We start from the raw sequence: 106014 nt of genomic DNA on the forward strand, positions 1-106014 counted from the left end.
AGACAAATTGTTGCTTGAAGCATTAGGAACATAATTTTTGCCACTCGCAATGGAACCATAAGAAGTGGATGCATTGCTGTTACCACCCTTTCTTTGAGAAGCAATAAAAGCCTATTCAACTGCACGCTACCTAGTCATGTTTTTTCTGGAAAGTGACTCTTGCAACAGCAATGTGCATAATGCATCAAACTTGACAACTTTAGGATTTCCTTGAGTCATAAGTCTCCAAGTACTAGCAAAAGTCTGGTAAGAATCTGATAAGGCATCAAGAACAGTCTGCACAAGGGAACTGTCTGAAATGACTTCACCTACAAAAATAAGTTGCTCATTGATATCCTTGACACCAGCAAGAAAAGTGTCCATATCATCTTCCTCATGCATAATCTTCGACTCCAACTCTTTACGCAGCAAAGCAATTTTAGCCTCATTGCGCCTTGCATAAAAACCTGATAGAATATCCCAAACCTGTTTTGCAGATTTTGATGAATGATGTGAGGAACAATGGTGCGCTTCACAGACAACGCAATCAATGCATGAGCCTGCACATCCTTTACATCCCAACGAGCTTGTTCTTCTGTAGGCATAACAACTCTAATAGCAGCAATCCTTGCAGCAAGACCCGCAACATCCTCAACATCGCCTACATCCTCAGAACCAGGACGTACATCAATGCCCTGCACAATATTCCAGACGCCCTTTGACACAAGAACGTGTTGCATCATATAAGCCCACATAGGGTCATTATGCCCATCCAACCTGCCCTCAACAACAAACATCTTGAACACATCTATGTTGTTGTTGTCAGCCATGGTAAATGCTGCACCTAATGTGAAAACTACCCGAAAATAGGAGAAACGGAACGGGAACAACATGTGATGTATAGCACAAACCGTAGAAGACTATAAGGCACCTGTTATGCAAAAAACGACACTGACAGATTTTTTGCACAAAATGACAAAATAGCGTGTGTAGTACTACCTGTAGTGGAAACGGAGGCCGAAACGAGCTCGAATCAAAAATCTGAGTTGACTAAACTCTATGAGCTCTCCCGAAATTTTTGTCGACCTGCGAACGCTTGCCAAAGCTCACTGAAATCGGAGAAAGTGAGCAAGCGTGCACTGGAGCAGTTAGCGACTAAGCCCGAGAGGATGCAGCCTACTCTGATACCAATTGTTGGAATTAGGGTTGCAGAGAAACACACACAGCTTGGAGAAGACGAAGGAAGCTCAAGGCACACAATAGAGAGTGTTTTACTTAGTATGCAATGGAAAGATAGATAGCCCTAGAGTGATGGGCGTATATACAATGCTCGGGGGGAAAAACCTCCTAAAGAGGGAAAAAATGCCCCAGCGGTCCTAGTGTGTTCACACACATCACTACCACATGTATATGGTAACAGTGATGAAATGAAGAGGAAGTCTTCATGCATCACAAGCATAACATAAAATTTACAAAAAGCATTAACTATCCCAAGCCTCATTCCCAAGGCCTCAAACACCTTCGAAGGTGGAGAGAGCTAGCGGAGAATGAGGGTAGGGAAGAGGAATAAGAATCATTCAGAGGAGAAAGAAATAGTTCCTCGCTTATCATCACTCTTTTTACTTAGCATATCATAATAGCATAGTAATGAAGATGAAGAAGATGGCGAGCTTAAGCATTGAAGCATGGCTCTTGGTTGGATTTTCATTTCATAGCCAAGAGTGTTGGTGTAGGCTCCCAACTTCTCAACAAGCTTGGAGAAAGAGATGGAGCTCTTGCACTTTGCACTTCACATAATGAGAGAGTGTGTGTGTGTGTGTGTGTGTGTGTGAGAGAGAGAGAGAGAGAGAGAGAGAGAGAGAGAGAGAGTATACCCCCTCTCATGCTTGGTCCACCTCTCTCTCTCTCTCTCGTATTATTTAATTATATCATTTGGACATGTGTCCTTTTTTCCTCTTTGAGGGAGAAAGAACTTAATTATTTATTTTTATGCATCTAAATTCTCATTGGACCCCCTTAAAGCCTGTCCAATAGGATTCAAGCACATCATGAGGGCCACATGTGGAGGATCTTGACGTGTCTTTTATGCTTCTTAAGATATCATGTTTGGATTGAACACTTCAAGCACCTAGTCATTTAAGCATGAAAAACCTTTATGCCTCTTGAGAGATCATGTTTGAATTGAACACTTCAAGAACCTTAGTCATTTAAGCATGAGAAGCACCTCAAGCTTGGGCAAGGTTCCCACAAACACCTTAGTTAGCAAGCACGACAAGCACCTCATGCTTGGGCAGGATTCTCACCTCAAGGTCTACCCTAGCTTGCCTAAGGTCAAAGGAAGTTTTAACACTAACTTTTGGAGAACTTTAATGAAGTTAACCCTAGGGTCTTTAAGCTTCATTAGGTAGCATTGCTCTTTAATAGACCATCTCTCATTTGGACCCCTTTAACCTTGGCCCTGTGTTGAGACAGATCCATAAGCACATGTCTATATTCTAACCCTAGTTCTCGTATATTCTCCCATATTAAATGATCAGTTTAATATGAGAAAATCATTTGGGTTGGTTAGATATTTTTGGGTTGGTTAGATATTAGATTTTATGACAGTACAAGCATGATCAAGATCAAGCTTGAGTTAATATCTAGTTTGGAATTGTGACGTTGAAATGGGTTGGTATCTACTCTAAAGGCAAGTATTTAATTTCATTGAGGATTTTGGGTCTTTGTGTATCTTAGATCAAGCCATGCACTATCAAATCAAGGAGTCAATTGAGAGATTAAGAGCCGAGTGTCCCATTGAGGAGAGTGTTGCCCAAGGGGGACCATTACAAGCCATAGGTAAAGAAGTGATAGACACTTACGATGACTCTAGTTCAAAAATGTCTTTCCTTTCCAATCATTCGGGTACCAAAACCTCATGCAAGCTCAAGCATATATTGACCTTTTATTATAAGACCAACAAGCAATGGGCTCCAATTTATCTGGATTCTAATGAGGATTATGTGGTTAGAGTCGATGACCACACTATTAAATCCAAAGACGAAGAAGATTGGGACCCAAACCCTATAGAGGAAATTGAGCAAGTCAAGCACTTAAGGAATTTGGTAGAAGAGCCCCAAAGGGAGCTAGAGCCAGCGTGTAGGTAGATCCAAATTATTATTCCTTTCTTTCTAGAGAGAATGTTCAATGAGGGATTGCCTGACCCTATTGAAGAAAGGGAGATTCCATCTTCCCCATGTCAAGGAATCGAAGCCTAAAAAATGTTGTTAAATATTGCCAAGTTAATGGATTTCATGGCTTTTGAATTTAGAACCACCATCATGTCTAAATTTTATGGAGACCCCGTGCTATTCCTAGATCTTCAATCATTCCTCAATGGAGAATTGAAAGTCGGGTTACCACAAATTGCACAAATGGATAGGGCTAATGAAGTGCCAATTGAGGAGGAACACTTAGATCCACATCCTAACCTAAATGAGAACTCTATTGTTGAAATATCAGTTAGCAAGTTGGGACAATACTTTGAAGGTGATGAATCCAATGCAACCCTACCAAGTACTACTAAAGGATTGACTGTGAAGGTAATTCTTGATGGTGGTGGAGTGAGCATTGTATTTAAAATTGTTGGGAATATATTATAGGAAGAACTCACCTTGGGGTTACAAACATAGTGATAAAGATGGCCAATGGGACCATCGCTAAACCTATTGGCGTGCTAAAATATCTCAAGATCAAGGTCCTTGGGCACAAGATAAGGCATACCTTTATTGTTATGGATTTCTCCAAGCATCCTATGTCATATGAGATCATCTTAGGACGTATTTGCATAAGGTAAGCAAAAATTGTGCATGATTGGTCTAAAAACCATGTCTACTTACGATATTGTTACACATGTAAAAGGGACAACACCATTTCAATATTGTTACACATGTAAAAGGGACACTGACATTAGGGAAGATTCCCCTTATATAAATGTTCCACCTAGAATGATTGGGTCAGATAACATGGATTGGTCCACCTAGTGGCAACCATAAACACATGGGGAAATAGAGGGACAACTTCGATAACACCTGAGCGGAACGAAGTGCCACAACTTGTACCTATAAATATGATAGAAGCAATGCCTATAGCTTCTACTGACATACAAGATGAAGGCTTGACTGGCATTGAAACTAGTAGCATTTCACAAGAATGTAGCCCATGTGATTTGGATTTGAATCATCAATTGAAATCAACTGTGAGCTTGATGGAGGATTTGAATTAAATATTGGCACAAATATGGAAATGAACCATTCAGAGCCCAGTCATACCCTATTTGGCAATCTATCATGGAGGGAAGAGGACACAAGTAATAATCCATCTAATGATTTTGCACTAGAGACAACTCGTAATTGAAAATTAAACAAGAGAAGTAAAAGATTTAAGAGATAGTGATATCGAGTAAATGTGCATTCTTGGATAAATGAAAGAAATCCACTGTGGAATGGTTCAGTTATGTGGGGTGACGCTCATCAAAAGTTGGGAGACAATTGGGGTGGATACCTTCAAAGTATCATGTGTTGCAGTCCACAACCCCATGACGTAGCCTAAATAGATATCACATAGAATCCAAAATTGAGTCGTACTGCAAGGAGACGCCAAAATTGAGAGTTAGTTCAACAATGAAAGGAAGCAAAAGTAAAAGCATAGGCCATAGCACAACAAGATCCCATAGACTTACACCCTGCACCTAAGAATTTTAAATCTTATACCACAAGGGAGCGTAAGAATGTGTACACAAAAGCCCAAATAACACATACTGATGGAAGTAATGGAGTCTATGATGGTCCAAGGGTAGTCAAGGAAATAGAGCAGACCCAAGTGAGGAGTCCAAACCTATTTTCATTGCCCAAGACCTCACAAAGACCAAGGAAGTTGTACTTAAGGAACTTCTCAAGAAATTTAAAGATATTTTTGCGTGGATATACCATGATATGAAGGGTGTTCCACCTTTGGTGGTCCAACATACGATTCCTATGATTAGTACTACAACGCCCATACAACAAAGACTCTACTTGATGAATCCTACGTACTCAAAGATTATTGAAGAAGAGCTCAAAAAGCTTATCAAATGTGGATTCATATACCCTATTGAGCACTCTAAATGGGTCTCTCCAATAGTCATCATGCCAAAAAAGAATGGGAAACTCGGAGTGTGGGTGGACCTTAAAAAGGTTAATGCAGCCACTAAGAGTATTCTGCTTAGGTTCGGAAGGGGAGAGACACATGCAACTTCTAGTTCCTAGTGCACTTCATCCATCGACGTAGAAGCTTCCGCACAACCTCCACCTATCGTTGTCGATCTCCATAAAGCTGCAAAGGAATCTACGCCTCCCATTGTGAAGATATTGTCTGATGAAACACTTAAGTTCACTCATGGGAGAGTACGTTACCACCCTTGCAACTTGAAACACCAAAGGTGGTGGAAAACTATTGGCTAAAGACCCCAGCTATTATCGACTATAATAATTGGTTCCAAAGGGTTATGACATCCTTTTAAAAGGCATGATCTACCTAAGGAAGGGGGGAGTGCAACTTAGTGTGTATCTTCCTTAGGTATGATCTACCTAAGGAAGGGGGGAGTGCAAATTAGTGTGTATCTCCCTATAAATTTCCTCTCATCCTTCCCTTCCTGACTTTTTAATTACCAAACCCTAGGGAATGTATATATATGCCCTTAAACTTAGACTGTAGAAAAAAATAAAAATAAAAAAGAGTAGCAACCATCCAACAAAAAACGTGAAACATAGAATTCCACACGAGTCACAATGTCACATTCTATGCACTAACCAATCCAAAAGTTATTAGAAACCTAATCCAAATCTATTTGTGTTCACACATATGGCTAGTTCACTAAAGTCCTCCACTTCTACTTTTAGTGAAAGGTATCCTCTTTACCTTTATCAAGTGTTTCACATGATCTACCATGTACTTACCTCTGAATGGGATATGATAGTTAATCTAGTGTGTGAGGAAAATTTTGAGTAATTAGAATGCCGGATGCATCTCTTAACCACGAGTGATCCCTATGCAATAGTGGATACTACCAGCCATTCATATAGATTCATCTTTGAGCTGGTAAGGTGGCAATTCTATGTCTTTTGCTTCATGGTCTTTTTCTTTGGCGTGGCAGGTGAACCTTGCATTGATCCTGAAGTCAATACACTATAATTTTGGCCATACCACCCTCCTGTGAATGTGGTTTTGAAGAAATTTGGGTTTTGAAGCATCCTCTTGGGCTAAATTTTGGATTCTAGGAGCACAAATATCTTTCTTAAAGTTGGGAATAATGTGAGAGTGATTAATGTGCTTTTTGTGGGTTTAGGGGTGTCATGTGTAAGAGGTCTGTGATGAAAAAATGCAAGCTGGGATCATTCTTGGACCGGAGATAATAAGCGTGGTTATTATCTAGCTTTGCAAATATTTGTCAAACTGAACTTTGAATGACATTCACTTGTCCTATAAGCCTAGTAAGTAACCCTTAGCCATTTCTGAAATTTATTTTATCCTTTTGAGGTGTTCTTCCTACTTGGTCCTTTGACTTTGACGGTTTTTCCCCCTGATCCTTGGTGGTGGGAATTTTCTTCAATCACGAGCTTATGAACATGTCCCACAGGTTGTAAGATCTGCCCTATCAAGCTTTTTCCCATTCAGAGTCGATTTGTGTCCGTATGTAAAAAATGACACTTTGTAGGCCTTCGAAACATTTTCTATTGCCATAGGCCCCAAATGGTGTTTCTTTCATTCCCAACAAGAGGTATATTGTTTATAACCCCTATGGGAACCCCTCTTTTGAAGTTAGAACATGATTCCAATAGTTGGCAAAATTTGGGCTTAATATCTATGGACCCCCATAGACCTCAATGAAATGGTCATCTAAGCTTGTGGGTTTGTTCTATATATCTATGCTATGGCCCCCTTCAAGTTTGGTCAACTTTGGTGTACCACACATCTTCAAACATGCTTGTTAGTAGGTGAGAAACTCACTCCTCATGTCTCGTGCAAGACTGTGTAGCATAGAAGTCACTAGAAGTTTGAAAGCACGCGTCAAAAAGAAGTCCCCAGAGCTCTCCTCCAAAAGTCACTAGTGAGAATGAGATTCTATTTTGCAAACTTAGACTATACATAAATGGGCTTCCCTACTCACTTTCTCTCATACCCTCTACTTAGTCCTAATAATTGCAAAGTAGACTTTTCCTTCAAAAACTTCTCCATATGGATTTCGTTACCATATACATGTGGTAGTGATGTGTGTGAACACACTAGGACCGTCGGGGCATTTTTTCCCTCTTTAGGAGGTTTTTTCCCTCGAGAATTGTATATACGCCCATCACTCTAGGGCTATCTATCTTTCCATTGCATACTAAGTAACACACTCTCTATTGTGTGCCTTAAGCTTCCTTCGTCTTCTCCAAGCTGTGTGCGTTTCTCTGCAACCCTAATTCCAACAATTGGTATCAGAGTAGGTTGCATCCTCCCGGGCTTAGTCGCCAGCTGCACCAGCACATGCCTGCTCACTTTCTCCGATTACAGTGAGGTTTTGCGAGCATCTGCAGGCTGACAAATATTCTGGGCAAGCTCGTAGAGCTTAGTTTGCTCAGATTTCTGATTCAGGCTCATTTCGACCTCCGTTTTCACTACAGGCAGGTCTGCACAGGCAATTTCGTCATTTGTGCAGAATTTGTGTCAGTGCCCTTTTCTGCATAACAGTGATAGTCGACTTTTGAAAATCAAAGAAAAAGAAGAAAAAAAAAACTTATTTTCCTCTGTTGAAGCCTTGGCAACACTGTTGGAGGGCTCGGCACCGCCTGGTCAATCCTCCCAACACCCTGTGGGCATGACCCCCCCCCCCCCCTCGATTGCTGGTCTTATCACCCTCAACCCCGTTGGTCCATACCCCAGCCTAGTCGGCCGCCCTTGGTTTCAGATACCCTTTCTCACACCCCTCCCGTAGCCTATTTCCCCCCCCCCCCCCCCCCCCCCCCCGCCCGACGGGCATTGGATGAAATAACACCCCTCTCTCTCTCTCTCTCATTTTCCCTACATACCTCTCTCAAATATCCTCTCTCCCAATTTACCACCCCCCCCCCCCCCCCCCCGGCCAGGCGCAAACTTTGAGCACTCACCCCCCTACCCCTCTCTCGTGTTCCTCGGTGTGAGCCGCATGGAAACACCCCCCCCTCCCCCCCCCCCCTACTCTCAACTCTCATTACCCCCTACCTTGGCCCGCTAATATTCTTTCCCAACCCCTCTTCCCCGCCCGCTCGCCTCACCCTCCCCTCGGCCTCATTCCCTCCTCCCTTGGCCCGCTAATATATTCCCTCACTCCCACCCATTGACTTGCTCCCCTCCTCTCGTCCTTAAGCTACCATGCAAGACAGTAGATACTATTCCCTCTCTTTCTCACCCACACATTCCCCCCACCCCCCCTCCCTCACTCTCTTGTCCGGCGGCCCACTAGGCGCGGACCTCACTCCTTCTCTCCCTCCCTCACACTCTCTCTCTCTCTCTCTCAGCTAGTCTGTGGAGGCGCAAAAAATACTCTCTCTCTCTCTCTCTCTCTCTCTCTCTCTCTCTCTCTCTCTCTCTATTATCCACACACCCTATCCCTCCCTCTTCCTCACCCCATATCTCTCTCCTTCTCTCAGCCCGAACGCTCTCTCTCTCTCTCTCTCTCTCTCTCTCTCTCTCTCTCTCTCTCTCTCTCTCTCTCTCTCTCTCTCTATACACACACACACACACCATCTCACCCCGCCCTCTCCCCCTCTGGCGCTGTGCACGAACCCGCAGCAGTAATCTCTCTCTCTCTCTCTCTCTCTCTCTCTCTCTCTCTCTCTCTCTCTCTCTCTCTCTCTCTCTCTCTCTCGGGCGCTCAAGCCGCAGCAGACCGAATCTCTCTCCACACACACAATACACACACACACCGCCCACACCCACACTCTCTCTCTGACCCCATCTTCCCCCCCCCATCCGCCTCGCGTAGCATAGCAGGCAGCCGACCGTCAACCATCGACGAAAAAGAATATATATATATATATATAATGTATATATTAATTACATAATAATATTAATCCCCCCTTTCGCACACATGCTTACGCGCACACACATACATATACAAATACACGCACTCGTGCCCACTCGCACATACACACACACACCCGCCCTCATGCACCAATACATACACATATACGCACCGCACCACAAATACAAAAAAAAAACCCCAAAGGTTTACGACTACGACATCGACGAGAAAGAAGAAGGATCCAAAGCACGCGTCGCCAACAACAAAAAAGAAAAATGCGTTGAAGGCATGCCCTGGCCGACTCCGAAAAGAAGTACGCTCAACATCAACGCACCGGCAGCACACCATTCACCGACAACACACAACCACGACTCCATTCCAGTAATTTATAGGTTATTTTCATCATTATCTTCAATTTTCACTCGAGCCATTGTAAATTCCCATTTTTTTGTAACTATCCTGTCTCTAGGTGATGGTCACAAAGGCCCACCTAGAGATTCCCATCTTTTATTAACCTCCCAAAACAAAGCAAGGGTCAACCACACCGGGCCCACCACTTGCTTTGTCTCCCCGATTAAGCTTACCCTAACCACACTAGGATTACCATAATCCAAGCAGCCAACACCTATAAATTGGCACTGAGAGGTCACTATCGAGGGAGGCAATTCATGAGGAGCCAAGCATTTGGTAGAGTGTAGTGGGAAGGATTGACACTATCACCATCACGGGGAGGGGGCTTGTGTGTTGGGTTTTCGTTGGGAATTGCACCATGCGAAGGGAACCACATCCATCTCTCAACTCTAATGGTCGATGCACACACGTATACACACTCTTGGTAGTAAGTATTCACAATCATTGAGTCGTCTTAGAGAACGCACCAAGTAGGTTTCACCACCTCCTCTCCCTACCTCTCTACCACCACGTCATGCCATTTTGTAAATATTGCAGAAATAATTCACCCTCACACCCCCGAGGGTTTTCATCATTTGCAAATCTCTCTCTCTCTCTCTCTCTCTCTCTCTCTCTCTCTCTCTCTCTCTCTCTCTCTCTCTGTGTGTGTGTGTGTGTGTGTGTGTGTGTAAGTTTGCGGTGTTCATATCATCGTGGTTTGCGTCCTAGCCGCTCAAAGCTAGGTGGTGCCCCCTGTTCACTTTATCGTTGGCAAGCTCGAGGCGTGCCATTCAGCCCCCGGCGTTTTAGAGGCCGTCGGGGTTCGGGGTCCGCTTTGCGTCCGTCAACAGGTGCCTTACAGTCTTTCACGGTTTGTGCTATATAGCACGTGTTGTTCCCGCTCCATTTCCCCTATTTTCGAGCAGTTTTCACATCATGTGCAACATTTACCATGGCTGACAACAACACAGATGTGTTCAAGATGTTTGCTGTTGAGTACAGGTTGGATGGGGACAACTACCCTATGTGGGCTTATATGATGCAACATGTCCTTGTGTCAAAGGGCGTCTGGAACATTGTGCAGGGCATTGATGTACGTCCTGGTTCTGAGGATATACGCAATGTTGAGGATGTTGCAGGTCTTGTTGTAAGGATTGATGCTGTCAGAGTTGTTTTGCGTACAGCAGAACAAGCTCGTTGGGATGTAAAGGATGTGCAGGTTCATGCATTGATTGCCTTGTCTGTGAAGTGCACCATTCTTCCTCACATCCGTTCAGCAAAATCTGCAAAACAGGCTTGGGATATTCTAGCAGGTCTTTATGCAAGCCGCAATGAGGCTAAAATTGCTTTGCTGCGTAAAGAGCTAGAGTTGAAGATTATGCATGAGGAAGATGATATGGAAACTTTCCTTGGTAGTGTCAAGGATATCAATAAGCAACTTCTTTCTGCAGGTGAAGGCATTTCAGACAGTTCCCTTGTGCAGACTGTTCTTGATGCCTTATCGGATTCCTACCAGACTTTTGCTAGTACTTGGAGACTTATGACCCAAGGAAATCCTAAAGTTGTCAAGTTTGATGCATTATGCACATTGTTGTTGCAAAAGTCACTTTCCAGAATAAACAAAACTAGGCAGTTTGTAGTTGAACAGGCTTTTGTTGCTTCTCAAAGAAAGGGTGGTAACAGCAATGCGGCCACTTCTTATGGTTCTGTTGCGAGTGGCAAAACTTCTACTCCTACTGCTTCTGCTGGTACCAATTCGTCTGGAAATTCTGGTGATAAGGGCAAAAAGAAAATGCGTTGCCATTATTGTAAAGCTAATGATCACGCGATCAAGTCGTGTCCTAAGTTGAAGGCCAAAGAGGCTAAGAAGAAAGAGGGTGGTTCCACTGCAAATGCTGGTTCCATTACAAATGCAGCCATTGTTGACTCTTCTGTGAAAGGAGACTGTGTTGCTGATGTTGATGCAGAATGGGCTTTTAGCGCAAAGTGCACATACAATCCTGCTGTCCATGATGCATGCTTGTCAGTTGCTGCAAATTCACATGTGTGGTATTTCCACACTGGTGCTACAAATAATATTACCTCACATCGTGAATTGTTTACCTCTCTCGAGTCTGTCCCTCATGGGAATTCAGTCACTTGTGCCAACAATGCCTCTTATCCAATTCAGGGAGCTGGAAAGATTGTGCTTACTGCTGCAAATGGCAGTTCCTTCACACTTGTTGATGCACTTTATGTAACTGGGATCAAGAAGAATCTCTTGTTTGTATCCGCACTTGCTAGACTTGGACTTGTAGTCAAATTTATGGATGACAGATGTACAGTTCATGATCTCAGTTTTGGTGATGAAATTCTTGTATCTTGCCTTCTGTGTCGTGGGCTGTATAAGCTCCCTTTGTATGACAAGTGTGGACAAAATTTTGCAAATGTTGTTGCAGATTCAAGGGCTATTTCAGATGCAAAACTTTGGCATGCACGTTTTGGTCATCTGAATTTTGCAAGTTTGCTGCGTTTGCAGAAATCTGATATGGTTGCTTCTTTGCCGCCTCTTGAAGCACCTGTCAAACATGTTTGTGAAGGCTGTATTTTGGGTAAGATGCAGTGTTCTAAGTTTCCAAAGGATGGTTCAGTTCGGGCCACATGCAGGTTGCAGCTTGTGCATAGTGATGTTTGTGGGCCCATGAAAACTCCGTCCTTGGGCAATTACCTATACTCCGTGACTTTCATTGATGATTACTCCAGGCATGCATGGGTATTTCCGCTTAAAGAGAAGTCTGAAATTTTTATGTGCTTCAAACAGTTTCTGGCTATGGCTGAAAATGTCTCGAAATGTACTATGGGCACCCTCCGTGCTGATCGAGGGGGGGAGTATATGTCTCATGAATTTAATGCATTTCTGGATAGTCATGGGATAAAACACCAATGTACAATGCCTTATACCCCTCAACAAAATGGTGTTGCTGAGAGGAAAAATAGGTCACTTACAGAATTGGCACGATGTATGGTCAAAAGTCAAGCTTTGCCGCATTCCTTTTGGCTTGAGGCCATCATGTGTGCCACTTATGTACTAAGCAGGTGTCCTATGAAAGCTTTGCAGTCTATTACTCCATATAAAGCATGGCATGATAGAAAGCCTTCTATTGAGCACATGTGCATTTTTGGTTGTTTGGCATATGCTTTGGTGCCACAAACACAACGCAGAAAATTGGATGATAAAGCTGTCAAATGTATTTTTGTTGGTTATAGTGCTGAAAGCAAAGGTTACAGGTTGTATCATCCGCAAACAAAATGTATTCTGGTTTCACGGGATGTAGTGTTTGTGGAAGATTCTGTTCGGCCCTTGCTGTCATGTACTAGAGACGGTAATGTAAGCTCACAGGACATTTATGACACTTTGTTGCCTCTTTTCAGTAATGGAAATACGAATGTAAGTTCCAATGAGGCAAATATACAGCCTATGGGGGTTTCTGAAAATATTTTAGATCAGCCTATTACTGATGCAGATGTACATGATGTACTTGATGAGGAAATGGTTGAAAATGAGCAGGCTAGAGGTATGCCAAAATGGTCGGTGCACACTTTGCATGACAGTAAATTGGATGCACCTTTGTCTAATCGTACTCCTTCATGCTCTCGCCATGCATCTTATGCATCAGATTGTTATGCTTTGGATGTGTCTAGCTTACATGATGTTGAGGAGCCTCTGTCTTTTGATGAAGCACAAAATTCAAAAAATTGGATGGCTTGCATGCAATCAGAATATGATGCACCTATAGAAAATGACAGATGGAATTTATGTGATTTTCCTCCTGGTAAAAAGGCCATTGGTATGAAGTGGGTTTACAAGTTGAAACGCAAGCCGGATGGTGAGATCGATCGCCATAAGGCTCGACTTGTTGCAAAGGGTTATGCACAGCAAAAAGGCATAGATTATGAAGAGACTTTTGCTCCCACTTGTTGTATGACTACTGTGCGTTTTCTATGTGCATTGGCAGCTCATTTTGGTTGGGATGTACATCAATCAGACATTGTTACTGCTTTCTTGAATGGTGACATATTTAAGGAAGTTTATGTAATGCAGCCTCGCGGTCTTATCATAATAGGACAAGAGGACAAAGTGTGCAGATGTAAGAAGGCTTTGTATGGGTTGAAGCAATCTCCTCTATGTAAAGCGTGAGGGTGATGTACTTCTCATTATGGTTCTTTATGTCGATGATTTGCTATCACTGGACCAAATGAGAGACATATTGCTGAATTTAAGGCTGATTTGAATGCTACTTTCAAGATGAAAGATTTGGGGTTGTTGCATCATTACTTGGGCATAGAATTTAAGCAGTGTGATGGTGGTATTGCCTTGTGTCAGAAAAGTTACATAGAGACATTGCTATGTAAGTTTGGACTTGCAAACCTATTGCCACTCTCATGGAAACAGGTTTGAAGTTGAGTCTACATGATGCTGGCGATCCTGTTGATGTCACTGTTTACCAAACTGTTGTTGGCTGCCTCATTTATGTATGCAACACGAGGCCAGATATTCAGTTTGCAGTCTCACAGGTCAGTAGATTTATGCATAGCCCAGGGTCTAAGCATTGGCAGGCTATCAAGAGGATTTTCCACTGCCTTAGTGGCACTTTACATCTTGGCTTGTTTTATCCCAAGGGGGGATCATTGTCGCTAGACTTACATGCTTTTTCGAAGTCAGATTGGGCTGGTTGTTTTGACATGCTAGTGTCCACAAGTTGTTTTTGTTTCATGCTTGGCAGTTCATGTATATCATGGTTGAGCAAGAAACAACCTACTGTTGCCACTTCGAGTTGTGAGGCTGAGTACAGGGCAGTCTTCACAGCTACGGTTGAGTGTGTATGGCTCAGACGCCTTATGGCTGATTTGGGTGTTGGACAGGACACTACCAACACACTTTCCTCAATGGAGAACTGAAGGTCGGGCTACCACAATTTGCACAAATGGATGGAGCTAGGGAGATGCCAATAGAGGAGGAACAGTTAGATCCACAACCCAACCTAGATGAGAACCTTGTTGTAGAAATATCCCTTAACAAGTTGGGACAATACTTTGAGAGCGATGAATCCAATGCGACCATACCGATCACTACTAAAGGATTAACTGTGAAGGGAACCCTTGATGGTGGTGCTAGGGTTAGCATTGTGACTAAAAATTGATGGGAAACTATGGGAAGACCTCACCTTGGGACCACAACCATAGTAGTAAAGATGGCCAATGGATCTATTGTTAAACCTATTGGGATGCTAGAAGATCTCAAGATCAAGGTCTTTGGACATAAAATACGAATTACCTTCATTGTTATGGATTTCTCCAAGCACACTATGGCATCTGAGATGATATGAGGACATCCTTTCATGAGGGAATCAAAAATGGTGCATGACTGGTCTAAAAACCATGTCTACTTGCAGTTCCAAGATTCTATTATTCGAGTAGATCTTGTAACTGGTCAAGCACATCCTCTAGGAAACAGGTTTATAATTGATCATAGATCTAACACCGTAGTTCACTCAGCCCCATTGCAATATTGTTACACGTGTAAAGCGGACACTGATGTTGGGGAAGATTCTCCTTATATGGATGTACTACCTGGGATGACTGAGTCGGACAATGTGGATTGGGTCCACCTAGCAGCAACCATAGACACTTGGGGAAACCGGGGGACGACTTGGGTAACACCTGAGAACTTCTCAAGGAATTCAGGGATATATTTGCTCGGACACATCATGATATGAAAGGTGTTCCACCTTCTGTGGTGCAACACACAATCCCCATGAATAGCATGGCTAAACCAGTTCAGCAACGACCCTACCCAATGAATCCTAAATATGCAAAGATCGTTCAAGAAGAGATTAAAAAGCTTGTGAAATGCAGATTCATATACCCTATTGAGCACTCAAAATGGGTGTTTCCAATAGTGATTGTGCCAAAAAAGAATGGGAAACTCAAAGTGTGCGTCGATCTCAAGAAAGTCAATGCCGCCACTAGGAGGGACCATTACCCCTTTCCATATTCAGAACATGTGCTTGAAAGAGTTGCAGGGAAGGAAGCTTATAACTTTTTAAATGGGTACTATGGCTACAATCAAATCACAATTGCGCTAGAGGACCAAGCTAAAACAACCTTTATAACCGAATTTGGAGTGTTTGCATTTCGTGTTATGGCTTTGGGCTTAAGCAATGCCCCTGGTACCTTTCAAAGATTAATAAAAACTGCTTTTAGAGAATATTTGAGGGAGTTTTGTGAAGCTTTCTTAGATGATCTTTGTGTTTATTCCTCTTGGAAAGAACATCTATCATGCTTACGAAAAGTGTTTGAGAAGTGCAGATTGTATCGCATCTCCTTAAACGCTTTCAAATGCCAATTTTGGGTTAAACATGGAGTCATTTTAGGGCATATAGTGTCCAAAAATGGGATTTCCACAGATGAGAGCAAAATTAAAGCCATTGTTGAATTGCCACCACCTACAAACTATAAAGGAGTTCAAAGGTTCATGGGCCATGTTGGTTATTACCGACATTTTATTTTAAACTTTGTCGAGATAGCTCGTCCTTTGTACAAGCTTCTTATTGAGTTCCACTGGACCGCGGAGTGTGACCATGCTTATGAGTCATTGAAAAAGATCTTGACTAGCGCTCCTATTCTACAAGTACCCGATTGGAATGTAATTTTCCATGTGCATATTGATGCATCAAACTTTGTTATTGGGTGTATTCTAGCTCAACCAGGAGAACATAAATTGGACTACCCCATTAGCTTTGCAAGTCGTCAATTGAATGATGCGGAGAGAAACTACACCACTTCAGAGCGAGAAGGTTTAGGTATGATTTATACAGTGAAGAAACTTTGCTACTACCTTCTGGCCAACAAGTTTGTTTTCTATGTTGATCATCAAGCCTTGTTGTATCTAGTAAATAAACCTTGTTCCATGGGAAGAATTACACGATGGTTATTAATTCTCCTTGAGTTTGATATTACCGTTGTGGTGAGACCTGGTAAAAGACATGTCATGGCGATCATTTGTCTCGCATACCCAATGGTGAAGCCCCTACTGGAGTCGATGATTAGTTGCCCGATATGAAACCATACATGAATGGAGTGAGAAGATTGTGAACTTTTTAGTTAATGGTTTTCCACCCAAAGAGCTTCGTAAGGACATAGCTCAAAAACTGTTAAAAGAATGTGAACCTTACTCTCTCATTGCAGGAACTCTCTACAGGCTAGGGAAGGATGATATTCTTAGATGTTGTGCCCCCGAGCATGAGTATTTATACATACTGCAAGAAGCCCACATGGGGTATAGCCGGAGGACATTTCTCAGGGAAACTACAGCTAGAAAGGTGTTGCAATCAGGCTATTAGTGACATACCTTATTCAAGGATGCGTCACTTTTTGCAAAAGGATGTGATGAATGCCAACGTTACAAGATCACTCAACGAAAGGATAGGATGCCCTTATATCCTATTAAAGTGACTCAACCATTTGAAAAATGGGGTTTGGACTTTGTAGGCCCAATTAGTCCGGCAGCTCGTAGCACTCAATCTTGATATATTATCGTTGCCACTGACTATGTAACAAATTGGATGGAAGCCAGGGTGACACGCAAGGTTGATGCAAGATCAACTGCCAAGTTTATCTTTGAGAACATTATTACAAGATTTGGTTGTCCCTTTGAGATTGTGAGTGAAAATGGCACTCATTTTAAAAATGGAATGATAAAAGAGATCACTACCAACTTCATGATAGCTCACCATAAGTCCACACCTTATTATCCACAAGCAAATGGCCAAGCTGAGAGTATCAACAAAACTCTCATCTCCATTTTGACAAAAACAAATAAGGCTCATCGTACAGATTGGGATTTAAAGATTACATCAGCTCTATGGGCTTATCGTATTGCATACAAAGTTTCCATTAACTATGTTAGGAAATAAGACGTAGCTAAATAGATAATTGAGTAGATTACTTAATGGAGAGAGACAGATTTATATACACGAGATTATAGAGTAGAGAGAGAGAGAGAGAGTACACACGATATACGTGGTTCACCCAATGTGGGCTACGTCCACGGGAAAGCAGCCACTCAATGGCTTTAGTACTTCAAAACAAGAAGTAGTTTACAAAGGGATTATACCCTTAATGGAGCTCCCGCCTTGCTTCACTCTCACCACCTCACACTCACCTTGTTGCATCAACTTCACACTATGAAATGTGTATAGAAATGGCCTCCTTTTATAGGCCAAAAGGGCTGCCCTCTCTTATGAGAGACAGCCATGTGTAGCCGCCCTTGTGCGAATAAGTTCAAATCAGACCCTCCAATCCGCCCATGTGTGGCCGCCCTTGAGAAGACAAGTCCGCTTTTGAATTCGGCCATCGGCCATTGAATTCGGCCACCGGCCATTGACTTTCGACCACCGGCCACCGGCCATTGACTTCCGACCACCGGCCATCGGCCATTGACTATCGGCCACCAGCCAACCGACCGGTTGTTTTCCGACCACTTTCCGGCCGCCGGCCGGCCATAATATTCCGACGAAAAAAAAGTCCAGGGGCCTCCGCCCCCGAGGCCTTTAAAATTGCCCCTGATTCTTGTCCGTGAAATTTTTGGTTTCCGGGGAGTGATTTTCCTTCACGCACGATGGCTTCTCCTCATAATGGGGGCCTTACAAATGTGCGCTTTTACCACAGAAAATTACAAGGGTAAATCAGGCTCCATACTTAACAATCTCCCACTTGGAGACTGATCTCCAAACCAAACCTGTGACTGATTTACATTCTGGCTTCTTATCCTTGAATGCCGATTGAAGATGAGCAAAAGCTCAACTTCTCCTTGTTGACCACCTTTGTAAACATGTCTGCAGGATTTTCACTTGTATGCACCTTTCCTAGCTTTAGTTGTCCCTCTTCCAAAAGAGTGCGTATGAAGTGATATCTCACCTCAATGTGCTTTGTCCTTGAATGAAAGGATGAGTTCTTCGCAAGATGGATAGCGCTTTGGCTATCACTGTACAAGACACAATTGTCTTGTTTGAATCCAAGATCTTCTAAGAATCTGTGAAGCCACAGAATTTCTTTGCTTGCCTCCGTCATTGCTACATACTCTGCTTCCGTGGTAAAAAGTGAAACCACTTTCTGCAGCTTTGAAGCCCAGCTTACTGCTGTGCCTCCAACCGTGAACACATAGCCAGTAGTGCTCCTTCGAGTATCTTTGTCACCTGCCATATCTGCATCAGCATACCCTTCTAGAAAAATATTAGTTCCTCCAAAATACAAAGCATTTGTTGTTGTCCCTTTTAGATACCTAAGTATCCACTTCACAGCTTGCCAATGCTCTTTACCTGGGTTGTCCATGAACCTACTCACAACTTCCACTGCATGTGCAATGTCTGGCCTTGTCCAGACCATAGCATACATTAGAGAACCTACCGCTGCAGCATATGGAACTTTAGACATATAGGCTATCTCCTCTTGTGTCTTTGGACACATATCCTTCGCTAGTTTAACATGACCAGCCAAAGGTGTAGAAACTGGTTTTGCATTTTGCATTGCAAACCTTTCTAGTACCTTCTTGATGTAATCTTCTTGAGATAGCTTTATTGTCTTCTTCGTCCTGTCCCTTGATATTTTCATACCAAGTATCCTCTTTGCAGCACCTAAATCTTTCATTGAAAAAGATTTGGACAGCTCCTCTTTTAGGTTTTTGATGTCCTGCATGTTAGCACTTGCAATCAACATGTCATCAACATACAACATTAGGATGATGAATTTCCCATCTCCCAAATTCTCCGTGTAGACGCAGTGATCCGAGTTGCATCTTGTGAATCCATGATCCAACATCCATCGATCAAACTTGAAGTACCATTGTCTTGATGCTTGCTTTAAACCATACAAGCTCTTCTTTAATCTGCAAACCATTTTCTCCTTACCTTTTACGTCATACCCCTTTGGTTGAAGCATGTAGATTTCCTCCTCTAAGTCACCGTGAGGGAATGCCGTATTTACATCCATTTGCTCGAGATTTAGATCATGAGCAGCCACAAGGCTTAAGACAAGCCTAATTGAGTTCATTTTTACAACAGGAGAAAATATTTCATTGAAGTCAATACCTTTCTTTTGAGAAAAACCTTTTACCACAAGCCTAGACTTGTACCTTTTCTTCCCACCTTCTTCTTCCTTTAGCTTGTACACCCATTTGTTTTGAAGTGCCCGCTTACCTTTAGGCAACTCAACCAACTCCCATGTTTGGTTGCGATGTAGTGAGTCCATCTCCACTTGCATGCTCTTCGTACATTCTTCTTTGGATTCATGTTGCATAGCTTCTTCATATGATTCCGGCTCTCCAGAATCTGAGATCAAGAGATGGTTGAAGGAAGGAACAAACCTTTCTGGAGGTCTACTTGCTCTTGTAGATCTTCGGGGAATAGGTTGAGGCTCCTCATTTGGTTGACGTTGTTGCACATTGTCACCGTTTGCAGTCCTTGAGTCTTCACCGTCCTCAAGCTCCATGTACTCATCACCTGTTTCTTTTGTTTGTTTTCTTTCCAAGTAATCTTTGTACATATTTTGTTCGTTAAAAATTACATCCCTACTCCTTAAGATTTTACCATCTTCAGGATTCCATAGGCGATACCCAATGTCTCCTTCTCCATAGCCAATGAAGAAACACTTTTTGGACTTTGCATCTAACTTTGATCTTAGGCTTCTATCTATGTGCATGAAACCCTCACACCCAAACACTTTGAGAAATGCATAATTCACCGGTTTACCTGCCCATGCCTCTTCTGGAACTCCCCCATCCAATGCCGTTGAGGGTGACCGATTGATTAAGTACACAGACGTACTTACAGCTTCCGCCCAAAGCTCAAGCTATAGGCCTGCATGCAGCCGCATGCTTCGTGCTCGTTCCATGATTGTCCTGTTCATCGTTTCCGAAATCCCATTTTGTTGAGGTGTCCTTGGGGTTGTCCTTTGCCTCCGAATGCCATTGCTAGCACAAAAGCTTTCAAAAGCTTGGCTGCAATATTCGCCTCCATTGTCGGATCTGAGGCATTTAACCTTGGTACCTGTTTCATTTTCCACAAAGGCTTTCCACCTTTGAAATATGGAAAATACATCGGATTTATTCTTCATGACATAAACCCATGTTTTTCTAGTCCCATCGTCTATGAATGTTACATAGTACAATGAGCCACCAAGTGATGGTGTACTTGCAGGACCCCAAACATCAGAATGAACCAACTCAAGTTTTTTATTTTTTCTTTCATTTCCTGATTTTTGAAATTTTACCCTCTTTTGTTTACCATAAACACAATCTTCACAGAACTCTAAGTCCACTTCTTTCAAACCTGGTAGAAGCTTCTTTGTTTGAAGGATTTGCATTCCTTTGGCACTCATATGCCCAAGTCGGTAGTGCCACACCGCACTGTCAACTTCTGTAGTTGCTGCACAAGCTGAAGGTTGCGTGCTAACAGTACACAAGTAAAGTGTACCAACTTTTTCACCCTTGGCAACCACCAAAGATCCCTTTGAGATCTTCCACCGTTTGTTTCCGAATGCAATGTTGTGACCTTCATCGTCCAATTGTCCTGTAGAGATCAAATTTTTGCGAAGAGAAGGAACATGCCTAACATCTTTAACACTAGGTTGGTAATGGGACACTTTTATGTCCTGGGACACTTTTATGTCCTGTTAAGTGACCATTTTCCTTGAATTATGTCAAGAGTTTCAAAATGGATTTTGAGGTGCTATCTGTCTAGAAAGTTGTCTCATGAGCTGAAAAAAACTCGACATTTTTTTGAAATATCAATTCCATCTTTAACCTTGTCCTTGCACAACATTTCACAACCTATAATGTGTGAAAAAACGGGTCCTATTTTTGGCTTTTTTCAACTTTTTGCAACTATTCCACTCTAGAATTCATGTTTGTGAGGTCTATAATGCTAGAAAACTATCTTTAGTAGTCCTCAACATGTCTTGATGCTTCTAGGGAGAAATAAATGTTAAAGTTGTAAGTTATGACCAAATTAGAAAAATTGTCAAATCCTGTTTTTTAACCAATTTTAGCTCTTCTATGATTTTTTTGGTGGCTTTCATGATATCCAAATGTAGTTTTGATTTTCTATGTCGCATATTGTAACATAAGGTAATATTCCTTGAGTTTTGGAGCACCTAATACCCTATTTTGCATAGTAGACAACGATGGTTGATTTTTTCAATTATAGAAGAAAACGAAACATTCTAGTATATCAAGTATGGCTTTTTCAATATTGTTAGTTTCTTGTGACAACTACATGCATTTTGTAGGTAGTAACCATATCTAGTCATAAGGATCAAATTTGGCTAGATATTGAATAGTTTCTATGGGATTCTACAACTCATAATGTTGAGCCCAGTTGTTTCATGTTTGCTGTATTTAGCACTTCATCTTTGTCCCCAAGATTCTCCTTGGTAAGAGATGTATTATTCTTTTGACATGCTCCATGGCTCCTTCTGAACCTAAAGGACAATAGGGAACTAAGAAAACATGCATATATTATTTGTATTGAGCGTGGCTATAGAAACTTTGATGATAGGTTTACAGAATGGTAAAAATTCAACTTTTTTGGTACCTATTTCTTTTGGCAAAACCAAAAATAGTGAGTGAGAAGCAATCATATGTTCAGATCACCAACCCATTGAAGTTAACTAGGGAATTTATCTCAAGTCCTACAAAAATCCCTAATTGTATTTTTATGCAACAAAACCTAAGAAATGACTGTTTTTGATGAAAATGTACTGGTCCATCAACTTTGGAGGCTTGGTGTGACCAAAAGATGAGAAATTTTACAAGTTTGTTATTTTTTTCATGTGTAGTAGGCCTTGAACTATAACCTCATGAAAGGATTTTACAAAATGAGTGGATCTACTATGGTTTTGGAAGTTTTGTTCAATACCTTGAAAGGACACTTTTATGTCCTGTTAGGTTACCAACCTAGTGTTAAGCTTCCATTCATTTTCGTTAGCAGTTTTGACAGAAACTGTACCTTTGTCGACAATCTCACAAGCTTCATCATCTCCCAAGTATACATACCCAAAATTACCTTTGGTGTAGTCTTGGAAATGTTACTTGTGTGGTGTCGCATGGAATGAAGCCCCGGAATCTACTATCCAGGAATTAGACACATTGTCTAATGAGAGAATTAGAGCATCTTTCTCTACTTTACCTGCCACATTGGCCTCCGATGTTGGCTTGTTGTCTTGAGACTCTGTCTCCTTCTTCTTCTTGGACCAGCAATCCTTCTTGACGTGGCCCTTCTTGCCGCAGTTCCAACATTCAAGAACTGACTTTGTGCGTGACTTGCTCCGCCTTGAGCGATCACGACCCTTTTGGTTTTTGAACCTCTCCTTAAGCCTTTCTCTTGTTTCCACTGATAGTGCAGCACTTGATGATTCTCCTGTGCTTCTCCTTCGCATTTCCTCGCTTAGGAGAACACCCACAACATCATCAAACTTAAGAGTATTTGTGCCAGAGATAGAATTACTTACAGCCATCACAAGGCTGTCCCAACTATCCGGTAGAGATGATAGTATAAGGAGAGCTCGCACTTCGTCATCGAAATTGATTTTCACTGATCGAAGTTGACTTATGTTTGTGTTAAAGTCATTTAGGTGTTCTGCAACTGAACCATTCTCTGCCATCTTTAGATTGAACAAGCGCTTCATAAGAAATACCTTATTGGATGCCGATGGTTTCTCGTAGAAGTCGTCAAGTGACTTCATCAAGTCCTCCGTGGTCTTCATCTCTGAAACATTGAAGGCCACCGTTGACGCCAAGCTTAACCGGATTGTTCCCAGTGCCTTTCGATCAAGGACAATCCATGCTTCATCTGCCATTGTTGTGGGCTTCTTTTCAAGATCGCCTAGTGGCAAATAGAGGTCCTTCTGGTAGAGATAGTCTTCAATCTGCATCTTCCAATGTTGGTAGTTTTGTCGTTGAACTTCTCAATCTTGAGCTTCCCTTCCTCTGCCATAACTCCCACTCAATTCAAGGAATCCTTTCCTTGAGATAGTTTAGCTACGAGCAAACCTTGCTCTGATACCAATTGTTAGGAAATAAGACGTAGCTAAATAGATAATTGAGTAGATTACTTAATGGAGAGAGACAGATTTATATACACGAGATTATAGAGTAGAGAGAGAGAGAGAGAGTACACACGATATACGTGGTTCACCCAATGTGGGCTACGTCCACGGGAAAGCAACCACTCAATGGCTTTAGTACTTCAAAACAAGAAGTAGTTTACAAAGGGATTATACCCTTAATGGAGCTCCCGCCTTGCTTCACTCTCACCACCTCACACTCACCTTGTTGCATCAACTTCACACTATGAAATGTGTGTAGAAATGGCCTCCTTTTATAGGCCAAAAGGGCTGCCCTCTCTTATGAGAGACAGCCATGTGTAGCCGCCCTTGTGCGAATAAGTCCAAATCGGACCCTCCAATCCGCCCATGTGTGGCCGCCCTTGAGAAGACAAGTCCGCTTTTGAATTCGGCCACCAGCCATTGACTTTCGACCACCGGGCACCAGCCATTGACTTCCGACCACCGGCCATCGGCCATTGACTACCGGCCACCAGCCAACCGACCGGTTGTTTTCCGACCACTTTCCGGCCGCCGTCCGGCCATAATATTCCGGCGAGAAAAAAGTCCCGATGGCCTCCGCCCCCGAGGCCTTTAAAATTGCCCATGATTCTTGTCCGTGAAAATTTTGGTTTCCGGTGAGTGATTTTCCTTCACGCACGATGGCTTCTCCTCATAATGGGGGCCTTACAAATGTGCGCTTTTACCACAGAAAATTACAAGGGTAAATCAGGCTCCATACTTAACAAACTACACACCATTTAAGATGGTGTATGGCCAAGAAGCAGTTATGCCTTGGAAGTTTGTCATTCCTAGTCTTCGAGTAGCTTCTCAAGAAGGTTGGGATGGTAACCCTTAGTTGAGCGATTATATATCCTTGAAAGGCTAGATAAAGAGAGACAATTAGCTGTGCAAAATGCACTTGTGGAGAAAGATAGAAGGAAGAAATGGTTTGATCGTCATCTAAAGAACAAAGATATTAATGTTGGTGATAAATTCCTCATGTATGGAGTGCGTAACGAAAAGAAAAAGTTGAAATATGCGAGAAAAGGACCATATAGAGTACGTGAAATCATCCCACAAGGAACCATTCGTGTTGAGACTCTAGATGGAGTTGAAACCATTGGACTCCTCGATGGTAGAGATATTACGATCCTTTAAGCCAAAAGGAGCTACATGCCATCCCTCAAAATAAGGCAGCCAAGGCACAAACAAAATTGAAAAAGATACAAGCTCAAGCTGAGGCAAAAGAGCGACAACAACGCATAAGATGCCAACGAGAGGCCAACCTTGGAGTTACACATGCATTCCACTTTGAAACAGAGGATGATTGGTTGGACTCTGACACACCTCTACGATACCCTATTAAGCTAAATAGTGCCTATGAAAAAGTGCTATAGAACGCCTTATTGGGACACGGGTGCTAAGTATAATCTACTATCATATGGGGTGTGGTGTCAGTTGGGAAAGCCACCTCTCTTTGAGAGTATTATCCAAGTCAAGGGTGTCAACAATAAAAAAATTACGTTTTTTGGAATCTAGCACACTTCTGTCAGTTATGACAATGGGGTTGTAGCTCAAGACTTTTTGGTCATGCCTATTGGAACTATGGGGGGTAATATAAACCTAGGACGCACGTGGATGATAGCCACCAAATGCACTATTGATTGAGGGACAGGGGGTGTCACAACGCAGAAACCAATTCTTACCCCTGCCACTCAAACCATAGTCCCTGAGATATTGCCTCTTAAGGAAATAAAACCCAAAACATTGCATGTCCAAGAGGTTGAACCATATGTCTCCATAACCCAACTCTCTAGAGCTTCAACTAATGTAGTTGAAATAAAGCTTGAGACACACAAGATCCATCCTAGTATAACAAAGAAAACATACAAGTGGGTCCCTAAAGCTTCTTTAGCGACCATAGCTAGTGCTAAAAGACAAAGGCCTGGTAAGAGACGTCCCACTCGCCCTAAGAAATGTAAAGGAACGTTCTGTTGGATTCCTAAAAAACTATTGGAAGCCCAAGGCTACTATGAGAAAATGATCAAATTTGGGTGCCAAAACGTAAATTGTACTCTTACTTGTCACCTGGCCCATGTGAGCCCAATCATGTGGCTCCAAAACGAATTGAAGATCGCGAAAAGAAAAAAATCATGGAATGCTACACACCCGGTCTAGAGCTTGTTTGGGTACCGAAGAAAGAACCATTTGTTTCACCTAGCTCAGGAACATGGAAGTCAAATGAAGCTTCTTGCTCTTCATGTAGTTCCTATACGAAAATAGAAGCTTCGATACAATCTCCACCTACCATTGTACATATCCATACAAACAAGGAAGAGTTTGCACCTCCCGTTGTAAGTTCACCACCTACAACAACGTTGCAAATGAAATCATGGGAGAGTACCTTACCACCCTTGCAACTAGATGAAATGCATAAGGCGGTTAAAGACTATTGGTTAAAGCCTTCACCCATAACAACTTGGAATAGTTGGTTTCAAAATGTGACAACATCATTCCAAAAGGTATGATCTACCCAAGGAAGGGGTGAGTGTTTGCTGGCATCCATCATTCACTTTCTTCCCTCTCAACCTTCCTCCCTGACCTCTCAATCTCCAATCCTAGGAAATGTATATATAAAGCCTTATACTCACAAAAACAAGATTAAAAAAAGTAAAAGAGTACGGCCACCAAACAATAATGTGGAAACTTACAAGTTATATACATAACACAAAATCATAAAAACACATTATGCACAAGAATATGACCCTTGTAATATTTGCACTCTAACCATCATCTATCTATGTGTACAAACATGGCTAGTATGCTAGAGTCACCCACTCCTGCCTTGGGTGAGAGGTACCCTCGTTACTTTTTACGAGTGTTTCACATGGTCTTTCCAGTGCTTGCCTGTGAATGGGATTTGGTAGGTAGTAGAGAGTGTCTCTCCCATTGCAGAAGCCTACCCTTTTGACCAGGATGACTATAGGCGTCTAGTGACCTTCTTAGTAAACATTGGTGCCTTTGATAATGAAGAAGATTTACATGATTACACGGATGATACATATGGTCTCACGAATGATGACTTTGGTTTTCTCGACGATGAGGATAGGGGTTTAGCCTTAGGGTTCCCCCCCCAATCTCTACAATATCCTATTCCCTTGACTCTCTAGGGGGAGTGCAAATAATTAGGTTAGGGTTCCTTATATTTTTGATTGTGTTCAATAAGTGTTGGTACCTTTTCCCAATGATGTGCATCTGGAGGTGGATGTTTGGCGGTGACTATTGTGCAGTTTGTGACTACATAAGGATGCCTTCAAAGGACAACGACAATGGATGTTCTCCGTTATATCAAGTGTACTACTTCCTTTTATCTATGCTTTCCACAGTTACATGTTTGCATCTTGTCATTTAATTCTAACAATGCATAAAATTTATGAAGTTGTGACATTGCCAATTTAGATGCTATAATTTTTTCAAACTTCTAGTACCTTGTTTTTTTCTTTGAGTTTGGTCTATTAGTTGGTTTTAAGTAGGTATCAGGACCTTAAGCTAAACTAGGCCACTTAATTGCTGACTTTAATTGCTAAATAGTCTATTAATTATAGTAACTTTAGTAATGTTTTAGGCTATGAGGATATAGTTATCTCTAGTTTATTCCACCTAAGTGTGACTTGTGTTGTGGAAGTCCATGTGTTAAGCTAGTATTTGAGACCTCGAGTCTCCCGGTTAGTTTATGCTCAAGCTGGTATTTGAGACCTTGAGTCTCCAGCTACTTGTAGCAACTATGGCAACGCAAAAAAAAAAAAAAAAAACAAATAACACAAACTCCCTTGTATTTTATGTTGATCACACTTAAGTGGTATATGTGACAAGATCACTAGTTTTTAAACCCCGACGAGCATTCCTAGGGTTAACTACTCTTTAGTCGATATTTTTAAATTAACGTTAAACAATCTTGTACTTACTTTAGCCCTAGCTCTTGTTTACTTCTCTTAGAGTCAACCTAATAGACCTTAACTCGATTGCATTTCATTCCGATGCTACGCTTGTTCTAGTTGGCAATGCTACAATTCATGATTTTTTTTTCATTTCCTAGAATATCATATATGCATCTCACTTATTGCACGCATGGACATGCTGCCTTTGAGCTTTCACAATGTTGCTTTTCTTCTGACACAGGTACTTCTATCGTGGATCTCGATGTTGCGATGTTATATTCCAAGGATGGAATCTACATCAGGAAGGAGGGCATGTTAACCATCGACGTCCACTTCTAGTAGTCATGGGCCGGGCTTGTCGATCCAATAGGAAAAGGATAATAGTGATCGTCGATGAGAGGCACACTCTAACTGGAACATTCAAGGGTTAGTTGGCTAAGCATGGGGGCCCAAGTGTGAATGGGCGAGCTCATATAAAAGTCACCTAAACCTTAAAATCACTCTTTCTCTCATTTGTGCAGTTGAAGAGCGCTCTTGCTCCATCTCCATCTTCATCTCCCTGTGTGTGTGTATGCGTGAGAGAGAGAGAGAGAGAGAGAGAGAGAGAGAGAGAGAGAGAGAGAGAAAGAGAGAGTGTGTGCAATCGAGCATTGCGACGATGGCATGACGGCGGCGAGACGGTTGAGCGCGGCATGATGGTAGCTCCTTCTTCTTCGTGGCAAGGAATCCTCCACGAAGGCGAGTGTAGGGCGGTGAGTGACACACCCTTGCTCTCTTGAGCTTGCTAGATTAGTTTGGTTGTGTGCTTGCAGCCATTTGTGGCTCGCACAAAATGTACGGCAAGTCCCCTGCATTGACAGGTGCGACAGACGCACACACCAACACGTGTTGGGCAACATGGCATAGACGTGATTGCTTGCAATAAGCCCATAAATAAACCACCCTACAAAATGAGTCATTCTGAGGCTACGAAGGTGGAATGTGAGCTTGTTGACTATCTTAGTAGAGGTTTTATACAACCGAACTCTTCACATGGGCCTCTCCCATCTTGTTGGCAAAGAAAAAGGGTGGTAGTACGCACATGTGAATAGATTACCGTGGCCTGGATGCGATTATTGTTAAGAACAAGTATCCATTACCGAGAGTGGATGAGTTATTTGATAAGTTCACCCATACTCATATATCTACAAAGAGAGACATGCAATCAGGGTATCATCAAGTACGCATTTTGTTGATATACCCAAAACTACTTTTTGAACAAGGTTTGGCCACTATAGGTTTTTGGTTATGCCTTTTGGGTTTACTAATGCGCCAACTACTTTCATGACGCTTATGGGCAGTATCTTGAAACCATAAATGGACAAGTTTGTTATCATTTTTCTAATGAAATTCTAGTGTATAGTGCCTCTGAGGAAGAGCACTTACAACATATCAAGCAGGTGTTTGAGTTGTTGCGGCAAAACAAGTTATATGCTAAGGAATCCAAGTGTGATCTTCTCAAGGAGGAAATTCATTATTTGGGATATGTAATTTTAGTTGTCAGGCTATACATGGATAAACCCAAAGTGGATTCCATTAAAAGATTGCCTTTTCCCACAAATCTAGAAGAGATGTAGATTTTATTGGGATTTGCAAGTCTTTATCGATGGTTAATTAAGAACTATGCTCATATTGTTGTACCAATGACCAAACCAATTGAAAGCCAAGGGAAAACCCTTTTAGTGGAGAGAATCTGAACAACAAATTTTTGATGCTCTTAAGGAAGCATTAACTACAACTCTATTTTAGCTATTGCGGACCCTATGAAACCATTTGTGCTAGAAACAAATGATAGTAATTGTGCTATTGGAGTAGTCCTTTTATAGGAGGGAAGGCCAATTGCATTTGAAAGCAAGAAGCTTGATTCTGCTTAGCAGAATTACTTTGCTATCAAACAAGAACTCTGTGCAATAATGTCTGCTTTAAAAATGTGGCGGCGTTATTTGTATGGGGCTCAATTTGAGATCGTGTTTGACCATGAAAGTATAAAATTCTTTACACAACAAACTGATTTGAAGGGTCAAAAGGCAATGTGGGCTGATATTCTTCAAGAGTATGATGCAAAGCTATGGTTGTTGGGTTTAAGCCCTATGTGGTCTATCCCGTGGGAACAAAGTCATATGCGCCACTCTTTGTGTGTGGAGTTCTGCAACGTAAAAGGGTAGCTATTATTGGCCTACACTCCTTATATGTAATTGGTCATTGATTGATAATATGGTGTGTTTTCTATTTTGGTTGAAAATCTACTCTCTCTCTCTCTCTCTCTGCCCTTGCTCTGTGTGCTCAACTCCATGGCTCCCTATCAGCGTCATCCTCCGTAGCCTAAAATGTAATAGTGGTAAATGGGGGATGACAACAATGGGGAGCCATGGAGTTGAGCGTGCGAAGCAAGGGAAAGGGGGGAGAGAGAGAGAGAGAGAGAGAGAGAGAGAGAGAGAGAGAGAGAGAGAGAGAGAGAGAGAGAGAGAGAGAGAGAGAGTTTGACCAAAATAGAATGCATACTATATCATTAATCGATGACTAGTTATGTAGATAAGGAGTGTAGGCCAATAATAGCCACCTCTTTACCATGCATAACTCCACACACAAAGAGTGGTGCATACCACTTTGTTTCCATGGGATAGACTACATAGGGATTGAACCCAACAATCCCTTCCTCAAGGCCAAACCACTGACAATGGGCTGAGTTCAAATCATGGAAGAGTTCAACCACCTGAAACAATGAGTAGAAGCCCCCTTCCTACCCCTTGACAACAACATCAGGGTGCGTGTACTTCTCTCGGATAACGATTATAGTGGAAACAACTAGACTTCAACCAAACATACAATTTTGGGAGATCTTACCACTTTTTCCATGTGGCGCAACAAAATTGGAGAAGAACATACCTTGTTTTATGTCGTGAACACCTCAAAATGGCTTGGTTCAAATTTTTTGGGGCTATTTTGGATGGTCGATATTTGTGTTAATATGTCCGTAGTTTATAGTCTATTATTTAACACCACCATGGGAAAGATAATGTCGTGATGGATGCATCGAGTAGAATACCCTTTCTTAATAATCTATCTATCATCGATAGTACAACATTAGGATCTATTCTTGATACATATACATAGGATGAAGATTTTAAGACTACATGGTTCACATGAATGAGTATATTCATTTTTGGAGCACCATTCAAGATCAATTTATGTATTTCAAGTGAAAGCTTTGTGTTGTACATATATTTCATCTCATGATCATTGCATAAAACTATCATCGTGCTGGTCATCGAGGTTTTGTTGTCACTTACCAAAATTTGTGTCATGATTTGTTTTGGCCTACTATACACATTGATGTCAAGAAGTATGTTGAATATTGTTTGGTTTGTCAAAAGATTAAGTCTACCACAAGTAATAGATCAGGACCTTTTCATCCACTGCTCATTTCTAAAAGTCCTTGGGAACATGTTTCTACATATTTCCTCTACACATAAGCATGATATGATTTGAGTAGTGATTGATCTTTTAGTAAACGAGCGTACTTTTGAAGTGCGTATGGACATTCACTTCCTATGCTAGCTTTTCAATTGTCGAGCTCTATTCTAGCTAGTGATGACTTTATTGTTGATTTTTGTTCCATTTACAACAATAATGTTCATGCTACCCTAAAACACCACAAGAATCGTGTTTTCAAAGAAGGAGATTATGTTATGCTGAGAATTGAAAAGCGTAAGATTCAAAGTTTTGATACTAATGCTTTTGTTAAATTTTCCCCTCGCGTTTATGAACCATTTCGCATTTCTTATATCATCAATAATGTTTCATTTATACTTGATTTGTCTTCCCATTTGGCACATATGTAATGCATTCCACATTAGTTTATTGAAACCATTTCAAGGACCTTTACCATATCATCTAGTCTTCAATTAAACAACAGAGAAAAGACACGGAATCTATAGGACTTTGATCACAAGCTTGACAGAAAGAAGCTCCATTGCATAACAGTATAGGGAATACTCGTAAAGGTTCTTGAAATTTCAGACAATCTTTGAAAATCCTGTTAGATGACCTCAATAATTTTAGAACTAGCTCTCTACAAAGTTGTAGAGCTTGAAAAGAGCTAAATTTGTAACGAAACAAGTTTTGCAATTCGACCTTGTCTGTGACTACCTATTCCCCTCCCTTTTTAGAAATAGTAACTTTGAATTTGTACAAGGAGGTGGTATGAATGTGGAGGTTCAGCCTTTTTTGGGATTTTGAAAAGGAAGATAAACTTTTTAAGCCCTTATGCCCATCCACTTGCCCTTTTACCCATTTTGCCTCTAGTTCCTACTCACCAGAAGTCGTATTTTGTCCTCTTGAGTCTCACACTTCTTTGGCCATGAGTGCACTTCCTTGCATGCCTTATTGTCCTTTGAGATGTGTTTTCTTTGTTTGGTATTGTCATAGAGAGAGAGAGAGAGAGAGAGAGAGAGAGAGAGAGAGAGAGAGAGAGAGAGAGAGAGAGAGAGAGAGAGAGAGAGCATGGTAAAGCCTAAAATTATTGAAAATTCAATTTTGATGACATTGCGGGTGGGAGGAATCTTATAATTTTGTTTGCCCTTTTGAGTGATCGACTTGAGATGCATAGAAAGTTAGTGGTTTAGTATCACTGTGTAAATAGGATTATGGTTAGTGGTTTAACTAATGCGTGGATGAATGAATTGCAGATTGGAGTTGACATAGGTTTGCAGAGCAGTCTCACGTTTTGTCCTAGTTGTCATCATGGCCACCACTCACTAAATTACTTTGTATATAGGTTAGCCTTGAATAAGTTAGTTTATAAATATTGGTTATGGGAAACATATCTTGTAAATATGTAGATGAGAAGGACATGCTTGTAAAGAGGAGTTTAAAATTGGCAAGTTATTGTAATAAAATTATCAAATACGCAAGTGCGAAGGGACCTATGCCGTGCACTTTGAGTGTAAAATTAGGCCATTTTTATGCAAATTTTATCTTCTCTCTCTACTCTATGTGTTCATGCTATTGATTTTGGTTACATCAATTTAATTATTCTCAACTTAGTATATGCTGTAATAGTTGATTGAGCGTATGTGCATAAATTTATGTCTAGCATGTTTACATATGGTTTGGAAATGTTGAGAGGGATGCTTAATTATGTGTGTAGAGTTCTAGTATAGTGGTGTTTCTTCCCTCGAGTCTCATAACAAAATAGCAAAATAAAAATTTCATCAAAGGCATGTTGTGCATCGAGAGGCAGTACTGCGTTGTTAATAAAATGCAACACATACCTTTGAGAGCATCGTGACTCAACTATCATCTTTCATTAGTTTACACCACTTGACACAAGGGAGCACCATTCTCACAACCATACACAATAGTAATATGCAAATTGCTATAAACAATGCATCGCTTATGATCAAACGTCATCTAAGTTCTTTTTAACATATGAGTCGAATTTTCATAGAATCAATTGTTATTAAGTATCTATGCAACACACCCAAACATTCTTCTTCTTTGACAATAGTAGTAAGGTTCCTTGTGTTCCTTCAAGCACCAAACAATCTTGTCTCCAAGCACACACATCATCGTTAAAAAAGCTGCCCATTACCATATGCTAGGGATGCAGTGTTAATAATTAGAGTTCACCAAAAGTAGCCAAGGCAGGGGTGAAGGAAAATTCCAATGACGACGAGGGGGGTAAAGGAGAGGGCTCAAGACCATCAAGGGAATGTTTTCAAATCGCCTTAGGAGTCCACTGCTTTCTTCTTTTTGTTTGGGCCACTCTGTATTCTCAAGGTCTCATAATGTGTGTGAACATTTAGAAAACATGGTCCTTATTCTGCCCACTCACTTGGATGGGATCATGGGTCCTGGTGTGAATGTACCCTCCCTCACGACGCCTCGAAAGACAAGCCGCATCCCCCTAAATTAAGCACAAGTCCTGCCATTTCGATCCCCTCCTCCTTCCCTCTCCCACTTCATCTCCTCTGTGTAACCCTAACTCTCCCTGCGTTTTACCTTCCACCTCCCTTTGATGAACCCTCCTTCCATGCCTGTAACTTCTTCAACCCCTTCTTCTGTACCAGACCGATTATTCCCATTCGTCTAGCAGATTTTAACCGATCTGGTGCAGAAATGATTCGTCTATTCTCTTGCAAATAATTCGAGATTCTTGCTGTGAAGAGGGCAGATCAAAGGCAGGTGGAGTAGCGAGGGAGGGGGCAAAGAAAGTGCGAAGCAAAGAAAGGAAACCCCGTTTTCTTCCTCACGAACGAAAACAAATGCGTTTTGAATCAATTTGTGGTTGGCCCCTCACAGTGGCCATGGCGATGCAGAAGGTTGTTTCCTTTGCACTTTAGAACTTTCACGGCCTTGTGGGAAAGTGTGGTATTGGCTGAATGTATTTTTCGGGTAACGAGTGATACCCCCTATGTGTCAGTTGTGGACTAGTGATCATCTTGCACATGTTTCTCCTGAATGTGCTGTTTGTTGGCTTATGTATTGATGGTTGTTACGTATGGGTGAGTAAGAGGAATCTCAATGCACAAAGGGAGTTTATGTTTTATCTGATTGAATGTAGTTAACCAGCATAAGATTTTCAAGGTTTTTGCACGTTTGATTGGTTGTGCCACAAGTACCGGGAACTCCATGCCATGAAGGTAACTAAACCTAGGTTATCCAGGGCATGTCATTTTTGAAACTTTTGTGCAGGACATAAGTTTTTGACTCCTAACTTTTTGATTTTCTAAACTAAAGTTTATTTTGGTTTTGGTGGTTCCATTAACCTTTGCTTCCCCAGCAGCTTGTCAACTGTGAGAATCAGGACACAAGTTTTTGACTCCTAACTTTTTGATTTTCTAAACTAAAGTTTCTTTTGGCTTTTGTGGTTCTATTAACCTTTGCTTCCCCAGCAGCTTATCAACTCTGAGAATTGTCTGAGCATGCTTCCCAGATAGCACAGGGGTGTAAGCTGATACTGGTTTGGTGTTCATGCAGGATTCCAAGAATGAGTTGTAACATTGAGGCGGATTCTGGCTGCTGCGTGAACTGGGTCAAGCTATTTGTGTAGTTCGAGATTTCTTAGTGACAGAACGCTGTCTGCAGTTTTTTTTTTCTTTGATCATGGAGTTAAATAAGAGGGCAGACATGAATGATCCCCCTCTTTTAGCAATTGGTAGGCCAAGTTATGACCTTGTCTCCACTGAGAATGAACATCAAGCAGGTGCCGGCACATGGTCTCCAATGGATTGTAATGGGGTTGGTCCAAGTTCTATGAATGATATCTGGCATGCTGATTGGAGGCCCTATTCTGGTGATTTGTCACACACACACTCAGCTCAAGCACAACACCGAGCCAAGCGCCAACATTGCTGGGGTGCCACTTCATTGATTTCTGAGGAGCAAGGAGTTGGACCCAGCAGCTTACATGATGAAGACTCAATGAAGAGCTTACGCACAGAGCTATTTGGATGCTGTGAAACAGCGAATACAGGAAACACAGGGTTTGATTTTTTTCAATCTACTCCTAATTCGGCCTCCACAAGCAGGTCACCTTGTCCTCCACACGGTTTAATGCTTGTAAATAACTCAAGACAAGCAACTGCTAGTGGAACAGGACATTGGAATGCAGGTGTGGCACAAGGTACAGGTCTAAGTTCATTTTTTGCCGAGGGTGATTGGAAGATCACCAGGGACTTAATGTCAAGTGAATCTACAGAAAGTAAGAAAGGGAAAGGCGTGGATCATTTTCACACAAATGCAGGTGGAAGTGGCATTGAAATCAGCGGATGCCAAGAACTGTCATATTTTCCAAATGCCTTGGAGGCACAACCAGAGAATGAGAAGGGAAAGTCTGGCAGTCCCATCGACTGCATGTCAAAACTGAGAGCCGAGGAAGTCCAGGGGGATTTTCGGGGTGCATATAAAAGGAAGATTTCACCTGTTGACTTTGTGGAAAGTTCACCTTTTGATTCGCATTTTACTGCCTCAAATGAAAGTGCTGCATCCAGAGCAGGGGGATCTGGCATTATCCCCGATCAATTTGGGTTCACGAACTTTCCTCCAATTGGTAGTCTCTCTACAACTCCATTTTGGGGATCTCACCACGACCTTACCGAGCATGCTAGCAATGAGTCCTCAACAGGCATCATGGAAAGAACTTCTGGTTTTATTGGCTCTTGTGAAGATGCTACAAGAAATCTTCATAACCAACCATCCAGCATAGCAAGTGATACACAGTCACAGTCCCACTTACCGGTCGGAAGAACGAGGAGGTCTGCTCTGGCACATTCTTCAACAAGGAGGAACTTGGATTCTGAGAATGGCAATGCCACAAGTAGCACCAGTCTGCTGATAGGCAGTGATCATTGGCCTTCTTTGGGGGGTGAGAGAAGTCCAGCACCTCTTCCAGCAACAGCCAACTGGGGTCCAAGTGGGTCAAGGAGAAATGGTAGTGCCTTTACGAGCCCTGGTTCTAGGGATAGGGGAAGTTTTCAGGGAGCATTGGAAGGAAGCCGCTTCAGAAATATGCCAGGAAGAACTCTTGATTGGGCCATGGCAGCAGCAACTGCAGCAGCAGCAGCACCAGCACCAGCACCTTCAGAGCTCAGACCAAGTCAACTGTTTGCAGGAGGAGGTGTGGCTGGGCCAAGTGGCAGAGAGGTAGACCTTCCGGAATCTAGTACTCGGATCTCTCAAGCTGCTAATTCATTCTTCAATTCAGGGGTATTGGCTTCTTACTTTCCCACTCCAGGATCTAATACGCATAGATTCAACATGAATGCTCCACCTGCTGCTATCTCGGCAGCTCCTAGTCACCAGATTTTGGCTGGACCTCCATTGGAAGCATCTATGCCAGGAGCAGGGCAGCATGCAAGTAGGTATACGACGTTATCTCCCTCTCGTGGACGCCGAGAGGCTGTATTCCCAGCACCTGTCCAAAGTTTACTTGGCTTACCATTCCGAGGAATGAACACACTGCGTGCAGATGGAGAGTATCGTCGCCAGTTTCTGTCTGAGGTTTGTGTTGGCCTTACCTTTGACTATAGTGATGTCGTTTAGTACGTCTATATTGATATACTCATGTGCCACTCCCTTTTGTGTCTGCCAGATCTTAAATGCTATGCACCATGCATTTAGGAGTGAAGATCTTAATATTGAGGTGAGTTCTGACATCCACCTTTTTATTTAATCTTTGTGCTTATTCTTATTTCAATTAACATTGTTTTTATGCTCCTTTTTTTTCTTTCCTAGAAAAGAGGTAATGTTGATTTTGAGGAGAACTTTTCACTTTTAAATATCTCAAGGAAACTGTGTGTTTTGCGACAATCATGGCTTTTTTCCCTTTTTTGTCTTTTGTGTGATTTGTCAGTCTTGCCCCTTCTGGATTTTCACACACGCTTCAATTGGCTTGGCTTGAAATCTTGAAGGGCCTGTCTATACCTTTCTTTCGTTCTTTCTAAAGTGCATCATCAGCAGGCTGCCTTGCTCAGGCCCTTCTCTAGCCTTATGCAATTTTCTCTAGTTTTAAAACTTCATGGCTACCATGAAAGAGCCCCCTGAAAACAGACTCCTATCTAGGGGCAAGTACCGTAGGGGAGGAACTTTGCCTCTCCATTTTTTCTGATCCTCTCTCTCTCTCTCTCTCCCCCCCCCCCCCCCCCCCCGAATTGCTTTGTCTTGTATGTCCATTACCTAAGTGTTGAATTTATGGTTTTACAATCTGAAAATTACGGTTCATGTTGTCGAACACTTGGCAGTAGGCTTGCTCGTTATAGTGGTATTAAAGAATAGTTGATTGCTCTTGTAAGGGCAATCTGATATAGATTGGACACTGTCACGAGGACGTGGCAACTGCTAACCTTAGTTGTTGGTTTCTTTCTAATGATTTTTGTTTTATTTTTGAGACCCTCTTTTTGAAGTTGCAAATGGTTTGACATTGTATGGCCAATGTGAACGGCAGTTTCACCCGTAAACGTGAAGTTGGTCGGCACTGGAAGTCCTATAGTAAGAGGATGTCTAGGCTCAGTGCAAGATCATGTAGGTCGCCCCGTCGCACTCAACAAGTTGGCGGATACTAGGAAGTGAACTTAATAAAGGCATAAAGTCAAGGTGGGACTACCAACAGAAAGTATCCGACAATTGGGCCACATTGCACTTTTGGATGCGGTCCCAATGAGGATAGATGGTCAGATGACCAGTGGGAGCCAAACGGAAGTATCTCCTAAAATTTAGGGAATTGCTATTTTGGGCCACGAAATTTGTTCGCGTCATTAGCTTCAGAATGACAAGGGGAACATTTTATTACTCTGGTGTAAATTCAATTGATGCACCAGTTGAGAGAGTTGAGAGATTTTTAAGCAGGAAGCCCAATGCGGGAAAATTGCATATGAGTGCCAAGTGGCACTTTTTGGTCAATTTACCGAGTTTGGGAGAATAGAACTTGTAACTTACGTTTTGGAGCAGTTTTGGAGGTTGATAACTGTGATTTTCAGCCATTTCTCTCCATTTTTGAGCTTCCCATGACTTTACCTAGGACCAATGAGTTCATATTCAGCATTGGAAGGCATTAGATGCGTGTTTACAGGGTTGTTTTGTTGCGTTTTCAGCGATACGCAGGTTTTGGCAGCCATGGAAATCTTTCCATTTTGCATCTATTTGTTCACAGATGCATTACAGGTCAAGCGCAGAAAAGGGGGCGCTCGATGTATGCTGGGGGGATGCTTCATTGAGAACCTGTCAAGGTTAAGAGCTATGGAGTGCTTCCTTTCCTCTCTATGTACAGTGTGGTGCTAGGAGTGATGACATGCACACTACACACTGCTCTCTCCCCCCTACATACAGCTATGTGATGCCCCACAAGAGGGCTCTTCATTTGACTGATGTACAATTGTGTGGGTTCATGCTTTTGTGCCGAGGCAAGAGTCTCCTTGAGCAGGAACAGGGGTAGCTAACTGCTACTCCAAAGCAGGCACCAGTGAGGGTCATAACCTCACCGTACAGGTGCGTTTTCAGCGTTGTGTATGTGCTGTAAATTGACTGTTTTTTAGCCATACGGATGCCAAAACCATTGGGAATAGTGCCCCATTGGCAGAGGACAGCTAGGAGACTGTTTGGGGCTGAAAACTGGGCAAAAACCGCCATACGGATGCCAAAACCATTGGGAATAGTGCCCCATTGGCAGAGGACAGTTAGGAGACTGTTTGGGGCTGAAAACTGGGCAAAAACTAGTAAATACAGCGTGCTGAATTTACTGTTTTTGGGCAGGAATCAGAGGGTTTATGCCAGTGGAAGAGAGTTCCAGTAGGGGAATTTGTCACAAAGTGATGACGTGGCGGACAACAGAAACCCTAATTTCTGCCAAAAACCCTAATCTCCGGAAATCGCCGGGCTATAAATTTTTTTTTTTGGAAAATGATGAGCGACGCAAATTTTGCTTTTTCTCTACAATATGAGAGAGAGAGAGAATGCTTTTGCTTTCAAGTTTTGATTCTCTGTGAGAGAGAGCAATTGCTTTTGATTTGAAGCTTTTGGGGCTCTGCTTTTGGGCATCCGGCATCCCTTGTAACCTTTAAATTAGTGGTGAGGGCCTCACTTCTCAGAGCATCTGGACGCACAGTCTGAGAGTGAAACCCTAGCGACTCTCTTGTACTTTGATTTGATTAATATAAAAAGAAATACCGAAAGGGGTGCCAGTCTTTGGGGCCAATATCTCTAGGCACGGAACTCTGTCGGGCCAGTGTACATCTATTGTGATCTGTGACTTGTTTTGAAGTGGTTATTTGGTGCTGTCGCGGTTGATTCTTGACTTGGAGAGTCCAAGTCTGTTACAGTGGTATAAGAGCACGGCCGATTTCTCTTCCACGGGAAATCCAATCCCCGATTTTTTTTTTTCGCGGCACCTATGGCTTCAGGCAATGATCAGTCGACTCCCTCTGCATCTGGAGATGCGGACTGGGATCACAACGAAGTTTCAGAGAGAGAGTATGGCCCGCCTCGGCCTACTCAGGCGGAGCAGCAAGAGATGGAGCGTCGAAAATTGATTGATGATGCAACAAAGATGATGCTCAATTTTGCCAAGGACCCAAAGATGGCAAAATATATGAACCAGACCTCTTTGAAAGAGGTACAGATGGAGTGACAAAGAACCACAACACCACTCTCGAAACCCGCTCTCAAGAAACCTTTTGCCTCCAAGAAATATACGGAGAAGGAATTGAAGAACGTGGTTGATGCACGGATTGCTCAGTTTTTCGACGTGTAAAAGAAAGGCAAAAAGCACGGCAAAAAGTAGAAGAAAGGCACTGACTTCCCGGGATATTTGGGTCATCGGTCGACATTTGACAAGGCAAAGAAATTGAAGAAGCGCATCAAGTTTGAAGACCTACCCAGTTCTTCTTCTTCTTCTTCTGACAGTTCTTCTAGCTCTTCAGACTCGAGCGAAGAAGACAGGAAAAGCAAAAAAAAAGTGAAGCAAGAAACAACGCTTCGGAAAGGGCAAGAAAAAGGCAAGGAAGTTAAGTCTCGCCCAATGAGTGACACTTCCAAAGAGGACTCGTCTACGGACAATTCAGACTTTGACAACGAAAACTTTTATGCGAACAAGAAGAATGTTTACAAAGCCAACCAGTATGACTATAAAAGCAAGAAAGTCCAAGAGTTTAAGGAAGATGGCCACTCGATCAAGTTTGATACTTTTTCAGGATACTCAGATGCTTCGAAGGCTTTGTCTTTTATACAGCAGTTTGACATTGTATAAGGGGTATGAGCCTCCCGAAAACGGCCACGGGAGGGGACCCCCCACCTAGACACGCTAGCCTCACTCCACGCACTCGTGCATCGTGGGGACTCCACGCAAGGTTCCCCAGGGCACGCTATGACCCTCCGTGAGTGTGGGGGAGCCTGAGTCTACATGGGGCTAGGGACCCGGAACGCAAGACCCGCGAAACGCACCACGGCCGTCGACCCACGGAACGCAATCACGCCCGAGCCGGTCCCGTCCGAGCCGGGCCCCCTGAGCCGGTCCCGTGCGAGCCAGGCCCCTTGAAGACAAGCACCTCGCCCGAGCCGGTCCCGTCCGAGCCGGGCCTCCCTTGAGTCGGTCCCGTCCGAGCCAGGCCCCTTGAAGACAAAAGCACCTTAACCCGAGTCGGTCTCGTCCGAGCCGGGCCCTTTTTCTCCGCAAGCTTCCGCAAACGCGCCCACCACGCTTCTCCGCATTGACGGCCCAACTCCCGGGTCGTCACACTTGGTATCAGAGCTCCAGGAAAAGAGCTCGAGGCCCCCGTCCCCGTGACGCGCCCAACCCTCGGGCCGTCACCACTTCTGTAAACACAAAGGAAAGATGCGAGCCAGACAGGGCTCTTTATAACAAAATCAGAACGACAAAAACGCGATGGACTAACCCGACTTAGTTTGTCGCGCCCCGGCCACGTTTGTGGCCCATGCTGAGCTGAAGACCCACTCAAGTCTACAAGAGACCAAAGGGCATCGTGCTAGCCCTCCAAATGACGTCCACACAGGGACAAACAGGGATCAGTTTGAAGATTGAAGATTCAGCCAAAGCCTTCATGGTGTCATGACGACCAAAGCTACTTCAACCCAAAGACTGCATCTAACCAAGTAACCTTACCCGATTCCAGATTCAGCGATTGGAAACCAAAGCTGGTGTCAGCCTAAGTCTACAACGCGCGTCAAAATGACGGTAAGTTTCCTTGCAACTTCGCAAGGGTTGCATTGCGACGGACTCTCTTTCACATTCGGCTTTCAAGAAGTCTCTGCGTGGGCCAACGCAGCAGGTGGCTCCGCGCACACCGGGTTACCTTTTTGGGGAATGCTCAAGTATGGGGAATTCTACTTGGGTATTCAAAGCATACCTTATCAGCCTTCTGCCAAAAATCCAAAAAATACACACACCTCATTCCAAAAATTACAAAAACAAAGCATGTTTTTCTACTTGCATTCGGGTACAGTTTCCACGCACTTTGCACTTATATGCAACCCTTAGCCTTTGGCCTCATGCATAGCCAAGCTCTCTTTTCCCTTCGTTCGACGAGGACGTCGAACTTTCTTCAACCGGGGGTGTATATAAGGGGTATGAGCCTCCCGAAAACAGCCACGAGAGGGGACCCCCCCCCCCCCCTAGACACGCTAGCCTCACTCCACGCACTCGTGCACCGTGGGGACTCCACGCAAGGTTCCCCAGGGAACGCTATGACCCTCCGTGAATGCGGGGGAGCTTGAGGCTACGTGAGGCTAGGGACCCGGAACGCAAGACCCGCGAAACGCACCACGACCGTCGACCCATGGAACGCAACCACGCCCGAGCCGGTCCCGTCCGAGCCGGGCCCCTTTGAAGGCAACTCGACCCGAGCCGGTCTCGGGCCCTCCTGAGCCGGTCCCGTCCGAGCCAGGCCCCTTGAAGACAAACACCTCGACCCGAGCCGGTCCCGTGTGAGCCGGGTCCCCTTGAGCCGGTCCCGTCCGAGCTAGGTCCCTTGAAGACAAGCACCCCGCCCGAGTCGGTCACGTCCGAGCCGGGCCCCCCTGAGCCGGTCCCGTCCGAGCCAGGCCCCTTGAAGACAAAAGCACCTTGCCCCGAGCCGGTCCCGTCCGAGCCGGGTCCTTTTCTCCGCAAGCTTCCGCTAACGCGCCCACCATGCTTCTCCGCATTGACGGCCCAACTCCCGGGTCGTCACACATTGCTTTCGCGGGAGGACGCTATTCAGAGCACTCCAAGATTCGGAGAGCTGCCTCTTATTTTAAGGGGAATGCTCGCACTTGGTGGTGCACGCTTCTATTAAGCAAGACTGTGTCAGTTACATGGCTGTTTCGCTAACGCGCCCACCATGCTTCTCCACATTGACGGCCCAACTCCCGGGTCGTCACACATTGCTTTCGCGGGAGGACGCTATTTAGAGCACTCCAAGATTCGGAGAGCTGTCTCTTATTTTAAGGGGAATGCTCGCACTTGGTGGTCCACGCTTCTATTAAGCAAGACTGTGTCAGTTACATGGCTGAAATTCAAGAGGTTTTTTATTTCTTCTTGGTTGACTCAAGAGTTTGAGCGAGATATAGGAGCTGCTTGGAACCATCTCCGGATGACCAAGAGCGATACAATGAATTCTTACTGTGAAAGATTTCTGGAACTCTTTTCTACCCGTCTCTTCATTCAAGAAGATCTCATGCAGAGAACAGATTGAACGGTCTACCTTGGGTCTACCTACAGAGATCCGAGACCACTGCTTGGAATAGAAGTCAGCTTCTATTTAGGAGTTGAGAGTTCGAGAGCAGTTGAGGAGCGTGGCAGAAAAGGGAGATAGAAAAGCAGAACTGGTACCACATGGTGTGGGACCTGCACCGAATCTAATGAATGAAAGTATAAACTTTGTCGCTTTTGGGGCAAAGTGAAGGATCAGGAAGCTCTTTTGAAAGAGCCAAGGCCACCTTCTTTTCACTTGGAATTGGCGGCTTGATTTGGAATTACGCCCGACAGATTGACGCCACAGGCGGAGGTAGTTCGACTTGCACCCGGATGGGATTTTCCATTACACCGAGCATTGGCAAACTTCCTTTGCAATGACATGGGTGTTCAAGACACGCAAGTGACGTTCTACTTAGAATCCCTTGGTACCACAAGAACTACGCTGTGGTTGACTACCGGGCCGAGAAAGCGACTTTGATAAATGAAAGGCTTAGAGATTGTACTTGATGAACTTCAGTTTCTTACTCATTCTTTTGGGAGAGAACTGAACGATGGATAAAGGTTGAATATGTTTTGACCTGATGAAAAGAACGCCAAGATTTTTCTTCACACTCATGCCGATTGCTTTTCAAAGGGCATGAACATTGAAGATCAATGATCAAACCACTGATATCTGGAAGCACGCCACCGAATCGGCCACCTTACCGTGTAAGCCGAGTACAGAATGAAAAGATTATGAACCCAGTGAAAGACCTCTTGGAAAAAGGGTCTTGTCCAGCCTAGTACTTCACCGTATTGCTCTCTTGTGTTGTTGGTTTTGAAGAAAGACGGATCTTGGAGAATGTGCATCGATTATAGCACTCTCAACGAAATCACCATCAAGAACAGATTTCCGATTCCTAGGATCGATGATATACTCAACAGGTTACAGGGATCCTCGTGCTTTAGGAGGATTGACTTGAGGAGTGGATATCATCAGATCAGGATAGTGGCGAGAGACGTCTACAAGACAGCTTTTCGGACGACTTTTGGGTTATTTGAGTTTTTGGTAATCCTTTAGGCTTAACCAATGCTCCTGCGACATTTAACCGGATGATGGATAGGATTTTTCGAGAGTATAGGCTATTTGTTGGCACTTTCTTTGACGACATCATTGTTTTCTCGAAGAATGAGGCAGAACACAGAGATCATCTGCTTCAAATCTTTCAGGCATTACGAGATCACACGTTAGTGATTAATGCAAAGAAAAGTGAATTTTTCCTACCAGAGATACATTTTTTAGGACACATCGTGTCAGCAGCAGGAGTGCAAATGGACCCGGCCAAGATAGAGACTATCCGTGATTGGCCCGTTTTGAGGAATGTCCATGAAGTTGGAAGCTTCTTGGGATTGTGTTCGTACTACAGGCGGTTCATACGAAGTTTGCAGAGGTTGCTTCCCCTTTGCATACCTTGACACAGAAAGGAGTACCTTTTTCGTGGGGACCCACAGAGGTGACTGCCTTTCGGACATTGAAAGAGAAATTGACTACGGGACCTATTTTGACTTTGCCGGACTTGTAGAAGTCATTTGAAGTATATTGTGATGCTTGTGGTCGTAGTCTGGGTGCGGTCTTGATGCAAGAAGGCCATGTCATAGCTTACGAGAGCCGTTTGTTCTCTAGGCCGGAGATGACAACACAGATCTATGAGAAAGAGCTTTTGGCGGTTATCCATGCTCTTACTCAGTGGTGGCATTACCTACTCGGAGCGGATTTTACTGTCTTTACAGACCATCAGAGTTTGCGCTACTTCTTGTCACAGAAGCAGCTTTCGGAAAAGCAGACGCGGTGGGCGAACATCTTGTCACAGTTCCACTTCCAGATTGTCCATGTGCAGGGACAGAAGAATGTGGTGGCAGATGCTTTGTCTCGAAAATCGTTGGTTCTGGTTGTTTCCGCGATACATCATAGGAGCTTTGAGGATATGGTCGATCAGTATGCCACATATACAGATTTTGCAGATATTTTCATACGGATACGGGATGGGGAGAATGGGGTAGAGAGATACTTCTTTGGGTCGAGACTCAAAAAGGATGTGGAAGAGTTTGTGCGCAGCTGCTTGGTATGCCAGAAGGTCAAGTTTGACAGGCATAAGGCTCAGGGATTGTCACAGCCTTTACCCATACCCACCCACCCCTGGGAAAGTAATGCAATGGATTTCATTTTTGATCTCCCGAGAACACAAAATGATCACGATGATTTTCCGATTACATGGCACGTCTGAGACGATTGTCTTCGACAGAGACCCGAGATTTATGAGTTTGTTTTGGAAGGCAATTTGGGAGAACATTGGCACGCAGTTGCAGTTCTCTTCATTGTTCCACTTGTAGATTGACGGGCAATTTGAGATTGCCAATTCAGTGATTTTAGATTTATTGAAGTCTTGTATCTCGGATCAGAAGACTCAATGGAAAAAGAACTTACCATTGGTGGAATTTGCCTACAATAACACGATACACTCTTCGACGGGGAAGACGCCATGTGAGATTGTTGAAAGTGCTGCGAAGGTTCCATCCTTCCTGAGCATGAAGATTAGATATTTGAAGCGGATGAATATTCGCGAGTTTTGGATACGGCATTTGCCAAGGTTCGCGAGACTTTGGAGGAGTCTCAAGAACGACAGAAAAAGGCAGCGGATCGCCATCATTGTGACTTGAAACTGAAGGAGGATGATTGGGTGCTCTTACTTTTGAGTAGGCATGCGTAAGAAAGAAAAAGGGAAAGGAGAGGCCTCGCGATTGGAATTGCCAGATACTTGGAGGATTCATAATGCATTGCATGTGAGTCTCTTAAACCCTGTTAAGGGTGATGTGCCTGATGATGGGGAGCCTGATGAGCAACCCGAAGTGGAAGAAAACGAGGAGATCCTTGTTCCTTAACAGATTTTGACACATAACGATACGAAGAAAGGTAAAGTCCGAAGGCGGTTCTTGGTTTAGTTCAAGAACTTTGCTGCATTTGATGCGAAGTGGATGGAGGAGGAGGACCTAGCAGATACTCCTCGGATTGTGAAACTTTACCTCGATGTTTTGGTTTAGCATAGTCTACTCCAAAAAGAACCCAGAAATTCAGCTTGGTCGGAGATACGGTGCAGTGGGATGCACAAGAGGGGAGTCACTCCGCTCCCTTGTCAAGAGATGCCTCGATTCTGACAGTATTCTGCGGGATGACTATATGAAATGGAATTCCTGATAATGATACTGATTTGTTCTTGACTTCTTGTGAGTGCAGGAACTGATAGCCGAAATGACTGCAGCATTTTGGTATGATTGATCTCGAATAGACATGGTTGCAATAGGGGTTAGTCAATCGGACATCGATGAGGTTTCTATTAGACCTAGATGTGATTGCTAGCTACATTGCCGATTAATCATGGTCTAAGTTCTGAATGAATGTTGAATGTCATGTGATGTCCTGTGATGTCCGGTGATGTCGTGTGATGTGACTGTCGATTTTGTACATGTGCTAGATGTGTGTTCCTAGTACGTAGGTACTAACAGTCAGTGTCTGCTAAGACGGTTTATGGCTTTTGTCGGTTTTGCAAGCGTAATCGCGATCGATTACAATGCTTTCAAGAGGGGGTATGTCACAAAGTGATGACGTGGCGGACAATAGAAACCCTAAAATTCCTGCAAGTCCTAATTTCTGCCAAAAACCTAATTTCTGGGAATCGCGGAGGTTGAAAAAAAAAAATAAAAAAAAATATTTTTTGGAAAATAACGAGCGACGCGAATTTTGCTTTTTTTTATAAAAAAAAAGATAAAAGACTCTCTAAGAGAGAGAGAGAATTGATGCTTTTTTATTTTAAAAGCTTTTGGGGTTGTGCTTTTGGGCATCCCTTGTACCTTTAAATTAGTGGTGAGGGCCTTACTTCTCAGAGCATCTGGACGTAGAGTCTGAGAGTGAAACCCTAACCGCTCTCTTGTACTTTGATGATTGATTAATAGAAAAAGAAATACCGAAAGGGGCGCCAGTCTCTGGGGCCAATATCTCTAGGCACGGAACTTCGCCGGGCCAGTTCAAATCTATTGTGATCTGTGAATTGTTTTGAAGGGGTTATTTGGTGCTGTCATGGTTGATTCTTGACTTGGAGTGTCCAAGTCTGTTACAGGATCCCTTGGTACTACAAGAACTACGCCGTGGTTGACTACCGGGCCGAGAAAACGACTTTGATAAATAAAGGGCTTAGAGATTGTACCTGATGAACTTCAGTTTCTTACTCATTCTTTTGGGAGAGAACTGAACGCCGGATAAAGGTTGAATATGTTTTGACCTGATTAAAAGAACGCCAAGATTTTTCTCCACTCTCATGCCGATTACTTTTCAGAGGGCCTGAAGATCAAACCATTGATCTCATACCTGGAAGCATGCCACCGAATTGGCCACCTTATCGTGTGAGCCGAGTACAGAATGAAAAGATTATGAACCCAGTGAAAGACCTCTTGGAAAAAGAGTCTTGTCCAGCCTAGTACTTCACCGTATTGCTATCCAGTGTTGTTGGTTTTGAAGAAAGACGGATCTTGGAGAATGTGTATCGATTATAGCTCTCTCAACAAAATCACCATCAAGAAGAGATTTCCGATTCCTAGGATCGATGATATACTTGACAAGTTACAGGGATTCTCGTGCTTTAGCAGGATTGACTTGAAGAGTTGATATCATCAGATTAGGATAGCGCCAGGAAATGTCTACAAGACAGCTTTTCGGACGACTTTTGGGTTATTTGAGTTTTTGGTGATGCCTTTTGGCATAACCAATGCTCCTGCGACATTTAACCGGATGATGGACAGGATTTCTCGAGAGTACAGGCTATTTGTTGGCACTTTCTTTGACGACATCATTGTTTTCTCCAAGAATGAGACAGAACACAAAGATCATCTGCTTCAAGCCTTTCAGGCATTACGATATCACACGTTAGTGATTAATGCAAAGAAAAGTGCATTTTTTCTACCAGAGATACACTTTTTGGGACACATTGTGTCAGCAGCAGGAGTGCAAATGGACCCGGCCAAGATAGAGACTATCCGTGATTTGCCCGATTTGAGGAATGTCCACGAAGTTAGAAGCTTCTTGGGACTGTGTTCGTACTACAGGCGGTTCATACGAAAGTCTGCAGAGGTTGCTTCCCCCTTTCATACCTTTACACAGAAAGGAGTACCTTTCACGTGGGGACCCACAGAGGTGACTGCCTTTCAGACATTGAAAGAGAAATTGACTACGGGACCTATTTTGACTTGGCCAGACTTGCAGAAGTCATTTGAAGTGTATTGTGATGCTTGTGGTCGTAGTCTGGGTGCGGTCTTGATGCAAGAAGGCTATGTCATAGCTTACGAGAGCCGTTTGTTCTCTAGGCCGGAATGACAGCACAGATTTATGAGAAAGAGCTTTTGGCGGTTATCCATGCTCTTACTCAGTGGCGGCATTACCTACTCGGAGCGGGTGGCGGCATTACCTACTCGGAGCGGATTTTACTGTCTTTACAGACCATCAGAGTTTGCGCTACTTCTTGTCACAGAAGCAGCTTTCGGAAAAGCAGATGCGGTGGGCGAACATCTTGTCACAGTTCCACTTCCAGATTGTCCATGTGCAGGGACAGAAGAATGTGGTGGCAGATGCTTTGTCTCGGAAACCGTTGGTTCTGGCTATTTTCGCGATACATCATAGGATATGGTCGATCAGTATGCCACAAATACAGATTTTGCAGATATTTTTCACACGGATATGGGATGGGGAGACAGTTGTTGGATACTCCCTTCGGGAAGGATACTTGATGAGAAAGACTATGTTGTGCGTTCCACAGCCGTTGAGGAAAAAGGTTATAACTGAATGCCACTGTCCACCTTTTATGTGTCACCGTGGCATTGCTACCACCATGAAGGGGATAGAGAGATACTTCTTTTGGCCGAGACTCAAAAAGGATGTGGAAGTGTTGTGCGAGTATGCTAGAAGGTCAAGTTTGACAAGCATAAGGCTCAGGGATTGTTACACCCTTTACCCATACCCACCCGCCCCTGGGAAAGTATTGAAATGGATTTCATTTTTGATCTCCCGAGAACATAGAATGATCACGATGATTTTCCGATTACATGGCACGTCTGAGACGATTGTCTCCGATAGAGACCCGAGATTTATGAGTTTGTTTTGGAAGGCAATTTGGGAGAACATTGACACGCAGTTGGAGTTCTCTTCATCGTTCCACTTGCAGACTGACGGGCAATTTGAGATTGCCAATCCAGTGATTTTAGATTTATTGAAGTCTTGTATCTCGGATCAGAAGACTCAATGAAAAAAGAACTTGCCTTTGGTGGAATTTGCCTATAATAACACGATACACTCTTCGACGGGGAAGACGCCATGTGAGATTGTTGAAAGTGATGCGAAGGTTCCATTCTTCCTGAGCTCGAAGATTAGATATTTGAAGCGGATGAATATTCGCGAGATTTGGATACGGCTTTTGGCAAGGTTCGCGAGATTTTGTAGGAGTCTCAAGAACGACAAAAAAAGGCAGCGGATCGCCTTCGTCGCGACTTGAAATTGAAGGAGGATGATTGGGTGCTCTTACGTTTTGAGAAGGCACGCCTACAAAAGAAAAGGGGAAAGGAGAGGCTTTTTCCACAGCTTAGTATGCGATACTACGGACCTTTCCAGATCACTGACAAGATAAATGATGTCTCCTTCCGATTGAAACTGCCAGATGCTTGGAGGATTCACAATGCATTGCATGTGAGTCTCTTGAAACCTGTTAAGGGTGATGTGTCTGATGATGGGGAGCCTGATGAGCAACCCGAAGTGGAAGAGATCCTTGTTCTTGAACAGATTTTGACACATAACGATACGAAGAAAAGTAAAGTCCGAAGGCGGTTCTTGGTTAAGTTCAAGAACTTTTCTGCATTTGATGCGAAGTGGATGGAGGAGGAGGACCTAGCAGATACTCCTCGGATTGTGAAACTTTACCTCGATGTTTTGGTTTAGCATAGTCTACTCCAAACGGAACCCAGAAATTCAGCTTGGTCGAAGATCTGGTGTAGTGGGATGCACGAGGGGGAGTTACTCCGCTCCTTTGTCAACAGAGGCCTTGATTTTGATACTAAAGTCACTAATGTCTCTTTGAGCTTCAGGGATACTGAGAGCTGATTGTATTCTGTTGGATGACTTTATGAAATGGAATTCCTGATAATGATGTTGCTTTGTTCTTGACTTCTATTGAGTGCAAGAACTGATAGTCGAAATGATTGCAGCATTTTGGTCTGATTGATCTCGAATAGACATGGTTGCAATAGGGGTTAGTCAATCGGACATTGATGAGGTCCCGATTGGACCTAGATGTGATTGCTAGCTACATTGCCGATAAATCATGGTCTAAGATCTGAATGAATGTTGAATGTCATGTGATGTCCTGTGATGTCGTGTGATGTGACTGTCGATTTTGTATAGGTGCTAGATGTGTGTTCCTAGTACGTAGGTACTAACTGTCGGTGTCTGCTAAGACGGTTTATGGCTTTTGTCGGTTTTGTAGGTGTAATCGCGGTCGATTACACCTGCTTTCAAGAGGGAGGTATGTCACAAAGTGATGACGTGGCGGACAACAAAAACCCTAATTTCCGGAAATCGCGGAGGCTATATTTTTTTTTTGGAAAATGATGAGCGACGCAAATTTTGCTTTTTTTTTTCTACAATATGACAAAGAGAGAGAATGCTTTTGCTTTCAAGTTTTGATTCTCTGTGAGAGAGAGAGAGCAATTGCTTTTGATTTGAAGCTTTTGGGGCTCTGCTTTTGGGCATCCCTTGTAACCTTTAAATTAGTGGTGAGGGCTTCACCTCTCAGAGCATCTGGACGCAGAGTCTGACAGTGAAACCGTAGCCACTCTCATGTACTTTGATTTGATTAATATAAAAAGAAATACCGAAAGGGGCGCCAGTCTTTGGGGCCCATATCTCTAGGCACGGAACTCAGCCGGGCCAGTGTATATCTATTGTGACTTGTTTTGAAGTGGTTAATTGGTGCTGTCGCGGTTGATTCTTGACTTGGAGTTTCCAAGTCTGTTACAGAATTGGTTTCGCGCAAGTTTTGGGGCTGTTTTGTTGTCGAAATTCGGCCAAAGCAGGTGGTATCCAGCTTGATACAGATAAAGGATTCCCAGGACTCTTCTTTGTAATTTACTCTCTCAAATATAAAGAAATACCGAAAGGGGCGTCAATTTTGGGGCCTACAGGTTGTTGGCGTCTGCTTAGAGCATTCTAGCTTCCGAGCCGTGTGCATAAGTGTTAATTCCCGTCGCAGGTTCCTTGCCTTTGCAAAGTGCTCTGTGTGTGTGTGTGTGTCTAAAGTAAAGTAAAGAATTTTGAGTGAAAGCCAACGCCTATCGCCCCTCATGGGCCGATTTGAGACACTTTTTGCATCTATGTGATTGTTATCATGTTTTGAAGTAGACGCTCTCTCAACATGGAATCAAATGCTGTTGGACGGGGAATATACCCTTCAAGATTACGATCAGATGTTCTGGTTTACTCATGCGTAGCTTCTTCTTGATTAATTACTCTGGAAGAGCAGTTGGAAAAATATTGTGGTGGGTGGCCTAAGGAGCTCAGAGGTTATTGTTGCTTATTGCAAAAGGCTACAAGCATTCAACAGCCGATGGCCCATGCGTAGGACGTGTACAATGTGCTTGGATAAAAGCTTATTTTTTAAAGAAATGAAGGAGTGCCTTCGACAAGAAAAAATCCTCGCGAACACCTTTCTATAGATTGCTAAGCTCAAGGGCTAGTCAATCCTGTTGTAATTGCATTGGCAATTCAAAGTTAATGAAAGATACATCAAGAATTGAGTTAGATTTTTCCGACAAAGAAGTCTCTGTTGATGAAAGCAACAATTGGACAAAATTTAAGGTTTCTCAATTTCCTTTGAAAAGGAAGTATAAAGATAGATTTTAATTATTGGTCTTTGAATACCTAGTGTTGCTACACTTTGAAGTATCTGCAAGAGCGAGAAGGGTAGATCCTTTTGAATTAGTTGGAGGTGGGCTAGGTGTGACTTGGTGATGTCGAATAATTTGGATGAAGTGGAAGGGGAATTGGTAGGTAACCCTGAGGTTGGGATCTATTCCTTGAGACCTTTGAGCATACCTTGATTATTCAATATGTTGTTTTTGTGGAAGATGCAGCCCTCTTCGTCACAAAATCTTGTTTGGGTTACCTTGTTCATACATACGTCTAGAGCAGCCAATATCTGATTCCAGCCAAAAGGTTTAAACGATTCCTTAGAAATGGTTCCTTGATATAATGCTTATTCTGTACTGGCTCTCTAGGATACAATCTTCTCTCGCTAAACTCGACACTCGAAAGCTCCACCCATCCAAAGATGTGCTTTAAGTCTGTAGCCATGTAGGTATCTCTTGCTTGTCGATTGTTGTTTGGTCAAGTTCCTCTACACGAGTTTTACTAACATCTCTGTAGCTATGTTCTTTACACTAATCCTCGTCGTAATCTCTTTGTGTTTTAAGTAGATGTGGTCATAGCCCCAATCTTGCACCATTTTGAGTTGACACATAAATGGTCTCCTCAAAATGACATCAAAGTTGTTGCTCTTGCCAAAATCCACTATTGTGAAGGTATGTTCATACTCTATTCCACAAAAGATTACTTTAATTCAACAACTAGTTGTAATATATCGATAGCTTCAGCCAGACAAAGAAGAAAAGTATCACAAATTGGATGTGACCTATAACCAGCCTCTACAGAGTAGAGGGCGGTACTAACTCAATTACCTGTTAACTTTCCACATAGCAATGTGAAGAAAAGAGAACATAGTTGCGTCCAGAGTCTAGAATGTAACTTCGCACACGAGACCGACATCTTGTAGGCCCCAAAGACCGACGCCCCTTTCGGTATTTCTTTATTCAACTAAAAGTTGATGATCCGAACACTTAGACCAAACTCTCACAAAGCTGTCCAAACCTGGGGAGGGCTGAACACGCAGGTTTCCGATGCGATTTTTGGAGCATATTGGCACCAGAACCCATGTAGGTCAAAAGTACCTGTCTAGGACGGATTCCCTCTCAATTTAGAAGCTTTCTAGTGAGCTATAATAGAATTTTAGGGTGCTGTAATTCTTTTTTTTTTCGCTGTCGGGTGCCTAAAACCTTGTATACGCATCCCAAGGCTCTCAGAGAGTCCCCCCTAGTGTTCCCTTGCAGTTTAGGTGTGAAACCCTAGACCAAGTTGCTCTCCTTCTGCCAAGTGTCCAGTTTGCTTCTTTTCTGAGGCAATCCCCTAGTTCTCACTCACTTATAAAGTTGTGACTTGTCGAGTGCCCACACTGGCGTCCATATTCATCAGAATTCAGTGCTAACTGGCCCGACCAGTCTCAGAGTCACAGACCTAGACTCTCGATGTGAGAAACCTGTTCATCCGCAGTTGTTTTCACACTGGCCATGCAATGTCTACTTGCACCTTTTCAAGGGTTCTGTGGAAAACCAGTAAAATAAAAATAAATTAAAATACGTAGTACATATGTAGAGAACGCAACAGGAAAAATACACCTCTTGGTGACACACCCCACCCTTGAAATACTTCAAGCGACCTTGCTTGCATGCCAATATACATGTTGATATCTCCTGATATCACATATATTCTATGATGGGAATCCAAGATATACATGCTTCTGGAAATGTAGCGTTGGACGACTAAAGTATCTCACCAACCTGGCTACCACACATATATCAAGCATAGAAGTCTTCTAGTGCTAGGAGTTGATTTTGTTGTCCAAATAGATCATCAAACCTTGCAATACCTTCTCACTCAAACGAAGTTGTCTGAAAGACATATGCGATGGGCAAACATCTTGTCAATGTTCCGTTTCTAGATTGTGCATGTGTAAGGGAAAAAGAACGTGGTGGCTGATGCGTTGTCACAAAAGGCTCAAATTTCAACAGTGTCAATTCCGTACCATTGTGAACTAGACAAAATGAAGACACAATATGCTGAAGATTCAGATTTTGCAAGGATCTATGATCAGCTTGTTGATGGGCACCATCATGAGCACTATATGCTTAAGAAGACTTTCTCATGATGCATGGAAAGTTATGCGTTACTAAACAGTTACTGCCAAAGGTTTTGATGGAAAGTCATGCTCCACCTTATGCTCGGCATCGTGGAATTGATGTGACAGTGAAAGGAGTTGAGGCATTCTTCTATTGGTCAGCTTTGCGTCAAGATGTTGACACATTTGTGAGATCATGCTTAGTGTGCTAAAAGTCAAATTTGATAGGCAAAAGCAACCGAGATTGTTGCAGCCATTGTCGATCCCTGATAGGCCATGGGAAAGCATAGGGATGGATGTTATCTTTGATCTTCCAAGAACGCAAACAAGCAATGATGGGATTTGGACTATCATTTGTAGGTTCAGTAAGCAAGCCCATTTCATTCTTGCTAGGAAGAAGATTAAGCCAGGACACATGGTCAAGATATTCATGAGCAATATCTTAAGTATCACGAGATGCCTTAGTCAATTGTCAGTGATGATAGGGATCCACGTATGATAGTCTTTTCTGGAAGGCATTGTTTGAGAACATGGGCACTACGCTAAAGTTCTCATCTTTGTTTCATCCACAAACCGATAGACAATCAGAAGAGGCAAATTCTACTGTCCTGGATCTGCTCAAATGTTATGTGTCAGAGCACAAAGCAACTTGGGAACACTATCTTCCACTGGTTGAATATGCTTACAATAACACTGTAAAGAAGGAGGGAAGAAAGTTTCACTGATTTTGTAGACTAAGGATAAGATATTTGAGGCAGACAAATATGTGCAAGATGGATGAAACATACAGGAAGATAAAGATTGCTCTTGAGAAGACTCGTGCTAAGCAAAAGAAAGCTGTTGATTGTCACCGTTGTGAACTTGTATTTTCACTTGGTGATTCGTACTTTTGTGCTTTGAAAAGGCAAGGTTAAGGAAAAGGAAAGGCAAGGAACGTTTGTTTCCTAAGCTCATCATGCAATATTATGGTCCTTTTCAGATTTAAGAAAAGATCAACGATGTAGCTTACAGGTTGAAGCTATCAAATATGTAATTCTTTTCATGTCAGCCTTTTAAGGCCCTTTGTTGGCGATGTGCCAGAGAATATGCTTGATGAGGAGTAGCCCGAAGTGGAAGAATTGGATGAGATTCTTGTTCGTGAACAAATATTGGCACATAAAGAGAGGAAGGTTAGAGGAAAGGTTGCAAGATGCTATTTGGTGAAGTTCAAGAACCATCCATCGTTGGATGCCAAATGGAGGAAGAGTCTGAATTGGTTGATTCACCTCAGCTATTGCAACTGTATCTTGAAGCCTTTCAGATGAAACCCACAGTGACTTGATATAGCCCTTTGGAGCAAGGTAAGAGCATGGTTCATGATGCTCAAAGGAGTAGTTAAGCAATTGTATCTACTCTTTCTATGCAAAATTTGGCTAGAGAAGTTTGTAGTGAGAGCATGAATTACTGCCAGCAATTCTTTCTCATAAACTTGCAAGTTCCTTTCGGTCGTCAAAAGAATTCTGCTCTCATATGCGACTACTCGGCCATTCTGCATTAGAACTGCTCCAAGGCTGTGGCTACATGCATCACATTGAACCACAAAAGGTTTTGAAAGTTCTAGCAAAATGATTACCGGATATGAAGTTAGCTTCTCTTTCAAGTGTTTGAAGGCTAAAATTTCCTTGGTTGTCCACTTGAAAGTAATCCTTTCCCTTGCAATGCATGGAGTGGAGAAGCAATCTTAGCAAAATTTCGGATGAACCTCCTATTCTAGGAACATAAGCCTAGAAGGCTTTGAATGTCATGTACTGACTTCAAGTCAGGCCATGACCTAATTGTTTCCACTTTGGCGAGATCCATGCGTACCCCATCCTTTGAAATAATATGCCCAAGGAAGTGAATCTCTGCCAAAAAGAATTCACTCTTTTTTTGCATTAATGAGTAGCCCGTTCCTGCGTAGCTCATTGAAAACCGCAGCCAAGTGATCCCTATGCTCCTCTTTGGATTTTGAGTAGACAATCATGTCATCAAAGAAGGTACCCACGAAGTTTCTATGTGGTCTAAAAATTCTGTCCATCATTCTATTAAACGTGGTAGGAGCATTTGTGAGACCAAATGGCATGACAAGAAACTCATAGAGACCAAATGTTGTCCTGAACGCAGTCTTATGGACATCTTCTTGCCTAATGCATATCTGGTGGTACCCACTCTTTGGGTCTATCCTTGTAAACAATGACGCTCCCTCAAGTTGATCAAGAATGTCATCTATCCTGAGTATGGGGAAGCTGTTCTTGATGGTATTTTTATTAAAGGCGCGATAGTCAATTGTTAGGTGCAACGGAATGATTGTTTGCGCTTTGCTCAAGATGAGTGCTCCGAACTGTGCTCAAGGTTCCTTTTAGTTCTTATGGAAGGGAGAGCCTTCCGTTCTTAGTGGAAAGTGCTATGATCACGAACAAAGTGAACGGACAATGTGCGTGCAAGTGTATGAGACTGAGAGATAGAGAGAGAAGAGAGATACGACACCAGAGACGTTGTAAAACCCTCCTCTGAAGGCCCCACTCTCGTCGGCGAGAGTGGTCTACTTATGATTGCACAAAGTGGTACAATGACGATGCAATGGACTGATGTAATCTGGGACTATGCCGATGACAATGATGATGATGACGACGACGAGTTTAGGGCTGAAATCTGTGGTCTTCTATCTGCTGAATTTCGGGACTGTTTCGGTGGCTGAAAATGACAGTTTTGGCTGCGTTTTTATGGCTGAAAATGGAGGTTCTTCTGCAACCAATGGGGCTGAATCTGCTACCTCCTATGCATGCTGAAACCGTTGAGTCTTTTGCTGTAAGTTGGGCTGAAAACCAAAAACGTTGGCCTGCTGTCCTAGCGTTAGTAAATTGCTGACCTCTTGCTGTCGATTGGCTGGAAACAGGAAACGCTAGGGCTGTCCTGTATTTGCTGATGAAAACGCTGGAGTTCTGGACTGTGGCGATATTTGCAAAGCTGAAAACGCCCAAGGTTGAGCGAGGTGCTGATGGAGATGAAAAACACTAGGGGTACTGCTGTGGTTCTGCTGAGAAGGTGTCTGTTGAGCATGTGCTCCTGCTGCCTCTTCTGCCAGAAAGTGCTAACTTGGATTTGCTTATATATTAACTTAGCAAAATTGCCCTACCTACTTTTGTTGGGAAGTCACTTAAAAATAACAAGTGAAAATACCAAAAATAGAGAAAATAGACTAAATGCACTAGAAAATTTCCCTAATTGAATTTGATGGATTCTGATGATCATGTTGTGTGCACCCAGAGGATATGCATCTACACTCAGTGACTGGGCATGCACGGTCTACGAATAGACTCACAAAAGTGCCAGATCATTGCTAATCTAGACTTGATTGGACTGATTGAACCCTGATTATGTTGTAGCTTGTCCACGGACACATAGGGTTGGATGTGTCACGTGACATCCCCTCCTTTTCAAAGTGAGGTACTGGTACCGAACTGTATGGCGTCGAGGGAGATCGCCAGTAGCATCCGGAATCGTAGAAGGGACTCTTCTCCGGCCCACTCTGATGTGTGGGTCGTGCGGTACCTGAACTTCATAAAGGTTTGCAATGCTTGCTTCTGTGGGCCGCGCCGAAAGCAACACAAAGTCTTCTGTGGCTCCTTCGATGCTTCAACTTCGTCTAGAGACCTGCTTCTTTCCTCTTCAAGAATCTCCATGGCTGAAAATTCTTGAAACCATTTCCAACACATAACCATGAACATACCTATTCCATGTAAAGTGACTGGAAAAAATCTTGTCTTCCTGAAAGATTGTGCATGCAATGTAGATGAACAAATAGATGAGTGCTAAACCATTCACCACATACACGCAAATAATGAGATCTAATCTTTCTCTTATGATCTAGAGCAATCAACTGTGGTAAAACACAATGGAAATGCCCACGCTTGGTGCTCATACTTTCTTGTGCTCGTTTGACAACTGCGTCATGTGTCACCAGCGTGTGACTACTATCTATCCTTTTTGTTGATTTCTTTCTTATTATTTATTTACTTTCACTTTTTGGAAACACCCCTCGGGAAATCTAACTGCCCTGCATTGCATAGCTAGTGTGGAATTGTCCAGAGGGAGTCCAGGCCTGAGGGCAAGAGAGCACTAAGGTTGGACAAGGACTATGGTTAGCCAAAGTGGGGTCATTGACTAGCCAAAGTGGAATCCTTTGCTACAGAGGCTACATTTCAGTTTTGGGTGTGGCTGCAGTGTACAAATGGGGTTAGATGACCTAGAAAGATATAATGGTAGCATCTCCTAAAATTTAGGGAACTGCTATTTTGGGACTTGAAAATGTGTTCGTGTCATTACCTCCGGAATGACAAGGGGAACATTTTATTACTCTGCCGCGAAGTCAACTGGGCAACCGGTCAGGATATTTTAAAGCGGTGAACCCAAAACGGCAAAATGCTTGTAAATGCGCCAAGTGGCACATTTCTGTGCACTTGCCTCCTCAAGGAAGAAGTGGTGCTGAATTTATAGCTGCGAGGCTCATTTTGCAAGTTCCCGTCACAGGTTAAGAGCTATGGAGTGCTTCCTTTCCCTCCTATGTATAGTGTGGTGCCAGGAGTGATGCCCTGCACGCTACGCACTGTCCTCTCTCCTCCCTATGGCAGTATGTTATGCCCCACTAGTGGGCTTTTCAATTGACCAATGTATAGTTGTGTGGGTTCATGCGCGATTGCCGAGGCAAGAGCCTCTTGCATAGGTACTGGATTAGCTAGCGGCTAATCCCCCGTAGGTACAAGTGAATTCGGAGAGGTTTCACGCTAGAAATCTCGTCCGATTCATAGGGCAAGTAGCCCTACAGGTGCGGGAGCTCGATGACTTGCTACGGATGCGATCGGTACGCGAAACGAAGCCCGAAACAGTAAATTACAGCCTGCTGTGTATTTTTTGCAGGTTTGGAGTTTTGGCTCTAAATGGTCCCTAATACCCCCAGGAGGTTCGGGGATGCGAGGGGACCACTGTACAAGTAATCTGGCACATTTTCGGAGCTGAAAACAGAGAATTCAGCGTGCTCGCCAGGTTTTGCAAAGTTCTCGTATGCGTCGGGAAAGTCAGTCAATGCGTGGGAATACTGACTGTGAAGTGTCCTAGTACAGTTATGTTGCCGAAATCAGGCCGGAACAGTTGAAATTCAGCCAAGTTTGTGTGGGGCAGCTTGTAGGGAACCACAACGTTTATTCCCTCTTTTAAACAATAAAGAAATACCGAAAGGGGCGCCTAAGTTAGGGGCCAATTTGGTGTCGGTCTTCTCATACAGGTGCATTCTAGCAGCTTGTATCCCTTTCCCCTTTGTTGTGACTTGAAAGTACAGGTAAAGTGGGCGACAAATTAAATGGGTGAAAGCAAATAAGGTTTAAGTTTAAAGTCTACCGCGCTTTTTGAAAGTACAGCCCGGTTTCATCATGCCAAGGAAGAGACATGGAATGTGACTTCCTTGAATGCATACTTTTCAGCTTTTCATGAAAAATCCGCATACATTCGTGCTCATCCATGAGAGAAACGTGCTCAACATACAATATGTCATGCGTAGTAAAAGGGATCACATAAAGAGGCTGACTAAAATACAAGAAACGATCACGAATGAAACATTCGAACAATGCATGCGTATAGATCATGCGAACACCTAATACTTCCTGTGAGGGTTCGTTGGACCTAGGCTCGAGAGCCAAGATCGGTTCTTCCTGAATGATCGAATCGTCTTGTGGGGGTTCTTTGGACCTCGACTCAAAAGCCAAGATTGGTTCTTCCCGATGGATCGAATCTACAATGAGATTAGCTTCGTTAGAAAAAGCATCCACTAACATATCATCCTTGTGAACAATCACATCTTCTTCGTGCACCTCATCATGCTTGTGAGAAATCACATCTTGATCATGCAAATCATCATACTTGTGAGAAATCACATCTTGATCATGCAAATCATCATCATGCAAATCATTGTCATTCATATTATCATGCTTCTCTTTATCATCCAAATCATCATGCTTATCATTGTCAATCAAATCATCATGCTTATCCTTATCATTCAATCATCATGCAAGTCATTGTCAATCAAATCATTAGCATGCTTCACACAATCATGCAAATTGTGTGTATCATGCGTTGGAGAAGAAGAGACTGAGAGAGTCTCCTTTTCCCAAATCTTTTGCATCTGTGCTTGAACTTGAGAATAGAGTCGCCAAAACTCTTTGTTTTGTCGATCGCTCTGTTCTTGTATTGCTTTTCTTTTTGCTTTGTCTTCTGCGTGTCTGCGATCCATTTTTGCTTTTCTTACTTTGGCTTCCAAGCGGGCTTGCTCGCTCGCACGGACTATGACTGCCATTCTCTCTTGGTACTTATGCTCTATGGCTGCTATTCTTTCTTCGCTTTCTAACTTCCTGTCCATCATCCTCTTGTCGAATTGTTGGACAAGCCCTTCTTTCTTGGGATTCTTATCACTCTTCAACAAAACACGATTAGGAATCGACATGCCCAAGCGAACTTGGGTTCGTGCGACCTCAACAAGCAAAAAATAATATGTGGTTCTTGTGGTTCTTTCCTTGAGTGATACAGAACACTGTCAAAGCTCTGATACCAATGTTAGGTGCATCGGAATGATTGTTTGCGCTTTGCTCAAGATGAGTGCTCCGAACTGTGCTCAAGGTTCCTTTTAGTTCTTATGGAAGGGAGAGCCTTCCGTTCTTAGTGGAAAGTGCTATGATCACGAACAAAGTGAACGGACAATGTGCGTGCAAGTGTATGAGACTGAGAGATAGAGAGAGAAGAGAGATACGACACCAGAGACGTTGTAAACCCTCCTCCGAATGCCCCACTCTCGTCGGCGAGAGTGGTCTACTTATGATTGCACAAAGTGGTACAATGACGATGCAATGGACTGATGCAATTCGGGACTATGCCGATGACGACGACGACAGCTTTATGGCTGAAATCTGTGGTCTTCTATTTGCTGAACTTCGGGACTGTTTCGGTGGCTGAAAATGACTGTTTTGGCTGCGTTTTTATGGCTGAAAATGGAGGTTCTTGTGCAACCAATGGGGCTGAATCTGCTACCTCCTATGCATGTTGAAACCGCTGAGTCTTCTGCTGCAAGTTGGGCTGAAAACCAAAAATGCTGGCCTGCTGTCCTAGCGTTAGTAAATTGCTGACCTCCTGTTGCCGATTGGCTGGAAACAGGAAACGCTAGGGCTGTCCTGTATCTGCTGATGAAAACGCTGAGGTTCTGGAGTGTGGTGATATCTGTGAAGCTGAAAACGCCCAAGGTTGAGGGAGGTGCTGATGGAGATGAAAATTGCTAGGGTTATTGCTGGGGTTCTGTTGAGAAGGTGCCTGTTGAGCATGTGCTCCTATTGCCTCTCTTGCCAGAAAGTGCTAACTTGGGTTTGCTGATGACGTTAGTGGGGATGTCGTGGTATTTAGTCAATACTATGCATGATGGAGCTGATGGTTATATTGTCTTGTGGGTGACTACCATGGGTCTATACCTTGCACTTTCCTTCAAGGGTGAATCTGGGCTTATCCTGGATTCATCTAGGTATATTTTATCGTCGTATTGCGGACATGCAGACTTCACATTGTGAAGTTTTCTCGTCCGAGTTACGACCAGTTGATATTGTGCTAATTCTTTCTATCTTTTGTGGTGCGTATGCCCTATCAACTACCTCATTTTTGTGCTAATTTTTCCGATTTAATGCTTCTTTTAGTGCTAGGCTTCATTATGGCTGAGTGTGCCCTTGATCTCCGGAGTCATGACAGAAACTCAGCACGGTGAACTTTGTGTTGATGTATGCTCATGTGTGTGTGTGTGCGTGTGGTGTGTGTTGTGTTGGGGAGCATATGTTAGTACCTAGTTCTACACCCACTATTGGGCACTGACGACGTTAGTGGGGATGTCGTGGTATTTAGTCAATACTATGCATGATGGAGCTGATGGTTATATTGTCTTGTGGGTGACTACCATGGGTCTATACCTTGCACTTTCTCTCAAGGGTGAATCTGGGCTTATCCTGGATTCATCTAGGTATATTGCTTATATATTAACTTAGCAAAATTGCCCTACCTACTTTTGTTGGGAAGTCACTTAAAAATAACAAGTGAAATACCAAAAATAGGGAAAATAGGCTAAATGCGCTGGAAAATTTCCCTAACTGAATCTGATGGATTCTAAAGGGAATACTGATGATCATGTGTGTGCAACCAGAGGATATGCATCTACACTCAGTGATTGGGCATGCACGGTCTACGAATAGACTCACAAAAGTGCTAGATCATTGCTAATCTAGACTTGACTGGACTGACTGAATCCTGATCATGTTGTAGCTTGTCCACGGACACATAGGGTTCAATGTGTCACGTGACATCAATGCACATGCGCCATGAACCATCCTTCTCTGCACTAGGAGTACTGGCGAACAAAGGGGATGAACTGGGCTGAATCTGAAACCGGCCCGTAGGGCGGTAGACTTTGGCTTTCACTTGAAATTCTTTACTTTACTTTAGACACACACACAGAGAGAGAACTTTCCAATGGTAATCTGCGACGGGAATGTACACTTAACATGTCACTTAAAGCACACACACGGCTCGAAGGCTAGAATGCTTCGAGCAGACGTCGACAACCTGTAGGCTCCAAAATTGGCGCCCCTTTCAGTATTTCGTTATTCCTTAAGAGGGTAATTACAAAGAAGAGTCTTGGGAATTCTTTACCTGTATTCAGCTGGATACCACCTGTTATGGCAAAATATCTGCAGCATAACAACCCCATAACAGCATAACAACATAACTTGCCCGAAACCAATTCCCCTGCTGGAACTCACTTCCATTGACATAAACCCTCTGATTTCTGCACAAAAACAGTAAATTCAGCACGCTGTATTTCTGGTTTTTCCCCTGTTTTCAGCTCTAAACTGTCCTTGAACTGTCCTCTAACAGTGGGGCACTGTTTCCTATGGCTCTTGCATTCGTATGGCTCAAAAACAGTCCAAATTCAGCGCATAACCTGCACTGAAAACGACCGGTATCTGCTTTTGGAGCAGCAGTTAGCTACTCCCGTTCTTGCTCAGAGAGGCTCTTGCCTCAGCCAAAACGCATATCTGCACACAACTGTACGTGGGTCAAATGAATAGCCCTCTTGTGGGGCATCACGTTACTACACGTAGGGAGGAGAGAGAGCAGTGTAAGGTGTGCAGGACATGACTTCTTCCACTACATTGTACATGAGAGGGAAAGCTTGCAGTCAATAGCTCTTAACTTGTGACAATCTTGCAAATGAGCGCTCTGTTCTTCTGCATGAGGAAAGTGCACTAGAAAGTGTCACTTGGCACATTTACATGCAATTTCCCGCTTAAAAATCTCCCGACTGGTTGTCCAGTTGACTTTGCAGCAGAGTTTTAAAATGTTCCTCTTGTCATTTTGGAGGTAATGAAGCAAATAGATTTTATGGTCCAAAATAGGGGATGCTTCTGTTAAACTCCCACTGGTCGTCTGACTATCTATCCCCACTGGGACTGCATCCAAAAATGCAATGTGGCCCAACTATCGAGTATTTTCCTTTGGTGACCCCACCTTGGCATGTGCCTTTATTGAGTTCACTACCTAGTATCCACCAACTTGCTAAGTGCGACGGGGGGACCTACATGATCTTGAATTGAGCCTAGACATCCTTTTACTATATGAGTTCCAGTGCCGACCAACTTCCCATCTGCGGGTGAACTTGAATTGAGCCTAGACATCCTTTTACTATATGAGTTCCAGTGCCGACCAACTTCCCATCTGCGGGTGAAACTATCGTTCACATCGGCCATACAATGTCTGACCATTTGCAACTTAAAAAAGAGGGTCTCAAAAATCATTGGAAAGAAACCAACAACTAAGGTTAGCAATTGCCACGTCCTCGTGACATAGTTAACGATTGCCACCTCCTCGTGGCAAAATCAACCCCTTTTTTAAAAGCTCGTTGACTTGACTCATAATCTCTTTCTGCTCTGGGCTGCACTAACCCTATACGGTGGTCTATACGATGGACTAGAACTTGACATAAGATCTATGCTATGATTCTTAAGTCTCTTAGGAAGTAACTCCCCTGGCAAAGAGTCCAAAAAACTATCACTGAAACCACTCAAAAAAGTCGACCCGTCTTTATCTAAGGTAGACAAATTAGATACAACTTTAGATACTTTTTTTTGCAAAGATGAAGTACGCAAAAAGATGATCTTTATTACAGATGAAATAGCAGAAGGAGAAACAATTGGAACAAACTCGCCATTAAGCTTTACATCAAGGATATGAGTCTTTCCTTTATGTACAAGGGTAATTTTTTTTTTCGACACACCAGAGGGCCCACAGGGGGAGGTGCTTATTCCTTCCAAATATTAGCCATGCTACATGGTCTAGCAAGGACTGCATACCATCGGGCAAGAGCCACGCGTAAGCATCATCGTGGCCTCCTAATTGATGCACCACATGCTGGGAACGACGGAGAGAACTCGTAGCAACCAGCTAGGAACCTTCTCCTCGGGTGACCCACCCCACTCGAGGATGCACTCGAGTGTCCGAAGGCAAGAGCCCTAGCAACATGAACTCCTAGTGAGCACAAGGTGTCCCTCTAGAGTGTGACCCAGGGGGGGATTTGAACCCACAACTCGTAGGTTGAGAGGCCAAAGCCTTACCATTAGACCAACTCTTTAAGGATACAAGGGTAATTTTTTTGTTGTAAGTATCCACCATAGCGTGCAACGTGTAACACCATGGGATACCCAATAACACATCACAACCTTCAAGTGGCATAATATGAAACTTTTTCGCATTCACATAACTCTGAATGTGCAGACAAAGCTTCCCCAAAACGGGGGTAAGAGGCTCTGAATGACCTGGGCATGTCAAACTTGCTTCACTTGTCATACCCATCTCCTCTGCACGAATCCCTAACTTTGATGCCAATTCTGGTGATACGAAATTTGTACGAGCTCTTGGATCAAAGAAAACCAGGTCTCTAATTTGCCCCAAGCTCTGCACAATCCCATGGCATGTATGTTTGGCTGGTCACCGACCAAATTTGGGACAAGTCCTGAACTTGGCTTTGGCTTCTTTCCTTTATGCTCTGACTTGTCATCCTTATCTTGTGACTTCTCCTGTGGGCATTCATTCGCAAAATGTCCATCCTCTTCACAAATGTAGCATTTCTTGGCCTCTCTTAGAGCATTCCTTTCTTCAAAAGATTTGCTAGAAAAATGCCTCTTCTGTCCTTGTCCTCGCCTTGAAGAAGATTTAGACTGCTTCTTGGACGTGTCAGCTTCATCAGCGGAGGGCTTCTTTGTGGGAGGCATCTAAGGCTTTGCTGCAACATTGCTCTTGGCTGAAAATTGTTTGCCTTGGGATTCTTTCTTGTGGCTATTAAATCCATCGGAATCTCCCTTTGACAGATTGCTGGCCAGTCTCGCATTCTCAATCAATTGGAACATATTTATGAGAGTAGTCTTTGTGCAATAGTCCTTGATTTTCTTGGGCAATCCATTATAGTACTTCTCTATCTGTTCTGACAATGGCCCAAACCTATAAGAGGTTACTGGCAACAATGCGGCCCAGGACTGTTTATTGTACTCTTCCAGATTTGCATACTATTTAGCAGCCAACTCGTGCCATTCTGTCATCACATCCACTTCAAAAGTGTTTAATTGCTTATTGTACTCTTCCAGATTTGCACACTATTTATCAACCAACTCGTGTCATTCTGTCATCACATCCACAAAAAGTGTTTGTCAGCCATGCAGGTGCAATAAACTGTTTGAATTGGACCCACGTTGCAGGGGCTTGACCTTGATTCAACAATGAGGTCCACCATTGAAGCGCATTCGCTTTGAAGAAAGTGGCAGCCTTGCGTATCTTCGAAGACTCTGTGAAGTTTCCTCCAGCATAAGCTGCATTAGATTGCTGTATGAAGGTCAAAGCCTTTAGTTGATCCTCAGTTCACTTGAAAGTTTCAAACTTCACTCCATGCCCACCTTCCTTGTAATCCTTAGGCTGACGCAAAGGAGCCACATTGTCATAAACAGGTACCCGCAAAAGTGGTACTCCATGATTGTTCATTCGAGCACTCGCATCACCTATTTTACCTGTCATATCTGCATATGGCGGCTAAAAACCAGCCATGTTTGCGTACATAGGGTTGCCCATCCTTGTTTGCATTGTCCCGAACACATTGCCTAACAAATAACCTGTGGAAGGTCCAACCATAGCTTGAAACACAGAACCACCTTCAAAATAACCAGGATATGTTATAGGTAATGGAAGGGTCTGGCGCATATCTTGTTCATTACTGCCTTGACCATTCACCAACGGTTCCTATCCAGCTAAAGCAAATTGCCTTGGATCATTGGACACCGTTTGTTGCTCAACCACATGGGCTTTCCCTCGAGCATCACGAGTCCTTTTGTGCATTGGAAATCTCCTTTTCTTGCAACGGCCAGTCATGCCTGTGTTGGAGGTTGAAAACCTTGTGTCGGAGCTTGAAATTCCTGTGGAGGAGCTTGTAAGAACTCTTGCATCCTTGGGTTGCTAGCCAAGTGCTGAAACATTTCCATGCAGCAACGCAGCGGACCTCTAAACAACCTGCCCTCTTCTTGAAGAGTTGAAGGAGCTTTCTTTGTGCCATGTGAGGAAGATCCCTCTTCAGGTACTTGGGTCTCTCTTCTCTGCCATAACGACAAGCTTTGTGCTGCTTTCACTCACAACAATCCACGCTGCACTTTTTGAAGAAAAAGTGACTCCCGGCAATGGAACCATATAACTGGCCTCTACACAGCAGAGGGCGGTACTAACTCAATTACCTTTAACTTTACACAGAGCACTGTGAAGAAAAGAGAACACAGTTGCGCCTAGCGAGTAGAATGTCATTGTGCACATGAGACCGACACCCTGTAGGCCCCAAAGACGATCCGAACACTTACATCAAACTCTCACATAGCCGTCCAAACCTGGCGAGTGCTGAAAACGCAGGTTTTCGACCTGATTTCGACAGCATAACGGCAGCATAACAACGCATAACGACCTGATTTCGGCAGCATAACATGTAAGTCAAAAGTACCTGTCTAAGATGGATTCCCTCGCAATTTAGAAGCTTTTTGGTGATATGCCTCCTTTGAGCCGACGCCCACTTTGGGTATGGCAGTCCTATCGGACATCCGCTGGACGGGGGCCTTTTTTTCCAGGCGAAAATCCTGGAGTACCTGGGCAGGATTCAACACGGTCTGTGAGTTACAAGGGTCTGTCCCTCTTTCTCAGCCTTGGTCCTTAAATGCATCACTGAATTCGTTTGGTGATTTCCCGACGTTACCCTCGGGTGGCGTGACTAACAAGGGAACATGGACTGACTAACATGGCATGAAAAGACTTTTTACTCCCCCGAGGGGGAAACCTGCTTCCATTCCCCGTTGACATGCCACGATACGGCATGGAGGCGCTTTTCCCCTTGTCCGCAAGTCCGCAAGATAACTTGTCTTTGACTCGTTTGCGTGCACGCGAAGCAAAGGCAATTCCTTGCTGGCTTGTCGGCTCTAGCCCAAAAAAGTAAAAAGTAAAAAGAAGCTTTTTGGTAGCTGTAACAGAATTTCAGTGTGCTGTAATTCTGTGTTTTTCTGTTGTTGGATGCCCAAAACCTTGTACACGCATCCTAAGGCTCTCACGGAACTCCCCTAGTGTTCCCTTGCAATGTAGGTGCGAAACCCTAAACTTGCAGAAAAACACAGCAGGTTGCAATTCTTTGTTTCAGATTGTTTTTAGCGCCTACGTGAGTCCCAAGGGCTCCTACACGCAATGGGACAGTTCCCATGTAAATTGGACGAGTTTTCACGCGAGAAAACTCTCCAAATTCGCAATCTTTTGCGGTAGAACTGTGCGAACCCATGGGGGATTAGCAATTAGCTAATCTGGTTCTTGTTGAGAAAGCTCTTGCCTTGGTAAACGTGCATAAAACCCTCAGAACTGTACATGATCATCTGAGTAGCCCAACTTGTGGGGCATTACCATATGTGCAAAGGCGAGAGAGAGATGCGCGAGAGCAAATCATCGCACTACATTAGACAAAGGAGAAGGCAATCTTTTCATTAGAGCTATGAAACTACTCGCACACACTTTGTAAGTCACTCAATGAGCAAAAATCAACCTCTCAAGATGGGCGCCCCCTCTTGTTGATGTGTCCTGCAGGGTGCTCTCCTTCTGCCAAGTGTCAAGTTTGCTTCCTTTGAGTTAATTCATTAGCTCCCACTCACTTATAAAGTTGTAAGTGACTTCTGGAGTGGCCCATATTCCATTTGACGTACACATGCTTCCATACTCATCAGAATTCAGTGCTAATTGGCCCGACCAACCCTAGACTGCCGACCAAAGACTCTCGATGTGAGAAACCCGTTCGGCCGTATTTGTTTCACACTGGCCATGCAATGTCCACTTGCACCTTTTCAAGGTTTCCGAGGAAAACCAGTAAAATTAGAATAAATAAAAATATGTAGTACATATTTAGAGAAGGCAACAGGAAAAATACACCTCTTGGTGACATATCCAAAACATGATGGTGCATTTACACCAATAGGATATCTAATACCTACAATTATAGATACTCCACCGAGGAAAGGTTATTGGAGCTTCCATGGAAAAAGCTCTGTCAGCTCGGATGTGGTGCAGTGCTTGCTGCACAGACGGGAGCACTCCACTCTCTTGTCAAGAGATTGATTGATGTGAGAACATTGTAGTTACGATTGTGTTGGTTTTAACACATTCGAGGTATTGAGGTGACAATATTCTACCGTGTATCTGTATCATAACATCTCTCGATAACTAGTTTATAAGTATATTTGGATGGGTTTTATGTGAAAGTTCGAACATGGTGTGATTACTAGTGATTGACCTCTTGATGAGTCTAATGTGAAAGGTTGGGGACCAGATTGTGACTCCAATGTGAAATGTTGGATATCAATGTGAAATATTGGACTAGCATGTTAAGTTTCAACAAGTATCTATGCAGACTGTGTTTATGAATGCATTATGGTGCGTATGCAATATTATGTAGTGATGCATTGACACGATGATTCGCATACATGCTTGTAAGCCATGGCTACTAAAAATTAGGTGGTCTATGATCACCTTCCTTAAAATAGGAGGGAATGCCACTGATTTGGCCCAGAACTATGGATAAGGTTGAATATCTATAAGTGTTGAAAGCATTTGATATGCCTACTGAAATTTTGCAAGAATCACTTGAGTTGTGAAGCTCCAAGTGCTTGACGTGTGCAAGGCGCCCAGGAGGAAGGGGCCCAGGAGGAAGGGGACTAAGAAAACATGCAAGGCGAGTCAGATTGGCAAAGAATGGAGAGAAAGGGACAAGACTCTTGGCGCCTAGCAACTGCCCGAGTAGCATGTAGGGTAGGTGTACACTGGGAAGGCCAATGCATGGCAAACAGGTGTCTATGTAAGTCAATTGGAATCCATGCATGGCAGGTAGCAGTTTGTGCAAGTCATTTGGAGTCCATGGATGACAAGTAGCAATCCATGCAAGTCATGGCAAGTAGCACTTCATGCAAGTCAATGCAAGACAATTGGAGTGTATACATGACAAGTGGCTGTTCAAGCATAGCAAGAAGCCAAGGCGATCTCTCACACACACACACACACACACACACACACACACACACACACACACACACACACACACACAAGGTATTGGCCACTTTTCCAAAACAGCCCATTAGAGGCTCAATTAGAAGGAGAAAGTGCAAACACTTAGCACTTGGGATTGTATGAGCGTGCACATACACCTCTATTTAAAGGTTTGATTTAGCCATTTGTAAGGTCTTTAGGCTTGTGGCTCTCTCTCTCTCTCTCTCTCTCTCTCTCTCTCTCTCTCTCTCTCTCTCTCTCTCTCTCGCTCTGTGCACCATAGAAGCATAGCACTGTCGTGCAGCTCCGCTCCCATGCTAAGAAAGATACCAGGAAGATGCACATCGAGCTTAATTTTGGCTTACCTGATTAATGATCAATGTTCAGGGCTTGCTAACAAGTTAGTTTTACGGTTAATGTATGCTAGATGCGGCCTTAAAGAACCAACAAATGCCTTGATGATGCTAAAAAGGAGTATGCTTGAAGTGATCACAGGCGGGAGATTATGATCTAGAATTGCAGTGCTTGAAGTGCTCTATCGGCCTGTCTTTACGGCTCGTCAATTGGAGCTACGGTGAAGAAGTTATGCTAGTTTGAAGTTGGGGTTGATTGTAGAGTATTGGATCGGGCAACTGGAGATGTGGGATCAGGGAAGAATTGAATGCATGTGCTCGAAGTGCTTACTTTGTGGAGTGCGTCAGTCTTTTGAGATCGTCAATCGGAGCTTTGGTTGCCGAGATTCTAGCAGATTAAGTTTCATCGGGGGCCAGTTCCGTATCGGTTTGGTTGCCTCAGTCAATGTGCCATTTGAGAATTTCTGGACTAACCTCGTTCTGGAATATCATGCAGTTAGTAGAGCAGTAAGTGCTTGATGAGATTTTAGCTAAAAGGGGAATGTCGTGTTTGGCAATGCCTTAGCCGAGATGTATGCCAAATGTGTTGTGACAGGCAATGCTTTGGTTGATATATACCAAGTGTGATGCGAGTATGGAGGCACATAAAGTTTCAATGATTTTTCACTTGAAAAATGTCGTCTCTTGGAGCACATTGGTTGCCCATTATGGGAGTTGCAAGGCAATTGTTTGAGGATCGACCTTGTGCTCGGCAATGCTTAGCCAAGGTGTTGTGCTAAGCAATGGCTTGGTGGATATGAGAGCAAAGGAAAAGAAGCCGGCTGTCCATAAACTAAAGGCCGTCCGCCCGCCCATGACCTATAGAGGGGTGGCCACCCAATTAAGGGGGTAAGTGTGAATGAAGAAAAAAGTAAAATAATGAAGAAGGCGTGCAGGCAGCATAAGCGAACATAGGGGAGAGAAGAAGGGCTCGCGGCGGACGCTCCAAGGCTGAGATGAAGTTGGCTGTGAAGCGAAAGTCGCTCAGCTGAGCATGGCCTCCACATCTGGTCTTGGTCCCATCAAAAATGGTGCACCTCTACCCCCAGCTTGCCACGTCAGCAGGTGGGTTGTCACTCTGTCGTGACAAGCAAGACGAGAAAAGGGATATAATAAGAAGGAATTTTTTTCTTTTAAAGAAGGAATTTTTTTCTTTTGACGAGGGCAAGAAGGGAAGTGGTTAGTGGCATGAACGAACGAGGAGGAAGGGAAGCATCTCTCTCGTACTCGAAGCAAGGAAGAGAATCATCCCTCTCGGTCTTGAAGCAAGGAAGGGAAGCATCTCTCTTTCTCGTTCTCGAGGCAAAGAAGAGAAGCATCTCTCTCTCGCTCTGGGAACTAGAAAAGGGGAAGAAGAGCATCTATGCAAGAAGGGTTCTCTCTCTCGCTCTCGAACCATAGCAAAGAGGTCGAAGCTAAGCAAGGCGGATCTCTTTCTCTCTCTTGCGGAGAGGAAGCCATTCCTGATCAAGAATATAAGCAGTAAGAGGCGGATTTGGCAACACAAGGGAAGTTTTTGTGAGCAAATCATCATAATTAGCCTTATGTTTATCAACACCGATCATCAGCGACATTTTGTATCAATGCAGGCTAAACTTATTTGGCCTAGATTTTGTAAACGGGAGCTTAAACTCCTTAATCTGCAGTTAATCATCTTAACGGTGCTATTAACAGCATTGCCTTGGCAATTGTCCGTCGACTTTCGCTAGCATTATTTAAATTCTGTTTATTTGTTTCTGCACTCTGGTTTCGGAGAGGATATTAGGTACTTGTGCGGCGTGGTACATCTCTTTCCTCTCCCTTCTCCCACAGCTAGTAGCCCGATGTTGATCCGGCTCACGTTTCGGACACATATCCCCCGACACTAAGTGAACTCGACGCGAAACCGAGCCGAGGTGGGAGGTAAAGATGGAGATGCCAGAACAATTGTAGCAGTTGATTGACGATTTCAATTCCAATGGATTTGATAAAAATCTAGCAGTTGCAGAATTACCAAAAATGCTGGAAGTAGTTCATGGATGTTTGTAGGAAGCAGAAGCCATGCAGATAAAAGAGCAGATTGATGATGCTGTAGAGCTAGCACTTGATGCTGTATGGGAGCAGTATCGTAATTTTCAAGGATATGATTTAGAAGGTTTTATTGCATGTTATGAAGCCGAGATGAAGAGCCAAAATGTTCGAGAAAATCGAATGATTGTAGCTTTTGAAGAGGTTGTAAACTCGAATTTTAAAAAGTAGGTTCAAGAATTGAGAGAAGCATATCCCAAACGGTGGGACTATTTTGTAGAGGAATTTATTTGCGAAAGCTGAAGGATTCTAGATCTGGAAATAAAAGAGATTACTGAACAAAGCCAAGTTGTCTTGAGTAAAGGTGGAGAGGATCAGATGCAGTCCCTTAACTATGATGAATTTTGGAAACACATTTTTGCAAGAAGTAAAGCCAATGTAAATACAACTTTGGAGGTAGCAGATTCAGTTTCAAAGGACCACATTTTGAGCAACCTTGAATAGGTAAACAATGATTTTAATGTTGAAGCAAAAACTAGATGAATTTTTTCAAAGACTGCTCGCATGGAAGTTACCTCCAGTAATGGTTCCAGTGAAGACATAGAATGTACAACAAGTGGCTCACAAGTTGTTGGCCTTGACATGAATTATTCTAAAGGAGTTCATCAAGCAGATGAGCCTCTACAGGATATTACTGAAACTATTAGCACTATAGCCGAGCAAGACAACATGTTTGTTGCAGATGATTGCATAAATAAAGCTATTATGTATACAATAGATGATGAAGTGACCGAGATTGTGGACCCAACACAGGATAAGCTTGAGAATACCAATGAACTTATGATTTCTACTAACAATATGTTTGCAGATGCTCTTATCACAGAAGAAGATGCAATAATCGATGATTTCTTGAATAGATCTGAAAGAGATGATTATAATAGTATGGAAGAGCTTTCTGATGGGTGTACCTCTTCAGAGGGGGTGCCAGATGAGCCTTTACAGTGCTATGATGGATTGCTAAATAACATGGATGCAGATGAGGAAGCGGAGGATGATACTGATGAGTATGAAAATTGCTCAGGTCATGCTGATTGTGAACAGATTATTGATAGGGATTCTACATCTATGCTTGTACATGGGCTACATGAGAAGACAACTTTACAGTTTTGATGAATGTTGAGACTTCCCAGGGTGATTTTCCCGAGGATGTTATGGATGAAGATCTAAAGAATAAAGCTGTTTTTCGTGATCAAGCTGAAACGCCAATAGGTAAAAATTCCTCTGATGATACAAGTCCAAAGACTCCTAAGGGTTTTCGTGATGGCTATGAAGCTAAAAGGGGTGATGATGCTAAATCATCATTGATATTGCAAAAAGTGTGCAGGGTTTTCATTTCCTTAAGACATTGTGCCAAATGTGGCTGGATTTGGATGCTATTCCTATTGATGCTTATGTCAGTGATGTCCTGGCTTCCAGTAAAAAGGAGTCAGAATTCTTTAACTCTTTCTGGTAACGAGCTTAAGTTGCCAAAGGTTTACGAGATGTGGGTGCTGCATTATGCTTCAAGAGAAGCTCTAGTATATTGCGGAGCCCATCAATGCTATGTGATCTCAATGGTGTTTGATCTAGGAGATTCTAAGGATATTCATAAGCAGGTTCAATATGGATGGATATGTTAAGTATGCATAGTAATTGCGTGCTATTTGAACTAGGGGTAGTATATTTGCACCAAAAATGTTTGATGTTGATTGATATAGGAGATGTATGCCCATGTGGATATTATGTTCCTCCAGTATTTCGGCAATTCCTTATTATTCCATTTGATCCTGGGGGCTAGTGAAGTGCAAGTTGCAGATTCACTTTACGGCTCGTCAATTGGAGCTATGGTGAAGAAGTTATGCTAGTTTGAAGTTGGGGTTGATTGTAGATCTGTACCGGTTTGGGCAACTACAAATGTGGGATCAGGGAAAAATTGAATGTATGCGCGTCTGTCTTTTCAGATCGTCAATCGTAGCTCTGGTTGCCGAGATTTTAGCAGATTAAGTTTCACAAGGGACCAGTTCCGTATTGGTTTGGTTGACCATTTGAGAATTTCTAGATTTCAACCACGTTTTGGAATATCATGCAATTAGTAGAGCAATACGAGGTAAGGAAGAGAAGCATCTCTCTCTCCCCCTTGGAACTAGGCATCTCTCACATGAGCTTTGTATTGCTGAATTTTTAAACAAATATTGAAAGGGACGTCTATTTAGGGACCAATACTGTGTAGGGGAGGAACTTTGCGGTTCCATTTCTCCTGTTGTGTGTGTGTGTGTGTGTGTGTGTCTGTGAGTCTCTCTATCTCTTGTAATTGTTCTGTCTTATAGCTCCAGTATCCAAGTGTTGAAATACTGTTTATGTTACAACATCTCAGACTTGTAGTGTCCAGTGTCCACTAGCATCAAAAAGAAAGTGCCATGAATGGAAGAGGCGAAGACATTGATAACGGGTCTTCTCTTGTTATCTGACCATTGATCGCAAACATCCATTGGTACAATCTTACTTTTTTGACTTTTGACGCACTCTCAAGAAATCTGGACCATCGATCACAAACATCCATTAGTGCAATCTTACTTTTTTGAACTTTGATGCTCTGAAGAAATCCGGACCAATACATTTCACTTCGTCTGTCAATTCTTTTGTGCGCAAATCATGACAAGAACAGAGGCTTGTAGCTAGGACCCAATTCTCCAACGACTCTCAGCATGTAGAAGAAAACGGACTTGATCTTAAAGTGGGGAATGTCCTTCGCATAAAAGAACTTGCACCTTTGGATCCCTCTCGATGTGGAATTGTGATTGCCACCAAGGAGTAGATCCGGGGCTGATTTGCGCTTCCGATATGAGAGGAATGAAGGGCTGAAAAATCAGATTTCGATGATGCTGATGATGGGCAACAATGGAAGCACTCGATGCAGCGAGGGAATGAGTGAGCATAAGCTCAATGGGCAGTTGAGTATCGGACCACATCTGGGAGGCTACCGCTTCTAGATCTTGCACACCTCTGGCGATGGAAGGGATGAAAATTGAAAGCGCTAGCTGATCTGCAAGTAGGGAGATGGTGCTAGGGTTGAAGTCCGCTATCACTGGTTGATTTCTACCAAAAACGCCAGTATTGATCCGGATCTGCAAAACACTAGGGAGAGGTGCTCATATGCAAAAATGTTGGGGCGGCACTCCGCCACTCCCAAGAAAGCACTGGCCCTAAATCTTGGCGCCTCTTTTGATATTTCTTTATATTGCTTAAACTCAGTACAAGTCGGTACTCCATGCTCTGCACCTTCACTTGGCTCATATATAAAGGCCCTTGGCCTATGAAAAGCAGCTACATGAAAAGCATCAAACGTTAAAGCATTTGGCCCAGGAGTTGGGGTTGAAATTAGCTAGCGTAAATTATAGAAATCCATATAGATGCCACGTTAACAACCAACATGGAACGCGGAATTCCGTACAATTGACCAACGCGTTTTACGAAGTGTCCGTACAACTCTGCCAGTCATCAATTGGCTGTGCAATAGTGTTTGTGGGTCCTGCTTTAATATTCTTTGTGTCACTTGGGACCCATCAGACGGGATTCCATAAGTTGGTGGGAACTCCTCCTTAAGGAATAGGCTGCTCGACAAGACTTTGCAAGTTTGTAAAACTGCTTCTTCTGCTACTGCTCCTCTTAGGGTTTAGGCTCCTCGAGTGGGATCTGTAAGTTAGCTCCGTTCTTCAGTGGTTTGACATGTCAGCAGTTTGTGACACGTAGAGCTAGCCGCATCTTCTCTAATTGATGGGTTAAGTGCTACTTTTATAGGCAAGGTTTTGGGCTTATAAATCACGTAAGGGCTAGGTAGGGCAAAACCTTTGTCAAATTCTTAGAAAATAAATCATAAAAATGATTTATTAATGAGTTTGAACGAGGGTTAGTTTTTGGGTGAAATTGTCGCATATTTGTCTACGCTTGCTTTTACCAACTTGTTTGAGACGTTGCTTCATGATCTTGAAAAACACCCAGTTATCCTCCTTGAATGATACATCATGTCGATGCTTATTAGCATACCTAGAATAGGACTCTTAGCCTTGCTAAGGCAAAGCTTAACAATCTGGAGTACCTCCGCATAGGCCTTTGAACAGGTTTGACTAACACAATTAGCATCATTAAATTTGAAAATAGACCTAGTCAACAAACACTGAAAAGGTCGGCCAGGAAACGAATAATTAAGGATAGATTGAACTAATTGCCCTAGGAAACGAATAATTAATAACGGCTTGACTAACCACAAAGATTGTTCCCACTTAGATTGTTTATCATGAACATACGCTTTGAGAACATCAAATGTCAATTGATTGTTAATTTCAGTTTGCCCATCAAATTGTGGATAAAATGCAAACGGAAAGTTTAATGTAGTGCCAAAATTTTCAAACAAAGCACGTAAAAAATGGGATGTAAACTTAGTATCATGATCCGATGTGATTGACTTGGGCGGAACACAATGGATACCAATGCTTTATGAACAACCGTGCAACAAAATGTGCAGTAACATTGGCCTTGCAATGGATTACCATACAAAATTGGCTAAATCTATCAATGATGGTTAGACATTGGGTGCTCCGTGCAGATCAGGAAGGATTAGTTACAAAATCCATGCTTATGTCCTCAAGTGGTGTAACAAGTTGCTGACGTGTCAAAGCCCTGAAGAAGGGGGCCAACTTGCAGATGTCGGCCAAGGGGCCTAAACCCTAAGAAGAACAAGTAACAGAAGAAGTCCTACCAACTTATGTGGACCCTGTCCGATGGGGCCCCAAGTGACATAAAGGATTAAAATAAAGCAGGAAAAGCTGACGGAGCAATTGATGACATGGCAGATTTTCAAAAATTGCGTTGGTATGATGACGTGGCAGATTGTATGGATTTTCGCATTTTGCGTTGGTTGGTGAGGTGGCAGTTGTACGGATTTTCGTATATTACGTTGGTAGGTTTTTGGCTTTGCTTTTGGACCAGATGCTTTTTAGTTTGAAGGCTTTTTACTGTAAACTGCTTTTGGGGCCTAGGGCCTTTAAATATGAGGTTAGGGCTTATTCTTTGGCATGCTTGCTGGAGAAGGTGCAGAGTTTGGAGTATCGGCTTGTACCGTGTTGATGCAATATAAGAAATACTGAAAGGGGCGCCAAGGTTTGGGGCCAATACTCTCTGGGGTGGAATTCCGCCACTCCGTGTCGCGTGTCCTCTCTCTCTTGCAGTTCAGTTGTTATTAAAGTGCTAAAAGTCTTCAGTGTGTTCTTTCCTATTGGCACGTGGTGTTCTTCTTGTGACGGTGGTATCATAGCATCAGTCGTGTGCTTTTTTGAAAGCATACCGGTCCCACAAAAGAGCAAACAAAGTCATTGGAATTTTATCTGAGGGATCTTCGGTCCCCAACCCGGACTTATTAGCCACTCCCACCCTTACTTCATCGTGCGTCTTCACCGCTCATGTCTTACAAGGCATAAGCCATAAAAATCACTTACTAGAGAAGAATCCAAGATTTGTTTCGAGGCAGTTCTATGCAGATGTGAATAGCTACTAAGCAGCACACTCCAAGTACTTGGCAAGCGTTCAAGAAAATTTTTGCCCGAAGTTATACAGCGTCACCATGAAACGCGTTTCGACAGGTCAGGATAGGTGAAACGTTTCGGGCCTTGAAACGTTTCGGTCACCAAGTGAAACATAAGCCGTTTCACCTACCACAAGTTACCATAGTTTTAGTTTCAAAGTCGCTAAATGCATGTTTCCGTCTCACGTTTCACTGTGCTCTCATTTTGGACTGAAATGTTTCGTGGTGAAACGCCGCGTTTCAGGGTGAAACGTTTCGGCCTTGAAATGTTTTGCGGTTACGCTGAAGTTATATGGTTTCTGACATCTTCCTTCGGAGTGCAACTTCTTGCAGAGTGGGTAGATGTCTCTCTTCACGAGCAGATGACCTTGGAGATTTGGTGCGATTGCTATCTTGGGACTACCATCGCCGCCAAAGAAACACTGTTTGACCAAGAGCTGATGGACCAGGTTGTGCTTGGCTACGACCTTACGGAATGAAACTAACCCTAATTTTTGGTGCATGTTCTAGGATGGAAAGTCGATCGACTTTTTGAGCTTGATTGATGTCAAGATTGCTTTCAAGTCTGAAATCTGTTTGAGAACTTGTTTGGTGATTATGTTTGGAATTTGTTTGAAATAGGTGGTACCTGTTTTGAACCTGTGTTGGTGCCGATTTGAATTGTTTGACTCTGGTTTTAATACTGGTTTCATTGATTGGTGATTTTACTCTCGAGTAGAGTAGTGAGAAAAGATGTTTGAGAATGCTTGTTCATACTAATGGCCCAGACCCCTGTGGTTATTTGCGGGGGGAGTATTGAATGATTGAAAAGTGTTGTTTTTACTCATGGCCCGGACCCTTGTGGTTATTTAGGGGGGGAGTATTGTTGTTGTTACTCATGGCGGGCGCCTAGAGCTAAAGAGAGAGATCGCTTTTACATTTGCCAGTAAAAAGAGGGAGTCGGGGTGTTGGGAATTTGTTGCTTTTTTTAATTAGGTGTATCCCTACCTATTAAGTGCGTGGCCGATCAAGGCGTCCTTGGATGTAGTCTCATGCACAGATGCAATGCTAAAATAGATCTCTTTTCGAAAAAGCTTCTACTTCTCGGAAAAGCAATCCACTTTCTCAAAAAGCATTTGTACTCGCTCAAAGTTTCCTTTGAATCCATCTTCATTCAAGTGCTTGCTCATTCTTGTGTAGAATTCTAACATTGTTTTGAATTTCCTTCTAACTATAGAGTATTTCCTTTTTGATGTCTCCGTTATCCACCATGTGATGCATTAGGAATAACCTTGACCTAGTTTTTTCTTACTTTACAGTACAATCTCTCTTATCGAACTTACATCACAATCTCCTTCGTGATGCTCTATGTCACCCATCCTATGACGCATCAGCGATGTCCGTTCCTGGTTGGTCGAATACTTCTTTCCGACTCTCCGTGTCACCCATCCGTTGACGTATCAGAAGTACCCGTTCTTGGTGGCATGTACTAGACATTTCTGTGCTCGGATGTCTCCAATGAGAAAAACCCTCACACTTATAATTTCAATAATTTATTTAGAATATTTTCCCTTCAAATAAAGCCAATTTAGCAACAAACATATAACACGCTTACTATGACCTCGTCAATGCATCATGTGCATCATGCAAATGCTCTGTGATAAGATAACACACACAAACAACTCCTAAAGAAAAGCCAACAAGACACAACTGCACGGACTTTGTGCATTAAGTGCTTGTAACTAGTGCTTTTTAAATTCAGAACCCACGTAATTATCTTTTAGATAATCAAAACCAACACCGTGAATAGAGAGAAATGAACAAGTTTCTAATGAGAGCTTGACCTTTCCTACCTAAAGCATCCGCAACAGGGTTAGCTTTGCCAGGGACATAATCATACCATCAAATTGCTCAAAAATTTGAGACCATCGTGCTTGTCTATCACTCCAATGTGCACCAGGCAGAGTTATCCAAAACGCGGAACGAGAACGGCGATGGGATCCATGTGGAATGGGGGAATGGCGAGGGGTCCTGTACGGGAACGGCGCGGAACGAGAGGCGTAAAAACACTCATATAATGCAAGTTTAAGCTCTGTGTGATTAAATAGAAGTAGGAAGTGAACTCAATAAAGGCACAATGCCGAGGTGGGGTTAGTACCCGATAACTGAGCTACATTGCATTTTTCGATGCGGCCATAGTGGGAAATTGGGAATAGGTGGTCAAATGACCAGTGGGAGTCCAACGGAAGCATCCCCTAAAATTTAGGGAACTGCTATTTTGGACCATAAAATATGTATGCGTCATTACCTCCGGAATGACAAGGGGAACATTTTAGAACTCTGTTGCAAAGTCAATTGGGCAACCAATCGAGAGATTTTTAAGCGGCAAGCCCGAAGCAGAAAACTGTGTAAACGTGCCAAGTGGCACATTTTCATGAACTTCCCTTATGCAGTAGGGGGGCCGCTCGATTTGTAGCTAGGAAAGCCTCATTTGCAAAATTGTCACAGGTTGAGCTATTGACTGCAAGCTTTCCCTCTCATGTACAATGTAGTGCAAGAAGTCATGTCCTGCAGACCTTACACTGCTCTCTCTCTCATCCCTACTTGCGGTAATGTGATGCCCCACGAGAGGGCTTTTCATTTGACCCATGTACAAATGTGTGGTCATATGCGTTTTGCTTAGGTAAGAGCCTCTCTGAGCAGGAACAGGAGTAGCTAACTTTTGCTCCAAAAGCAGGCACCGGCGAGGGTGATAACCTCACCGTAGAGGTGCGTTTTCAGCGCTGGTTATGCGCTGAATTTGGATTGTTTTCAGCCATACGGATGCTAGAACCATTGGGAACAATGCGCCAGTGTTAGAGGATAGTTCAAGGACTGTTTAGCCTTGAAAACAGGGCAAAAATTAGTGAATACACCGTGCTATATTTATTGTTCTGGGCAGAAAACAGAGGGTTTATGTTAGTGGAAGTGAGTTCTAGTAGGGGAATTGGTTTAAGGCAAGTTTTGGGATTGTTATGCTATCGAAGTTTTGCCATAGAACAGGTGTTATCTAGCTGGATAGAGGTAAAGATTCCTAGGGCTCACCTTTTGTAATTTACTCTCTTAAAGAATAAAGAAATATTGAAAGGGGTGCCAGTTTTGGGGCCAACAGGTTGTCGGCGTCTGTTCGGAGCATTTTAGCTTCCGAGCCGTGTGTGTGCTTTAAGTGATAATTGACTCCTTTTGCAAAGGATTCTCTGTGTGGTAAAGTCTAAAGTAAAGTAAAGAATTCGGGTGAAAGCCATAGCCTACCGCCCTTCGTGCCGGTTTCAAAATCCCAGCTTTAGAGCATAAAGTACCTTGGAGGTATGCATACCTCCTCTGCCGTCGGGAATGAGCACCATGGAACCCTCGCTCTTAATAGGAATTTCAGATTTGTCGCCAATGAAGATGGTACCACAGTGTCGCCGCTTGTTGGACAAAAGATCCTTAGAAAGTGTCATGTGCCGTGAGGCACCACTGACAAGAATCCATCATGATCATCTCGACCGGCAAGAGTCACAGTGAGTGCACCATTGCCGCCAAGGTGGAAAGGTACGTAAGGTACTGTACGTGTTCAGTACGTATTGTACGTAGTACCGAATGGATTGAGTGGTAAGGTTCGTAAAATTCGTAAGGTTTTTTTCGAAAACGTCAAAAACCTACAATACGGTCCGTACTTGATAATAAATTCATAAGTATCACTGCTAGGATATTAGCTCACTGTTCTACTATCCAAGGCTGTCATAAATAGACAATCCAAGGCGAATCATGACCACTTTCTCGACATTCAATATTCACAAACAAATACAATTCAAAGCTTCAGTTCTCTCTGAAATATACTTCAACAAACTTCAAACTTCAAACTACAGAGAACTTCATATTCATCATGATTTGCACACTGTATAGTATTCCACAAACGAGACTTGAAACTTGAGAGGCAATACAATTCATAAAGTACTGAAATGACACTGAATCATAGATGGTAGACCGTAATCTCATCAAAATACCAAGATGAATCATGATAGAATCCATACAAAAAAAATGACATCTAATAAACCATAATCCACAAGTCCCGACTCAACAAAACTACGAAGCATGCTAGCAGTTGCACTGCTGCAAAGTACATACTACTAACTGAATGAGAATCAAAAATCCACATCAGACTCTGAAGATGAGGAGTCCAGGTTTCCATATGTCAAGACATTGCCCTCCTCATCAAACTCTGGCTTAGTAGTGGTGGGATCTCTTGAAGCACCCGGCTCCAGCTCAAGTGGGTCGTCCTCCTCTGAAGTCTGATTGAGAGGCACTGCCTCATTTGCTCGAACACGGCTACTACGCATAGGCAGCTTCCCTCGTTGAATGCTCTCCCGTCGTGCTCTCTCTGGATCTCCAGTCTCCAGGCGAAGAGGGATGTTGTGAGTTTGTGCTCGGGACCGAGTGACCCGTTGATCCACACTCTCAAGCTCTCTATGGAGCTCTCGTAGGATCTCCTCTTGCTCATCTCTGATCCGGCACTGCATCTCCTCCTTAGTAGGGTCTGAACCATCTTGGTTTCAGTCGGATCTACCTGCTCATAAGTACAAGTAGCCAAGCGTCAACTCACAAGTTGAGAGTCTACTAACCAAGTACCATTAATCTTTTAAAACTTACCTGCTTGGGTGACCCCAAAGCATGAAAGCTACGCACGAGCTTCATGTTCGCTTGGCAATAGACCAACTTCTCCAATTGCGTAGTGCTCAAGCGGTTTCGAATCTTCGTGTGCACAAGAGAGTACGCGCTCCAATTGCGCTCACAAGCGCCAACTGAGCAATCCTATGGACAATGGACATTCACACGAGAAATGGGAACATTCAACATATGAACATTGCCAAATGACCATTGAAAACCACGAAAACATCCAAGAGATTATAATACCTGTGAGAGAATGCGTAGTGCAAGTGTGGCCAAATTTGGATGACCGGCTCTTCCATAGTTTTGCCACCAATTGAGTGGAAGCTTGGTAGCTTCCCGTCTCAAGGACACACTCCTCAAGAAAGACGGTCCCAAATTGTTCATGTAGCTGCTCATCTCATTGTTGATCTCCAGTTGCTCATCTTCAGTGAACATAATGTCCATATACCCTAATCGCAATGTAAGCAAACTACTCTCTGTAAAAAGATCTGGAGTCTTGTAGAGAGGATGGAGTACAGTAGCCATCCCATGAATGGGACGACGCATATATATCCATCGGGTCTCCACAATGGCAAGAATGTCATCCCGCTTGCAACTCACAAGTGACAATACTTCAGAGTTAAGATTTAAAACAAATACTTGTTCCAAAGATCAAGGCTGAGCCAAAATAGGATACATGACACGAAGACTTACCGCTTTGATGTCAAGGAGGCACATGCTGCTATGTGCTGCTTCATCTGCATAAATAGATGGTACACAAGGCCAAGAGTGGATCCCTCCATGTCTGTCACACGCAAGAGAACGTAGAGAGGCTGGAGAGCCACTGCCAAGGAGTGCACCTCTGCCCAAAAGCTCTCATCCAGAACTTTCCTCTGTATGTACTTGGTAGGCTCAGTCTGTGAATGGTGCATCGATCGCCACTTAGGGTCCACGACTGTCTGCAACAGTGGATCCCTAAATCTGTAAAGCCTCTGAAGTACTAGGTACATGTAAGCAAACCTAGTCCTCGAGGGATGTCACCAGCGTGTGACTACTATCTATCCTTTTTGTTGATTTCTTTCTTATTATCTATTTACTTTCACTTTTTGGAAACACCCCTCGGGAAATCTAACTGCCCTGCATTGCATAGCTAGTGTGGAACTGTTCAGAGGGAGTCGAGGCCTGAGGGCAAGAGAGCACTAAGGTTGGACAAGGACTATGGTTAGCCAAGTGAGGTCATTGACTAGCCAAAGTGGAATCCTTTGCTACAGAGGCTACATTTCAGTTCTGGATGTGGCCGCAGTGTACAAAGAGGGTCGGATGACCTAGAAAGATACAATGGCAGCATCTCCTAAAATTTAGGGAACTGCTATTTTGGGACCTGAAAATGTGTTGACGTCATTACCTCCGGAATGACAAAGGGAACATTTTCTTACTCTGCCGTGAAGTCAACTGGGCAGCCGGTTGGGAGATTTTTAGGCGGCAACCCAGAAACGGGAAAATGCTTATAAATGTGCCAAGTGGCACCTTCTGGTGCACTTGCCTCATGCAACAAGAAGTGGCGCTGAATTTGAAGAGAAAAGAGGCTCATTTTCAGCCTGTCACAGGTTAAGAGCTATGGAGTGCTTGCTTTCCCTCTTATGCACAGTGCGGTGTTAGGAGTGATGCCCTGCACGCTACGCACTGCCCTCTCTCTCCCCTTTGGCAGTATGTTATGCCCCTCTAGTGGGCTCTTCATTTGACCCATGTACAGTTGTGTGGGTTCATGCGCGATTGCCGAGGCAAGAGCCTCTTGCACAGGTACTGGATTAGCTAGCGGCTAATCTCCCCGCAGGTACAGGTGAATTCGGAGAGGTTTCACGCTAGAAATCTCGTCCGATTCAAAGGGCAAGTAGCCCTACAGGTGCGGGAGCTCGAGGACTTGCTAAGGATGCGATCGGCACGCGAAACGGAGCCCGAGACAGTAAATTACAGCCTGCTGTGTATTTTTGCAGGTTTAGGGTTTTGGCCCTAAACGGACCCTAATACCCCCAGGAGGTTCGGGGACGCAAGGGGACCGCTGTACAGGTGATCTGGCGCATTTTCAGGGCTGAAACAGAGAATTCAGCGTGCTGCAGATTGTAGCCAGGTTTTGCAAAGTGCCCATATGCGTCGGGAAAGTCGGCCAATGCGTGGGAATACTGACTGTGAAGGGTTCTAGTACAGTTATGCTGCTGAAATCGGGCTGGAACAGTGGAAATTCAGCCGAGTTTGTGCGGGGCAGCTTGTAGGGAACCACAACGTTTATTCCCTCTTTTGAACAATAAAGAATTATCGAAAGAGGCGCCTAAGTTAGGGGCCAATCTGGTGTCTGTCTACTCATACAGGTGCAATCTAGCAGCCTGTATCCCTCTCCCCTTTGTTGTGTCTTGAAAGTACAGGTAAAATAGACGACTAATAATGGGTGAAAGCTAAATCAAGGTTTAAAGTAAAGTCTACCGCCCTTTTTGGATTGAACAGGCCGGTTACAAGGGACGCACCATGTCTAGTGTACTGTGACCCCTGAATATAGCAAGTGCCTGATGTTTTTTGCGGAAGAAAGTAGTCATCTTCGCCGCATCAGAAACAATAGGTTGTACCCAAGACAGCTTGCCAATATCCTCCATGAGCAAGTCGAGGCAATGTGCAGCACATGGAGTCCAAACTATGTGAGGGAACTTTGCCTCAACCATCTCCCCCATAGACTTGCAGTTGGACGCATTGTCCGTGACAACCTGCAAAACCATACGAACAAGGTGGCTTAGTACTTACAAGATACAACTACTAAATAGTAAAAAGCAAAAGAGTGAAGACTGATTAGAGATAGCGTATACGAAATGAGAGAGAGCGATGGATTGTGGAATACCTGCTCCACATTATCCTTCCCGACCTCCCTGATGGCCGTTTGAATGTGCCCAAAAATGAACTCCGCATCAATGTGCTCACCAGCCTTGCCCGCGTCCATGGCACGTAGGAAGTATGTACCAAGGCAAGAGGAAACAAGAATGTTGATAATGTGGCGTCTGCGAATATCACTCCACCTGTTAGAGATGATGGTACTGGTTTTTTTTTTGGGTACAGTACGGATCCGTACCGTACCGTACCGTACTCTATGGACGTACGGTACCGTATGGATCCGTACGTGCGTACGGATCCTACCTTGATTGCCGCCAAAGAAGTCGAAGCATCTCCAACTTGCTTTGGACACTTCTTCTCACCTCAATTGTTGCAATGCCGCTCCGTTTGCAAGGCGTCACACTTGGCATCACTCTTCTTGTCTTTGGTGGTGTTGCTTTTCTTCTCACCATTTTGCTTCTTGTTGTCGGAAGAACTGGTCAATGCTTCGGAGCCCGACTTCTTCCTTGTATTGAACCTCTCCTCCTGGTCCAATAGCATTCGAACAACCCAAGAGATAGTATTCGGCCACTCGTAATCAAGGAAGAATAGAAGTCAGTGTACCTAGGAGGTAGTTGGGTCAAAAGCTGGATGGTCATATCTTATAAGCTTTCCCATATGAAGTATCTCTTGTTGAAGCTCCTGTATCTTGTTGATGTGATCTCGCATGGAAGAGTGCTTCGCATCCAAGGTCCTCAATTGCACCTTGAGGGCTATCCGCTTCATTGGAGAAACTCGATCATAAAGGAAAGAAAGCCGTGCCTAAGTCAACTTCGCATCTTTCATCAATTGTATATGGCTAATCATCGATGGTGTATTGTTGAGGATAATGAAAGATCGGATTCCAACATTGACACGCTCCCATAACTTCGCTCTTGCAGGGTCCTTCGGCTTTGGAAAGTTGCTCGAGACAAAACCTTGAAGAGTCAAAGATTGCCATCATGGTAGCTGTCCAAATGGCATAATTGTCTCCATTCAATTGTTGATCCGAGGGAAAGGTAGGGATTGTAGGTATCTTGATTGATTGATCACCTACGCGGGAATAGAACTGGGACCAATCTCACTGTTCCTTGTTGACGGTGGTCTCACTGCTGCCGATCCCATCCTCAGGATGTACTTCGTCACCATGGGCTGAATTGGTTTCAGAAACATCACTCTCCATGGTGTTGTAGAATTTAGACATGTGATAAAGCTAGGTCGAGGTAGAGGTAGACCGCCCACCAAACGGGCATTGGAACACATTGCACACAACAGAACACCGAAGAGGGTGTCCCTTGTGGTGCAGAAGGGGAGATGGGGGTGGTCTGCATACATAGGCAAATTGGAAGTTTGTCCTACCTAATGCAGAAAACCCACGATCCCAATAAATGGCCTAAAATTTAATAAATATGTAAACTCACTGAAAGTGACTTGGGACACATATTTAGTAGCCGAATTGCTTTGACCTCGGGAAACCCTAGGAACAAGGGTCCCGCCTCATGCCAGCCTACCGGGTGAGCAAAACAGTGAAGTGCACCGCCGTGAATAGGTACGTCTACCTCAAGTACGGCTGGGCACAACCACAAAACAGCCCTCACTCCTTAATCTGCTCCTGGGAGATACTAGACCTACCATCGGACAGGAAACTTAACTCTTAACAAAACGTACATGTCTAGGACAGATTTCTTGCATTTTAGAAGCTTTTTGATGAGCTGCAAGTCAATTTCAGCATGCTGTAACTACTTGTTTTGGTCACTGTTAGGTGCCTGAAGCCTTGTATAAGCACCCCAAGGCTTCCTTGAGGCTCCCTTGGTGTTAACTTGCAGTTTAGGTGCAAAACCCTAAACCTGCAGCAGGCTATAATTTTGTTTTGAGCGGAGCAAACACGTCTACGTGTGTCTCTGGAGCTCCCGCATGCAATGGGACAATTTCCCTTTGATTTGAATGAGTTTTCACACGAGATAACTCTCCGTTTTTGTAGTTTGTTGCGAGGAACTGTGCGTACCTGTGGGGTGTTAGCAATTAGCTAATCAGGTTCCTCTTCAGAAGGCGGTTGCCTTGGCAAACGCGCATAAAACCCTCAGAATTGTACATGGTCATTTGAGAAGCCCAACTAGTGGGGTATTACCATATGTGCAAAGGGGGGGGGGGGGGGGGGGGGGAGGTGTGCACGAGAAAAAATCATCACGCTACATGAGACAATGGCAGAAGGCAAGCTTTGTGTTGAAGCTTCAAACCTGAAAATCCACTCACAAAACTGAAATTTTGCCTCCCTTCTCATATTTGGGTGCTCCCTCTTGGGATGAAAGCTGTTGGCTTGCAGGTTGCTCTCCTACTGCCATGTGTCCAATTTGCCCATTTGGTCTAATTTCCTAGTACCCACCCAACTTGTAAAGTCGTGCCGAGGGGCCCAAAAGACTTTAATTAAGGGTCCCAAAAATTAAATAAAATTCAAGGGAAGGAAACCAACAAATAAAGTTGGTGTTTGTCACAATCTCGTGATAGGAACGACAAAGATTCAAGCAGGAAGTTCACTAGAGCCTCTTTGCAGAGAGAGGAGGGAATAGGAGACTAGAGATGTAAGAGATACCTGTAGGGGATTTCCTTTTGGCATCCAACAGTACTCCAAGGTCAATATCTGACATATGCATGGCATGTGTTGTAGTTATCTGTAGTTGATGGAAATGCCAACTCGATCAGTAGAATTATCTTTCAACCAAGCTGCTATAAGGTTTTTTGAGGATAAGAGAGTTGAGAAAAAAAAAAAAGACTGGCGAGAGGCTTAGGCAGGTCTGGAGTAGCTATCTTTTCTTAGTCCCCTCTATCAGGGGTGGACTGGATGAATTTTGGATAATTTAGAATCTATCTATAGCTTAAGTAGGCCAGCTTGGAGAGCATGGAGTTCTTTATAAGGATTGTTTTTCCACGGGCCGATGAGGCAGTTTTGTTTTAAAACTCTAATGCAGGCTTTTCATCAGATGATTTTCCAGGTTTATTCCACTCTTCTCTGGCTGTAGGGTAGTCCTGCTGTAGGGTAGTCTGCTGATACGTTCGTAGCTCTACAGTTTTACTCAGCACTTTTATGCTCAAATCTAGCCAAAATTCTCAGCAAGAACTTCTATTTCTTACCTACTTGTCCGAGTATTCTGGTGTCTGAAGGTGCATAATATCTTGTCGTCTTTAGTGCATCGTCAGCACAAATCTCTGCCATTTTGCTTCCTGAGTGCCTCTATTCTTTCTAGATTAAGTTGTCGCTTTCATTTGGAGTTTACCTTGCATTCTTATATTAAAAATGGGCTTGGTTTATGTTTTCATGCATATGCAAAATAAATTTAACACAGTATTCTTGTTGATTACTAAAGCAGGATCTTGTAATGCTGGATCCATCTATCATATATGGAGGTGGTGATGCCCATGACCAGCATAGAGATATGCGATTAGATGTGGACAACATGACATATGAGGTTTAGTGTTCCTTCTCTCGTTTGCTAGTTAAATTCAAACCGTTGATAATTGCATAACTTACTAGAGACTATTAAGTCAGGTTATTGACTTTCTATAATTTGTATTTTGCCATTGGTTGGCAGGAATTGCTTGCTTTAGAGGAAAGAATTGGCAATGTGAGTACAGGATTAGACGAGGAAAAGGTATCCATGTGTATAAGAGAGAGCAAGTACTCTTCTTTAGATGCAACAGTGGCAGCCATTTCTCAAGATAGTGACGTCAAATGCAGCGTTTGCCAGGTAAACATGCTTTTGTGCTCATATCAAATTGTGCTGTATTTAAGAAAAAGTAATACTGGCTTTTTGATCTGTCAAATTTGAATGTTCTAATATATTTCTTGCTCTAGCAATCAGCAATGTCTACTGGGTTTTAATATTCCAATGTCCAATTTATTTACTTCCTTGTAGCATTATAGTGCTGAAGCATTGTGATTCATTGACCTTGCTTATTTTTCCAGGAGGAATTTGTGGAAGAGGATGAATTGGGCAGGCTTGATTGTGGCCACGGCTATCATTCAGGGTGTATAAGGCAGTGGCTCTTGCAAAAGAATGAATGCCCAATATGCAAAGCTTCTGCCTACATGAAACCTTAAGAGGGGCAGGTATCAAATGAGTTCACTGTGAAGTGATGCTGAGTATGATGGGGAAGCAAGCCTTTCAAGGGAGTTCTATGTTTTTGTTCGTGAGCAGGTATTGATGATTGGCTTCTTAGGGTAGGAGGAGGACATATGCTCTCCTATTGAGTAGAGGTCTGCTAGCAACACGGTGTTTGGAATCTTTGTTAGCAACATCACTTCAGATTTGCCGTGATTTCAGTCGTATTATTACATGCTGGTGAATTTGCACTGCAGTGCGCGTGCACAGCTCCTTGGTGAGATAGTACAAAGATATTATTGAAGCACAGTATGTGAAGGTTGTGCAAGTTGTAAAGAGCACAGAACCGTGTGTATTGATGCGGCCTCTACGCTTAGTATTTTGAGATTTAATTTGTATATGCGAATGCAATTTTATGAACTCATTTGGATTTTGTAACTGTTTGAACCACTCTAATGAATGACAAACAGTTCGTAAGTTGTCTGATTCTGTGAGGTGCGATGTGATGTGTCAAGTCACAATTGCCCATGTAAAAGTGATGATCCTTTAATTTAGCGGGCACCTGTGAAAGCGGACACCTTTTGTCTGATTCCGTGACCTTTACTGTAATGTCAAGTCACAATTGCCTTGGTAAGAGATCCTTTAATTTAGCACGGGTCATGCTCTTGTGTGTGAAAATACGAATGTCTTATTTGGGTTGTGGCTCACCAAAGTTTTACCTGCGAAAGATGACGCCTTTTCTCAATTGATAAAGATATTATGCTATTTTTGTACGAAATGCATGCGAATTGGTGGTTACCTGTGCGGCGATGGCTGGGTGTCTTGTAACAATTGCCAGCACCGGTATTGCCTTCCATTGGGCCAAGTAGCCCTAAGTGCAATTTTCATTAGCCAGTCCTCTATACTTGGCATCATTCAAGGCCAATTGCCAGCTCCGGTATTGCCTTACATTGGGTGTCTTGTAACAATTGCCAGCTCTGGTTTTGCCTTCCATTGGTCAGCCAGTCATCTGTACTTGGCATCAATCAAGGCCATCTAGGCAGATCACTATCACCCGGTGTGGTTAATGGTAAGTTGCATGTGTCTAGTCGGTTGCTGCCTCTGCTCATCTTGCCTCCTTGATGAATTGTGGCTATTCTATTTAATTTTAGCTCTAAAAGATGCCTTGCTCTAGTCTTTGTTTGATGATTTTTGCATAAACACATGCATTGTAAAACTTGCTACAGATTGCAGGCTTATACTTGGCCTATGAGCTACTTAATTTGAGCCTTTTCAGATGCTTTGTTTACTAGAAACTTAGTCGCTAGTGTTGTTTATGCTCTTAAAAATGTGTCTACTTGTGGATTGGGTTCTTGCAACTCGGTTCGTGTGTATGCAGTAGTTGCCTCATATAGAGTCTGTATGCTCACGTCAGGTTTTGCTTTCACAATGTGTATTAGTTATGGTAGATCCTAGAGGTTATGGTTGCAGATGGTATCATCAGGAGACGAGTAATTGTCTTTTGGCATGGATGTTGGTCAAGGCGAGGCAAGCAACTGTCGATTATGTTTGTGCGTACCACCTCCCATGAAGCTTTTATTACACGTTGGGAAGCCGCACATAGTAACTTTTGTTCCTAGATTGGTTTTGAGGACTGACTGTGGTGGGCATTGCTCTTGGTCCACACATGCACGCATGCATGCACATACACTCTCCCTCAGGTTGAGTTCCTTAACTTTCCTTCAGGTAGTTTGTGTCCATAGATACTTTGTCTTATCCGTTCTTTGTCCGCAAATGGTGACAAATCACAGATTTGAAGGCCTTTCACAAGATGCAATCGCATAATAAGGGAAGGCCTTTCACCAGACCCTATCACCTAATAAGGGAAGGCATTTTGCTTTGTGCTGCTTTTAGAGGTGATTGCTCTCACCATGAAGGCTTGTGGCCTTACACAAGACCTTTACATGGGTAAGAGAATTTTTGAGGAGATGATTGAACAATGATATTGGAAAAAGTTGTCGTGTTTGGCGGTGCTTGTGTGTTGGGGGGGGGGGGGGGGGGGTAGGTAGGAAGGATTGTATTGAATGATCATTAAACAAAGTATTCTAGTGGGAGCTGTACAATGGTGAACAACCGTTCATCTCTCTCTCTCTCTCTCTCTCTCTCTCTCTCTCATATCCAAACCTTAGGAACAAAAATAAACATACGTGGTGCGATCTAATTTCATATAGCAAATCATCTTTATGCTCCTCCAATGTTTCACACACAGGGCACCGATGAGCACATAGGAAACCCTTATACATACTAGTACAAAATGTTTAAAGATGCTAAGGCAACAAATTGAAGAACCTTTGGTCACATAAACTCCATTGGCCATATGCTACAATCTTCCTTGTGAAGGTGGAAGGTTTTGATTATAGTCTTTTACTTTATCCCAAGTACAAGAGTCGAGACACTTAAAGAACTATTGTGGATTGTAGAATACTCTAAATAACACAACTAAATGCAGAACGAAATGACTAAATATGTGAACTCACTTGGCCCAAAAAACTTGATGGATTCTAAATGACTACTACATTGACAATGATGCCTATTACATAGGCAATTGGATATCACAGATTTGCTTTAACACCTCCCTTGATACCTACTTAGCCTCTAGCTTAAGTAGTGCCACCAAAAGTGTAGGCTACCCCCATTTAGTGCTAAACCCAGATCTCTGCCTCTTATCATCCATATCGTTGGAGCGTAGGCTTACAAACTTATTTAGCCCCTTAGGTGCTAATGGCACCCTCTAGACATACATTTACACTTGCTCCCTAGGCTCGCATCACCTTGCCTTGTAGGTCCACGAACCCTTTAATTTAAAACAATTAAATGGTAAATTTTAGTGGAACCATATCCTTCATTTTTTGACCTTTGTCTCGATTCTCACAACATGCGGATCCTTTTTTTGTGAGAAAATGCATCTTCGCATCAATGTTGCTCACAATTGCTGTTGTTGCTCTTTCCTCGTGTTGATGGCCTTCGCCTATGTTTTTTTGCCTTATGAGGACATTGTTCGAGCTCTGACTTTGATGCCTTCTCATTGCATTGAAAAACTTGTGCAAAAATGGATGCAACTTTTGGGTGATCGTATCTCACTTTTCTTGTGCGGGAAGTGTGTAAATTGTAATCCCAATGCTTATTTCATGTGCCATAATACACATGCAACACAAAGCAAACCAAGGAATTCTTTACAAAAGATCATGTTTTTTGTTTTATTTTGTGAAAGCACTACCATGCCATGGGCAGTGAGGGCAATTAATCGTTCTTTCTACTCTACAGGCTTCTGGCCTTCTTCTTTACCTTTTGCTTGAGCTCTACTATGCATGTACCACCCGCTTTAGCAGCTCTTGGTTGCTTCCCTATAGTGGCAAACAGATTTGACATGGCAATAGCATGACTTTCATGATGATGTGTAGCTTGTGTAGCTTGTGAGGGGAGATGCTGTGATTGAGTAAAGCAAGGGTAGGCCTCAAATTGCTTGGGTTGGAGGTGTTGAAACTTTGGTAGGTGAATGTTGGGGGCATAGTATCAATAAATTTAAGGAGTTTTGGTGTTTATATTCAAATCTTAGTAGATACTTCTATTCAGCTCTTTGTTGTAGGTAATAACAAGCTTGAAGAAAAACAATGATGTGAAATCAAGCATTCAATGAAGCTATGAGGGGCTAGTATGACAACACTATCTCAACAACTTGAAGATCAATCCTCTCTTCTCTTACTATTACGTGCACAACCGCCATGCAAAACGCCTGATGGAAATACAACGTCCTATCTTAACTCGGCTCAATGCTCATCAAACAAGTGAGCAAAAACATATCCAACACTTCCTATGTACACAAACTCAAAATGCTTAAGATGCACATCAAGAGACACAAACTAGCTAGTCAAGAACTTGCAAAAACACACGTGTTTGGGATTCCACACCGGCTCAATCGTAATGCCAGTATTCTTAATAAGTGACTCTCATGAGTGGGACATCCATAGCTCCTTAGCATGCACAATTGTAAGTCCTAGCCCTACAGACTAACCTAGTCTCTGCTATTATCAACTAAAAAATTATGGTGGATCCTAGAATATTCTAAATAAGTGACATGAATAAATGAACAAAAAAATGACAAAATACGCGAGGATTTACTTGGCACAGACAACTTGATGGCTTGAAAATGATTGGCTTGGTTTTAAATGGAGAATGAGGTCCCTTATATAGGCCATTGGCTTGGATGCTTTGCATGTGGGATGTATGCCCCTTGTTCTCCTGCTCTAGAGGATTTGCCTTGTAGGTAATTGTGTGCCAACATTGGCTTTCATGATGGTGAAGATTGAGATTGTGGGTGAGAGGAATGATGGAAGTAGTGCATGCGTGACTTTCATTGATGGTCCTTCCTTGATTGGTTATGCATCAGTGAGTATTATCTTGCTATTTTTTAAATCTTTTCAATAGTGTACATTGTTAGGGTTCAAGCAAACTGACCGGACACCCATCACACTGATCGTACTAACCTTGTCTATTCTTTTGATCATATAGAGCATCATGCTTGTATGTGTTCTTTTTCTCCCTTGCACTTTGCACGCACCACTCACTCTTTTAGTGGGATCAAAGAGGTATATGTCACTCTTTTATAGTTGTAGCTTCTTTTTGTTCCCTCTAGAATAACATATTACTATGTTGTGTTCATAAAGATAATGGAGAATGGCTTCTTTTCATGTGTTGTGTAGAATATAAATAGTTCAAAGCACTGTGACAACACATTTTGAATTCTAGATGCTACTCTAATACGTCGTTTGCCACAAAATTTGTAGCCTATCCTTAAGGAAGCTCATGCCCGACAAAAAATAGCTAGTTTTGGTTTTGTGAAAGGTAGTAGCTTGTATCATGTCCTATTTTCAAAAGTGTGTCCAAGATTGGTGAACTTTGTGATTATATCTAAGCCTTTTGAATGCTTAAGGTTGTGACTATAAATAAACTTGGACTTGCATCAAACAACAAATCCCTTTTGTTTCTAGTGTGGCAAGGTGACGGAGGTTTGGAAGATCCCTACATTGTCTGCAAGAGTGTTGATGTAAAAAAATAGTCTCAATGTGGATGTTGTTCATGGTGTAGATGACGTTGTGTGGCCAACCCGTGGAACAAGCATTTTTTTCTTTTGCAATTACAAAGCTCAGATGAAGTAATTTTTCTTGGGTTTGGTTCATCTTCTTGACTCCTTATCATCAACTAAATCTCCTTATATTCTAGGTCTTGTATCACTTTTTGTTGGCTCCCTTGTAGCATAGCTTCAACGGATCAACAAAATTATCAATCCGTGGATGGTAGCGACTTGACTAGGGCATGGAAGCATCAGACATGGGTGAGTGTGTGAGAGTAATGAGTAAGAAAAGAGTACAAAAATCACAAGAGTCCATCTAGATTAGAGAGAAGAAAGAACTAATGGAAGGGATCAGTGTTGCACACACGCTAAACCTTATGGTAATCACACATTGCTCTTCGTTGCATTCCCTACCAATGCTTGTAAGCACATCCTAATCATGGGCTCACCCAAACTCATGGGGTTATGATTAGAGCAATGCCTGCACGAATCCTAATCTACACACTAATTTAATCATGCACATAACACTATAATCAAACACACAATAGGCAGTCAAGCAATTGAAGGGAAATTAGGTTTTAATACACACAAATCAAGAAACTAATACACAACTTGAAGGAAAAGCAAAGAGAGGAGCAATAGAACTCAGCTAGTTTCATTGCATGCTTAGGTGACCTGGTAGGGGAAGTCTGTCTAGCAAGTGTATGTGGATTATGTGGGGTCATGACTATAGGTCCTATCCCTCGCAGGGATCCCCAACAAGATATACCACAAGGCTCATGGCTTGCTCAAACGGTCCCGTGCTCTACTCATCGATATCTATGTCCACAATCATCAACATAAGCCAATGTGTGCTCTAGTCTACGGAACTACACTATCCTAGGGTTTCTAAACAATCATCGGATATGCTCTATCTACAACATCATAAGGGCTAATCGGTAGGGACATGTATGTGGCCTTGAGCTCATCAGTGAAGAACTCAGTCGAAAGAACGTGATGTCTCTAAACTCTAACCACCTGCTGTATCAAAGGGCCAATACCATTCGAGAAGGTGCCTTTGGTGTAGCAATGTCCATCAAGGTAAAAAAATGAAGGCATGACTCCTCTATAGCCTAAGAAATGTAGCACAAACTCAGTTTGGTGCTCTCTACTTGTCGTGACAACTCTATCCTCATGTGGTATCTCCATGGTGTCTCAGAGTGGTGATCTATGGCTCGTCATCGTATTTGATGCATGCGATCTAGCAAGCTCTGTGTCAGGTGTGCTCACAGTTTGTGGTGTTGTCTCTACAGCCTCTCTAGTGTGTGTACTAGTCGTAGTTGCATGTGATGTGACTGTATCTGTGCATGGTAAATATGGCATTGCATTGGTAAGGCTCTGGCTCATGCATTCCATGTCTGCCCCGGTCTCTGTCATGATCTCAACAAAGATCTGTCTTGTAGATGGTTTGCATGATGTGAATCTTGGAGGTGATCAAAGTCGTGCTTACTGTGTAGAGGGTATGTTCATCGGGTCTACTATAGGTTCAATAAACTACTTCAAGAAGGGGAATAGCGTAGTCCACACAACAATGTATAGGTAGCCTCATCATAAATGCTTATATAGATAACCCGCAAGGAACTTGGTGGGGTAGCACTCACCGTGTTATAGGGAGGGTACTCTCCAAATCTAACTTTCTTCCCCATGTACATCCCCCGATCATGAGCATACAATGGTCCAATCTTCTCAAATAGGTCCAAAAATACAGTCTGTGGTAGCTCAAAGGTGCCTATACGATCCTCACGAAGGGCTAACTTGATATGCTCTAGAATCTCCTCCGTTATGTGTCTATAAGATGTACCAAAACCACCAAGAAGGTGATCTGGCAAGGTCGGGTGTGCTCGGGCTCTAAGCATTCAGAAACTATGTGTTTGTTGACAATCTGTGAACTGAATTTGGATGTACCTCTGCTGAGTTTGTCTAGCTCGCCGTGAATCCACAACACTCTATCAAACAGAGCCTGAGGATCCGTAATAGCCAAAATTTATCAATCTATGTCAAATCTGGTGTCAAGGAGGTCTATATACAAGTGCACAAGCTAATGTGCATAATCTGCCAATCGAAGGCTGGCCAAGTGGTAAGCTGGGGTCATTGGGTGTGAAAAAGCTCTAGCAATCATCTCTCTATCCAAGTCTCCGTAAAAAATCAATCAACAGATCAAATCGTGTACAAACATGTGACCAACGGCTAAAATCAAGCCAAGTCAAGATCTCACGTGTGAATGGGCTCTAAATATCGTAATCTGGCAATCTCAAGGCCACAAACAAAGCTCTATAGCAACTCAGGATCGAAGGTGGTCAAGTGTGGAATCTGCAGTCAAATCAAGCCAAAATCAAAATATGCACATGAACAAGCTCTAAAGCTTGTCAACTGGCCAAATCTAGACCAAAATAAAAATCCGTGTAAAAACAGGGTCTATGAGAGCAGTCTAGCTCAAATTTAGCATAATCGGGCAAATCTAACAAAATTGGAGTCTTCGGACATATCTAACCTAAGTGTGCCTAGTCATGCATAAATGCGCGTAAACGGGGTGTGCGATGCGCATGCCAAGCAAGGAGAGGAAACATAAAGAAGAAATACATTTTTGTTTATTTTTGGTTTTTTTTAATAAATTAAGACAAAAAATAAATACAAAAATAGAAAGAAAATGAACAAAATAACGAAGTAAAAACAATTAAAAAGTAAAAATGATGAAAAGACAATATAATAAAAAGAAATGCAATTTTTTTGGATTTTTAAAAAGGTTATTTGTTTTTTTATGATTTTTTTAAAAAATTGGATTATTTTTTGGAGTGTTTATGTTTTTAAACATTTTTTTGTATAATTTTTGGATTTTATTATATTTTAGTTGAATTTTTAATTGTTTAGGTTTTTTTGTTTTCTTTGAATTTGTATTCTTTTTTTTGGAATTTTATTTAATACACTCTCTTCTTATTATTTTTTGATTTTTTGCCTTTTTTTGAATATTCGGATTTTCTTTGTTTTTTTATTTTGATTTTTTATTTTTAAAATTTTCTTTTTTTGGGTTTTTTTGAAAATCAATTTAAAAAACATACTAAATGAAATTCTTAACAAATGAAATTGAAATAAAATAAAACAAAAATGAAATTGAAATGAAGTTTAAATGGAAAATGAAATTAAATAAAATTAAACAACAACAAAAAGTGTCATTACTATTTGCAGTTCACTCACATCCATTCGTGGCTACTCTCAAGGGCAGTGCTATGAAAGGGGAGATTCAAGGACTCTTACTTCTAGCGGGCAAACAAATGCTGCAAAATTGTTTGCTGACGTTTCTTCCGTCTTCATAAAAGCCAACTCTCAAATGCTAAGAAGAACACTTGAGATGGTCCAAATGTTTGCAATTGCATCAGGCTCCAAGTGCAACATTGAAAAATCAAGATTTTAATTTCACCAGATCCTCCTCCTTAAGAATGCATTAATGTGGATGATGAAATGATGGAGCTAGGACCTTCAATATGCCCCATCTCATGTCACTTGACCTAATGTCTCCTAACTACAATTCCGCTCTCTCCAATCCCACACAGATTTCCAACACTAGATGTGTTCTCTCCCAATGAGCCAACACTCGTCTCCCGTAAAGCATGTGTTGTCTCCCCCGCAAAGCATCACTACATCATGCCCCATTCCAAGGAGACAATCATGATGTCACATATGAAATTCTTTGCATATTCACAAACAAGGTTGTAACCAGTGGACAATTTGATAAATGAGCAATAGTTTGTTTGAGCTTATAACTAAAACATCTTGCATGAAAGAGAAATCTTTTTTTTACTATCAACACAATGTGGCCTTCTTTAGCATTAGTACTAAGGCACATGGGCCAATAAAAGTATACCCTCCTAAAATAGAAGCACAACTTATATGGATGCTTTGGTGATTACCCAAAAAGTGTGCTCTCAATAGTTGTAGTTGGATAGAGACAAAATCTCAAATATGGGAACCTTGGGGCTTGAGCTCATTAGATTTTTCTTTTCATGAGGATGTTAATAAAATTTGAAGTTCGAATTCTGATTTGATAGGGGAACACCCCCTCCTAGAATACAACTTTTTAGTATGTCACAAAACTAGCACCTTTAGTAATTGCTATAAATTTACCCCACCTCCCTTTGCTAACTGGAGCCAGAAGAGGTGTGGTTAGATTTTATGAAGGTTATTCCCCATCTTGAAAAATGTGTGTGATTGTGAAGCTTTTTTTTTTTTTGGCAAAACTCACAATTGTGAGTGAATTATATTGAGCAGCCCAAAAAAATTACAAGGTCATGCTCTCGTTGAGCCATGACATCATCCAGAGACTATAATTATATCAGGGTAGCCACCCCCACCGATACACATGGTCCAAAAAATTGTCCTTTTGAGATCTTTACGCTGTCCTAGGCATTCCATTTGATGACAACAATGTAGAAGTAGTCCTATTTTAAAGGAATCAAATCAATCTTCTCTAGCTATTGCATCCTCCCATGTGTGGACCATAACAAGTTGTGACCACTTGTTTTCTTAAGCTTATATGTGGAGTATCTCTTTTGATAATTTTGATGTTGAAATGCCTTGTGAATAGGACATTGTGGATTTCTTCAAGCAATGATTGTCTACACTATGGGAAAGTAGAGTTTGAGTTGTTCATCACATATGGTTGATTCTATGTTGTAGAGTGCCAAACAAATTTTTTTTCTTCTTTCTTAGCCACATTGACAAGAGAATAATGGTAGTAATTGAGAAATAATTTGTTGACAAGATGGAGGAAGAGAAGGATAGAGAGACGATACACACTGATTACAACCCCAAAGTGTGAAGAACACTCACATTGGATGCATATATATAGAGGGGACCTAAGGGATATACAACAACTATATATGTAACTCAACAGCCCCACTCAAACAAAGGTCCCTAACTATGGATGAAAAAACCCTTCAAAGCTCAAGGGAAAAACCCATAGCTCCATATATACACACACCGTTATATTACAATAGCATTGGGTTTTGTTAAGAATGTTGTTGAAGAGCTACAATGATGGCTTCAAAAGGCACAAGTAAAATAGCTATCAAAAAATATTTCATAGACTCAATGCCATTGATCTTCAAAGCTGTCCACCAACTTTACTTTTTGTCATATTTCAGATATGTCAACAACTCAAAATCATAGAGCACAATATAGAAATTGTTAGAATGTTAGAGAAATACACGAGCACAATGTCTTTGGAGACAGTTTGCGACACCGCTCTTTTGACAACATTGAAACAAACGAAACATAAAATTACATATAAACCCGCACAATATGAATATCTAATGCATGTAATATATATGCACATATATAATGTAACACAAGCAATAAAGTGCTCCCCCCCAATATGCATATGCCCTCTTTGAGAAAAAACTAAATGTAATCATCAGTAAATTGCAACATGGGACAACTCCATGGAATAACAAGCATCTCAATAACAAACGATTAGTATGAATGATTTGTAATGAGGAAACACATCATGGCATTATGGAACAACTCCAACAATGATAATCTTGATGACAATCAATTAGTGCATTATGGAGCAACTCCATGGAATGTAACCATCTCAATAACGAACAATCAATATGAACAATATGTAAAAATCATATAACAACTCCATGGAATCTATCTATCTCAATAATGAATAATCGGTATGAACAATCGAGAGAAATTATCATGAGTCAAAACTGTAAGAGTAGGAGAGGAGAAAATAATGATAATCTATGAACCTTCCTATGGTAGCACTCAAATAAGTGAAAAATGTTGAACATCAAAGGTGGGATCATTCTCCAACCCTCAGAAATCCATCAATAGAGACATCTCTCAAAACTTTGTGCACTATTAGCTCTTGTTCCAATAAAAATTCACGCATGATCATTGAATTTCTTGGCATCATCATCTACATCTTGACCCATAGATACAAGATGGTGATTGACCCAAGGTCCCAATGCCTCCTCACTATCTTACACGAGGTCAATGAGGGGGGATATAAGGCCAAAATTTGGGGGTGCGAAGCGGCTTTGATCTTAACCGTCCGATCTTTGGTGAACTAGGGGTGAACTCGGGGTTGAACTAAGGGTGAACTTGGGACGCCAGATCTTTGGTGAACTAGGGGTGAACTCGGGGTGAACTTGGGAGCAAAATGGCACCCCGAGTTCACTCACTCTGAGTTCACCCCTAGTTCACTCGCCTCGCAGGGTGTGGATCGAACCCGAGACCTCTTGGCCTCCACACAAATTCCCTACCATCACACTAGCGGGTGTCGTTGGCCCATGTCGACATGGCATATCCGCCCCTAGTTCCCTAGTTCACCCTAGTTCACCCCCAATTCACCCCTAGTTCATTGCATGATCCGACGATTGAGATTAAAGCCACCTCGTCCCCAAATTTGGGCCCTAGATCCTCTCTGAGCCATATGGCCGTGCCATGTATTGATGAGGCAATGCGTCCCAATGCCAATCTCTCATAAGAAGAAGAAACAATAAATAGGATATGATGTGATACACTTATACAAATTGACTCTTTTTTATATATGAAGAGCCAATTATTTCATTCACTCACAAAGTATCATCTAAGGTACACGAACACTAGAGGAGGTAATCCATAAGAAATGAAAGAACCAACCGATGTGACTCCTCACACTTAGAGCTACATGAAAAGAGAGAGGGGTTTACAAGGGAGATTTTTGACGTCACCTTGAAAGTGCGTGATAGGCATTGCTGCAGAGTGTGCAAGAGAGGTATGCATGCAAGAGAAGGGGGAAGATAATTGGGGAAGGGGATGAAGCACAGAGACAAGTTGGGTTAGTGGAGAGGAAAGTGAGAGAGTAGTCAACTCTCTCACTTTCTCTCCCTATATTGATTAGGGAAAAAAGTAAGTAGGGGTAGTTTCCCACGGCAACCTGGCCTACACCCCAACAACCTCCCACTTGAGGTCATGGTGGCCAATAGTGGCATCAATATAGTTAGTCTATACAAAGTTGCATCTGTGGGGTTGTCGTCAGTGTGAACCTTGACAAGCTCGATGCGCTTGCCAGCCAATGCATTTCGTATGACATGGTATCTAACTTCTATGTGTTTTGACTTTGAGTGAAACACCAGATTCTTTGCCAAAGCAATGGCACTCTGACTATCACAATGCAGTATTGGAACCTTGTGAATGCCCAAATCTCTCACTAGACGAGCTGATTGGCATTTCCCAAATCTTTCAAGGAAAACTGATTGTTTAGCATCTTTTTCAACCGATTGATCTCATCACTTGATTTGCCTACGATAAGAATATCATCGACATACAAGATCAAGATCATTAAAGAACCATTGTTCAATCTCTTTGTGTATAAGAAGTGATTCTCTTGACTTCTTATGTAACCCTGAGACTGCATGGATTTGTGGAATTTTTGATACCACTCCCTTGAACCTTGCTTGAGGCCATAGAGTGCCTTTTTAAGTCTACAAACCAATTTTGTCCTTGTTTGCTTTTGGGTTTCATATATGAAACCTTCTGTTTATTTCATGTAGACATCTTCATCTAGATCCCCATGAAGGAATGGTGTGTTTACGTCCATTTGGACAAGTTCCATGTCTTCGATAGCAACCAAGCCAAGCACAATGCGAAGTGTAGTCATCTTGACTACTGGAGAGAAAATCTCATATATATACACACATTTTTGCTGCTTGAAACGAGCCTTGTACCTAGGCTTGGGATCTTCCGTTGTATACTTCTTCTTGTATATCCACTTGCAAGGTAAAGCATTTTTTCCTTTTGGTAATTCAACCAAATCCCATGTCTCATTAGCCACAATTAAATTGTATTCTGATTGCATAGCCTGCTCCCACTTAACGCTATCATCCATTTGTATAACTTCTTTGTAGCAGGTTGGCTCTCCAATGTCAGTGACCAAAATGTGGTGTATACCTAGCTCAAACCGCTTGGGCGCACGTGATACTCTTATAGAGCGTTTCAGTGTCTGGCTGGTGGACTCTGCTCTCTCTGGAGCAATAGTAGTATCTTGCAATTGAGGATTAGGTGCAACACTACTGATGAATTGAGTTAGTTAGGAGGCTACATCTTCAAAACGAACACGTTTGTACTCAACTTCTTCAATGGGCTTCTTGTGCATTTGTGATTCATTGAAAATCACGTGTGAGCTACGAATGACTTTGTTGGATTCTGGGTGCCAGAGACGATAGCCCATCTCTCCATTTGTACCACAACCGATAAAAATGCATTTGTGTGACCTGAGATCTAACTTGCGAAGAAGTTGTTGGGCACATGTGCATATGCCTCACATCCAAATACACGTGAAATTCAAAGGAGAACTAGGTAACCTGTTGATGATGTGCACTGATGTTAGAACAACTTTCCCCCAAAACTCTGGAGTAAGCTTTGCCATAGACATCATAGAGATAACTTGCTCTTGAATTGTGCGATTCATTCTAGGTAAAGCCCTGTAGCTTATCAAACATATCTTCTACCCGTGGTATGGGAAATCTATTTTTGATAGTGATACGGTTTAGTGCTCTATAGCCGACACACATATGATATGTGCCATCTTTCTTTTGCACTATTAGGACTGGTGAACAAAAGGGAGAGGATCTAGGCCTCACCATCCCCTTGTCTACCAGCTCATGCACTTGCCTCATAATCTCCTCTTGTTGAACTTGAGAAACTCTATAAGGAGGTTTTATTAGGCAATGAGCTCCCAGGTAGAAGCTCTATCTTATGGTCATCGTCCCCTCGTTTTGGAGGTAGCTCCACAGGATGTCAGTGATAAATGCATCTTGAAATCTATTTAGAAAATTATACAATTCTAATTCTTCTTGATTCCTACCAATTTGTTTTGTTAAAACATTAGCATCATCTAGAGACTCTTTGACAAAAATCATGTACGATGAATCCGATCTTTTCATTGACTTATCAAAAGCAGGCGAATTTACAAGTGGTATAGTATGACTCAACTCATTGTCATCTATGTACATGTTCTTTTCCTTGTAGGTGAAATAAATTCTCCTTTCAAGGAACTTCATGTTGACAGCCATGCGATTGAACGATGGTGCCCCTAGGATAACATCCTCATGTTGGAGAGGGGAAATGAAAAAGTCTTCTTTGTTGATGTAGCTTTGGACATGAAGCCTCAACTTCCAAATCAAGGGAGTAACAAAGGCTTGATGTCCCTTAAAATCTCCATCTCGGTAGCTACAGTATCTCCCATGTCAAAAGCTTGTACACCCAACTTAGTGGCCAACTTCATTGATATGAAGTTGTGAGTAGAGCTAGGGTCAAAAAGGATGAAGGCATCATTCTCCCTCACCTTTCCCCAAGCATAGGTCCACAAAAACATAAAGAAGGAAGTACAACACAAGGGGAGACTGTTTACAATAGTCAATGTGAAACAGCTAGTCATTTTGCAAGATAAGTTGCTAGGCCATGTCGACCATTAGTAATAATCCTTATTTCTACTACATCGTGCCAGTGAAAAGTGTAGGCAAGAAGTCATCCAGGCATACCATGTGTTGCTTGATATTTCAACAAAAATGTTGTCTAAGCACCTATGTTCCCTACTTGGGTGTGTGGTTCTTGAGTAGAAGCAAAAATTGATATGGAGTTCACACAAGGGTGATTTGAGTTTCCCTCCCATTTGAAACTCCACTCATATGTTTTCTTCATTAGTGAGGTAGATTAAGAAGTCTCTCCTCTTTCATGACCCAAATGTATGACTACTTATTGATGTGTGTTTTGGTGACTAAAATTTTTGCATCAAAAAACCCCTCCTACTAAACTCACATGATACATTATCATGGTTACTTAGTGCACCCCCTCGAGCATTAGAGAAACCATTTGTGTAGATTTATCTTTATGAGATACTCTAAATTTTATCTAGAGAAATATTTATCTTAGTGTCTTAGAGTGTGAGTTGGAAATTGGGGATCTACCAATTGGAGAGCTAGCCAGGGTGTGAAGAGTGCTTGTCAATGACCTCTTGCATACAGACTAGAATGTAGGTGGTGCCAACGTAGCATTCTCAAGGCTTTTGATAGATTTGCAAATTCCTCACTAATGAGGTGAACATTTTCTATTTTGGGATATTGTGTCTTTATGTACATTCTTTTTTATGTGTTATTTCTTGTTGTCTCAGTTTCCCTAGGAATAGGGTAAGTAGAAAATACCTCTAGATCTACTACTTTTAGCATCCGTGTTGTTTTGCACATGTAATTAATGTCATTTTAGAGAGTGAAATGAGAGTTAATCTTAGAACTTGATTGGAGATATTTTTGAATGGATTTGTGCATTTGTGTAGTGCTTGATACTTTCTTGACTATAGTAAAATATAGGTTTGGGCTGGAATTTATTTTCATCAAAGTTTAAGAGTTGTGCTTCTTAACCCAAGCAACATAGAGCATCTAGCAAATTACAATTTTGAAACTAACATCTTGCATGGTATTTTACCAACACGAGCATCATTGATCACCATTTACACACCGCACGTTATCTTGAGTGCAATCAGCTCACTTTGGCAACAAAAATCTCTCTAAAATTGTCAAAACAAAAGATAGTCTATAATAGGGGTAGCTTACACATAGTCACAACACAAGGGGATAATACCCATGCTTATATCAAGAGCCATGAAGTGGCCCAAAAGTTCCCAATCATTGATAGGGGCATGGGAATGTGCATTTGGGTTGTTTTGGACTAGTATGGGATGCCCAACATGGTTGTGTAATAGCTCATTGGAATGAGGATAATGAAAAGACCTTACAAGTTTTTGCCCTCATTGGAGCTACCAATTGCACATATGGAGGTAAAAGATGTTATGGGCACTACCCATACATTATGCAAACATCAGAAACATCGGACAAATTTATTGTAATGTTTCCCAAACGGTCAAATGGAAATGTTAAACATGATGTAATATTCCTATGACAGCTCAAGCTCATATGAGTTCCAACTTTTATTTCATAAAAATATCACTTCTATAAGTCTAGCCTTATAGCAATCAACACTACCATTAGGCTTACATCTCAACTTGAAAACCCACTAAGTACCAATTGTCTTTTTGTTATGAGAGGTCACAAAAAGACCATATGCCATTCTTTGCAATATTGTCATACTCAAAATGCATTGCAACAAACCAATTTTCTAAATTTTGTGTGTCATTAAATGACAAAGGCTCTTCCTCGTCATACATACTAGACATAGCCAAAACATAAAAATCTAATGTATAAGAAATATCCTAAAAACCTGAACGAGTATGACTAGATAAACCCATAATAGGTCAACGACAACCACTGTCATGAAACAATGCAATACCAATACATCTTGACAAGGGATGAATTGCATCTTCTACAATAACAAAAAAAGTATCTTGACTATACATGCTTCATTTGTGGATCATACAATTTGTGGCCTTTACTTTCTAGACTCTAGCCAAAAAGATACATTTCACATCCTTGTCATTCAAATTTCTACGATGTTTCTCAGGCACCAAACACATGCCAAGTCACCAATGGATGGCTTCTTACCATGCCAAGCCTCATAAGGGGTGATATAATACAATGCTTTATTGAGAAACCTATTTAGTACAAACACAACACACACAATAGCTTCAAGCCAAAACACATGTCATAAAGCTTGGCTCTTGACCATACATCGTGCCATATTCATGAGTGACATATTTTTCCTCTTAGCAAT

At 42.7% G+C, this 106014-nt stretch overlaps 1 protein-coding gene across 3 annotated transcripts; it reads left to right on the forward strand.

Moving 5' to 3' along the window:
- The first annotated feature begins 33426 nt into the window (after positions 1–33426).
- On the forward strand, positions 33427–89633 carry LOC147464487 (uncharacterized). Of its 3 annotated transcripts, XM_086515267.1 has the most exons (7): positions 33427–33872; positions 34531–36552; positions 36644–36694; positions 88422–88523; positions 88647–88802; positions 89021–89164; positions 89253–89633. In XM_086515267.1, exons 2-6 carry the CDS (start codon positions 34657–34659, stop codon positions 89153–89155), a joined length of 2340 nt encoding a protein of 779 aa, XP_086371393.1. In that variant the 5' UTR covers positions 33427–33872; positions 34531–34656; the 3' UTR covers positions 89156–89164; positions 89253–89633. The 3 variants fall into 3 exon arrangements, with proteins under 3 accessions (XP_086371393.1, XP_086371388.1, XP_086371401.1); XM_086515262.1 differs by having other exon boundaries at positions 33428–33872; positions 89021–89633; XM_086515275.1 differs by having other exon boundaries at positions 33429–33872; positions 88425–88523; positions 89021–89633.
- The last annotated feature ends 16381 nt before the right edge of the window (positions 89634–106014 follow it).

This window comes from Adiantum capillus-veneris, chromosome 1 (assembly GCF_014529385.1).
Source record: "Adiantum capillus-veneris isolate H3 chromosome 1, ASM1452938v2, whole genome shotgun sequence".
Lineage (NCBI taxonomy): Eukaryota > Viridiplantae > Streptophyta > Polypodiopsida > Polypodiales > Pteridaceae > Adiantum > Adiantum capillus-veneris.

Bases quoted from the DNA above. Each gene is read 5' to 3' on its own strand.
- LOC147464487 (XM_086515267.1), top strand. From the start codon at position 34,657: ATGGAGTTAAATAAGAGGGCAGACATGAATGATCCCCCTCTTTTAGCA. The intron at 36,695-88,421 runs GTGAGTTCTGAC...TGATTACTAAAG, and splicing joins GTGAAGATCTTAATATTGAG to CAGGATCTTGTAATGCTGGA. The intron at 88,803-89,020 runs GTAAACATGCTT...TTATTTTTCCAG, and splicing joins TCAAATGCAGCGTTTGCCAG to GAGGAATTTGTGGAAGAGGA.